Source organism: Lithobates pipiens, unplaced genomic scaffold (genome assembly GCF_037356315.1).
Source record: "Lithobates pipiens isolate NorthernLeopardFrog02 unplaced genomic scaffold, aLitPip1_a1.2 Scaffold_314, whole genome shotgun sequence".
Taxonomy (NCBI): domain Eukaryota; kingdom Metazoa; phylum Chordata; class Amphibia; order Anura; family Ranidae; genus Lithobates; species Lithobates pipiens.
This window is the reverse complement of record NW_027507793.1, coordinates 1-115,695: the sequence shown is the minus strand read 5'-3', so window position 1 is coordinate 115,695 and position 115,695 is coordinate 1. Positions and strand designations below refer to the sequence as shown.

Sequence of the window (115,695 nt, the reverse complement as noted above, 5' to 3'; positions counted from 1 at the left end):
TTTTATTTAAAAAGTCAAATTTTGGCCGGACAACCACTTTAACTGAGTTGTACAGTTTATAGGTCACATAAGGCCTTCATGTGAACTGGATGTTAAAATAACGTTCTAAAGTAGCTTTGCAGTGAGTTTTGCAATGTTTTTGCAATAGCGTTTTTAGCATTTTTCCACGTTAGCTTTTTCTTTTTTCAATGGATGAAAAAAGTCAAATATGCTGGTGAGTCACGTTTTGAGCGTTTATCGCTATCTATCTGCTAGAGCTGGGCGATTTTCTCCCAAAAAAAAAATGATGGACGCCGGTCCGGTCCTGAGGAGCTGCGGGCAGGAGTTTTTAGGAGAGGCCAAGGCTTTGGAACGCTGCGAATCTGCTGTGGGTTCCCGCATCGCATAACTCCCGGCGGAAGTTCACACTGCCCTATGCGAACTGCTGGCAGTGTCAGTGAAACATTAATGACACCCTTAGATCAGTTCGCATATCGCAGTGCGATCTGCAAAATCAGACAGGAATCGGATCGCATGGTGTGAACACCCATGCGATCCAATTCTGCTGCGGACCAAAAAAAGGGTCCTGTGTGAGTTTGGGCCGGATGCGATGCGAATTCAGCCATACTATCTGTATGGCTGAACTCACATCGCACAGAGATCGGATGTGATTCGCACTGCAGTGCAGTGCGAATCACATCCGATCTCATACACTGCTGCAGTGTGAACCCAGCCTAAAGGTAGAAAAAGTTCTGAAATTATTTATCTTTGTCTCATTTGCTTACATCACAGAAACATGACGTTTTTAACAGGTGTGAGGGGTTAGCTCGGCAGCGGGTGTGTGTGACCCCCTGGATGGGTTCACAACACAAAGTCAGGCACAGCAGACAGCGGTGTAGGTTCAAAAAACAAAAGATCCGGTTTATTTAGGCTACATGCAGTGATACATATAACAGCCAAACAAAATAAAACAAGAAAATAAATCCTGGTCAGCTTGACCTCTAACTACACACGTAGACTCCCTGTCTAACAACTGGGTGCAGCCTTGTGCTGCCCCAGTCCCTGTCTCTATTGTAGGGGTTTGCCACACAGGCGTTAACTCACCGCACAGAACAGATCTCAGACTCCCCAGTCTATACACACAAAACTGGTTCCAGGATGGAGCATCTCCCTAAGCATGCTGGGGTTTTTTGTAGAGGTCTTAATGAGCCCACTTACTTCAGCTGGGCTCATTAACTCTTCCCCTCTAATTGTAAAAGTCTGCATAAAGCCTGAATCTAGGACACACATATTTACCATCCTGGATACAACCAGGTGACTTTACCTGCCTGCTGCCACATACCCCCCCTCTTGTTTCAACCTTGGGGTTGTAACACCAGCAGTCAGACACGCATGTATCCGAGACAAAGCATCCACATTCCCCATTTTAACACCAGGGCGATGCTTAACTGTAAAGTTAAATTCCTGTAGGGCCAGGAACCACCTATTTACCCTTCTATTGGTCTCCTTGTTCTGAGCCATCCACTTTAAAGGAGCGTGATCAGTCACCAGGTCAAAGTGCCTACCTAGCAGATAGTACCGAAGGGAATCTAGAGCCCACTTCACTGCTAAACATTCCTTCTCAATCGTGGAGTAATTTACCTCATGGGACTTTAACTTCCTGCTGAGGTAAATGACTGGGTGCTCTTCCCCGTTCCAGACCTGGGATAACACTGCTCCTAACCCAACGTCTGATGCATCAGTTTGTACCACGAAGTCCTTAGAGAAGACTGGTGAGTACAACACTGGCTGGCTACATAAGGCTGTTTTTAAGGACTGAAATGCTTCCTCAGCCTCTGGGGACCATTTAACCATAACCGACTCTTTCCCTTTTGTCAGGTTGGTGAGGGGCACAGCCTGAGAAGCAAAATGGGGAATGAATCGTCGATAATAGCCAGCGATTCCCAGAAAGGCTCGTACCTGTTTCTTGCTGTTGGGACGTGGCCAACTCTGTATGGCCTCGACTTTATTGACTTGGGGTTTTATCACCCCCCTCCCAATAGTGTACCCAAGATATTTGGCCTCCTCCTGTCCAATGGTACACTTCTTTGGATTGGCCGTAAACCCAGCTTCCCGGATAGAGTCTAGGACTGCTTGTACTTTTTGGCAAATGTGAGACCCAGTCTGTGCTATGGATAATCACATCATCCAGGTAAGCTGCAGCATATTTCTGATGGGGCCTCAGAATCTTATCCATTTTCCGCTGGAATGTTGCCGGTGCATTCTGTAACCCAAACGGCATTCTCTTATATTGGAATGCCCCATCTGGGGTTACAAACGCAGTTTTCTCCTTGCCGACTCGGCCAGGGAATTTGCCAATACCCTTTGGTGAGATCAAGAGTTTTCATATATCGGGCTGTTCCCAGCCGGTCAATCAACTCATCTATACGCGGCATGGGGTAGGTGTCAAATTTTGTAACTTTATTTAATTGTCGAAAATCGTTACAAAACCGCCAGCTCCCATCAGGTTTGGGCACTAGTACGATAGGACTGGACCAGTCACTCTGGGACTCCTCTATCACACCCAAATCCAACATCCTTTGAACCTCCCCACGTATTGCCTCCCGTCGAGCCTCTGGTATTCTATAAGGTTTTAGTTTTACCCTTTCTCCTGGCGGGGTGATAATGTCATGCTCTACGCCAGATGTTTGTCCCGGAAGCTCAGAGAAAATCTCTTTGTTACGAAGTACAAACTCTTTAACCTCCTGTTGTTGGGCTTTCGATAAGGTGTCTGCTATTCCAACCTCAGGAACTAAGCAATCAGGCTGTACTTGTGACAAAGTCTCTGCGACTAGGGATTCCCTATCCCTACAGGCTTTCAGCAGATTGACGTGATAGATCTGCTCCGGCTTTCGCCTTCCTGGCTGTCTAACCCTGTAGTTCACCTCACTAATTTTTTCAATTACTTCATATGGACCTTGCCATTTGGCCAGAAATTTGCTTTCAACCGTAGGGACTAGCACCAAGACCCTATCCCCCGGGGAAAAAGTACGTGTCTTGGCCCCACGGTTGTACACTCTCTGCTGTGCTAACTGCGCTTGGGTTAAATGTTCCTTTACAATTGGCATTACCTGTGAAATTCTATCTTGCATCAGGGCAACATGCTCAATCACACTCCTGTGAGGAGAACTCTCATTTTCCCAAGTTTCCTTGGCGATATCCAGCAGCCCTCTTGGGTGTCTCCCATAGAGCAACTCGAAGGGTGAGAAACCCGTAGAGGATTGGGGTACCTCCCTAATGGCAAACATCAGATAGGGTATTAGACAATCCCAATTCTTTCCATCTCTATCCACCACCTTCTTTAACATTTGTTTTAGGGTTTTGTTGAATCTTTCAACCAACCCATCTGTTTGGGGGTGATACACAGATGTACGCAATTGCTTCACTTTGTACAACTTGCATAATTCTTTCATAACCCGGGACATAAAGGGTGTACCTTGGTCCGTAAGCAGTTCCTTACAAATACCCACGCGGCTAAAAACAAGAGATAGCTCTTTGGCTATGGTTTTGGCCGAGGTATTTCGAAGAGGAATTGCTTCCGGATAACGGGTGGCATAGTCCAATATAACCAAAATGTACTGATGCCCCCTAGCGGACTTCATTATCGGACCTACCAAATCCATTGCGATCCTTTCAAAGGGGACCTCAATGATAGGAAGAGGTACCAGCGGGTTACGGAAATGTGGCATAGGTGCCGACTTCTGACACACAGGGCAGGAGGAACAATAATTTTCTGTTTCCTTCATGACCCCAGGCCAATAGAATCTCTGCAGTACCCTCTCTCTGGTTTTTTCGGTCCCCAGATGACCTCCCAGAATGTGCCCATGGGCCAATTCTAACACCAACTTCCTGTAAGGTTTGGGCACCACAAGTTGCTCAATGGTTTCTTCTGCCCTTTGAGCCACTCGATACAGCAGGTCCCTTTCCACAGTGAAGTACGGGTAAGTGCAAGTCTTATCTGGGTTCAGTAACTCGCCATCTATTTTCACCACATTTTCCCGTGCCTTTATTAGGGTGGGGTCTTTTAACTGTTCTGTGGCAAAATTTTCCCTGTGAACCTCAAGGTCCGAAAACTCCACAGACGGCATGTTTTCAACTGAGGATGTTGGCTCCTCCCCAGTTTCTCGAGTTTCCCCCGCCAATACCGACAAGGGAAATTCAGGAGAGTCCTCACCACTCCCAGAGGAATTCTGGTCATCTTCCTGGTCTATAGGGGCACCAGTGGGGGGCTCAGGACAATCCCAGAGTTCCCAGAATTTTGGAAAATCCCTTCCCACAATAGCATCATGTGGTAAGTGAGACACTAACCCCACCTGATGAGAGAGGTTACCTTTGGGGGTCTCAAAAAACACTGAAGTTACAGGATACTCTCGGGTGTCCCCATGCACACAAATAACAGCCACCCTGTTCTTCCCAGAGACCTCTGTAGTAACTAATTCAGCTTTTATCAATGTTACCAGGCTACCTGAATCTAGCAACACATCAACATGCCTACCATTAATACACATTTTACATAAATGTCTCTCAGGTCCCCGAATGGCAGTGCATGCAACTGTCGCAAACAGCGACTGACGTCTCTCCCTTATAAAGTCACATTGCATAGGCTCATCCACAACTGGGCAATTGGCTGCAATATGTCCCTCTTGCCGGCAGCGGTAGCAAATAATCTTTTTCGCTGCCTCTTGCAGCATGGGCTTCCTGGGCTGCTCCCGCCAGACCTTAGGTAGAACTCCCACCCTCTCACTCTCTCCACCCTCACCCCTTGGAGTCATCTTACCCGTCACTGGGGATGATCTGGTCTTAGGGGGGAAAGTCCGCGAGTCCCTGGAAGAGGTGGTCAGGTTCTCTGTAGCCAAGTACCTCTCAACCAGATCCACAAGTTTATCTGCATTTTCTGGGTCTCCATGGCTTACCCATTTTTGGATGGCAGTAGGAAGAGCTCTCAGGAAACGATCCATAACCACACGTTCCACAATGTTTGGTGCAGTCAAAGTCTCTGGCTGCAGCCACTTCCTGCTCAGGTGAATGAGATCATACATTTGAGACCTGGGAGGTTTTCCAACCTGAAAAGTCCAGTTATGCACACGCTGAGCCCGGACGGCCAGGGTGACACCCAGCCGTGCCAATATTTCTGCTTTTAGCACCACATAGTCTTTTGCTTGGTCAGGCTCTAGGTCATAATAAGCTTTCTGCGATTCCCCAGTTAACAGAGGGGCCACCAGTCCAGCCCATTGCTCCTTAGGCCACTTTTCCCTTTCAGCAGTCCTTTCAAATGTGGTCAAAAACACCTCCGGATCATCCTCTCCAGTCATTTTTGTCAGTAAACGGCTCACACCAAAGGATGCGGTATTATTGTAACCACTTGCTTCATTGGTCTGCGGACGTTGCTGTATTAATGTCTCTATTTTCTGTTGAAAATTCTGCTCTTGCTTCTGCAACAGGTCTATGAAGCGGGCTTCAGATCGCTGCTGGGCTTGTTGCTGAGCTTCCAAACTCTGCTGGTGAGCCTTCTGCTGATTTTCCAAACTCTGCTGCAAAGTTGCATTTATCTGCTGCTGGGCTGCAAGGCTCTTTTGTAAACCTGCATTTGTTTGCTGCTGATTTGCATTTGCTTGTTGCTGGTTTGCATTTGCTAGAGCCAGCTGTCTCAGTATCTCCTCCATGCTGGCCTTAACAAAAAAAAAAAAAGTGCCAAAATTCTCCACCAACTGTGAGGGGTTAGCTCGGCAGCGGGTGTGTGTGACCCCCTGGATGGGTTCACAACACAAAGTCAGGCACAGCAGACAGCGGTGTAGGTTCAAAAAACAAAAGATCCGGTTTATTTAGGCTACATGCAGTGATACATATAACAGCCAAACAAAATAAAACAAGAAAATAAATCCTGGTCAGCTTGACCTCTAACTACACACGTAGACTCCCTGTCTAACAACTGGGTGCAGCCTTGTGCTGCCCCAGTCCCTGTCTCTATTGTAGGGGTTTGCCACACAGGCGTTAACTCACCGCACAGAACAGATCTCAGACTCCCCAGTCTATACACACAAAACTGGTTCCAGGATGGAGCATCTCCCTAAGCATGCTGGGGTTTTTTGTAGAGGTCTTAATGAGCCCACTTACTTCAGCTGGGCTCATTAACTCTTCCCCTCTAATTGTAAAAGTCTGCATAAAGCCTGAATCTAGGACACACATATTTACCATCCTGGATACAACCAGGTGACTTTACCTGCCTGCTGCCACACAGGGGTCTGTAGACTTTTTATATCTGCTGTATATTTTATCAGCATCTAAAGTCCAGGGATCTCCAAACTACGGCTCTCCAGCTGTTGCAGAACTACTCATCCCATGAGGCATTGTAAAACTCTGACATTCAAAGACTTGACTAGGCATGATGGGAATTGTAGTTCCTGAACTGTATGGCCAAAGTTTGGAGACCTCTGAAACCACAAAATTCCCACAAACACTGAACAATAATGCTGTACAGTACGGGCTGGTTCAAACTGCTGTGATGTCAGACATTGCATGTGATTCACATCGCACTGCTGTGCAGATCACATGCAATGTCTGTGTGATGTGAATTCAGCCATACAGATTGTATGGCTAAATTTGCATCGCATTGAGACCAAACACGTTGAGAACCTTTTTTGGGCCGCACCAGAATTGGATTGCATGGGTGAATTGACAGATTGCACTGCGATATGCAAACGGATTTAGGCGTGTCATTAACTTTATATTGACACTACCAGCGGTTCACATAGGGCAGTATGAACTATCTGCGAGTCAGGTGCGATGCGGGAAGCCACAGTGGATTTGCAGGGTTCCCACGTCGCACCAATGAGAACCCAGCCTATAGGTGGAAATTATTCTGCAACAACATGCCTACTTCCCAGATACATCACTGGTATACAAGTCTAGCTTCAAAACATACAACAGCATGCATAGCTCTCAAAACACACAGATCAGTGCCCATCAATGCAGCTTCACAGTCACCAATATAGACAGTGCACATCAATGCAGCTTCACGGTCACCAATATAGACAGTGCCCATCAGTGCAGACAGTACCACCCATGAGTGCAGCTCGATCAATGGTCATCAATGCAGCCTAATCAGTGCCAATCAGTGCAGACTCACCAGTGCAGCCTGATTAGTGCCCATAAACACAGCCTCACCAGTGCAAAAAGTGCCCATTAGTGCAGCCTGATCAGTGCCCATGGGATGTGGGGGTCAGCTGGGGCCCAGGGTGTCAAGGCCTGGGTCTGTCTCACAGCCCTCTATACAGAACTGGGAGCTCAAAATCTCTCCAGGCAATTGCAGGAATATATTCTTGTGGGATAGCGAACTCACAGGTCTATGTAGCATAGCAAATCTCTGCATGCCTGTCCAAGCCCTCAGTGCCCACTGCCCAGAGTCTGAATTTCCAAATACACTTCAATGTGTGACTGGGTTAAATTCACAGAAAGCACGGAGGGCTCCGTTTAAAACAGAAGAACCAAAATGCAGTTGCGCCCCTTCTCTTCTCTCCACCCCCTATATGCATCTTGCTGCAATTCACCCGCTGCCTGACCCCCCACTAAGATGGGGTAAGTGGCAGGCATGCAGCAGGCGGGTGTCCTCCTGGATCAGTCCGCTCCACTGACCGGGGGGGTCTAGGGGGTGGCTGTGTGCGCCTGTGCTTCCTGCCGTGTGCGAGGGAGGAGGGGATTGGTTGGACAAGTCCACTGGTGGGGGGCGGGTGTTAGATAAGTCCGCTGGTGGGGAGGAGGGTGTTATCTAAGTCCGCTGGTGGGGAGGAGGGTGTTATCTAAGTCCGCTGGTGGGGAGGAGGGTGTTATCTAAGTCCACTGGTGGGGAGGAGGGTGTTATCTAAGTCCGCTGGTGGGGAGGAGGGTGTTATCTAAGTCCGCTGTGGGGGAGGAGGGTGTTATCTAAGTCCGCTGTGGGGGAGGAGGGTGTTAGATAAGTCCGCTGTGGGGGAGGAGGGTGTTAGATAAGTCCGCTGTGGGGGAGGAGGGTGTTAGATAAGTCCGCTGTGGGGGAGGAGGGCGTTATCTAAGTCCGCTGTGGGGGAGGAGGGCGTTATCTAAGTCCGCTGTGGGGGAGGAGGGCGTTATCTAAGTCCGCTGTGGGGGAGGAGGGCGTTATCTAAGTCCGCTGTGGGGGAGGAGGGCGTTATCTAAGTCCGCTGTGGGGGAGGAGGGCGTTATCTAAGTCCGCTGTGGGGGAGGAGGGCGTTATCTAAGTCCGCTGTGGGGGAGGAGGGCGTTATCTAAGTCCGCTGTGGGGGAGGAGGGCGTTATCTAAGTCCGCTGTGGGGGAGGAGGGCGTTATCTAAGTCCGCTGTGGGGGAGGAGGGCGTTATCTAAGTCCGCTGGTGGGGAGGAGGGCGTTATCTAAGTCCGCTGGTGGGGAGGAGGGTGTTATCTAAGTCCGCTGTGGGGGAGGGTGTTAAGTCCACTGGTAGGGGGTGTTAAGTCTGCTGGTGGGGGGAGGGGGAGGGTGTTAAGTCCGCTGGTGGGGGGAAGGGGGAGGATGTTAAGTCCGCTGGTGGGGGGAGGGGGAGGGTGTTAAGTCCGCTGGTGGGGGGAGGGTGTTAAGTCTGCTGGTGGGGGGAGGGTGTTAATTCCGCTGGTGGGGGGGAGGGGGAGGATGTTAAGTCCGCTGGTGCGGGCGCGGGGCATTATCTAAGTCCGCTGTGGGGGAGGAGGGCGTTATCTAAGTCCGCTGTGGGGGAGGAGGGCGTTATCTAAGTCCGCTGTGGGGGAGGAGGGCGTTATCTAAGTCTGCTGTGGGGGAGGAGGGCGTTATCTAAGTCCGCTGATGGGGAGGAGGGCGTTATCTAAGTCCACTGGTGGGGAGGAGGGTGTTATCTAAGTCCGCTGGTGGGGGAGGGTGTTAAGTCCGCTGGTGGGGGGAGGGTGTTATCTAAGTCCGCTGTGGGGGAGGGTGTTAAGTCCACTGATGGGGGGTGTTAAGTCTGCTGGTGGGGGAAGGGGGAGGGTGTTAAGTCCGCTGGTGGGGGGGGGAGGATGTTAAGTCTGCTGGTGGGGGGGAGGGGGAGGGTGTTAAGTTCGCTGGTGCGGGCGCCGGGCGTTATCTAAGTCCGCTGTGGGGGAGAAGGGCGTTATCTAAGTCTGCTGTGGGGGAGGAGGGCGTTATTTAAGTCCGCTGTGGGGGAGGAGGGCGTTATCTAAGTCCGCTGTGGGGGAGGAGGGCGTTATCTAAGTCCGCTGTGGGGGAGGAGGGCGTTATCTAAGTCTGCTGTGGGGGAGGAGGGCGTTATCTAAGTCCGCTGTGGGGGAGGAGGGTGTTATCTAAGTTCGCTGTGGGGGAGGAGGGTGTTAAGTCCGCTGGTGGGGGGAGGGTGTTAAGTCCGCTGGTGGGGGGGAGGGTGTTAAGTCCGCTGGTGGGGGGAGGGTGTTAAGTCCGTTTGGTGGGGGGTGTTAAGTCTGCTGGTGGGGGGGGTGTTAAGTCCACTGGTGGGGGGGAGGGTGTTAAGTCCGCTGGTGGGGGGGAGGGGGAGGGTGTTAAGTCCGCTGGTGGGGGGAGGGGGAGGGTGTTAAGTCCGCTGGTGGGGGGAGGGTGTTAAGTCTGCTGGTGGGGGAGGGTTTTAAGTCCACTGGTGGGGGGTAGGTGTTAAGTCTGCTGGTGGGGGGGAGGGGGAGGATGTTAAGTCTGCTGGTGGGGGGAGGGTGTTAAGTCCGCTGGTGCGGGCGCCGGGCGTTATCTAAGTCCGCTGTGGGGGAGGAGGGCGTTATCTAAGTCCTCTGTGGGGGAGGAGGGCGTTATCTAAGTCCGCTGTGGGGGAGGAGGGCGTTATCTAAGTCCGCTGTGGGGGAGGAGGGCGTTATCTAAGTCCGCTGGTGGGGAGGAGGGTGTAATCTAAGTTCGCTGTGGGGGAGAAGGGTGTTAAGTCCGCTGGTGGAGGGGAGGGTGTTATCTAAGTCCGCTGTGGGGGAGGAGGGTGTTAAGTCTGCTGGTGGGGGGAAGGGTGTTAAGTCCGCTGGTGGGGGGAGGGTGTTAAGTCCGCTGGTGGGGGGGAGGGTGTGAAGTCCGCTGGTGGGGGAGGAGGGCGTTATCTAAGTCCGCTGTGGGGGAGGAGGGCGTTATCTAAGTCCGCTGTGGGGGAGGAGGGCGTTATCTAAGTCCGCTGGTGGGGAGGAGGGCGTTATCTAAGTCCGCTGGTGGGGAGGAGGGCGTTATCTAAGTCCGCTGGTGGGGAGGAGGGTGTTATCTAAGTCCGCTGTGGGGGAGGGTGTTTAGTCCGCTGGTGGGGGGAGGGTGTTAAGTCCACTGGTGGGGGGTGTTAAGTCTGCTGGTGGGGGGGAGGGGGAGGGTGTTAAGTCCGCTGGTGGGGGGGAGGGGGAGGATGTTAAGTCCGCTGGTGGGGGGGGAGGGTGTTAAGTCCGCTGGTGGGGGAGGGGGAGGGTGTTAAGTCCGCTGGTGGGGGGAGGGTGTTAATTCCGCTGGTGGGGGGAGGGGGTTAATTCCGCTGGTGGGGGGAGGGGGAGGATGTAAAGTCTGCTGGTGCGGGCGCCGGGCGTTATCTAAGTCCGCTGTGGGGGAGGAGGGCGTTATCTAAGTCTGCTGTGGGGGAGGAGGGCGTTATCTAAGTCCGCTGGTGGGGAGGAGGGCGTTATCTAAGTCCGCTGGTGGGGAGGAGGGTGTTATCTAAGTCCGCTGTGGGGGAGGGTGTTAAGTCCGCTGGTGGGGAGGAGGGCGTTATCTAAGTCCGCTGGTGGGGAGGAGGGCGTTATCTAAGTCCGCTGGTGGGGATGAGGGTGTTATCTAAGTCCGCTGTGGGGGAGGGTGTTAAGTCCGCTGGTGGGGAGGAGGGTGTTATCTAAGTCCGCTGTGGGGGAGTAGGGTGTTAAGTCCGCTGGTGGGGGGGGTGTTAAGTCCGCTGGTGGGGGGAGGGGGAGGGTGTTAAGTCCACTGGTGGGGGGTGTTAATCTGCTGGTGGGGGGGTGTTAAGTCCACTGGTGGGGGAGGAGGGCGTTATCTAAGTCCGCTGTGGGGGAGGAGGGCGTTATCTAAGTCCGCTGGTGGGGAGGAGGGTGTTATCTAAGTCCGCTGTGGGGGAGGAGGGCGTTATCTAAGTCCGCTGGTGGGGGGGAGGGTGTTATCTAAGTCCGCTGTGGGGGAGGAGGGTGTTAAGTCCGCTGGTGGGGGGGAGGGTGTTAAGTCCGCTGGTGGGGGGGAGGGTGTTAAGTCCGCTGGTGGGGGGTGTTAAGTCTGCTGGTGGGGGGGTGTTAAGTCCACTGGTGGGGGGGGGGTGTTAAGTCCGCTGGTGGGGGGGAGGGGGAGGGTGTTAAGTCCGCTGGTGGGGAGAGGGGGAGGGTGTTAAGTCCGCTGGTGGGGGGAGGGGGAGGGTGTTAAGTCCACTGGTGGGGGGTGTTAAGTCTGCTGGTGGGGGGGTGTTAAGTCCACTGGTGGGGGGTAGGTGTTAAGTCCGCTGGTGGGGGGGAGGGGGAGGATGTTAAGTCTGCTGGTGGGGGGGAGGGTGTTAAGTCCGCTGGTGCAGGCGCCGGGCGTTATCTAAGTCCGCTGTGGGGGAGGAGGGCGTTATCTAAGTCCACTGTGGGGGAGGAGGGCGTTATCTAAGTCCGCTGTGGGGGAGGAGGGCGTTATCTAAGTCCGCTGTGGGGGAGGAGGGCGTTATCTAAGTCCGCTGTGGGGGAGGAGGGCGTTATCTAAGTCCGCTGGTGGGGAGGAGGGTGTTATCTAAGTTCGCTGTGGGGGAGGAGGATGTTAAGTCCGCTGGTGGAGGGGAGGGTGTTATCTAAGTCCGCTGTGGGGGAGGAGGGTGTTAAGTCCGCTGGTGGGGGGAGGGGGGTGTTAAGTCCGCTGGTGGGGGGGAGGGGGGTGTTATGTCCGCTGGTGGGGGGGAGGGGGAGGATGTTAAGTCTGCTGGTGGGGGGGGGGAGGATGTTAAGTCTGCTGGTGGGGGGGGAGGAGGAGGGTGTTAAGTCCGCTGGTGGGGGGAGGGGGAGGATGTTAAGTCCGCTGGTGGGGGGGAGGGTGTTAAGTCCGCTCATGGGGGGGAGGGTGTTAAGTCCACTGGTGGGGGGAGGGTGTTAAGTCCGCTGGTGGGGGGAGGGGGAGGATGTTAAGTCTGCTGGTGGGGGGGAGGGGGTTAATTCCGCTGGTGGGGGGAGGGGGAGGATGTTAAGTCTGCTGGTGCGGGCGCCGGGCGTTATCTAAGTCCGCTGTGGGGGAGGAGGGCGTTATCTAAGTCCGCTGTGGGGGAGGAGGGCGTTATCTAAGTCTGCTGTGGGGGAGGAGGGCGTTATCTAAGTCCGCTGGTGGGGAGGAGGGCGTTATCTAAGTCCGCTGGTGGGGAGGAGGGTGTTATCTAAGTCCGCTGTGGGGGAGGGTGTTAAGTCCGCTGGTGGGGAGGAGGGCGTTATCTAAGTCCGCTGGTGGGGAGGAGGGCGTTATCTAAGTCCGCTGGTGGGGAGGAGGGTGTTATCTAAGTCCGCTGTGGGGGAGGGTGTTAAGTCCGCTGGTGGGGAGGAGGGTGTTATCTAAGTCCGCTGTGGGGGAGTAGGGTGTTAAGTCCGCTGGTGGGGGGGTGTTAAGTCCGCTGGTGGGGGGAGGGGGAGGGTGTTAAGTCCACTGGTGGGGGGTGTTAAGTCTGCTGGTGGGGGGGTGTTAAGTCCACTGGTGGGGGAGGAGGGCGTTATCTAAGTCCGCTGTGGGGGAGGAGGGCGTTATCTAAGTCCGCTGGTGGGGAGGAGGGTGTTATCTAAGTCCGCTGTGGGGGAGGAGGGCGTTATCTAAGTCCGCTGGTGGGGGGGAGGGTGTTATCTAAGTCCGCTGTGGGGGAGGAGAGTGTTAAGTCCGCTGGTGGGGGGGAGGGTGTTAAGTCCGCTGGTGGGGGGTGTTAAGTCTGCTGGTGGGGGGATGTTAAGTCCACTGGTGGGGGGGAGGGAGTTAAGTCCGCTGGTGGGGGGGAGGGGGAGGGTGTTAAATCCGCTGGTGGGGGGAGGGGGAGGGTGTTAAGTCCGCTGGTGGGGGGAGGGGGAGGGTGTTAAGTCCACTGGTGGGGGGTGTTAAGTCTGCTGGTGGGGGGGTGTTAAGTCCACTGGTGGGGGGTAGGTGTTAAGTCCGCTGGTGGGGGGGAGGGGGAGGATGTTAAGTCTGCTGGTGGGGGGGAGGGTGTTAAGTCCGCTGGTGCAGGCGCCGGGCGTTATCTAAGTCCGCTGTGGGGGAGGAGGGCGTTATCTAAGTCCACTGTGGGGGAGGAGGGCGTTATCTAAGTCCGCTGTGGGGGAGGAGGGCGTTATCTAAGTCCGCTGTGGGGGAGGAGGGCGTTATCTAAGACCGCTGTGGGGGAGGAGGGCGTTATCTAAGTCCGCTGGTGGGGAGGAGGGTGTTATCTAAGTTCGCTGTGGGGGAGGAGGATGTTAAGTCCGCTGGTGGAGGGGAGGGTGTTATCTAAGTCCGCTGTGGGGGAGGAGGGTGTTAAGTCCGCTGGTGGGGGGAGGGGGGTGTTAAGTCCGCTGGTGGGGGGGAGGGGGGTGTTATGTCCGCTGGTGGGGGGGAGGGGGAGGATGTTAAGTCTGCTGGTGGGGGGGGGAGGATGTTAAGTCTGCTGGTGGGGGGGGAGGAGGAGGGTGTTAAGTCCGCTGGTGGGGGGAGGGAGAGGGTGTTAAGTCCGCTGGTGGGGGGGAGGGTGTTAAGTCCGCTCATGGGGGGGAGGGGGAGGGTGTTAAGTCCACTGGTGGGGGGAGGGTGTTAAGTCCGCTGGTGGGAGGGAGGGGAGGATGTTAAGTCTGCTGGTGGGGGGAGGGGGAGGGTGTTAAGTCTGCTGGTGGGGGTGTTAAGTCCGCTGGTGGGGGGGAGGGGGGTGTTAAGTCTGCTGGTAGGGGGTGTTAAGTCTGCTGGTAGGGGGTGTTAAGTCTGCTGGTGGGGGGGAGGGGGAGGGTGTTAAGTCCGCTGGTGGGGGGAGGGGGAGGATGTTAAGTCCGCTGGTGGGGGGGAGGGTGTTAAGTCCGCTGGTGGGGGGAGGGGAAGGGTGTTAAGTCCGCTGGTGGGGGGGAGGGGGAGGGTGTTAAGTTCGCTGGTGGGGGGAAGGGGAGGGTGTTAAGTCCGCTGGTGGGGGGGAGGGTGTTAAGTCCGCTGGTGGGGGGGAGGGTGTTAAGTCTGCTGGTGGGGGGAGGGGGACGGTGTTAAGTTTGCTGGTGGGGGAGGGGGGGTGTTAAGTCCGCTGGTGGGGGGAGGATGTTAAGTCCGCTCGTGGGGGGGAGGGGGAGGGTGTTAAGTCCGCTGGTGGGAGGATGTTAAGTCCGCTCGTGGGGGGGAGGGGGAGGGTGTTAAGTCTGCTGGTGGGGGGAGGGGAAGGGTGTTAAGTCCGCTGGTCTGGGGGTGTTAAGTCTGCTGGTGGGGGGTGTTATGTCTGCTGGTGGGGGGAGGGGGAGGGTGTTAAGTCTGCTGGTGGGGGGAGGGGGAGGGTGTTAAGTCTGCTGGTCGGGGGTGTTAAGTCTGCTGGTGGGGGGTGTTAAGTCCGCTGGTGGGGGGGAGGGGGGTGTTAAGTCCACTGGTGGGGGGAGGGGGAGGGTGTTAAGTCCGCTGGTGGGGGGGAGGGGGAGGATGTTAAGTCTGCTAGTGGGGGGAGGGGGAGGGTGTTAAGTCTGCTGGTGGGGGTGTTAAGTCCGCTGGTGGGGGGGGGGGAGGGTGTTAAGTCTGCTGGTAGGGGGTGTTAAGTCTGCTGGTGGGGGGGAGGGGGAGGGTGTTAATTCCGCTAGTGGGGGGGAGGGGGAGGATGTTAAGTCCGCTGGTGGGGGGAGGGTGTTAATTCCGCTGGTGGGGGGGAGGGGGAGGATGTTAAGTCCGCTGGTGGGGGAAGGGTGTTAAGTCCGCTGGTGGGGGGAGGGTGTTAAGTCCACTGGTGGGGGGAGGGGGAGGGTGTTAAGTCCGCTGGTCGGGGGTGTTAAGTCTGCTGGTGGGGGGTGTTAAGTCCGCTGGTGGGGGGGAGGGTGTTAAGTCCGCTGGTGGGGGGGAGGGGGAGGATGTTAAGTCCGCTGGTGGGGGGAGGGGGAGGGTGTTAAGTCCGCTGGTGGGGGGAGGGGAAGGGTCTTAAATCCGCTGGTGGGGGGAGGGGGAGGGTGTTAAGTCCACTGGTGGGGGGTGTTAAGTCTGCTGGTGGGGGGGTGTTAAGTCCACTGGTGGGGGAGGAGGGCGTTATCTAAGTCCGCGGTGGGGGAGGAGGGCGTTATCTAAGTCCGCTGGTGGGGAGGAGGGTGTTATCTAAGTCCGCTGTGGGGGAGGAGGGTGTTAAGTCCGCTGGTGGGGGGAGGGTGTTATCTAAGTCCGCTGTGGGGGAGGAGGGTGTTAAGTCCGCTGGTGGGGGGGAGGGTGTTAAGTCCGCTGGTGGGGGGAGGGGGAGGGTGTTAAGTCCGCTGGTGGGGGTTGCTAAGTCCACTGGTGGGGGGAGGGTGTTAAGTCCGCTGGTGGGGGGGAGGGGGAGGGTGTTAAGTCCGCTGGTGGGGGGAGGGGGAGGGTGTTAAGTCCGCTGGTGGGGGGAGGGGGAGGGTGTTAAGTCCACTGGTGGGGGGTGTTAAGTCTGCTGGTGGGGGGGTGTTAAGTCCACTGGTGGGGGGAGGGTGTTAAGTCCGCTGGTGGGGGGGAGGGGGAGGGTGTTAAGTCCGCTGGTGGGGGGAGGGGGAGGGTGTTAAGTCCGCTGGTGGGGGGAGGGTGTTAAGTCTGCTGGTGGGGGAGGGTGTTAAGTCCACTGGTGGGGGGTAGGTGTTAAGTCTGCTGGTGGGGGGGGAGGGGGAGGATGTTAAGTCCGCTGGTGCGGGCGCCGGGCGTTATCCAAGTCCGCTGTGGGGGAGGAGGGCGTTATCTAAGTCCGCTGTGGGGGAGGAGGGCGTTATCTAAGTCCGCTGTGGGGGAGGAGGGCGTTATCTAAGTCTGCTGTGGGGGAGGAGGGCGTTATCTAAGTCCGCTGGTGGGGAGGAGGGTGTTATCTAAGTTCGCTTTGGGGGAGGAGGGTGTTAAGTCCGCTGGTGGAGTGGAGGGTGTTATCTAAGTCCGCTGTGGGGGAGGAGGGTGTTAAGTCCGCTGGTGGGGGGAGGGTGTTAAGTCCGCTGGGGGGAGGGGGAGGGTGTTAAGTCCGCTGGTGAGGGGGAGGGTGTTAAGTCCACTGGTGGGGGGTGTTAAGTCTGCTGGTGGGGGGGAGGGGGAGGGTGTTAAGTCTGCTGGTGGGGGGAGGGGGAGGGTGTTAAGTCCGCTGGTGGGAGGAGGGTGTTAAGTCCGCTGGTGGGAGGAGGGTGTTAAGTCCGCTGGTGGGGGGAGGGTGTTAAGTCCGCTGGTGGGGGGAGGGTGTTAAGTCTGCTGGTGGGGGGGTGTTAAGTCCGCTGGTGGGGGGAGGGGGGGTGTTAAGTCCGCTGGTGGGGGGAGGGGGAGGGTGTTAAGTCTGCTGGTGGGGGGTGTTAAGTCAGCTGGTGGGGGGGAGGGGGAGGATGTTAAGTCCGCTTCTGGGGGGGAGGGGGAGGGTGTTAAGTCCGCTGGTGGGAGGAGGGTGTTAAGTCCGCTGGTGGGTGAGGGGGAGGGTGTTAAGTCTGCTGGTGGGGGAGGGGGAGGGTGTTAAGTCCGCTGGTGGGGGGGAGGGGGGGTGTTAAGTCCACTGGTGGGGGGGAGGGGGAGGGTGTTAAGTCCGCTGGTGGGGGGGAGGGGGAGGATGTTAAGACTGTTGGTGGGGGGGAGGGGGAGGGTGTTAAGTCTGCTGGTGGGGGGTGTTAAGTCCGCTGGTGGGGGGAGGGGAAGGGTGTTAAGTCCGCTGGTGAGGGGGAGGGTGTTAAGTTCGCTGGTGGGGGGAGGGGGAGGGTGTTAAGTCCGCTGGTGGGGGGAGGGGGGTGTTATGTCCGCTGGTGGGGGGGAGGGCGAGGATGTTAAGTCTGCTGGTGGGGGGAGGGGGGGATGTTAAGTCTGCTGGTGGGGGGGGAGGAGGGTGTTAAGTCCACTGGTGGGGGGAGGGGGAGGGTGTTAAGTCCGCTGGTGGGGGGAGGGTGTTAAGTCCGCTCATGGGGAGAAGGGGGAGGGTGTTAAGTCCACTGGTGGGGGGAGGGTGTTAAGTCCGCTGGTGGGGGGGTGTTAAGTCCGCTGGTGGGGGGAGGGGGTGTTAAGTCCGCTGGTGGGGGGAGGGGGAGGGTGTTAAGTCTGCTGGTGGGGGGAGGGGGAGGGTGTTAAGTCTGCTGGTGGGGGGAGGGGGAGGGTGTTAAGTCTGCTGGTGGGGGAGGGGGAGGGTGTTAAGTCCGCTGGTCGGGGGTGTTAAGTCTGCTGGTGGGGGGTGTTAAGTCCGCTGGTGGGGGGGAGGGTGAGGGTGTTAAGTCCGCTGGTGGGGGGGAGGGGGAGGATGTTAAGTCTGCTGGTGGGGGGGAGGGGGAGGATGTTAAGTCTGCTGGTGGGGGGAGGGGGAGGTTGTTAAGTCTGCTGGTGGGGGTGTTAAGTCCGCTGGTGGGGGGGAGGGGGGGTGTTAAGTCTGCTGGTAGGGGGTGTTAAGTCTGCTGGTGGGGGGGTGTTAAGTCTGCTGGTGGGGGGGAGGGGGAGGGCGTTAAGTCCGCTGGTGGGGGGAGGGGGAGGATGTTAAGTCCGCTGGGGAGGGGAAGGGTGTTAAGTCCGCTGGTGGGGGGGAGGGGGAGGGTGTTAAGTTCGCTGGTGGGGGGAGGGGGAGAGTGTTAAGTCCGCTGGTGGGGGGGAGGGTGTTAAGTCCGTTGGTGGGGGGGAGGGTGTTAAGTCTGCTGGTGGGGGGAGGGGGAGGGTGTTAAGTTTGCTGGTGGGGGGAGGGGGGGTGTTAAGTCCGCTGGTGGGGGGAGGATGTTAAGTCTGCTGGTGGGGGGGGGGAGGGGGAGGGTGTTAAGTACGCTGGTGGGGGGGTGTTAAGTCCGCTCGTGGGGGGAGGGGGAGGGTGTTAAGTCCGCTGGTGGGGGAGGGTGTTAAGTCCGCTGGTGGGGGGAGGGGGAGGGGGTTAAGTCTGCTGGTAGGGGGTGTTAAGTCTGCTGGTGGGGGGTGTTAAGTCTGCTGGTGGGGGGGAGGGTGTTAAGTCCGCTGGTGGGGGGGAGAGGGAGGATGTTAAGTCCGCTGGTGGGGGGGAGGGTGTTAAGTCTGCTGGTGGGGGGGAGGTGGAGGATGTTAAGTTCGCTGGTGGGGGGGGGAGGGTGTTAAGTCCGCTGGTGGGGGGAGGGGAAGGGTGTTAAGTCCGCTGGTGGGGGGAGGGGGAGTGTGTTAAGTCTGCTGGTGGGGGGAGGGGGAGTGTGTTAAGTCCGCTGGTGGGGGGGAGGGTGTTAAGTCCGCTGGTGGGGGGGAGGGGGAGGGTGTTAAGTTCGCTGGTGGGGGGAGGGGGAGGGTGTTAAGTCCGCTGGTGGGGGGAGGGGGAGGGTGTTAAGTCCGCTGGTGGGGGGAGGGTGTTAAGTCCGCTGGTGGGGGGGAAGGTGTTCAGTCTGCTGGTGGGGGGAGGGGGAGGGTGTTAAGTCTGCTGATGGGGGGAGGGGGAGGGTGTTAAGTCCGCTGGTGGGGGGGAGGGGGGGGTGTTAAGTCTGCTGGTGGGGGGGGTGTTAAGTCCGCTGGTGGGGGGAGGGGGAGGATGTTAAGTCTGCTGGTGGGGGGAGGGGGAGGGTGTTAAGTCTGCTGGTGGGGGTGTTAAGTCCGCTGGTGGGGGGGAGGGGGGTGTTAAGTCTGCTGGTAGGGGGTGTTAAGTCTGCTGGTGAGGGGTGTTAAGTCTGCTGGTGGGGAGGAGGGGGAGGGTGTTAAGTCCGCTGGTGGGGGGGAGGATGTTAAGTCCGCTGGTGGGGGGGAGGGTGTTAAGTCCGCTGGTGGGGGGGAGGGGGAGGATGTTAAGTCCGCTGGTGGGGGGAGGTTGTTAAGTCCGCTGGTGGGGGGGAGGGTGTTAAGTCCACTGGTGGGGGGTGTTAAGTTCGCTGGTGGGGGGAGGGGGAGGGTGTTAAGTCTGCTCGTGGGGGGGTGGGGGGGTGTTAAGTCTGCTGGTGGGGGGGTGTTAAGTCCGCTGGTGGGGGGGTGTTAAGTCCGCTGGTGGGGGGTGTTAGAAAAAAAAAACACGCTGCCACTGCCGAAATGTTTAATTGTCATGATGACTAACTTCTCCCCTTAGAAATACCTTACTTCAGGCTGGGGAGCGTTGATTGGGAGCACTGCGCCAGGTCCTTGCCACTCTTCGGGGGTGGGGGTGATGAAACAGGTCTTGTCTTCTAAGCCGACTGCAGCTAGCCACGCCTCCCAGTAGGTCACGTGCGACGTGACGTTCTTGACGCCGGGCGTCCCCTCCCCTGACGTGCCACACACACCTGGCCTGCCTTTGGGTCTCCTGGGAGGTAGGAGTTGTAGTCTGCTGTGCTCACACCTCCAGGAGCTTTAGCGCAGCTGAACTACAACTCCCACAATGCAGTGCAGGCTGGGCAGCAGCATCGAGCCAGCCAATCGGCGGCGGCTGCGGGGGAGGCTGTTAAAAGAACTGTGTGACCCGGGCCACTCCAGTCACAGCATTAAAAAAAAAAAAGAACAAACAGCCAGCAGCCGTTTAAACATAATATAGACGCCGGCCTGGGGGGAAATTTCCACCCTGCCCCCCGGCCCAGCCCGCCCCTGGATAGCGGGCACAGAATTATGCGTGCAGCCCCTCTAGATGTTGCTGCCGGGGACAGAGATCTAGCGGCCATAGGTCCGTGGAATGTGTGCCTGGGTTTCCAGCAGGCGGAAACTCGGGCACATGTGTCAAAACCGGACAGGTGGCAACCCTAGGGGCTCTCTGTGGGATGTTCGCCCACCAAGCACCCTACATTGCACAGTGCATAGTAGGGCCCTGATTGGCTGAAGCAATGCATCTGACCGCTGGTCAGGTGCAAAGCTTCACCTAATCGGTGCACAGAACACTGTCAGAGCCATGATTGGACAAAGTCATGAAGACTTTGCTCAATGATTTCTCAGTGATCATAGTCCCACCCACACTATAAAAGGTTCCTTCCCACGGGAAGCTTTTGCAGTGTGTTGTTGGCAGGGCCGCTGATAAGCCAGTACAACTGACCCTGTTGTACCGGGCCCTGCCAGCAGGGGGCCTGAGCAATCTTAACAGCATTTAGAATAATAAAAAAACTGCACAGGGCTGACCGAGGGAGGAGGAGAGCATCACCCCAGGAGCCTGGATATCACCAACGCTCAGATAACACGGGTCTATGGATAAGAGAGCGGACTTGTATTCCTATCAGCACCCGAGCCTCCCTCCCCCCTCCTAGGGAAGGACAGAACACTTGAGCTCTCCTCAAGGCAAGATAACAGGTGACAGATTGCATTCTTCTCCTGTGATCACCATTGTTCTGCCTCTGTACAAATCTGTGCTGTAAACTTGCCCTGTACCTCAGCAGGACAGATCTGGTGGAAGTGAAAGCTAAATTCATGAATATTTTAGGAAAATAATGGGACATTTCAGGGACAGATGCATTTCACAAAATCATTCTTTTAATATATGTGTATGTTGAATATATTTATATAGCACCTGAAAAGTCCCATTATATTCCTAACATATTCATAAAGTTGAGTATTAACAGTAAATAAAGTGTATACATATATATAATACAGCCCATCTCCAGGAAATGAAATAAAGTCCAATCTTGCTGTGTGTGTGTGTGTGTGGGGGGGGGGGGGGGGGATAGACTCTTTCACTTACCTGTTTCCATGCTCCGGCCAGCTGCAGAGCCCTCTTCCTCCACCAAACCTCATCACATCACAAGGGGGCTGAAGTGTGAGCAACTGAGCATAGTCAGTAAAACATACACAAGCGCTGTAGGGAACCATTCAACGCTGGAAGGAGCCAGCTAAAGCAAGAAATTGGGTAAAGCTGGGTACACACACATCAAAATTCAGTTTAGCAGTAATCGGCCAAATTTTGATCTATGTGTAGCCCACCCTGTTAGAACCTTAGTATATTCATATGCCATCCCACATACTGACTCCTACCACCTTTGATCACTTCAAATCACTGAAGTGGTCATTGTGGTTAGAGTGTTCCTTTAATTTCTCTCAGAAAAAGTTAACCTCTGTATACTGATTCCATTTCATTTGATCATCCTCTAGTTGTGTTAAATTGGTGGGGGGTGCTGTCTATATACCCTAGCCTCTTGGTATAGGGGCGGTGCCAGGGATGGGGCTAAAGGGGGCCCCGTCAGGTAGGCTGTACGGGGCCCCATGATTACTATCAGCCGCCCTGGTTGTTGGAGTGGCGATTGATAGTTATTGTGGCTCACTGGAAAGTGTTAGTATAGTGTGAGTATAGTTTGAGTATAGTGTGTCAATATTGTGTAGTTTCAGTGTAGGGTTTCAGTATGGTGTGAGTATAGTGTACTGTGTCAGTATAGTGGGATTATAGTGTAGTGTGTCCTTCCTAAGTCCACAAATAGGGATGAGCTTCGTGTTCAAGTCAAACATACGTTCGACTCGAACATCGGCTGTTCGCCCGTTCGGCGAATTCCGATCGTTATGGGCCGTTCGCGCCAAATTCGTGTAGCGCTCACGGCCCACAATACACTGCAATGGCACAGTGCATTGCTGGCTCATGATTGGCCAAGCATGCACTGTGACCCCACATGCTTGGCCAATCACAGCGCCGGCAGCGAGGAGAGCCATGATTGGCCACAGGCAGGATGCCTGTGGCCAATCATAGCTCAGGCTGTGTAGTACACGCCCCACACTATATAAGGCCGCCAGCGCGGTGGCCTTGTGTAGTGTGTTGGCGTCTGTAGCAGTTAGTGGGTGTTCTGTGTACCTTCAACACAGTATACACCGATCGTTATCGGACGATTTTTCATTCTTGCTCTTCTGTAGTGGTTGGTGTCTGCTTGCCCTGACCGCAGTATACACCACTATATTCACCTATATAGCTAGCGATATATCTATCTTTTATAATAGAGCTTGCAGTCAGTGTTAGGAGATTGTGTGTGCTGTCTGCGTGCTCTGAACGCAGTATACACCGCTATATCCACCTTTTATAGCTAACTATCTTGCTTGTTTTAAATAGAGCTTTCAGTCAGTGTTAGGAGATTATGTTTGCTGTCTGCATGCTCTGAACGCAGTATACACTGCTATATCCACCTATATAGCTAACTATCTTGCTCGTTTTAAATAGAGCTTTCAGTCAGTGTTAAGAGATTGTGCGTGCTGTCTGCGTGCTCTGAACGCAGTGTACACCGCTATATCCACCTATATAGTTAACTATCTTGCTCGTTTTAAATAGAGCTTTCAGTCAGTGTTAGGAGATTATGCGTGCTGTCTGCATGCTCTGAACGCAGTATACACTGCTATATCCACTTATAAAGCTAACTATCTTGCTCGTTTTAAATAGAGCTTTCAGTCAGTGTTAGGAGATTATGCGTGCTGTCTGCGTGCTCTTAACGCAGTATACACCGCTATATCCACCTATATAGCCAACTATCTTGCTCGTTTTAAATAGAGCTTTCAGTCAGTGTTAGGAGATTATGCGTGCTGTCTGCGTGCTCTGAACGCAGTATACACCGCTATATCCACTTATATAGCTAACTATGTTGCTCGTTTTAAATAGAGCTTTCAGTCAGTGTTAGGAGATTATGCGTGCTGTCTGCATGCTCTGAACGCAGTATACATCGCTATATCCACCTATATAGCTAACTATCTTGCTCGTTTCAAATAGAGATTTCAGTCAGTGTTAGGAGATTATGCGTGCTGTCTGTGTGCTCTGAACGCAGTATACACCGCTATATCCACCTATATAGCTAACTATGTTGCTCGTTTTAAATAGAGCTTTCAGTCAGTGTTAGGAGATTATGCGCGCTGTCTGCGTGCTCTGAACGCAGTATACACTGCTATATCCACCTATATAGCCAACTATCTTGCTCGTTTTAAATAGAGCTTTCAGTCAATGTTAGGAGATTGTGCGTGCTGTCTGCGTGCTTTGAACGCAGTATACACCGCTATATCCACCTATATAGCTAACTATCTTGCTCGTTTTAAATAGAGCTTTCAGTCAGTGTTAGGAGATTATGTGTGCTGTCTGCGTGCTCTGAACGCAGTATACACTGCTATATCCACCTATATAGCTAACTATCTTGCTCGTTTTAAATAGAGCTTGCAGTCAGTTGTAGGAGATTGAGCTACACTTTAAAAATGTACCAGTTGAAAATTACAAACAGATTCAACTTAACACAACAAATCTACACAGTCCCTGTCTTGTTTGCACCGCCTGTATACTGCTGTTCTGAGTATATAGGGCCTGGGGGCCACACGCATTTCCTTTTTTTAATATGGGTACGGGGTTCCCCTTAATATGTGTACAAGACCCAAAGGGGCTGGTAATGGGCAGGGAGGGCTACCCATGCCATTTTTCTCAATAATTTTCAACCATATTGCAGGAACCAGATATAACATTAAAACCGCAAGCAGTTTTAAATGACGTTACTTCCGTTAAATGTCATTTTGTGCAGGGACTGTTCTAAACACGGGAAACACGTGGCACGTCACAGGCATACCACAGACACCTCCCAGGCACGATATTTAAAGGAATATTTCACTTTTGTTTTTTTTACTTTAATCGTCATTAAAATCAGTGCTCCCGCCAAAACGGCCATTTTTAAAACTTTTTTTTTGCATTGACCCATGTCCCCTGGGGCAGGAGCCAGGTCCCCAAACCCTTTTTAGGACAGTATCTTGCATATTAGCCATTAAAACGAGCACTTTTAATTTCGAGCGTTCGAGTCCCATAGACTTCAATGGGGTTCTAACGTTTGTATGAATTTGGGGTCCATTCGAAAGTTCTGGTGCGAACCGAATCGGGGGGTGTTCAGCTCATCCCTATCCACAAACACAAGACCAATATTTTGGCTATAGCGTGGTCAGCATGTGGTTAACCACTTCCCACCCGCCATATAACAAAATTACATCTGAGAAGTAGTTTCATTATCCTGACTGGGCGACATATGACGTCCAACAGGATAAGACGCGATTGTGTGCCCGTGAGGGCATGCATCGCAGCGATCGGTGGTGTGTCAGTTTGACATACTGCATCTTCGATCGAGCTAAGGAGCCTCTGACATAGGTTCTTTACCATGTGATCAGCTGTGTCCAATCACAACAAATGTTAGATGACATGCTAGTAAATTTTTGGCAGACAACGGTCTGTTGTCAGATTTTTGCATCGTATGTACACAAGCTTGTCGCACAAAATTTCAAAGTACAAACACGCATGAGCGGAATCAATGCTCACCAAACACGACATTAGCAGAAGGTGCCCAAAGGGTGGCACTCAAGAGTAGGGATGGCCGAACTGTTCGCCCGGTGGTCAGTTTGCGGCAAATTTCGGCTGTTCGCGATTCGCCCGATCGGCGGACTATTACCGCTGTTCGCCCGGCAGACCCACGTGTTTACTGTGTAAAAGAACTTTGACCTATGATGACACATCCATCATGGGGTACAGGACAGCCAATTGAGACATTACAGCACATGGACAATTGGACATTCCCCCTAACTTATAAATAGACCCGATCCGGTGGCCATTTTACATTCTTTCTACTGTCACTATAGGCAGAGGTTGCTGTGTGGAGCAGGGAGAGACGGCAGTGACCCAAATCGCTAGCTATTAGGACCACAAAAGTCCTTTTAAGGACTGGTATGGTGTAGATGTAGTTCAGGATATAGGTTTGAGGCACTGCTATTCAAGTCATTGTTGCAGCAGATTGTCTTTTGTCAGTGCAGATAGGGACAGACAGGACGCTGTGTGTAGCAGAGAGGGACAGTCAGTTTAATCATTAGCTGTTACTATTAGATCCACAAAAGTCCTTTTCAGGACTGGTATGGTGTAGTACAGGATATAGCTTTGAGTGCACTGCTATTCAAGTTATTGTTGCAGCAGCCTGTGTTTTGTCAGTGTACAGAGGGACAGACAGGGCGCTGTGTGTAGCAGTGAGGGACAGTCAGTTTAATCATTACCTGTTACTATTAGGTCCACAAAGGTCCTTTTCAGGACTGGTATGGTAATAGGGTTGTACAAGTATAATATTCTTTCTTCCAAATATAGAAAGAATATTATACTTGACTGCTGCCCTTATACTCATTCATATAGGGTGGGGGGCCAGTATCCGGGGGCCCCCTTATTAAAGGGGGCTGCCGGATTCCGATAAGCCGCCCGCAGACCCCGACAACCAACGGCCAGGGTTGTCGGAAAGAGGCCCTTGTCCTCATCAACATGGGCACAAGGTGCTTTGTGGTGGGGGGGCCGCGCGGCCCCCCTTCCCCAAGGCACCCCCAATGTTAAGGGCACGCGGCCTGGTACGGCTCAGGAGGGGGGGCGCACGCTCGTCCCCACCCCCCTTCCTGGCCGGCCGGGTAGCGTGCTCGGATAAGGGTCTGGTATGGATCTGGGGGGGACCCCACGCCGTTTTTTCGGCGTAGGGGGTTCCCCTTAGAATCCATACCAGACCTAAGGGCCTGGTATGCTCTTGGAGGGGGAACCCACGCCAATTTTTTTTCATAAATTTGGCGTGGAGTTCCCTCTTGAGAGCTGATAATTCTGTCAGAGTCACCTCCGTATAGACGGAGATCCGACTTGGAGGCGACCTCCATTGAAATCAATGGGTACCAGTCGCCTACAAGACGGATTGAAGTAGAACAGGAACCTTTTCTGAAGTCGGAGTGACTTCAGTGGCGTGCATTAAGACGGCTTTCATTCACTTACATTGATTTTTAAATGTTGTCCGACCTGAGGCGATTAGGGGCGACCTGAAGTCGGATCTGAGTCGCCCCTGTGTGAACCGGCTCTTAGAGTTGCCCTCTCATCCCTTTAAAACCAAACACATGTGAATTTCACGGGTTCTGTGGCTGATTCAGGTGGTAATTAACTTGTTGCTGACCGCCGGCTGTCAAATGACGGCCAGGCGGCGCAGCTCTTGTGGCGGGAGGCCGTCATATGACGGCCTCCCGTTTAAACAGGGAATGCGCGTGCATCCCCGTTCCCTCGGTGGCGGCGTCTCACGGAGACACAGCTCACCACCGAGGATGGTAAACAGCCATTGGTCATGGCTGTTTACCACGTGATCGGCCGTGATGAAGTCACGGCCGATCACAGCTAGTGCTCATATTGTGTAAACGGCGCATGCGCGGGATCGGGAGCGTGCTGCTCGTTCACATCGGTGGCGGCGTATTCCCCGGGAACACTGCTCGTCACGTAAACAGCCATTGGCTGGCTGTGTACCTATGTGATCGGCTGTGAACCTTTCACAGCCGATCACTAAATGTAAACACAGAGCGGTAACAGACTGTTAGCAGCTCTTCTCTCCTCACACACCGTTTCCAGTGTGAGGAGAGAAGAGCCTGGAGCAGTGAGTTATCGATCTGTGTTCTGTAGTGTCTGCACAAACACCACACTGATCAGATCGCCCCCCCCCCACTGTCACCTGTCACCCAACAGTCACCACAGTCACCCAATGAAATGAACCTGTCACATAGGAGACTGCCATCAGTGACCGTCAGCGGTGCACCTGTCACCCATCACCTGTCACCCATCAGTGACCGCCAGCTGTCACCCGTCACCCACCAGTGACCGCCAGCTGTCACCCATCACCCATCAGTGACTGTCAACTGTCACCCGTCACCCATCAGTGACCGTCAACTGTCGCCCGTCACCCATCAGTGACCGTCAACTGTCGCCCGTCACCCATCAGCCACCGTCAGCCTTCACCCATCAGTGACCGCCAGACATCACCCGTCCCCCATCAGTGACCACCAGACATCACCCGTCACCCGTCAGTGACCGCCAGACTTCACCCGCCATCCATCAGCCACCGCCAGCCGTCACACATCAGCCATCGCCTGTCACCCATCAGTGACCGCCATCCATCGCCTGTCACCCATCAGTGACCGCTAGCCATCGCCTTTCACCCATCAGTGACCGCCAGCCATTGCCCGTCACCCATCAGTGACCGCCAACCATCACCCGTCACCCATCAGTCACCGCCAGCCATCAGTGACCGCTAGCTGTCACCCATCACCTGTCACCCATCAGTGACCGCCAGCCATCACTCGTCACCTGTCACCCATCAGTGACCGCCAGCCATCAACCGCCACCCATCGTGACTGCCAGCCATCAGTGACCATCACCCATCAGTGACCGCCAGCCATCAGTGACCATCACCCATCAGTGACTGCCAGCCATCAGTGACCATCACCCGTCACAGTCCGTGGCCTGTCACACCGTCATCACCTGCCACCCATCGCACAGCCCATCAGTGAACGTCACCTGTCACACAGCCATCAGCGTCATGGTCAAAAGAGTATACACCAGTGAGGAGGCGTTCCAGATCCTCTCCATGACCGATAAGAGCAACGGGGAATTCTCATCAGATTCCAATTCTGATTCTGATTCTGATTCCGAATCAAATTCAGCATTTAACCCGAATAGTGAATCGGAAAATGATTCAGAGGAAGAATGGGTCCCTCCTAAAAGGGCAAGGCCCTCTGAAAACCAGGATTATATTCCCAGGCCCAGTATCAGAGCTCCTGCCAGCAATAGGCCCCAAGAACAAATTCCCAGGCCCAGTACCAGCGCTGCTGTCAGCGTTAGGCCCCGGGATCAAATGCCTAGTACCAGCTTTGCCGCCGGCGATGGGCCCCACCAACAATTTCCCAGACCCAGTACCAGTGCTGGCACATCACGCCTGAGTACCAGCACAGGAAATTCCAATCCAACTACTAGAGTGTCACATCCCCCAAGAGCCAGGGCCTCTACATTTATGCCAGATGGTCTTGCCAACCCAACATGGCTGCCTTCCGACTCGGCATCACCAATTATTCCCCCTTTCACAGCACAGCCAGGTGTGCAGACCAACACCCAAAATTTTTCAGAGATTGATTTTGTTCATCTGTTTTTGCCCGACACATTTCTGCAATTAGTTGTGGACCAGACAAATTTATATGCCCAGCAGTATATTGCCAATAACCCCCACTCATCATATGCCCGTCCCTTTGAGTGGCGAGATCTCAATTTGGAGGAGTTCAAAAAATTTTAGGGCCTCACCCTGAACATGGGGATTACAAAAAAAAATGAAGGACATGCCTATTGGTCCACCCAACCCATCCACCACATGGCTATTTATTCTGCCAAAATGTCCAGGTCCCGATACAAGAACATAATGCGCTTTCTTCACTTTAGAGACAACACCGAGTGCCTTCCCCACAATCATCCGAATTATGACAAGTTATGTAAACTTTGCCCACTGATAAATTTATTTTCCCAACAATTTGCAGAACTCTTTGTCCCCGATCAAAATATATGTGTCGATGAGTCCCTGGTACCCTTTGCAGGCCGGCTAGGAATAAAGCAATATATACCTAGCAAAAGGGCCAGATATGGAATAAAATTATACAAGCTGTGTGAGAGAGCCACGGGATATCTGTATGTGTTCCGCATATATGAAGGAAGAGATTCCCAGCTCCAGCCCCCTGAGTGCCCGGCCTACATGGGCACAACTGGAAAGATTGTATGGGACCTGGCATACCCACTTTCGAACAAAAGGATATCACATATACCTTGATAACTTTTACACCAGCCTGCCCCTTTTCAGACACTTATACCTTGCAAAAACCCTGGCCTGCGGAACCTGCAGAAAAAATAGAAAGGGCTTCCCACAATCACTGGCAAACAAAAAGCTGCGAAGGGGGGAAAGAGCATCACTGAGATGCAACGAAGTGCTGGCCTTGAGGTGGAAGGATAAAAGGGACGTATACATGATGTCCACCATCCATGAGGACACTACAATTGATGTTCAAAGAAGACAAGGTCCCACTGAAAAGCCAACGTGTGTCCAGGATTATAATCTCTACATGGGGGGAGTGGATTTCAACGATCAAATGATTCAGCCCTATTTGTCAAAAAGGAGGTCCTGATTCTGGTACAAGAAAGTAGCAATCTATCTAATCCATTTGGCCATTTATAATTCCTACATAATCTTCACCAAATCCATGGAAAGCCCCGCCCCCTTCCTAAAATTTATCGAAAAAGTTGTCATGTCCCTCATCTATCACCAAAGACCCCCCCCAGAAGACCTTCACTCTGAGGCTGTTTGCTGACTTCGTGAGCGCCACTTCCCCTTCAGAATTCCACCATCTGAAACAGGCCGAATACGGCAAAAATTTTTTTGCGTGTGCACCAAAAAAGGGTTTCGAAAAGATACCAGCTACCATTGTCCCAATTGTCCCTCCCAACCTGGCCTTTGCATTGGTGAATGCTTCAAACTTTATCATACATCCCTAAAATATTAGCCCATATTTTTAACCATTTCCCCATTTTCATTATCTGTGCTGACCATTTTTCATGCTTCCCCAAATAACCATGCCACTGCCTTCCATGTGAACTGACCCTGGCCTGTTTTTTGGCTATGCCTCTGCCTACTGTTTGGACTGCTTCTACGTGAACTGACCCTGGCCTGTTTTGTGACTATGCCTTTGCCTACCGTTTAGATTGCTTCCACGTGAACTGACCCTGGCCTGTTTTACCAACTACGCTTATGCCTACCGCTTGGACTGCTTTCACGTCACCTGACCCTGGCCTGTTTTATGGACTATGCTTTTGCCTAGCGCTTGGACTAATCTGTTGCCCTGCTACTCTAGGACACAGGGGTCTCACATGTGAGGGGCTCCAGAAATGTTTTTCCAGATGGAGGAAACCATTTTTATTGTTTTTTCCGGTTTTCGGAATAGGGTCTGGAGGCTGGAGGCTTCTTAGAGATTTGGGTGGGTCGAAGCCTCTACCCCTGTGCCCCTGTGCACAGGTCTTACATGATTGCGGCCCTCAGCCTGCCGCTGACTTACTGCCACCATGCCTCTGCCTGCCGCATGAACGGACCACACCGCTACCTGGACTATGCAAATAATTAGCTGTAGCAAGAGGCAGTATGTTTATGAAGGGCTGGAGAGTGGTGCGATAATGAGTGTCTGCAGGTAACAGTGTACCAGGACCAATATTATGGCTGTGCTGGCTGTCTCTGCCTGGACAATTTCCATGGACTGCCGTGCTGACAATATCCTTGTGCTGACTATAGACAATATTCCTGCCGGCTGCCTTGATAATTGCCATTGCTGTCGCTAAGCACATCCCTATCTGCTGCCTGGACCAGCGCTCTGGTGGATACTACACAGGTAATGCTTTTGTTTTTACCCTTTCCACAATAGAATTTATTTTGGATTGTAATTCTTGGTATGTACATGCTATGTGTTAGAAATATGAAGGGCCTTCAAAAATGATAGGTTGCCAGGAAACTATATGTCATTTATGCTCCTAGAACGTCTGATGGTGCTACTTGGATGTTGGGCCTTTGTATGTGGCCAGGCTGTGTAAAAGTCTCACACATGTGGTATCGCCATACTCAGGAGGAGTAGCAGAATGTATTTTGGGGTGTCATCTTTGCTATGTACATGCTATGTGTTGGAAATATCTAATAAATTGACAACTTTGTGTAAAAAAAAAATGCGTTTTCATTTTTTTCCACATTTTCCGAAAACTTCTGGAAAAAAATGAACTGTTCTAAAGACTCATTATGCCTCATAGATTATACGTTGGGGTGTCTGCTTTTCAAAATTGGGTCATTTTGGGGGCAATTCCATTGTCCTGGTGCTCCAGGGCCTTCAAAAGTGTAATAGGTGGTTGAGAAATGAGATGTGTCATTTATGCTCGTAGAATGCCTGAAGATGCTATTTCGGTGTTGGGCCTTTGTATGTGGCCAGGCTGTGTAAAAGTCTCACACATGTGGTATCGCCATACTTAGGAGGAGTAGCAGAATGTATTTTGGGGTGTCATCTTTGCTATGTACATGCTATGTGTTGGAAATATCTGATAAATGGACAACTTTGTGTAAAAAAAAATGAGTTTTCATTTTTTTCCACATTTTCCAAAAACTTCTGTAAAAAAATGAACCATTCAAAAGACTCATTATGCCTCATAGATTATACGTTGGGGTGTCTGCTTTCCAAAATGGGGTCATTTTGGGGGCAATTCCATTGTCCTGGTTCTCCAGGGCCTTCAAAAGTGTAATATGTGGTTGAGAAATGAGATGTGTCATTTATGCTCGTAAAACGCCTGAAGATGCTTCTTCAATGTTGGACCTTTGTATGTTGCCAGGCTGTGTAAAAGTCCCACACATGTGGTATCGCCATACTCGGGAAGAGTAGCAGAATGTATTTTGGGGTGTAATTTGTTGTATGCATATGCTGTGTGTGAGAAATAACCTGATAATATGACAATTTTGTAAAAAAAATAAAATAAAAAAAAAACGTCATTTTGCAAAGAATTGTGGGAAAAAATTACAACAAAAAAATAATCATGCTACTTACTTAATACCTTGGAATGTCTACCTTCTAAAAAGGGGTAATTTGGGGGGTATTTGTACTTTTCTGACTTGTTAGTGTCTCAAGAAATGAGATACACCTGATATACTGAAGGCCTGATCAGATGTGATCAATTTTCAGTGATTGGTACCATAGTTTGTAGACTCTATAACTTTTGGCCAAAATTTATGAAGAAAAATTACTAATTTGCAAAAAATTTTGATGGAAAAAAAGAAAAGGGCATTTTTTTCACAAAATTTACGGCATTTTTTATTTATAGCACAAAAAAAACCCCACTAGTGATTAAATACCACCAAAAGAAGGCTCTATTTGTGTGTAAAAATTTTTACCTGAATTCTGCCCTGAAATGGCACAGCCACCGGAGATACGTGAACAGGCTCCATAGTAGAGTTGCCACCTCATCCCTTTAAACCTGAACACATATGAATTACACAGGTTCTGGTCACAATCTCCTGATATGCAAATTGGCAGTGGGGAAACGCATTTCCAGTTCACACTAGTGTGAATCCAGTTTTATAGCTGTAAAGGGTGGGCCAACTCAATATTGAACCCTACAGACTAAGACTGGGATGCCATTAAAGTTCATGTGCATGTAAAGGCAGGTGTTCCAATACTTTTGATAATATAGTATTTATATTATAAGACCTAGAAACAAATCTGGCAGAACATTGTGCTGGGTTATAGGGTTAACCTTAGCAACATCAACACCAGTAATGAATCAGATACTCACTCACTGGTTCAGGGATTTGTTGGAGAAGGTGGATCCTCACATTCAGTTTGTCTAAGGGTACAATGGCTACCTGACATCAAGAAGGTAAGACAATGTTAGATTTGGATCACAAACTGTATTTCCATGTACTATGGCTCACGCCTTTCAATAAAGTCTGCTTACCCTCCATCCAGCCACCACCATGGAACCAAACCAAGCTTTGTATATTATATCAAGTTATACCATTGCAGCATATAGTAAAAGTTCAAAGCTTTGGCTTGCAACCTTGTCCCTGTATCACCCTCTCCACTAGGGATGAGCTCAGGCATGTTCGCATGGTCCACGTGCAGAGCCCACCAGGAAGTCGGTGCAGCGCTGTGCTAATCACAGCCAGTGAGACATTGCCCGATCTCTGCAGCCGCGCATTGGGGCAATGTCTCACTGCCTGTGATTAGTGCAGCGCTGCTCTGACTTCCTGGCAGGCTCTGCACGTGGACCATGCGAACACGCCTGAGCTCATTCTTACTCTCCACATTGCGTATCCATTTGCAATTTATGGCCACAAAGTGGCATTCAGAGCTTCTGATCTTGAAGATTTTCCCCCCTTCTGCGATTTTTTTATTGTGACTGTGACATTACGGCGGACACAATTTTGACACAATTTTGGGACCACTGGCATTTATACAGTGATCAGTGCTATAAAAATGCACTGATTACTGTGTAAATGAGACTGGCAGGGAAGGGGTTAACCACTAGGGGTCAATGAATGGGTTAAGTGTGTCCTTGGGAGTGATTCTAAATGTGGGGGGGCTACTACTCACATGACAGAGATCACTGCTCCCAATGACAGAGAAATGCCTTGTTTACTTCCCCATTCTGCCACTCCGTGACACGATCGCCAAGAGACTGGCGGACATCAAGTTTGCCAGCTCCGCGGGCACGGTCATGCTGTGCGCACTAGCCCAGCCCGTACAGTTAAAGTAGATGTACAGGTACATCCATTTGTCTACTGCTGCCATTGTGCCGACGTATATCGGCTAGTAGTTAATGATGAAACTTCTACATTGCTACAGTCTAATGTACAATACTACGGTGCTGCTTGTAAATTTACTTTGGAGGAGAGTTTTGCCAAATGCTGTGTGTAACTAAATTATCTTCAGGCCTCCTTGACCCCTGTGTATTAGGACGTTATATATACACGTTAATGTATGTGATGTTTATCCCCCCTTCATGACCAGGCCTTTTTTTTTGCGATATGGCACTGCATTACTTTACCCCTTTCATCCCGAAGCCTATTTCTGACACTTGTTGCTTACATGTTAAAATCAGTTTTTTTTTATGCTAGAAAATTACGTGGTACCCCCAAACATTAATATAATAAATATATATATATATATATATATATATATATATATATATATATATATATATATATATATATATATATATATATATATATATATATATATAAATTTTTTTTTTTTTTTTTTTTTTTACTAGAGACCCTAATAAATTGGTGATCGTTGAAATTGTTTTTTATTTTTTGGTCTCATGATATTTGCGCAGTGCTCTTTCAAACACATTTTTTTTGGGGAAAAAAATTAGTTAGCCCAATTTTTTTCTATAATGTGGAAGATGATGTTACACCAAGTAAATAGATACCTAACATATCAAGCTTGTGAACATTACTGGAATGGCAACAAACTAAGGTACCTAATAAATCTCCATAGGCAGCGCTTTTAAAAATAATGTAACGGTTACTAGGTTAGCGTTACAGAGGAGATCTAGTGCTAGTATTATTGCTCTTACTCTGACGATTGTGGCAATACCTCACATGTGATTTGAACACCATTTATATATGTGGCGTGACTTATGTATGCGTTTTCTTTGCTGCGCAAGCATGCGAAGACCTGGGGGTACTTTAAAATAAATCTTATTTTTTTTCTTATTTTGCATTGTCCCTTTAAAAAAAAAAAAAAAAAAAATTCTGATCACTTTTATTGCTGTCACAAGGAATGTAAAAATCCCTTGTGACAGTAATGGGCATGTGACCGGTACTCTTTATGGAGGGATCAGGGGTCTAAAAGACCCTCCTTTTGCACTTACAAGTATTCAGAACACAAAAATCAGCGATTCTGAATACTGTTATTTTTTTTTTTTATATAAATCTGTGCCGTTGGGATTTTACATCGGAGACCCGATCCAAACCAAATCCTGGCTTTGTTCAGGTCTCAGCCTAGGCGGCGGATGTGCCGACTAGTGGCTCAGGTCTACCAGTGGGACAGGAAGAGCGGCGGGAGGGGGGGTGGGACGCCCCCTCTCGAACGGCTTTTAGCCGCCTTTGGTTGTTATCACTAAAAAGCCAAACGCCCGTTCTAAAAAAAAAAAAGTAACCCCTTCAAGCCACGAATGCAAATTTGCCTTTTCCTTTTTTTTTTCCACAAATAAAACTTTCTCGTGGTGGTATTTGATCACTTCTGCGTTTTTGTTTTTTTAATTCATTTTTTTTTTGCAATATAAATAAAAAAAAGACTGACAATTTTGTGGGAAAAAAATCGAATTTTCTGCTATAAAACATATTCAATAAAAAAAATGGAAAAAATTTTTTTTTCTTCAGTAATTTAGGCCAATGTGTATTCTGCTACATATTTTTGGTAAAAAAATAAATAAGTAAATGGTGGATAAATCGGACACTAAGTGCCACTTTTCACACTTTTTTTGGGGACCAGTGGAAATAAACTGCTTCCAGACTGCTCCACGCATATATACTGTGGCAGGCCGGCCCGGCTGTGCGAAATCACGTTCCCGTACATGATTTAGTGCACAAGGTTTGGGGGGCGTACGTGACTCGCTCGCGCTGTGATTGGACACAGTCCACCGGGACCAGCTGGTTGTTCACAGGAATGGCAGAACGGCAGTCTACCTATGTAAACAAGGCAGATTGCCAATCTGTGAGGGAAAGATAGCATTCTTGTGTTTCTGATCTTTCTTTCCCCAGTCACAGCAACCCCCCCAGTTGGAAAGCACCCCTTAGGGAACAAGTTTAACTCTTTTGTCGCCCCTGATGTTAACCCCTTCCCCTCCACTGTCATTAGTACAGTGACAGTGCATATTTTTAGCACTGATCACTGGACTGGTGTCACTGGTCTCCAAAAAGTGTCTGATCTGTCTGCCACAATGTCGCAGTCCTGCTAAAAATCACAGATCTCCACCATTACTAGTTAAAAAAAATCAATAAAAATTCCATAAAAATATCCCTTAGTTTGTAGAAGCTATAAATTTTGCTCAAACCAATCAATATACGTTTATTGGGATTTTTTTTACCAAAAATATGTAGAAGACATATTGGCCTAAACTGATGAAGAAATGAGATTTATTACATTTTTTTTTTCAAAATTATCGGTCTTTCTTTGTTTATAGCGCAAAAAATAAAAACCGCAGAGGTGATCAAATACCATCAAAAGAAAGCGAAAGTGAACCTTGCGGGGCTGAAGTGGTCAATGGTGATCAGTGCTAAAAATATGCACTGTAACTGTACTAATGACACTGGCTGGGAAGGGGTTAACATCAAGGGCCGAATTAAAGGGTTAAATGTGTTCCTAGGGCAGTGATGGTGAACCTTGGCACTCCAGATGTTTTGGAAGTACATTTCCCCATGATGCTCAACTACACTGTAGAGTACATGAGCATCATGGGAAATGTAGTTCCAAAACATCTGAGGTGCCAAGGTTTGCCATCACTGGTCTAAGGAGTGCTTACTGTGTGGGGGAGGTACTTGTACTGTGGGAAGGCATAGATCCATGTTCCTGTTTTGAGAAACACAGGATCACTATCTCCCCTCCTCACAGAACGACGCTCTGCCTGGTTTACATAGGTAGATCACCTTTCTGTCTCTCTTGGGAACAATCGGATCTCATCTGCTGGACCCACTGATTGCCTCCCTCTGTGTCCAATTACAGCAGAAATTGGGTTGTTGAGGGCACCTACAGGTACGTGATTCTGTGCAGAGGAGCCGCTTTGCCGCTGTATATATCGTACACAGTCATGTTGGAACAGGAAGGCGCCATCCCCAAACTGTTCCTACAAAGTTGGGGGTATGAAATTGTCCAAAATGTCTTGGTATGCTGACACCTAAAGATTTCCCTTCACTGAAACTAAGGGGCCAAGCCCAACCCCTGAAAAATTACCCCAAACCATAATCCCCCCCTCCACCAAATGATTTGGACCAGTGCAACAAGCAGGGTCCATAACCACTTCAATACCGGGTACTTTCACCCCCTTCCTGCCCAGGCCATTTTTCAGCTTTGAATGACAATTGCACGGCCATGTGAAATTGTTATCATTTTCTTCACATAAATAGAGCTTCTTTTTTTGGTATTTAATCACTCCTGTTTTTTTTTCCTAAAAGAAATTAAAAAAGGGAAAAAATTTTGAAAAAAAAAAGTTTTTTTTAGTTTCTGTCAGTAAATTTTGTAAATAAGTAATTTTTCTCCTTCACTGATGGGTGCTGATGAGGCTGCACTGCTGAGGAGGCACAAATATGCCACACTTATGCACACTGATAGGTGTCATTGACATGTGGCACTGATGAGTACTGATGGGTAGCACTGGTGGGCACTGATTGGCGGCACTGATGGGCAGCAGTGATGGGCATTTATGGGCAGCACTGATAGCCAGCACTGACTTGCATCACTATTGGCGCTGGTGGGCATTAATGGGTGGCATTCATGGGCAGCACTGATAGCCAGCGCTGACTGGCATCACTATTGGCCACTGATTGCTGGCACTGGTGGGCACTCAATTCTAATTGGGCATTGATTATCAGTGCCCTGATTACATACCTAGCAAGATCACCTACAGCCATATCACCCTGAATGCGCTCAATCTCGTTTGATCTCGGTTGCTAAGCAGGGTTGGGCCTGGTTAGTACATAGCAGGTGCCATAGGCTTTTTTCTATTATGTTGTTGGCGTCAACGACCTGTTTTATTTTTCTGCTTGTTTGCTGAGGTGACCATCTTGGCGTTTGTCAAGAGGGTTGAGAGTGGCCAGCAAGATCACCTGTGGCTACATCACCCTGAATGCGCCCGATCTTGTTTGATCTCAGATGCTAAGCAGGGTCGGCCTGGTTAGTACCTGGATGGGAGACCCCCTGGGAATACCAGGTGCTGTAGGCTTTTTTTTATATGTTGTTGGCGTCGACGACCTGTTTTATTTTTCTGCTTGTTTGCCGAGGTGACCATCTTGGCATTTGTCAAGAGGGTTGAGAGTAGCCAGCAAGATCGCCTATGGCCAAATCATCCTGAATGAGCCTGATCTCGGATGCTAAGCAGGGTCAGACCTGGTTAGTAGCTGGATGGGAGACCGCCTGGGAATACCAGGTGCTGTAGTATTTTTTTAATATGTTTTTGGCGTTGATGACATTTTTTATTTTTAAGCTTGTTTGCTGAGGTGACCATCTTGGCTTTTGTCAAGAGGGTTGAGAGTGGCCAGCAAGATCACCTGTGGCTACATCACCCTGAATGCGCCCGATCTCGTTTGATCTCGGATGCTAAGCAGGGTTGGGCCTGGTTAGTACCTGGATGGGAGACCCCCTGGGAATACCAGGTGCTGTAGGCTTTGTTTTAATATGTTGTTGGCATCGACGACCTGTTTATTTTTCTGCTTGTTTGCCGAGGTAAAATTGTTGGCGTTTGTCAAGAGGGTTGAGAGTGGCCAGCAAGATCGCCTACTGTACATCACCCTGAATGCGCCCGATCTCGTCTGATCTCAGATGCTAAGCAGGGTCGGGCCTGTTTAGTACCTGGATGAAAGACCGCCTGGGAGATCGCCTGGGAATACCAGGTGCCGTAGGCTTTTTTTTAATATGTTGTTGGCGTCGACGACCTGTTATATTTTTTTGCTTGTTTGCCGAGCTAAACATCTTGGCGTTTGTCAAGAGGGTTGAGAGATCCTGTTTTATTTTTCTGAATGCACCCGATCTCGTCTGATTTTGAAAGCTAAGCAGGGTCAGGTCTGGTCAGTACCTGGATGGGAGACTGCCTGGGAATACCAAGTGCCGTAGGCTTTTTTTTAATATGTTGTTGGCGTCGATGACCTATTTTATTTTTCAGCTTTTTTGCAGAGGTGACAATCTTGGTGTTTGTCAAGAGGGTTGAGAGTGGCCAACAAGATTTCCTATGGCCACATTACCCTGAATGCAAACGATCTCAGCTGATCTCTGATGCTAAGCAGGGTTGGACCTGGTTAGAACCTGGATGGGAGACCGCATGGGAATACCAGGTGCCGAAGGCTTTTTTTTTAATATGTTGTTGGCGTCGACGACCTGTTTTATTTTAATGCTTGTTTGCCGAGGTGACCATCTTGGCCTTTGTCAAGAGGGTTGAGAGTGGCTAGTAAGATGGCCTACGGCGACATCACCCTGAATGCGCTCAATATCATCTGATCTCTGATGCTAAGCAGGGTCTGGTCTGGTTATTACCTGGATGGGAGACCGCCTTAGAATACCAGGTGCCGTACGCTTCTTTTTAATATGTTGTTGGCGTCGACGACCTGTTTTATTTTTCTGCTTGGCGTTTGTCAAGAGGGTTGAGAGTGACCAGCAAGATCGCCTATGGCCACATCACCCTGAATGCGCCTGATCTTGTCTGATCTCAGATGCTAAACAGGGTCAAGCCTGGTTAGTATCTGGATGGGAGACCGCCAGGGAATACCACGTGCCGTAGGCATTTTTTTAATATGTTGTTGACGTTGACAAACTGTTTTATTTTTCCTATTGTTTGCCGAGGTGACCATCCTGGCGTGTCTCAAGAGGGTTGAGAGTGGCCAGCAAGATTGCCTACAGCCAGATCACCCTGAATACGCCTGATACCAGGTGCCATAGTATTTTTTTAATATGTTTTTGGCGTTGACGACATTTTTTATTTTTAAGCTTGTTTGCTGAGGTGACCATCTTGGCATTTGTCAAGAGGGTTGAGAGTGGCCAGCAAGATCACCTGTGGCTACATCACCCTGAATGCGCCCGATCTCGTTTGATCTCGGATGCTAAGCAGGGTCTGGGCTGGTTAGTACCTGGATGTGAGACGGCCTGGGAATACCAGGTGCCGTAGGCTTTTTTTAATATGTTGTTGGCGTCGACGACCTGTTTTATTTTCTGCTTGTTTGCCGAGGTGACCATCTTGGCGTTTGTCAAGAGGGTTGAGAATGGCCAGAAGGATCGCCTACAGCCTCATCACCCTTAATGTGCCCAATCTCATCTGATCTCGGATGATAAGCAGGGTCGGACCTGGTTATTACCTAGATGGGAGTCCCCCTAGGAATACCAGGTGCCATAAGCTTCTTTTTAATATGTTGTTGGAGTCGACGGCCTGTTTTATTTTATCTGCTTGTTTGCCGAGGTGACCATCTTGGCATATGTCAAGAGTCTTGAGAGTGGCCAGCAAGATCGCCTATGGCCACATCACCCTTAATGCGCCCAATCTCATCTGATCTCGGATGCTAAGCAAGATCGGGCCTGGTTAGTACCTGGTTGGGGGACCGCCTGGGAATACCAGGTGCCGTAGACTTTTCTTTAATATGTTGTTGGCGTCGACGACCTGTTTTCTTTTTCTGCTTGTTTGCATAGGTGACCATCTTGGCATTTGTCAAGAGGGTTGAGAGTGACCAGCAAGATCACCTATGACCACATCACCATGAATTCGCCCGCTCTTGTTTGATCTTGGTTGCTAAGCAGGGTCGTGCCTGGTTAGTACCTGGATGGTAGACTGCATGGGAATACCAGGTGCCATAAGCTTTTATTTTTCTGCTTGCTTGCCGAGGTGACCATCTTGGCATTTGTCAAGAGGGTTGAGAGAGGCCAACAAGATCGCCTATGGCCACATCACTCTGAATGCGCCCAATCTCATCTGGTCTCAAATGCTAAGCAGGGTCGAGGCTGGTTAGTATCTGGATGGGAAACCGCTAAGGAATACCACGTGCCGAAGGCAATTTTTTAATATGTTGTTGGCGTCGACGAACTGTTTTATTTTTCCTGTTGTTTGCCGAGGTGACCATCCTGGCGTATCTCAAGAGGGTTGAGAGTGGCCAGCAAGATTGCCTACGGCCAAATAAGCCTGAATGTGCCCGATCTTATCTGATCTTGGATGCTAAGCAGTGTCGGTCCTGTTTAGTACCTGGACGGGAGACCGCCTGGGAATCGCAGGTGCCGTAGGCTTTTTTTTTAATATGTTGTTGGCGTTGACAACCTGTTTTATTTTTCTGCTTGTTTGCCGAGGTGACCATTTTAGCATTTGTCAAGAGGGTTGAGAGTGGTCATCAAGATTGTATACGGCCACATCTCCCTGAATGCGCCCGATCTCATCTGATCTCGGATGCCAAGCTGGGACGGGCCTGGTTAGTACCTGGATGGGAGACCGCCTCTGAATACCAGGTGCCGTAGGCTTTTTTTTAATGTGTTGTTGGCGTCGACGACCTGTTTTATTTTTCTGCGTGTTTTTCCGAGGTGACCATCTTGGCGTTTGTCAAGAGGGTTGAGAGTGACCAGCCAGATTGCCTATGGCCATATCACCCTGAATGCACCTGATCTTGTCTGATCTCGGATCCTAAGCAGGGTCGAGCCTGGTTAGTATCTGGATGGGAGACCACCAGGGAATACCACGTGCCATAGGCATTTTTTTAATATGTTGTTGGCGTCGACGAACTGTTATATTTTTCCTGTTGTTTGCTGAGGTGACCATCCTGGCGTGTCTCAAGATGGTTGAGAGTGGCCAGCAAGATTGCCTACGGCCACATTACCCTGAATACGCCTGATCCCGGATGCTAAGCAGGGTCTGGCCTGGTTAGTACCTGGATGTGAGATGGCCTCTGAATACCAGGTGCCGTAGGCTTTTTTTAATATGTTGTTGGCGTCGATGATCTGTTTTATTTTTCTGTTTTGGAGAAAGGGGCTCTCATTAATTCAGCATTTACAGTTTTCACTGTGCTTAAGGAGTCAAAGAGATTAACCTCTGTGGTGTTCAACCTTAATGCACACCTTTGAGGCAAAAGAATAAAAGTACAGCACTTGTCAGAAGTCACGTTGTGTGCACTCGTTTGAGACGAACGGCTGAGTTTTCTCTACACGCATATGCTTTTAATGTCAAATGTGAGTACATTTTAATATTAATAAACGAACGATCTGATTAAGACTGTATTACGCTATGGATATGTCTTTCCTCGTATATAATTAACGTTGGATACCATACGGACGGAACAACGAAGCTTCACCCAGTGCACCAGCAACAGCCAGAGAGCGGCACAGTGGCTTACATTGTGAAGGTCCATCCAGCCCCACTGTGGGGCATTAACTCTGGTGAGAGCATTCACATATTATAGCACTGAGTGGCGCACCGGGGATGAAGTTCTCTTTTTGAAAACCTACACCATTTGCACGAGTGAACCAATTATTCCCTATTGATTCTATGCACCAATAACAAACAACAATCTGCAGAGGCAGTATTATTAAGCCAAATATTTTATTTTTGGACTTATACTGGACATAAATGCGTCTTCATGCGATTATTGGCTGAAAATACTTCTGATCCCTAGTTGCTTCTGTATATATGTTGCGTCATTATACGATTACTGGTTGAATTATTTATGACCCTTAGCTGTCTTGATCGGTAGTTGTTTTTTGCACATTAATTTTTTGCACATTTCTTTGCACATGTTTGCACAGTCCACTTCAAATTAGCACATCGCTGAACATAAGCAACAACTTCAACATTTTTGTACACTTAACTGAAAGTTTACATGTTTTTAGCATTTACCTATAATAGGCTGACACGTATAAGATAATTTAATACCCACTTTGGTTTCAACTTTAATTTTAATTTTAATTTTAATTATGATGGAACACGACAATTAACTCCACATTTGATCACAGAAAATCTTTTAAATAACAAACACCAGGTTTGGATGATAGGTTAATTCATCACTTCACTTAAAGGGTTTAGCGCCACAGCCTTATAATTTACACTTCTTATTTTTCTGTGTGTTTGCTGAGGTGACCATCTTGGCTTTTGTCAAGAGGGTTAAGAGTGGCCAGCAATCGCCTACGGCCACATGGAGACTGCCTGGGAGTACCAGGTGCCGTAGTCTTTTTTTTTTATATGTTGTTGGCGTCAACGACCTGTTTTATTTTATTTGTTTTACCTGTTTTAGGCCATCTTGCTGGTCACTCTCAACCCTCTTGACAAAAACCAAGATGGTCACCTCGGCAAACAAGCAGAAAATAAAAACTGGTCGTCGACGCCAACAACATATTAAAAAAAAGCCTACGGTACCTGGTATTCCCAGGTGGTCTCCCATCCATGTACTAACCAGTTCCGACCCTGCTTAGCATCCGAGATCAAATGAGATCACCTGGTATTCCCAGGGGGTTTCCCATCCAGGCTCTAACCAGGCTCGACTCTGCTAAGCCTCCGAGATCAGATGAGATTGGTTGCTTTCAGGGAGATGTGGTCATATTCAATCGCTTTGGGCACTCACAACCCTCTTGAAAAACGCCAAGATGTTAACCTTGGTAAACAAGGGAAAATAACCCCAAAAAAAAGACTTGCACTTTGAGTGAGTAGTGGGCGGTGCTTCCGACATCACTCAAGGAAGTGACGTTGGCACAGCACTTCTCTGTTCTGCCCGCCTGAGAGGATCAGGTAAGGGGATGCCGCATGGCAGCTTACAAATTCTTTATTATTTATTCAGCACCGCCGCCGGTACCCCCTCCACATCCACAGGGTTATTATGGTGGTCGCACTCGGCAGCATACCCCAACCCCCTTCACCCCTGCTAAACAAGATTTAAAGAAAAAGTGTTATTATCGGTGGCCGGCAGCATACACCCCCCCAAGAAGCTTTAAAAAAAAGGGTTATCACGGTGCAGGTGTCAGTGCTGTATATGACGGTGCTGGTGTCAGTGCTTTATGTCACGCTGCTGATGTCAGTGCTCTCTATCACGGTGCTGGTGTCAGATCACTCTATCACGGTGCAGGTGTCAGTGCTGTATATCACGGTGCTGGTGTCAGTGCTTTATGTCACGCTGCTGATGTCAGTGCTCTCTATTACGGTGCTGGTGTCAGATCACTGTATCACGGTGCAGGTGTCAGTGCTCTATATCACGGTGCTGATGTCAGTGTTTTATGTCACGGTGCTGATGTCAGTGCTCTATATCACGGTGCTGGTGATCATCTTCTGCACCCTCTTCTTTGCCTACCCTGACCTTCCCTCTCCTCCATTGCCTTCATGCGCTCCAGAGTCCTGAATTGTCAGAATTTCATATATAAAAAAAGAATGCTTGTAGTTGTCGATCCCAGATTCACCTCATACATGTGTTATGTCATTGGCCATGTGGTGGGACTATGTGTGCACAGCTAGTAATTATTTTGTGGCTGCAAATATGACCTGGTAGGTTTGTAAAGTTTGCCTCCCATTGAAGTCAATGGGGCCCGCCGCGAACGTTACGGTTCGCGAACTTTCGGCCGTGTTCGCGAAACGTCCCGTCGGAAGTTCGTTCATCACTAATCGACACCGCTCAGGGCAAGGTGTTTCTTTCAAGGCCAAAAGCCTTGGCCATTGGGGATCTGGTGCGCCTAATTCTGGGCAGGAGATCTTCCCCCATTCGGTTGTGCATGAGACTGTTAGGGAAAATGGTCGTCTCCTTCGAGGCCGTTCCATTCACCCAGTTCCACTCAAGGCCTCTGCAAAGATGCATCCTTGCGGCTTGGAACAGGAAGCCCCAATCCTTGGATCTTCCTATGCGTCTATCCCCAGGGACACGCAAGAGTCTTGTCTGGTGGTTACAAACCAAGAATTTGCTGAAAAGCAAAACTTTTCTTCCTCTTCCATGGAAGATTATCACGACAGATGCCAGCCTGACAGGCTGGGGAGCAGTGTTGGAGGAGACGTGCTCGCAGGGGAAATGGTCTGCGATCGAGAAGCTATTGCCCATAAATGTCTTGGAGATCCGGGCAGTTTATATGGCTCTCATAAAGTGGTCTTACAGACTACGGGGTCTCCCTGTTCGGGTTCAGTCCGACTATATCAATCACCAGGGCGGTACCAGGAGTCTGGTTGTGCAAAAAGAGGTGAATCGCATACTTGTCTGGGCAGAAAAGCATGTTCCATGCCTTTCTGCAGTCTTCATACCATGAGTGGAAAATTGGCAGGCGGATTTTCTGAGCCGCCAGCAGTTGTGCCCAGGAGAATGGGCTCTGCACCCCGATGTGTTTTGGAACATTTGTCGCAGGTGGGGTACTCCAGACGTAGATCTGTTTGCGTCCAGGTTCAACAGAAAATAAGACAAATTCATGTCAAGGACAAGAGATGCACTTGCTCAGGGGTCAGATGCTCTGACAGTTCCCTAGGATCAGTAAAATCTGATTTATGCCTTCCCCCGTGCCCGCTACTGTCACGGTTCCTGGGAAGAGTCAAGAGGGAGACAAAATCGGTTCTTTTGGTAGCCCTGGCTTGGCCCAGGCGACCGTGGTATGCAGAGATCATGAAGTTGGCAGTAGGCAGGCCGTGGATCCTCCCTCTCCGGCCATATCTGCTCTCACAGGATCCAATTTACCATCATGCTTTACACAGTCTGAATTTGACGGTTTGGCTGCTGAGACCCACATTCTGAGAGACCGTGGCCTTTCGGGGCCAGTCCTTTCTACTCTGGTCAATGCCAGAAAGCTGGCCTCCAGGCTTATTTATTACAAAATCTGGAGGGCATATGTTTCCTGGTGTGAACTCAGGGAATGGCATCCTAGAAAGTATGTCATTAGCAGGATCTTGGCCTTCCTCCAGTCAGGCCTAGAAATCAATTTGGCCATAAGCACTATCAAGGTGCAGATTTCGGCCTTGTCAGTGTTTTTTCAGAAGCCACTTGCATCGCATTCCCGGGCTTTCATCCAGGGGGCTATGCGGATAAGGCCGCCAGTCAAACCTCCGGTATGCCCATGGGATCTGAATTTGGTTCTCTCGGCTTTGCAGGGGCAACCATTTGAACCTTTGCATCTGGCTTCATTAGTTCTTCTGACTAAAAAATTGGTTTTCTTTGTAGCCATATCCACGGCTAGAAGAGTGTCAGAACTAGCAGCTCTCTCCAGCAAAGAGCCGTATCTAATTATTCATAAGGACCGGGTGGTAATGCATCCCAACAGGTCCTTTCTACCTAAGGTGGTTTCGGGATTCCATTTGAATCAAGATGTAATCCTACCTTCCTTTTTTCTGGACCCACAGTCCGCAGAAGAAGAATCTTTGCACACTTTGGATGTGGTAAGGGCAATCAGTATCTATCTTCAGGCAACTGCTCAGATAAGGAAAACTGATTGCTTATTTATTTTGCCGGAAGGCCCTAGGAAGGGCCAGGGGGCATCAAAATCCACTCTCTCAAGGTGGATTAGACAGGCCTATAGTGTTAAAGGGAAAATCCCTCCTTTTCAAGTGAAAGCACACTCTACTAGGGCTGTAAGTGCTTCTTGGGTAATGCATCACCAGGCCTCCCTGGCTCAGATCTGTAAGGCTGCAACTTGGTCATCAGTCCACACATTCATCAGATTCTATCAGGTGGATGTCAGAGGGAAAGAGGATATCGCCTTTGGGCGCAGTGTACTGCAGGCTGCAGTTTAGGTCCTCTGGTCCATGGCGGTCTATAATTATGATCTGTGTCTCCCTCCCCTCAATCTGAGCATTGCTTTGGGACATCGCACTATGTAATGAGCTCCTGTGTCCCGTGATGTATGATCAAGAAAATAGGATTTTTATATACAGCTTACCTGTAAAATCCTTTTCTTGAGAGTACATCACGTTACACAGAGCACTCACCCCTCTTGAGTTTTATGTGGTTTCCTATTGCTTTGCTACAAAACTGAGGTGCCTCCCATATGGGAGGGGTTATGTAAGGGAGAAATTCTCCTTAATTGGGGTTAACCAGTGTCTAATCACCAGAGTTGCCTATATAACCCACTATGTAATGAGGTCCTGTGTCCCATGATGTACTCTCAAGGAAAGGATTTTACAGGTAAGCTGTATATAAAAATCCTATTTTTTAAATCTTGTTTGGGGGGGGGAGGGGGCTGGGGGGGTAAATACTGCCGACCACCGATATTAAACCTTTTTTTAATCTTGTTTGGGGGGACAGGTATGGGGGTTAATGCTGCCGACCACCGATAATAACCCTTTTTTTTTTAACTTGTTGGGGGGTATGCTGCCGACCACCGATAAAAACGTATTATCGGTGTTTGGCAGCATACCCCCCCCCAAACAAGATTTTTAAAAAAAGGGTTATTATCGGTGGTCGGCAGCATACTCCCCCCCCAAACAAGATTTACAGGTTGTAGATATGTGCGATTTACAGGTTGTAGATATGTGCAATTTACAGAATGCGATTTACAGAATGCAGATATGTGCTATTCACAGGTTGTAGAGATATGCGATTTGCAGGTTGTAGATATGTGCGATTTGCAGGTTGTAGATTTGTGCGATTTATAGGTTGTAGATATGTGCAAATTTACAGGTTGTCGGTATGTGCGATTTGCATGTTGTAGATATGTGCAATTTGCAGGTTGTAGATATGTGCGATTTACAGAATGCAGATATGTGCGATTTACAGAATGCAGATATGTGCTATTTACAGGTTGTAGATATGTGCAATTTACAGGTTGTAGATATGTGCGATTTGCATGTTGTAGATATGTGTGATTTGCATGTTGTAGATATGTGCTATTTACAGGCTGCAGATATGTGCGATTTACAGAATGCAGATATGTGCGATTTACAGAATTTGATTTACAGAATGTGGATATGTGCAATTTGCATGTTGTAGATATGTGCAATTTACAGGTTGTAGATATGTGCAATTTACAGAATGCAGATGTGTGATTTCCAGAATGCAGATATGGGCGATTTACAGAATGCGATTTACAGAATGCAGATATGTGCGATTTACAGAATGCAGATGTGTGGTTTACAGAATGCAGATATGTGCGATTTACAGAATGCGATTTACAGAATGTAGATATGTGCGATTTACACATTGCAGAATGCAGATATGGGCAATTTATAGGTTGCAGAATGTAGATATGTGCAATTTACAGGTTGCAGAACGCAGTTATGTGCGATTTATAAAATGCAGATATTTGCAATTTACAGGTTGCAGAATGCAGTTATGTGCGATTTACAGAATGCAGATATGTGTGATTTACAGGTTGCAGAAGGCAGATATGTGTGATTTACAGGTTGCAGAATGCAGATATGTGTGACTTACCGGTTGTAGATATGTGCTATTTACAGGCTGCAGATATGTGCGATTTACAGAATGCAGATATGTGCGATTTACAGAATTTGACAGGTTGCAGAAGGCAGATATGTGTGATTTACAGGTTGCAGAATGCAGATATGTGTGACTTACCGGTTGTAGATATGTGCTATTTACAGGCTGCAGATATGTGCGATTTATAGAATGCAGATATGGGCAATTTACAGGTTGCAGAATGCAGATATGTGCAATTTACAGGTTGTAGATATGTGCGATTTACAAAATGCAGATATGTGCGATTTACAGAATGCGATTTAGAGAATGCAAATATGTACGATTTACATAATGCAGATATGTGCGATTTACAGAATGCGATTTACAGAATGCAGATATGTGTGATTTACATGTTGCAGAATGCAGATATGGGCAATTTACAGGTTGCAGAATGCAGATATGTGCAATTTACAGAATGCTGATATGTGCAATTTACAGGTTGCAGAATGCAGTTATGTGCAATTTTACAGAATGCAGATATGTGTGATTTACAGGTTGCAGAAGGCAGATATGTGTGATTTACAGGTTGCAGGATGCAAATATGTGCGATTTACAGGTTGCAGAAAAGGTGCCTGATGTGGTTATAAACAAGATAGGCATGATTCATCTGCTTTAGTAGAGCCCAGTGTATAATGTGCAGCCTGGTATATGATGTTGATTCAATAAGGGGTGTGGCTTGTGATAAGTGGGGGGGAAATCTGAGGGGGTGTGGTCTTGAGCCCCCCATCTCCCATTTGTTACTAACCAGGTCAGACGCTGCTCAGCCTCCGAGATCAGACAAGATCGAGCACTTTCAGGGTGATGTGGCCGTAGGAAATCTCTTTCGGCACCCTCAACCCTCTTGACAAACACCAAGATGGTCACCTTGGGAAACAAACGCCAAAAAAAAAAAAAAGAAACCTACGGCACTAGGTATTCCCAGGGGGTCTCCCACCCAGGTTCTAACCAGGCCTGACCCTGCAAAGCCTCCGAGATCAGACGAGATCGGTTGCTTTCAGAGTTTACACTCTTGAAAAACGCGAAGATGGTCACCTTGGTAAACAAGGGAAAATAAGTCAACGCCAAAAAAAAGAAAAAAAGAAGCCTATGCCAACTGGTATTCCCAGGCAGTCTCCCATCCAGGTACTATCCAGGCCTGACCCTGCTTAGCCTCCGAGATTAGACGAGATTGGTCGCTTTCAGGGTGATGTGGCCATAGGCAATTTCTTTGGACGCCCTGAACCATCTTGACAAATGCCAAGATAGTCACCTTGGGAAACAAGGGAAAAAAACAAGTAAATGCAAGAAAGAAAAGAAGCCCAGGGGCCTGGTATTCCCAGGCGGTCTGCCATCCAGGTATTAACCAGGCTCAGCCCCTGCTTAGCCCCCGAGATGAGACAAGATGGGGCTCTTTCAAGGTGATGTGGCTGTAGCCAATCTTTTTGGACATCCTCAACCCCCTTGACAAACACCAAGATTCACCTTGGGAAACAAGGGAAAAAATAAGTCAACGCTCCAAAAAAATTAATAAAAAAAAGGAAACCTACAGCACCTTGTATTCCCAGGCGGTCTCCCATCCAGGTACTTACCAGGCCCGACCCTACAATCTCTTTGGGCACCCTCATCCCTCTTGACAAAAGCAAAGATGGTCACTAGGCCCGACCCTGCTTAGCCTCCGAGATCAGATGAGATTGGGCGCTTTCATGGTGATATGGCCCATAAGCAATCTCTTGGGCATCCTCAACCCTCTTTGACAAACGCCAAGATGGTCACCTTGAGAAACAAGGGAAAAAAACAAGCCAACGCCAAAAAAAAAGAAGCCTATGGCACCTGGTATTCCCAGGCGGTCTGCCATCCAGGTACTAACAAGGCCTGAACCTGCTTAGCCTCTGAGATCAGACGCTTTCAGGGTGATGAGTCCATAGACAATCTCTTTGGGCACCCTCAACCCTCTTCACAAACGCCAAGATTGTCACCATGGAAAACAAAAAAACAAGTCAATGGCAAAAAAAAAAAAAAAAGACGCCTAGAGCACCTGGTATTCCCCGGCGGTCTCCCATCCAAGTACTAACCAGACCCGCCACTGCTTAGTCTCTGAGATCAGATGACATGGTGCGCTTTCAGGGTGATGTGGCCGTAGGCAATCTCTTTGGGCACCTTCAACCCTCTTGAAAAATGCCAAAATGGTCTCCATGGGTAAAAAGAGAAAAAAACAAGTCAACGCCAAAAAGAAAAAAAAAGAAACCTACAGCACCTGGTATTCCCAGGCGGTCTCCCTTCTACGTACTAATCAGTCCCGCCCCTGCTTAGTCTCAGAGATGCAACGAGTTGGGGCGCTTTCAGGATGATGTGGCCACCCTCAACTCTCTTGACAAACACCAATATCATCACTTTGGGAAACAAGGGGGAAAAAAGTCAACGCCAAAAAAAAAAAAATTTACGGCACCTGGTAATCCCAGGCGGTCTCCCATCTAGGTATGAATCAGGCCCGACGCTGCTTAGCCTCCGAGATAAGACGAGATTTGTCGCTTTCAGGGTGATGTGGCTGTAGGCAATCTCTTTGCGCTCAACCCTCTTGACAAATGCCAAGATGGTCACCTTGGGAAATAAGGGAAAAAACAAGTCAACGCCAAAAAAAAGGGAAAAAAAAGAAGCCTGTAGCACTGGGTATTCCCAGGCAGTCTCCCATCCAGGTACTAAGCAGGTCCGACCCTGCTTAGTCTCCAAGATCAGATGACATCGGGCGCTTTCAAGGGAATGTGGCTGTAGGCAATCTCTTTGGGCACCCTCAACCCTCTTGACAAATGCCAAGATGGTCACCTTGGGATACAAGGGAAAAAAACAAGTCAACGCCAAAAAAAAAAATAGAAGCCTATGGCACTTGGTATTCCTAGGCGTTCTCCCATCCAGGTGCTAACGAGGCCCGACCCTACTTAGCCTCTGAGATCGGGCGCTTTCAGGGTGATGTGGCCATAGGCAATCTTTTTGGCCATCCTCAACCCTCTTGATAAACTCCAAGATGGTCACCTTGGGAAACCTATGGCACCTGGTATTCCCAGGCAGTCTCCCATTCAGGTAGTAAACAGACCGACCCTGCTTAGCCTCCGAGATTAGACGCTTTCAGGGTGATGTGGAAATAGGCAATCACTTTGGCAACCCTCTTGACAAACGCCAAGATGGTCACCTTTGGAAAAAAGGAAAAAAAACAGGTCAATGCCCAAAAAATAAAATAAAAAAGCCTACGGCGTCCCATCCAGGTACTAACCAGACCCGACTTTGCTTAGGCTCGGAGATCAGACGAGATTGGTTGCTTTCAGGGTTATGTGGCCATAGGCAATCTCTTTGGGCACCCTCAACCCTCTTGACAAAAGCCAAGATAGTCACCTTGAGAAACAAGAGAAAAAAACAAGTCAACGCCAAAAAAAAGAAAGAAGAAGCCTGTGGCACTGGGTATTCCCAGGCGGTCTCCCACTCAGGTAATAACCAGGTCCGACCCTGCCTAGCCTTTGAGATGAGGCGCTTTCAGGGGCATGTGCCCATAGGCAATCTTTTTGGGCAGCCTCAGCCCTCTTGACAAACGCCAAGATGGTCACCTTGGGAAACAAGGGAAACCTTGGCACCCCAGATTTTTGGAACTACATTTCCCATGATGCTCAACTACACTGCAGAGTGCATGAGCATCATGGGAAATGTAGTTCCAAAACATCTGGGGTGCCAATGTTCACCATGGTCCCTGCACCACGCTGATCTACTCACTGTCTCTCCTTGCTCCTTCCCTTTGTCTCTCCGGCATGGATTCTTTCACTGCCTTCTGAGTCAGGATCCTTCAAAGCCAGCTTTCCTGAGACCCTGGCCTGATCCACCACCCCTTCCCGGCAGGGGTTTCCTCAAGGGCCACCAACAGCCTCTCCTCAGCACTGCTTCTCCATCTTCCACCCAACTCCCCTGCTGGTATGGTCCATGTCTATTTATGGGGCTGTCTCAGTCCTTTGCCAACCCACTTCTGGGGACCCCATAAACATTCATGTCAGCCCTTCCTAACCCCTACCTTCTAGTTCTAGAAGATTCTTCAACCTTCTAGACACCATGGGGAGGCACCAGCCTTGGCCTCTAGTAACCCAGACCCAATTTAGTGATTCAGGTTATTCCTGGCCAGAAATATGCTTTTTTTTCTACTCTCACACTAGAGGGTGCTATACTTACCTCCCTCTTAAAAGCAGCCGTGTCCCCATCGTCTAGAAAAACAAAAATTGGTCCTGCATCCAGGAGCAAGGGCATCCCATAAGCAAAAATGTGAAGGGGAAAAAAGGGAATACACTGGAAAAGGGCTTTGTACAAAAAAATATGTGGTATCAAAAAAAGATGATTGATATATTTTCTTTCACAAACAGAACCCATATACATAATGTGTACATCCTGACTACAGGTCCCTGTAGCTAGAAAGATCTGTCAATGTCAACATATGTACATTAGGTATGAGCTTGGTGTTTGAGACGAACACGTGTTCGACTCGAACACCGGCTGTTCGCCCGTTCGGCGAAGCCAGAACTCTGTGGGCCGTTCGCGCAAAATTCGTGTGGTGCTCACGGCCCACAATGCACTGCGCCATCACAGTGAATTGCTGGCTTATGATTGGCCAAGCATGCACTGTGACCCCAAGGAATAAAGGTGTAAAAAAATACTGCGCTGTGAAAAAATGTGTTGTACCCAGCTGCCAACACTACTGAAGACTACACAGTAACATACAAAAATTAAAACAAAAAAGTGTAGCGCTTAGGTGGCAACAAACCACATGAACCAGTAAGGCACTAATTCAAGCAAAGAAAATGACATACACTTGAAAAAAGGAAAATATGTATAAATTCTGTTGTATATCAAGAAATCTTACTCCCAGGTGGAAGAGTGCATGAACCTCATGCACAGAAAAGGGTAAAGTAAATAAAATGTATTTAACATATACAGTCCATCAAGTGAACATCTAACAGTCCTTGAAATGTGTAATATCAATCACAATTCCAAACTTGAGGTGACGTGAAAAAAGGTGAAATTCAACTTCTGATGTGTAGAATAATACCACCACCACCGTGATAAAGAAGGGGAGAGGAGGCTTACCAAATGACGTGGACTCAGAGGAAGGCTTACGCCTCTCGAGTCATATGGGCCTGTAGGTTAGCAAACCAGATAATCATACATCTAGTATGTAATCTCCCGCAAGTCTTCAGGTCATGAAATCATCCGTAGCGATCCTTCTATAGTGCTCATCCCACGAAAATAGGGGGCTCAGGTATCAAAGACCATGGAAGTAGAAAACTAGCATAGCGTGATACCATTTTACCATCCAATTTATAAAAAAAAAAAAAAAAATTACACTCACATTTGGTTCAATCGTAATAACATAGTCAAAAAGTAGCGATGTCTGTAAGGGGGTCCACCCGACGCGTTTAAACTAAACAATCGTCCTCTGGGGTCTTTTTTTTACACGTTTCAACTAAACAGTCGTCCTCTGGGGTGTGGACCCCCCAAACAGCATCGCTTATAGGGTGACTGTTTAGTTGAAACGCGTTGGGTGGACCCCCTTACAGACATCGCTACTTTCTGACTATGTTATTACGATTGAACCAAATGTGAGTGTAATTTTATTATTATTTTGTAATAAATTGGATGTTAAAACGGTATCACGCTATGCTAGTTTTCTACTTCCATGGTCTTTGATACATGAGCCCCCTATTTTCGTTGGATGAGCACTATAGAAGGATCGCTACGGATGATTTCATGACCTGAAAACTTGCGGGAGATTACATACTAGATGTATGATTATCTGGTTTGCTAACCTACAGGCCCATATGACTCGAGAGGTGTAAGCCTTCCTCTGAGTCCACGTCATTTGGTAAGCCTCCTCTCCCCTTCTTTATCACGGTGGTGGTGGTATTATTCTACACACCAGAAGTTGAATTTCACCTTTTTTCACGTCACCTCAAGTTTGGAATTGTGATTGATATTACACATTTCAAGGACTGTTAGATGTTCACTTGATGGACTGTATATGTTAAATTAATTTTATTTACTTTAACCTTTTGTGTGCATGAGGTTCATGCACTCTTCCACCTGGGAGTAAGATCTCTTGATATACAACAGAATTTACACATATTTTCTTTTTTTGAAGTGTATGTAATTTTCTTTGCTTGAATTAGTGCCTTACTGGTTCATGTGGTTTGTTGCCACCTAAGCGCTACACTTTTTTGTTTTAATTTATGCACTGTGACCCCGCATGCTTGGCCAATCACAGTGCCGGCAACGAGGACAGCCATTATTGCCTGTGGCCAATCATAGCTCAGGCTGTGTAGTACATGCCCCACACTATATAAGGCTGCCAGCGTGGCGGCTTTGTGTAGTGTGTTGGCGTCTGCAGGAGTTAGTGGGTGTTCTCTGTGTACCTTCAACGCAGTATACAACGTCCATTATCTAGTGATGGATGAACTTCCGACGGGACGTTTCGCGAACGCGGCCGATAGTTCGCGAACCGTAACGTTAGCGGCGGGCCCCATTGACTTCAATGGGAGGCAAACTTTACAAACCTACAGGTCTAATTTGCAGCCACAAAATAATTACTAGCTGTGCACACATAGTCCCACCACATGGCCAATGACATAATACATGTATGAGGTGAATCTGGGATCGACAGCTACAAGCATTCTTTTTTTATATGTGAAATTCTGACAATGCAGGACTCAGGAGCGCATGAAGGCAATGGAGGAGAGGGAAGGTCAGGGTAGGCAAAGAAGAGGGTGCAGGAGATGATCACCAGCGCCGTGATATAGAGCACTGACACCTGCACCGTGATAGAGTGATCTGACACCAGCACCGTGATAGAGAGCACTGACATCAGCACCGTGACATAAAACACTGACATCAGCACCGTGATATAGAGCACTGACACCTGCACCGTGATAGAGTGATCTGACACCAGCACCGTGATAGAGAGCACTGACATCAGCAGGGTGACATAAAGCACTGACACCAGCACCATGATATACAGCACTGACACCTGCACCGTGATAGAGTGATCTGACACCAGCACCGTGATAGAGAGCACTGACATCAGCAGCATGACATAAAGCACTAACACCAGCACCGTGATATACAGCACTGACACCTGCACCGTAAGCAGCCCCAGGAGGAAGTCAGCATAGCACAGGGATGGTGGGAGCCCCTCATAATGAGCATAGCACAGGGATGGTGTGAGCCCCTCATAATATGCACAGCAGAGGTACAGCCCCAGGAGGAAGTCAGCACAGCACAGGGATGGTGGAAGCCCCTCATAATAAGCAGCCCAAGGAGGATGTCAGCATAGCACAGGGATGGTGGGAGCCCCTCATAATAAGCAGCCCCAGGAGGAAGTCAGCATAGCACAGGGATGGTGGGAGCCCCTCATAATAAGCAGCCCCAGGAGGAAGTCAGCACAGCACAGGGATGGTGGGAGCCCCTCATAATAAGCAGCCCCAGGAGGAAGTCAGAATAGCACAGGGATGGTGGGAGCCCCTCATAATGAGCATAGCACAGGGATAGTGGGAGCCCCTCATACTATGGACAGCAGAGGTACAGCCCCAGGAGGAAGTCAGCACAGCACAGGGATGGTGGGAGCCCCTCATAATAAGCAGCCCCAGGAGGAAGTCAGCATAGCACAGGGATGGTGGGAGCCCCTCATAATGAGCATAGCACAGGGATGGTGGGAGCCCCTCATAATGAGCATAGCACAGGGATGGTGGGAGCCCCTCATAATATGCACAGCAGAGGTAAAGCCCCAGGAGTAAGTCAGCATAGCACAGGGATGGTGGGAGCCCCTCATAATAAGCAGCCCCAGGAGGAAGTCACCATAGCACAGGTATGGTGGGAGACCCTCATAATGAGCATAGCACAGGGATGGTGGGAGCCCCTCATAATATGCACAGCAAAGGGTGCAGAAGAGTAAGGCTGAGTGAGCCACTCAACCAATTCTGGTGCTTCCTTTGACGTAATCGCACGCACCTTCTGCAATTTCCCACTTTGGCTCAAGCATGTTTCTCCTGCCCTACCCCTACCACCCCTGCGGAAGGGCCTGCCTCTTCCTCTGCCTGTCATTTTTTAAATGACCCTGTGACAAAACTCTCTACAGAAGTGCAGTATGTATGTGGAAGAAGGTATATAACACCCCGCTTCAATCGATTGATTTTGGGGGCCACTGGTCTATCACACCAGTTACAATACTTTTTTTTGGATTGCGTTTGTCACTCTTTGTAGTATCGCTGCAGAACCGCTCAGCAGTCACAATGCTGGACAGTGGAAACGCACTATACTATGCTTTCTATATGTGCAAGTATTTTATACGTGTATTACACAACTATATACTGCACACCAAATAGTACACCTATACCAGTCCTTAAGGACCTTTGTGGAACTAGTAGGTTGTGATTAGCAGACTGTACCTCACTCCACCCTATATACTCTAGTGCGCTATACCTTACCAGTCCTTAGAAGGACCTTTGTGCAACTAGTAGGTTGTGATTAGCAGACTGTACCTCAGTCCCTATACTGATAAAGGACTGCTGCAGAATAGGGCAGCAGTCAGCAGTAGTGCACCTCAACCCTACATATTGTGGACCTATACCAGTCCTTAAGGATTAGCAGACTCTACCTCACTCAACCCTATATACTCTAGTACGCTATACCTTACCAGTCCTTAGAAGGACCTTTGTGCAACTACTAGGTTGTGATTAGCAGACTGTACCTCACTCAACCCTATATACTGTAGTACACTATACCTTACCAGTCCTTAGAAGGACCTTTGTGGAACTAGTAGGTTGTGATTTAGCAGACTGTACATCAGTCCCTATACTGATAAAGGACTGCTGCAGAATAGGGCAGCAGTCAGCAGTAGTGCACCTCAACCCTATATATTGTGGCCCTATACCAGTCCTTAACCACTTTAGCCCCGGACCAATTTTCAGCCTAAGGACCAGAGGTCTTTTTACAATTTTGCACTGCACTGCTTTAACTGGTAATTGCGCAGTCATGCAATGTTGTACCCAAACGCAATTTGCGTCCTTTTCTTCCCACAAATAGAGCTTTCTTTTGATGGTATTTGATTGCCTCTGCGATTTTTATTTTTTGCGATATAAATGGAAAAAGACCGAAAATTTTGAGAAAAAAATATATTTTCTACTTTTTGTTATAAGAAAAATCAAATAAACTAAATTTTAGTCATACATTTAGGGCAAAATTTATTCAGCCACATGTCTTTAGTAAAAAAAATTTCAATAAGCGTATATTTATTGGTTTGCGCAAAAGTTATAGGGTCTACAAACTAGAGTGCATTTTCTGGAATTTACACAGCTTTTAATTTATGACTGTCTATTTCATTTCTTGAGGTGCTAAAATGGCAGGGCAGTACAAACCCCCCCAAATGACCCCATTTTGGAAAGTAGACACCCCAAGGAAATTGCTGAGGGGCATGTTGAGCCCACTGAATATTATTTTTTTTTGTCCCAAATGATTGAATAATGACACAAAAAAATAAAAAAGTTTACAAAAAGTTGTCACTAAATGATATATTGCTCACACATGCCATAGTTATATGTGGAATTGCACCCCAAAATATATTCTGCTGCTTCTCCTGAGTACGGGGATACCACATATGTGGGACTTTTTGGGAGTCTAGCTGCGTACGGCACCCGAAAACCAATCACTGCCTTCAGGGTTTTTCAACTTTTGATTTCACTCCTCACTACCTATCACAGTTTCGAAGGCCATAAAATGCCAAAATAACACAAAACCCCCCCAAATGACCCCATTTTGGAAGGTAGACACCCCAAGCTATTTACTGAGAGGCATGTTGAGTCCATGAAATATTTTATATTTTGCCACAAGTTGCAGGAATATTACAATTTTTTTTTTTTTTTTGCCCAAAGTTGTCACTAAATGATATATTGCTCACACATGCTATGGGCATAAGTCAAATTACACCCCAAAATAAATTCTGCAGCTTCTCCCAAGTACGGGGATACCACATGTGGGGGACTTTTTGGGAGCCTAGCCATGTACGGGGCCCCGAAAACCAAGCACCGCCTTCTGGATTTAAATATAAAACGCTACCAAAAAAACTGTTAGCGATCGCAGGGATCAGGCCTGACTCTGCGAACGCTGCAGTTATGTGTTTAGTGTTTTGTAAGTGACAGTGATCGATCGATACTGCACTTGGGTGGGCTGGGTGGAGGGGCAAAACGCAGGTGCTAGCAGGTATCTGGGCTGGTCCCGCTAACAATGCGTTTTTTTGGAACCCTAAACTGCCTGGGATGCTAGTATAGATCTGATCAGATCAGATATTGATCTGTTCAGATTCTATACCACTACGGGAGGTGTATGCTTTGCGCGTGGGTGTTAGCAGTACTGGCACTAGCCTAGCGCTGTCTGGGGCGACTCAGACCCTGACCCTAAAACCTAATTGATATCACCGCCGGGTGATCAGGGGGTTAAACCTTTATTGGGTAATAAATGGTGGGTGCCCTGATGCTATAAAAAGCAAACTAACTAACCAGAGTCACCCGTAACACTTATACGGTGATCACTGGTGAAAGGGTTAACTAGGGGCAATCAGGGGGTTCAAATTTTTATTAGGTAGTATATGGGGGTCCCTGGCGCTATATAAAAACCTGACGGGGAACCTAAATAACTAACTGGCTAACCAGCGTCACCAGTGACACTTATGCGGTGATCGCTGGTGAAAGGGTTAACTAGGGGCAATGAGGGGGTTAAAACCATTATTGGGTAGTATATGGGGGTACCTAGCACTATAAAAACCTGGCAGTGAACCTAAAAAAATAACTAGCTACCTAGCGACACTAGTGACACGAATGCAGCGATCAGAAAAATGATCACTTAGTGACACTGGCAAAAGGGAGTGAAAGGGTTAACTAGGGGCAATCAGGGGGTTAAAACCATTATTGGGTAGTATGTCGGGGTACCTAGCGCTATAAAAACCTGGCGGTGAACCTAAAAAAATAACTAGCTACCTAGCGACACTAATGCAGCGATCAGAAAAATGATCGCTTAGTGACACTGGCAAAAGGGGGTGAAAGGGTTAACTAGGGGCAATCAGGGGGTTAAAACCATTATTGGGTAGTATATCGGGGTACCTAGCGCTATAAAAACCTGGCGGTGAACCTAAAAAAATAACTAGCTACTTAGCGGCACCAGTGACACTAATGCAGCGATCAGAAAAACGATTGCTTAGTGACACTGGCAAAAGGGGATGAAAGGGTTAACTCTAAGGGCAATCGGGGGGTTAAATCTTTATTGGGGGTGGTAGGGGGCTACCCTGGACCTAACACTAACTGCCCTGACACTTTTTACTTTTACAACTGACACTGAATGCAGTGATCAGTAAATAAATGATCACTACAATCAGTGACACTGTGACTGGGGGGGGGAGGCGGGGGGATCGGGGGGCGATCAAGGGGGTGATGGGGGGGGGGTTTGTGTGCCTGTGTGTTAGTTAGTGTCAGTGTAGTGTTTGGTGCACTTACTTTTAGTCTTCTCCTCATAGTCCGGTCAAAAAGACCGCCCCGAGGAGAATGACATCACTTCCTCCCTGCCTGTGTATACAATACACAGTGGGAGGAAGCTTCTCATTCGCCAGGAGCGATCGAGAGGGGATGGCCAGAAACCAACGGCCATCCCCTCATCCCGGATCGCTCCTGAAGCGAAACGGACCGCCGCATCCAGCGGGAGGGGGTCCGATCGGACCCCCCACCCGCTGGAAGGCAAGCACGTACATGTACGTGCTTGTGCCTGTACATGCCATTGTGATGACGTACAATGGCATGCGGCGGTCGTTAAGTGGTTAAGGATTAGCAGACTGTACCTCACTCAACCCTATATACTCTAGTACGCTATACCTTACCAGTCCTTAGAAGGACCTTTGTGCAACTAGTAGGTTGTGATTAGCAGACTGTACCTCAGTCCCTATACTGATAAAGGACTGCTGCAGAATTGGGCAGAAGTGAGCAGTAGTGCACCTCAACCCTACATATTGTGGACCTATACCAGTCCTTAAGGATTAGCAGACTCTACCTCACTCAACCCTATATACTCTAGTACGTGTACAGAACGCCAAGGCTGGGTCCTGGACGGGTACTATGTGGCGCCTATATTTGGGATGTGGTCCCTTTAAGGGAATCATGGTAGGCCTCAGGGGGTCACCCAAAAATGGGTGACAAGTTCCGGGGATAGTTTTCGGGAGAAGACTGATTCACGGTCCTCTCTATATTTTAAGAGAGATAGTTGGGACCCCGAAATTTGGGATGCTCCAAAGTGACATTTGGGTGGGAAAGAGCCTCCCTCCCTGACCACAGAGGGTTAACGGCCTCCAGGAAGACAGACAGCCTATAAGACAGGAAGTAGTAGAGAGGTGGTGGTGAGGAGGAGAAGGAGATGAACACCTGTCTGAGGAGCTGTCTGGATGTGCTGTTGTATTTGCTGTTTGCTGGTTTGGAGGCTGCAAAAAGATCTCTGCAAGGACTCTAAAGAAACTTTTTGGTCTACAGAACTGTAGGTGCTTTTCTTTTTGTATTATTTTGTGCTGAAGATAAGCGTACTTTAATTTATGGTTTTTTATATGCTGAAGAAAAGCTTTATTTTTGATTTAATTATAAATAAATATCTTTTGGTTTCACCTGATAACGGTTTATGCACGTAATCCCGCAGAGCTAGTATCCCCAAACTTCACATACGCTATACCTTACCAGTCCTTAGAAGGACCTTTGTGCAACTAGTAGGTTGTGATTAGCAGACTGTATCTCAGTCCCTATACTGATAAAAGACTGCTGCAGAATTGGGCAGCAGTCAGTAGTAGTGCACCTCAACCCTATATATTGTGGACCTATACCAGTCCTTAAGGATTAGCAGACTGTACCTCACTCAACCCTATATACTCTAGTACGCTATACCTTACCAGTCCTTAGAAGGACCTTTGTGCAACTAGTAGGTTGTGATTAGCAGACTGTACCTCACTCCCTATACTGATAAAGGACTGCTACAGGATTGGGCAGCAGTTAGCAGTAGTGCACCTCAACCCTATATATTGTGGACCTATACCAGTCCTTAAGGATTAGAAGACTGTACCTCACTCAACCCTATATACTCTAGTACGCTATACCTTACCAGTCCTTAGAAGGACCTTTGTGCAACTACTAGGTTGTGATTAGCAGACTGTACCTCAGTCCCTATACTGATAAAGGACTACTGCAGCAGAAGGGCAGCAATCAAGTATAATATTCTTTCTATATTTGGAAGAAAGGATATTATACGTGTACAACCCTATTACCATACCAGTCCTGAAAAGAACCTTTGAGGACCTAATAGTAACAGCTACTGATTAAACTGACTGTCCCTCACTGCCACACACAGCTTCCTGTCTGTCCCTATTTAAACTGACAAAACACAGGCTGCTGCAACAATAACTTGAATAGCACTCAAAACTATATCCTGTACTACTTTATCATACCAGTCCTGAAAAGGACTTTTGTGGACCTAATAGTAACAGCTAGTGATTAAACTGACTGTCCCTGCTGCACACAGCGTCCTGTCCCTCTCTGCACTGACAAAAGACAGGCTGCTGCAACAATGACTTGAATAACAGTGCCTCAAACCTATATCCTGAACTACACCTATACCATACCAGTCCTTAAAAGAACTTTTGTGGACCTAATAGCTAGCGATTTGGGTCACTGCAGTCTCTCCCTGCTCCACACAGCAACCTCTCCCTACAGTGACATACGAAAGAATGTAAAATGGCCACCGGATCGGGTCTATTTACAAGTGTCCATGTGCTGTAATGTCTCAATTGGCTGTCCTGTACCACATGATGGATGTGTCATCATAGGTCAAAGTTCTTTTACACAGTAAACATGTAAGTCCGCCGGGCGAACAGTGGCAATAGTCCGCCGATTGGGCGGACCGCGAACAGCCGAAATTCGCCGCGAACCGACCACCGGGCGAACCGTTCGGCCATCCCTACTAACCAGGCCTGATCCTGCTTAGCATTCAAGATCAGACAAGATCGGGTGCATTCAGGGTGATCTGGCCATAGGCATTCTTGCTGGCCACTCTCAACCCTCTTGACCAACGCCAAGATGGCCACCTCGGCAAACAAGCAGAAAAATAAAACAGGTTGTCAACGTCAACAATATATAAAAAAAAAGCCTACGGCACCTGGTATTCCCAGGCGGTCACCCATTCAGGTACTAACAAGGCCTGACCCTGGTTAGCATCCCAGATCAGACGAGATCGGGCGCATTCAGGGTGATGTGGCCATAGGCGAACTTGCTGGCCAAACCCTCTTGACAAATGCCAAGATGGTCACCTAGGCAAACAAGCAGAAAAATAAAACAGGTCGTCGACGCCAAAATCATATTAAAAAAAAGCCTACGGCACCTGGTATTCCCAGGCGGTCTCCCATACGGGTACTAACCAGTCCCGACCCTGCTTAACAATCGAGATCAGATGAGATCAGCGCATTCAGGGTGATGTGGCCAAAGGCGATCTTGATGGCCACTCTCAACCCTCTTGACAAACGCCAAGATGGTCACCTCGGCAAACAAGCAGAAAAATAAAACAGGTCGTCGATGCCAACAACATATTAAAAAAAGCCTACGGCACCTGGTATTCCCAGGCGGTCTCCCATAAAGGTACTGACCAGGCCTGACCCTGCTTAACATCCGAGATCAGGCGCATTCAGGGTGATGTGGCCATAGGCAAACTTGCTGGCCACCCTCAATCCTCTTGACAAATGCCAAGATGGTCACCTCGGCAAACAAGCAGAAAAACAAAACATGTCATCGACGCCAACAACATATTAAAAAAGAACCTACGGCACCTGGTATTCCCTGGCGGTCTCCCATCCAGGTACTAACCAAGCCGACCATGCTTAGCATCTGAGATCAAATGGTATCGGGCTCATTCAGGGTGGCCACTCTCAACCCTCTTGACAAACGCCAAGATGGTCACCTCGGCAAACAAGCAGAAAAATTAAACAGGTCATCGATGCCAACAACATATTAAATAAAAGCCACGGCACCTGGTATTCCCAGGCGGTCTCCCATCCAGGTACTAACCAGGCCTGACCATGCTTAGCATTCAAGATCAGACAAGATCGGGTGCATTCAGGGTGATGTGGCCGTAGGCAATGTTGCTGGCCACTCTCAACCCTCTTGACAAATGCCAAGATGGTCCTCTTGGCAAACAAGCAGAAAAATAAAAACAGGTCATTGACGCCAACAACATATTAAAAAAAAAGCCTACAGGACCTGGTATTCCCAAGCGGTATCCCATCAAGGTACTAACCAGGCCCGACCTTGCTTAGCATCCGAGATCAGATGAGATCAGGCATATTCCAGGTGATGGGGCTGTAGGTGATCTTGTTGGCCACTCTCAACCCTCTTGACAAAAGCCAAGATGGTCACCTCGGCAAACAAGCAGTAAAATAAAACAGGACATCGATGCCAACAACATATAAAAAAAAGCCCACGGCACCTGGTATTCTCCGGCAGTCTCCCATCCAGGTACTAACCAGGCCCATCCCTGCTTAGTATATGCGATCAGACGAGATCAGGCGCATTCAGGGTGATGTAGCTGTAGGCCATCTTGCTGGTCACTCTCAACCCTCTTGACAAACACCAAGATGGTCACCTTGGCAAACAAGCAGCAAAATAAAACAGGTCGTCGACGTCAAAGACATATTAAAAAAAAGCCTACGGCACCTGGTATTCCCAGGCGGTCTCCCATCCAGGTACTAACCAGGTCCAAACCCTGCTTATCATCCGAGATCAGACGAGATCGGGAGCATTCAGGGTGATGTCGCCGTAAGCCATCTTACTGGCCACTCTCAACCCTCTTGACAAACGCCAAGATGGTCACCTCGGCAAACAAGCAGAAAAATAAAACAGGTCATCGACGCCAACAACATATAAAAAAAAAGCCTACCACACCTGGTATTCCCAGGCAGTCTTCCATCCAGGTAATAACCAGGTCCGACCATGCTTAGCATCCGAGATCAGACGAGATGTGGCTGTAGGGGATCTTTCTCAACCCCTTTTGACAAACGCCAAGATGGTCACCTCGGCAAACAAGCAGAAAAATAAAATAGGCCGTTGATGCCAACAACATATTTTAAAAAAGCCTACCGTGGGGCGCATGCGCCCAGCTCGACATGTCGGATGCCTTTCACTAGCGCTCCGCATTCCCCGCAGCGGTTCCAGGACTGTATAAGCTATCTACAGCGAGTTCAGAATCCTCAACGCCGGTACAGCTTACAGACACAGTCGAGCACTCCCCGGGAAGGTTTTAACGGGCCACCGCGGAAAATCAAAACTGAAGCCTATCAAAGAGGCGCTCGCGTGGGCCTCCTCCAAGATGGCGGCGAAAGCACAGGCGGCTTCACAACGTCTCAGCTCCCCCTCAGGCATAGCAGACCCGCACAGCGATGATGAGGAAGAGTGTGGACCTAGTTTAGAGGACTTCTCAGCGCTACCATACTCAGGTATGCCGCAAACAGACTTCCTCTCCCACATGGAGAAAATGCTTAATAAGGCCCTGAAAGCAACTTCAGACTAAATCACCAACAAACTGACCCACGAAATTCGTGAACTGGGGCAGCGCACGGCTGACCTCGAAACTAGCGCTGACGACATGGAGCTCACACTCAGGGAACATGCCCAAGAGAAATCCGCCCTCCATGAGGAGAACTCTATGCTACTCTCGCGGCTCGAGGACGCCGAAAATCGCTCCAGGAGTTCTAATTTGCGCCTCCGCGGAATCCCGGAATCGGGGATAGACCTGCAGTCTTTTACCACGGCCCTATTCCAAGAGCTCTCCCCATCGATCCCGATCGAATGCCTGGAGTTCGATAGGATCCACAGGGCCCTGACACGCCGACAGCCTGATGGCCCACTGCGAGACATCATTGGAAAGCTCCACTTCTTTAGAACGAAAGGGCAACTTCTCTCAGCTGCCCGTAACAAAGAGGATACTCTCACTTTTCACGGCCACACATACCAACTATTTATTGATCTGGCTCCCCTTACAATTGCGAAGCGCCGAACCATGAAGCTGCAACTACAAATCCTTATGCACCACCAAGTTAAATATATGTGGCGGTTTCCGTTTGCTCTACAGTTTACCTATAATGGTCAGCAATACACATGTTCTTCTCCGGAAGCTTTGCAACGTCTCCTTGAGTCTCTCCACCTGGCCCCCCCGGTACAACAAGCGGAGACCACATTGCCACGCACCCCAGCCCGCCTAACTCCATATCCTCATATGGCCACCCCCAAGCGAGATCCTCGAGACCTGCAATCACTGCGATCCATCCGGAAAGGTACTCCAGCGAGGGCTCCTACCGTAAGCCTTGCTAGCCCTAGAGTATTTATACCCCGCTGAACTGTTCAAGTCTCCTCACCATTGGTTTTACCACCTTGAGAATGTTCCTGGGAATCTTGTTCCACCGGCCTGAATAGCTTGCCATGTTCAACAGACTACTGTGTGCATAGAGAAAACAGTTTTTTCTTTTTTTTTCTTTTTTCCTCTTCTCCGTTTCACAGCCATATGTGGCTATTACAAGACATTACCATCTACTCTCCATCCAGGGCCTATGGCCCTAAGTTATGCTGCACAAGAGAAGGTCTATGTACTGTATCCATTGAGTCTCTCCTGTGCTGCCTCTGACGGTGACTTTGCTCCCCCTCCTCCCCCCCCCCTTTTTTTTTTTTTTTTACCTCTCCTCCACACATAGTTAGTAAGGTTGAATAAAGACACCAGTCCATCCAGTTCAACCTGAGTGAGTATCTACCCCTATCCCTGTACATTGCACACTCACATTGATCCCTACACTCAAGGAGCTCACAATCTAAGGTCCCCATTCATATACTAGGGCCAATTTTTGAACAGAAGCCAATTAACCTACCTGCATGTCTTTGGAGTCTGATCACACAGAGTCTGATAATAATGTTATTGGGTTTAATGTTTCTATTTTCTATAGAGTTGATTTATATCATGATGCTATCTCAAATGATCTAATTGAAATTGTAACATTTTTTCCCGGTGTGCTGCGGGGAATAGTCACTGCTCCCCCGCATGCTAGTGCGCCTTCTCTATGGCGGGTTTTCCAGTTGTAGAGACCGCGCACCCTAAGGTCGGGCGATTCGGATTTCCCTGTTTCACAACAGCCTTTCTCTGCTTCGCCTTACGCAGTTGTTTTTTTTTGTTTTTCTGTTCTTTCCCCACTTTTCTTGCTCTTTCTATTGTCCTCCCCCTTTGCCTCCACCCCCCCTTCTGGTCAGATCCCGGGTTCGGTTGTAATTCCTGCCCACGAACTGACATATGGCCCCCCTGAACATACTAACATTAAATGTTAAAGGTCTTAACTCCCCTAACAAGCGTGTTAAAGCATTTCGAACCTTTATATCTTTAAAAGCTGGTGTAGTGGCACTGCAGGAGACGCAGTTCTCCGTTCACAATACCCCCAAATTTTTTAATAGCAGTTATCCTTTAGTATATAAGGCCTCTGCAGCCACGAAACAGCGAGGTGTCCTCCTGGCTTTCCACCGCTCTCTACCATTTACTCTTGCCTCTAAAATTAAGGACCCGGAGGGCCAATATATAATTTTAGTAGGCTCCCTCCAAGAGTCGGACGTCACTTTCGTCTCTTACTATGCCCCTAATTCGAATCCAATTCCTTTCTTCTCTCACCTCTTTCAAGTAATTAAAACCCACTTGAAAGGCACTTTGATCATGTGCGGTGACTCGAATTTAGTCACTCGCCCATCCCTTGCTAAATCTCCCTACACCCCAGAACGCCGATCACTATCAGTTCAATTTCGATCCCAGCTCCAACAAGCTTCATTATTAGTTACTTGGAGAGAATGTAATCCCGTAAAGAAAAACTACTCCTTTTACTCCAACCCTCATAAGTCATTCTCGAGGATAGACCACATTTTCATCCCCGTAGCATCTTCCCCAATACTGATTCAATCTTGTATACACCCAATTACCTGGTCTGACCATTATGCAGTGATTACTACCATTTCCTCGCTCATACCTCATTCCAAAGACAGATCTTGGTATATGAACGATAAGCATTTGACTAATCAATCCTTTTGTCTTGACATTGAAGTAGCACTGCAGGATTACCTCTTACATAATACCACTCCGGACCACTCCCATTCTTTTATGGGAAGCCCATAAGCCTGTCATCCGGGGCAAATGTATTTCCACCGCTACCTTCCTTAAGAAGGATAGGTTGGAACGTCTTCAACGACTAGAAACAGATTACCAGTATCATTTCCTACAGTTCCAGACTATCCCGTCGGAAACGAATAAGTCAAATATGGACAAGACACGATTGGAGTTAGACTTACTCCTGTCAGAAGCGGCAGACAAAACCCTGCGCAGAGCCAGTCATACCATATATACGAAAGCTAATAAGCCTGACACCTTTCTGGCACTCTGCCTTAGACACCCTGAGCGAGCCCACAAACCAATTAGACTTAAAGTGGACAAAGGGGTTCATACCAGCAACCCAGTTAGAATAGTGACCGAATTTAGCAGACACCTTGCCAAATTATATGAACCTGCCGCTCCTTTTCCCCAGGAAATGGCCGAGACACTATTCCGCGACTTGCCGATCCCCTCGTTACCCACTACAATTCGCGCCACCATCGACACACAGATTTCGCCTCTTGAGGTACTGTAGGCTATCAAGTCGCTTAAACCTCACAAGAAACCTGGCCCAGATGGGTTTACAGCTCTATATTACAAAAGTTTTGCCGGCATCCTGGCCCCTCGTCTGGCGAACTCGTTCAACGCACTGTTAAAAGGGGGTACTTTTGGTGGTGATACACTCACGGCCTCCGTTTCCATGATACTGAAACCCAATACCGACCATACCATCTGGTCTAACTATAGGCCCATATCGCTCTTAAATGTCGATATAAAACTTTTAGCGAAGATCCTATCCATAAGCTTTGAGAGTATAGCCTCAGATAGGAAAAATTAGAAGAATGTACCATCATCCATAGATTCATTCAAGAATGGTTTTTTTTTTTAGGTTATGGGGATAATAGGATAGCTGTACATGCTAACCTTTCATACCAAACCAGAACCCAAAAATTGGTGTTGGACTATACCGGTATTTTATATATAAAGATAAGAGAGAGATTAGAAATAAAAATGTAATACAAGTTTAATGAATAACAAAAATAACAGAATACAAAGTATGACACTTAAAATGTTAATACACCCCAGATTCATGTGTACAATTACTCATAATAGAGTTCAATTCTGGTGGCGTAGATCAAAAGTTCCTCTACTAGTTTTGCGGATTGTCCGCTTCTTCAGGAGGAGGTCTATATCGTAAATAAATAATAAAGAATTCATAACATTTAACAATTAATATTAATTATACAGATAAAGTATTGTAATGTCAATAAAGATGACAAATGAAGTAAGGGGGATATAGGGAAATTTCACTCACCCAGAAATTCAAGGAAAAAAGAGGGGGGAGGTAAAAACAAAATGTGGAGAAATGGGTTCCCTCTATGTTCCCCCACCGGCGGACATGGGGGATAAGGTGCGTATGGTACTGGAGAGAGAGAGAGAAAAAAAAAATTGGTTTGAGAGACATTATACACAATGGGGGCATATATGCATGTAGAAGTAAGTAAATGCACATATACCCTTGCTAGGGCAATAATACTCCAGATAATATACCGATTTTTACCTGGTAAAGGTATACGAATTAGGTAAAGGTAGATGTCCAATAGCGTTATGGATTCAATATCTTGAGCCTATAAAGGTATACTGTTACTATTGAGGATGGATAATTGCTGCAAAAAGTAGAAAGAAAACCAAAGGTAGTATATTGTGGATATAGAAATTAGATCTAAAGATTATTTAGGGGTATGCTACCTGGCTGATGTAAACCCCCGGGTGACGGGATGTAATAAGTGTGTATGGCAAAAAAGCACACCCCCGTCCTAGTTGCTGTACATTCAATAGTCCGAAGCTGTGGCACTATTCCATATCTCAATAAGAGATGTGATACCGCTGCATCTGTATACAAGGGGAAACCAGAGATCGATCTATGTAGTAACAACAGAAGTATCTCATGCAGCCCTACTAGAATACTCAAGTAATATTAAGAAGAAGCATTACCTGATAGGCGTAGATATTGAGACAAAAGCACTGGTCCTGTACCACCACAAACCCAAACACAGCGGTCTGAACAGACCGCTGTTTTATGGGATCCCCAACAGGTGTTCCGTCAGGCGTGTCCGCCAGTGGGAACGTCGGCAGCGTCTGACGTCACATCGTCAGTGCCTCCACAACTGCGCAGGTGCGGCGCAGATGAGCGTCGCACCGGAAGTGCGCTGGGAAGGGCGAATAGACAGCGGAAATACCGGTGTCACCGTCCTAAGAACCTGCAAGCCCAAGGGGGGGAGAAGGCAACAACTCACCAACCAGGCCAGGAGGAGCACATGTCCGCCGGGGGGAAAACAAAAAAGCCGGGACTCCAAAAAACAAAACAAAGCAAAACTAAACAAAACAAAACAAAACAAAACAAAGCAACACAAAACAAAACAAAACAAAACAAAGCAACACAAAACAAAACAAAACAAAACAAAAAAAAAATATATATATATATATATTTCCCGTGAATCTGGGTGAAGGAAATCTCACACATATAACAAAAATATTATCATAGCAATTAATTTAAACATAAGTACTCAAAAAACACAGATAATACAATAAAACATTTAATGATCTAGGGCAATATAAATGCCACAATTTAGAGGAAAAAGGGGAGCAATTTCCCAAAAGGAGTATTAAGAGGGGGGGGGGGGGAGAAGAAGAAAGAAAAAGGGGGGAGGGAGAGAAGGGGTATATTTGATAGGATATTATTCAAGCTTTATTATCTAAAGAAAATATTTATATGAAATTGTCTTGTTTAGTCCCGGGGGGTGGGTAGCATTGAGACGTTCGATCCAGAGGGTTTCCCTCTGTAGGATCGTCCGGTCCCAGTCCCCACCCCTGGGGTTAGGGGGAATCACCTCTAATACAAAAAATTGGACGACAGAGGTGTCGAACCGGTGATGAAGGCCAATGTGTCTTCCAATGGTTGTAAGTTTGCCATTTCCTGAATCATAAAGGTGGTCCCCAATGCGTTGTCTAAACTCTCGAATTGTTTTACCAATGTAAAAGGCTTTACACTGGCAAACCATCATATATATTATACCCCTAGTGCTGCAATTGGAAAAAGTACGTGGGCGCAGTAGTTCACCATTAGGTAGCATAAAGTTATTTCCTTCCATAATCCATGGGCAGCGGGGGCACTCATTACATTTGTATGTACCTCGAGTGATATGACATATCGGGGATTGTGTAGTGTAATGGCTTTTAGTTAGATGGTCCCGCAGAGACCAGGCTCTGCGGAATACTAGTTCCGGGGTGGATCGAACAAGTTGGGATAGTATATGATGGTCAGTGAGAAGGTGCCAATTCTTACTTAAAATATCCCGAAGGGTTGAATGATGGGCAGAATAGGTTGTAATAAATCTGACAGACTCTTTTTCTGTAGTTTTAGGTCGTTTATGCAGTAACGTATTGCGGGAGCATGAGATTACTCTATTAAATGCTTTCCTCAAACAGGTCGAGGAGTATCCCCTCGATAAGCGGCGATTACGTAATGCATCGGCTTGTAGTTTGAAGTCTGTATCCAACGTACAGTTTCTGCGTATGCGCAGATACTGCGCAAAGGGAATGCTGAGTATCAGCGGTTCCGGGTGGGCACTGGTATCATAAAGGAGGGTGTTCCTTGCCGTAGGTTTCTGAAACAAGTCTGTGTAAAGGGCACCATCAGGATGTTTAATAATTAGTAGATCCAAAAAGCAGATTCTATCAGGATCCAAATTAAATGTAAACTTTAGGTTGAAATGGTTGTTGCCTAAAATCTGTATGAATTGTAATAACTTATCCCTTGTTCCCATCCAAACCAAAAATAGGTCATCCAAATATCAGTACCAAAGTAAGGTGTCTTCTAAGAAGGGGGCCAGTTGGTCACAAGAGTGAACATATCTCTCCCAACCACCCAGATATAAATTCGCATATGCAGGTGCACAGGAGGTGCCCATTGCGACACCTTGGGCCTGTAAATAGTATTGGTTATTAAACAAAAATACATTTTTAGTAAGGATAAATTCCAATAAGGACAAAATAAATTTATTGAATGGCCATGTGTTTAAATCTTGTTCCTCCAGGAAGGATCCAGCCGTTCGGACTCCCAACTCGTGGGGGATACTCTAGTACAAGGCCTCGATATCTATCGCCACGAGGAGGGCGTCCGGAGGGACCTGGATCCCATCCAGGTGTTGCAACAGGTCTGTGGTATCCTTGATATAGGACGGTAACCTTCGTACATGAGGCATTAAATATGCATCCACCAGTTTACTGGCATTATCAGTTAGAGAACCCATTCCTGAGACAATTGGTCTACCTGGGGGAAATTTTAAGTTTTTATGTGTTTTAGGGAGGGCATAGAAGGTGGGAACAATTGGGAACTTGGGAATTAGGAACTCTAAAGTATCCTTGTCAATGAGGCCTAAATTGTGGGCCTCAGTGCAAAGGGTACAGAGCTCCTGGTGAAATAGCATAGTGACAGACTGATCAATTGGTTGATACCAGATATTGTTGTTTAAAATAGCCATAAACATATCTGTATATTGCTCATGGGTCATCAAGACAATATTTCCACCTTTGTAAGATGGTTTCACTACTAGATCTGTATGTCTCTGTAAAGACTTAAGTGCCCGAGATTGCTGGTAATCTAGATTAGGATTAATTTTATGCCAATGTTGCTTTTTTAGATCTTTAATAGTGGTTTGAAGAAATGTCCAGATAGCCGGACAGGTTGTAAGATCGGGGAATCTACGGGAGCGCAGACAACATTTTTTAGGAATAGGCTCTAAAGGGTTAGCAATAATAGATGATATAAATAAGGGTTTTGTGAAAGGGAAGGGAGGGGGGTGGGGAAGAACCCTCGGTATCACCTTCATCGTAGAGGAGCATCAAATCCCGAAGTGCCCTAAATTCAGCCATAGTGAAATGTTTGGTACTCTCTGTGAGCTGACGTTCAAGATTAGAATTAGTGTGGTCCTTATTGAACATAAATTTGAAAGTGAGGTTCCGTGCAAACAAATATAAATCTTTAATGGTTTCAGTAATTTTTAGTCCATCTAATGGGCAAAAGCCCAATCCTAAGTGGAGTACAGATAATTCATCATCTGAAAAGGAATAAGGGGTGAGGTTTACAATGTTGTGGTCGGTGTGGGGTTGGGAATGTGTGGAGGAATTAATGTGGGTTTGAGGATGTATGAATCCAGATTCGCTTGTTGTTTCTTGAGATCTAAAAAAAATTTGATCTCCGTTTATCTTAGTGTATTTATTAGTTATGAGTGAAGAGTTTAGGACTTTAGGGATAGTGCCATGTAATGTAGACTGACTAGTGGTTCCCTCTACAGTTAGTGGAGTTTCACTGGGTGTTTGTGTAACTGGTACACCTGTATTTTTTAGTGTCTTGGATGGTTTTTTATCCTTCTTAGTATTAGCTGGTGGGGTCCCCCCAGCATAACGTAGTCTTTTTGGGGACAGATTAGTCTCAGGCCTTAAATTACTCTGCACTGAATATGCTGATGACAGTGAGGAGTCTGATTCCGTTTCCATAGCCGGGTTTGTGGATATATTATCCTGTATGGGCAGGAATTTCCTACCTCTACTTTTTCTTCCTAACCATTGGTAGGCATAGCCCTCACCAAATGCAGCTTCATCTTTACCGAACTTAATCTGCTTCTTAACGATAATGGTTTTATTTAGTACTTCCAAACAGGTTCTCAATCCTATCCATTTGGGTTCAAATAATAGGTTGTCTCTTAAATGTAAATAATCCTGATTGAGACATTCAATTTCTTGGTCCAATACAATCATATCGGAGTTATATTGTTCGATTAGGGTCCTCATCAAGTCTAAGCTGCAGTTGGTGAGGATGGTCTCCCAAGTTTTCTTAAATTCGCATGAAGGATTTTTAATAGTAGGGAAAATCTGGTTACGTAAACCCATAGGGCAGATACAATTCGTAACATACATTTTGAAATATTCAATGTGCCAGTGTAAATGGGACTTACGTTTCAGTAGACCATATTGCTTATAAAAGTATGTTTTTAAGTCATTGTCGATTTTATATTCATTCAAGCAGGTAATTTTTATATTTGACATGAAGCTCACCCATTCCATATTCAAGGATTCCATAATGAAGGGAGACAACTACCACAGCAATGGGGAGGAGGGAGGGAAAGGGAAAAAGGGAGAGAAAAGGAAGGGGGGGGGAGGGAGGGGGGAGAAAAGGGGAGAAAAAAACAACAGAAGGCCTAATACTATTACTCCTATTAACCTTTTTTGTTTTGCTTTGTTTTGTTTTGTTTTGTTTTGCTTTGTTTTGTTTTTTGGAGTCCCGGCTTTTTTGTTTTCCCCCCGGCGGACATGTGCTCCTCCTGGCCTGGTTGGTGAGTTGTTGCCTTCTCCCCCCTTGGGCTTGCAGGTTCTTAGGACGGTGACACCGGTATTTCCGCTGTCTATTTGCCCTTCCCAGCGCACTTCCAGTGCGACGCTCATCTGCGCCGCACCTGCGCAGTGCGGAGGCGCTGACGATGTGACGTCAGACGCTGCCGACGTTCCCGCCGGCGGACACGCCTGACGGAACACCTGTTGGGGATCCCATAAAACAGCGGTCTGTTCAGACCGCTGTGTTTGGGTTTGTGGTGGTACAGGACTAGTGCTTTTGTCTCAATATCTACGCCTATCAGGTAATGCTTCTTCTTAATATTACTCGAGTATTCTAGTATGGCTGCACGAGATACTTCTGTTGTTACTACATAGATCGATCTCTGGTTTCCCCTTGTATACAGATGCAGCGGTATCACATCTCTTATTGAGATATGGAATAGTGCCACAGCTTCAGACTATTGAATGTACAGCAACGTAGGACGGGGGTGTGCTTTTTTGCCATACACACCTATTACATCCACTATCCCAGATTTGGCTCTGGCGTTGGCGTACTAGCGGCCCCGTCACCCTGGGGGTTTACATCAGCCAGGTAGCATACCCCTAAATAATCTTTAGATCTAATTTCTATATCCACAATATACTACCTTTTGGTTTTCTTTCTATTTTTTGCAGCAATTATCCATCCTCAATAGTAACAGTATACCTTTATAGGCTCAAGATATTAAATCCATAACGCTATTGGACATCTACCTTTACCTTATTCGTATACTTTTACCAGGTAAAAATCGGTATATTATCTGGAGTATTATTGCCCTAGCAAGGGTATATGTGCATTTACTTACTTCTACATGCATATATGCCCCCATTGTGTATAATGTCTCTCAAACCAATTTTTTTTTCCTCTCTCTCTCCAGTACCATACGCACCTTATCCCCCATGTCTGCCGGTGGGGGAACATAGAGGGGACCCATTTCTCCACATTTTGTTTTTACCTCCCCCCTCTTTTTTCCTTGAATTTCTGGGTGAGTGAAATTTCCCTATATCCCCCTTACTTCAATTGTCATCTTTACTGACTTTACAATACTTTTTCTGTATAATTAATATTAATTGTTAATTGTTATGAATTCTTTATTATTTATTTACTATATAGACCTACTCCTGAAGAAGCGGACAATCCGTGAAACTAGTAGAGGAACTTTTCATCTACGCCACCAGAATTGAACTCTATTATGAGTAATTGTACACGTGAATCTGGGGTGTATTAACATTTTAAGCATCATACTTTGTATTCTGTTATTTTTGTTATTCATTAAACTTGTATTACATTTTTATTTCTAATCTCTCTCTTATCTTTATATATAAAGTACCGGTATAGTCCAACACCAATTTTTGGGTTCTGGTTTGGTATGAAAGGTTAGCATGCACAGCTATCCTATTATCCCCATAACCTAAAAAAAAAACAATTTTTGAAGATCCTATCTACACGTTTGAACCCATACATCGGAGGGTTGATCCATAGGGACCAAGTGGGTTTCATCCCTAAGCGCCAAGCGAGTGATAATGTATGTCGGGTCATCCTTTTACAGCACCTAGCCAGATCACGAGGCATACCCATGCACCTTCTATCCCTCGACATATGCAAAGCTTTTGATACTGTGTCCTGGCCCTACCTTACTTATATACTGCAAAGATGGGGATTTGGCCCGCACTTTCTCCGCTGGATAGACGCTCTATATACTCACCCTCAAGCTTTTGTTCGTTATTCCGGTTTTAACTCGAACAGGTTTCCAATCCAACGTGGTACTAGGCAGGGGTGTCCTCTGTCCCCTCTAATTTTTGCACTCGCCATTGAGCCATTAGCAGCCCTGATTAGATCAAAGCCGGATATCCAAGGACTAGAAATAGCTTCCACGACACATAAATTATGTCTCTTTGCGGATGACGCCCTCCTTTTTATCACTTCACCCCATACTACCTTGCCAAATCTTTTTAATGTTCTTGACGCGTTTGCTCAGGTCTCAGGACTTGAGGTAAATCAAGCTAAATCTAGAGCCCTCGATGTGTCCCTCCCTGTGGAGATTCTCCAACGTCTGCGCGAAAACTACCCCTTTCAATGGTCCACATCCCATATAACCTATTTAGGAATAAAACTGACTAGAAATCCAGCCCAATTATACCAAGCAAACTACTTACCCATGCTGCGTAATCTCTCATAACTTCTTAATGCCTGGCAGCCCCCGTGTGTCTCCTGGTTGGGACGTATTGCGGCTGCAAAAATGTCCCTATTACCCAAATTGCTGTATTTGTATAGAGTACTCCCAGTCACGGTCCCGCTATATTTCCATAGGGCTATCCAGAGCCAAACTCTTAAATATATTTGGGGTAACACGAGGCCTAGGATCTCTAAAACTGTTCTTTTCCGCCACAAACTTAGAGGGGGCTTGGGGATACCAAATTTAAAAAAATTATTATTACGCTGCCCAATTGTCGCAAATGGCCCTATATCACGCTACATCTGAAATCCCACTGTGGGTTAGTCTGGAAGCTGTAGAGGCCCATCCCATATCAGTTTCAAATTTACTTTGGCTCCCTCCTCAGACACGTAAACTACTCACCAATCCTGTTACCTGTCATTCCCTCAAAATTTGGCACACGGTAGGCATTCCTTTTAAATTGCAATCACCCCACCTGCCCTTGCTCTCGTTTTTGGGTCATCCGAACTTTTATCCAGCCTGCGTGGAGCCAAATGCCTTTTTGGCGTGGTCCTGCGCAGGCCTAACCCGTGTGTGTGACCGGTCTTCGGGTAACTCCTCCACTGCGTTCCCGGATCTGCAGGCCCGGGGCGCAATTACCCCCTAAAGAGTGTTTTCGCTATCTCCAGATAGTCCACTTTCTCCAGACAATGGTCGAACCCTGTCCCAACCTCAGCTCTTTGTCTCCATTTAAATCCATATGCTCCTCAGACCCGCACGCCCCAGGCCTCCACGATACTCTGTACAGTGGGCCACAGACCTGTCGTCAATCCCGATGCGGAGTCATGGACTGACATATGGGCCAATACAAAAAATTCCTCGCAGAACGTTGTTGCCTCTGAAGCCAACTATAAGGCCCTAATGCGATGGTACCTGGTTCCTTCTAGAATTACTAAATTTGTACCTAACTACTCACCAAATTGTTTTAGGGGCTGCAAGGATCGGGGCAACCATGTCCATATATGGTGGACATGCCCAGTAGTGAAGAGTTTTTGGACTACAATTTTCCAAATATTATCCTTATTGATGCAAAGCCCCATAGATCCTGACCCTGCAATGGCTTTACTGAACTGGTTACCCCATTAATTTACTAAAGCCCAAAATCGTCTCTTTCTCCAGGTGACGACCGCAGCCAAACAAACTATTGCGAAAGCCTGGAGGACACCCACCCTGAATATCTCCGAAGCAAAGCATAGAGTCACGCAGGCTATGATCCATAGTAAGATAGAGGCAGTAATCCTGGACAAAATCCCCCAATTTAATAAAATATGGCAACCTTGGGTAGACAACTTCCTACCAAAAGATTTCGACACTCGCCTCAGGCCTCCCTAGCCCAGAACGGCGGCCGTCTGGGCACGATAGATACTGCCGGGGTTCGCGTGGGCTATCCGGTCATTCCCTTTCTCTTACCCTACCCCTTTCTCATGTACCTCCTCTCTCCTCTATAAGGCTGGGTTCACACTGGAGCGGCTACGAGAACCGGATGTGATTCGCACCGCACTGCAGTGCAAATCACATCCGATCTCTGTGCGATGCGAGTTCAGCCATACAGATAGTATGGCTAAATTCGCATCGCACCCGCTCCAAACTCGCACAGGACCCTTTTTATGGTCCGCAGCAGAATCGGATCGCATGGGTGTTCACACCATGCGATCCGATTCCTGTCCGAGTTTGCAGATCGCACTGCGATATGCGAACTGATCTGGGGGTGTCATTAAGGTTTCACTGACACTCCCAGCAGTCCGCATAGGGCAGTGTGAACTGCCGGCGGGAGGCATGCGATGCGGGAACCCGCCGCGCATTCGCGGCGTTCCCGCATCGCTTCAATGTGAACCCAGCCTAAGTCTCTACATCTCTTCTCTAACTATTCCTTCTTCTCTTTCTCTTTTTCTGTATGTAAAATTTGACACGCGGAACTTGACCATCTTCAGTTACCTCTTGTGATAGCTTACATTTCGAAGATGTTGTTTACATGTCTCTCCACTTTTTGAGATCATAAGTTTGTTGGGTACTTCATAATGGATATGCACCATGTATATATGGTTTTCGGATCTGTTTTGGATCTTTCTGACGTAACTATTTCCGCAAACTTAAAGTGCAGTATATCTGGTTACTCTTTAATATTGCTACTATTGTAAAATGTTCTGCTCTTTCTGCTGTGTATTATTTGATCTCTTAATAAAACTATTTGAAAGTAAAAAAAAAGCCTACCGCACCTGGTATTCCCAGGCGGTCTCCCATCCAGGTACTAACCAGGCCTGACCCTGCTTAGCATCTGAGATCAGGTGCATTCAGGGTGATGTAGCCATGGGCCATCTGGCTGGCCACTCTAAACCCTCTTGACAAACGCCAAGATGGTCACCTCGGCAAACAAGCAGAAAAATAAAATAGGTCGTTAACGCCAACAACATATTAAAAAAAAAAAGCCGGGAGGGCGTGGCTTGCCTAGAGAGAGGATGGCTGTTTAAGCTTTTTGCTCCGTCTTACCTCAGCCTAAAAAAGATTGATCACCGAGGATTTTACCTGAAAAACACTGTCACATCATGGGGACCTCCTCACGCGGACCCTCTGCATCTAGATCCCGCTCACCAAGGGACCTGGGATCCCGTAATACCCAGACAATACCAGATCTTTTCAGGAACCAGGGGGCCGATATGGCGGCCCGTTCTCCCACCACTAACCACATCGGGATTACCCTCACGCCGACTGATCCACAGCACACCATGGCAGACAGTCCATCTCCCCATCACCAACAACTAAATATCCACAACCTGAGGACTGTCGTGGCCGATATATAAAGAGTACTCTAACCACGGCCATCTCGGACCTCCGCCACGGGATACAAGCAATCACAGGGAGAGTAAACTCCATGGAGCTAATGGCGGCGCAACAACAGCATGAATTGCAGATGGCTCAAGGCAAAGTCGACACACACACCTGGCAGCTCAGAGACCTCCAGTGCCATGTCGAAGAGGTCTAAGGGCAAAGATTCTGATCCCCCACGGGATGTCATCTGTTATGTTAATGACTATACCCTCAAAGAAGAGGTTCTTAAAAAAACTAGGAGCGATTCGAACCTGACATTTGAAGGCCATTCGATCCAGATATATCAGGATCTTTCGGCGATCACGCGGCCATTACTTGACGTGCTGAGGCAGAGAGACATCCGCTATAGCTGGAAGTTTCTGTTCGCTCTGCAAACCTCTTACCAGGGCCGCACTGCCATCTTAAAAGTGCCAGAAGATCTAGAAACCTTTTGCAAAATGCTGGACCTGCCACTGGTTGAAGTACCTAATTGGTATACTAATTTTCGTGTCCACATTTCACCCAACACTCGCAGCACTGAAGATCTCATGGAAACTCAACTGTCCAGATCTCGCAGACATAGGTCGCCATCCACCTTCAGACCACTTGGGGGACACCGACCCCGCCACCCACCGACGAGCCCGACTTCAGTCCCGCTACCTCACCGCAGGGACCGCTAGACCTGTCGCCTCACGAGAGCTCCGGGACACCCATGCGACGGTGGATTAGCCTACATGCTCCATACCCTGCCTAGTGCCGCTCTCCTTTCCTCTGCCGTGCATATGGACCATTCCCTTACTCACCTGCCTTGAAAGACTACAGACACTTACACTAGCTTCACTATCCCTGACTCCGGTTACCACCATGATTTCTACCTGGAGCAGTCCTGGGCCTCTAACCCACCAGACGAGAGAGCATTCAACGCATGCACTCAACTAGACACCAGACCTGCTCGGATCCAATATAGTTGTCGCCTTTTACTTTCTAACTGAACACTACCACGGCCGAATGAGCGCCCAGAAGGACCCGAGACACCTATCGGTAAAGTATACATCGAACGGAGCACTTGGTATATTTTAGTGACTGATCCGATCTTGTGCCCTGCTGCAACATTTATATTGACGCTTACCTCTATGCCTTATATGAACTATTCTTCATATTGCAGACCTCATATCATCATAGAGGAGCTAGTAATTCTATATACTTTACTAAACATCATACTACCCTGAAAGCAGGGGCCCGTTCACTACCTTACAATATTGCAGGCATTGGGTGGTCAATTTATCAAGTGATACCCCCCTTACTAGCCTTATCCCTGATCCAGGATATACAGGAGCCATGATTTATATGATTTTTAGGCCCACCCAAACCTACCCCTAGTACCCACCTATTACAAACCTATAACATCTATCAGGTGTAGGGCAGGGGTAGACAAGCCGTCCCTAGTTGTTAAGATTATGTAGCTCTCACTTCCCCTAGTCAAAAAGCCGACCACTATATATATTGGGTCACCCATCTAAGCCCCGTTTAGGGTTAATTCATTTCATTACTTGTTTGCCCATCGATATATGGATGCTGCACATTATAGAATACAGACGCCCAACTTACCTCGGGGAACGACAATATGATATAATAACGATATTGTAATATAGTGGTTAATCTCAAACACTAACCAGACATGATCAGAGTACTATGTTTCTCCATCATGCTAAAGTTAATCCCCGCTAGACCATACTAGAAGTAGGACACCACTCGAATGGGCTCCATAGGCACTGCAGAGGATCCCCTTGTCCCTAAGGTTCACAAGTTACATTTACTGAAACTAGATATTACTGTTATCTTGGGACTGCTTACCTATGGCTTTCTTGCGGAACCAGGCTCGTCCACCTGACAGGCTTCTATATACATGTGCCCAGAGATCAAGCTCGTCTACGAGATAATAACTCCCAGCTGAATTCTGGACAGCTGTTTTTTCTTTTCTTTTCTTTTTTCTTTTTTGGTTATAGTTATGGTTCTAAAAGTTACTATGATGCATCTGTTATTTGTTTTTTGATTCACATGTTTCAACCGACTGACTTAGACCCCTTTCACACCAGGGCGTTTTGCAGGCGCTATAGCATTAGAAATAGCGCCTGCAATCCGCCCTAAAGAAGCTGCACCATTGTATGTAGTGTGAAAGCCCAAGGGCTTTCACACTACAGCGGTGCACTGGCAGGACGTCAGAAAAAGATCCTGCCAGCAGCTTCTTTGGAGCGGTGAAGGAGCGGTGTGTTTACTGCTCCTCCACTGCTGCTCCCCTTTGAAATCAATGGGGCAGCGCTGTAATACCGCCGGCAAAACGCCGCTATTGCAGCGTAATGCCGGCGATTTTAACCCTTTTGCGCCCGCTAGTGGGGGGTAAAAGCACCCCGCTAGCGGCTGAAATGCGCTGCAAATCCGCCTCAAATCCAGCGGTAAAACGCCGCTAAAAATAGCGGCGTTTTACCGCCGACGCAATGGGCGGTGTGGTGTGAAAGGGGTCTTAAGGTGACATTGGCCCTTTCTCGGTACGCACAAACGAACATCCCTCCACATCATTCACTCTAACATGCAGACACACAAATTATTTAAGGAAAAGGTCATCAGTTTCCACACGCTCTGGGATAAACATCCCACTCCCTCACAAGCCTAAGAACATGATTACATAGTATACCACTGACTTTCATCGGTATAACCCACGCGGTATCTCCCTCCCTCCTATCAAGGGGTGAGAGACACCACCGATACACGAGACACTCCCCTTAACCCACCTCATTCCCCCATCCCCATACCTGCGACTTTTTACTAGAACCCCCTCCAATAGGCTCTTGAGAGCCTTTTAGGGTTACCTCCAAAACCACAATTCTACTCCTGAGTCAGACTCCCCTATTCGACACCTATCCTACCTAAGTAAATCTAGCTACTTGTATCAGCCATGCCACTCAAGCGTAATAGTGCCACCAAGCTGGCCACCAGTCTAACTGCAAAAATTATATCACTGAATGTCAAAGGCTTGAATACCCCGGAAAAATGCTCCAAAACCCTCCATGAGATGCAGAAACACAAAGCCGATATCGTATTCCTTCAAGAAACTCACTTCCGCTCTAATGCCATTCCTAAACTGTTTAGTCGCCATTTCCCTATAGTATACCATGCTACGAACCCATTAGCCAAAACAAAGGGTGTGGCCATTCTGATACACAAAAATTGTCCATTCCAGTACACCGACATGCAATCCGATAAAGAAGGCAGGTTCCTCTTTCTAAAAGGCTCCTACTTGGGCCGAACCATTACCCTTGCAAACATATACGCCCCAAACACTAGACAGGTGCCTTTTTTTATTCACACGCTCAACCAACTGTCCACCTTCCAGAAAGGTACGATAATTTTCGGGGGAGATTTTAATGTCCCCTTAAATCCCTCCCAAGATCCATCAAACGGCTCTTCATCCCTTCCGTACAAAGCCTTGTGAAAAATCAAGACTAGTTTGCAATCACTACTACTACACGACACCTGGAGACTCCTTAACCCAGACGGCCGCGATTATACTTTCCACTCAGCCCCACATAAGCGATATTCCCCAATCGATTACCTCCTCCTCTCTCAGAAAGACTTACCCATGCTTGAGGCTACGACTATAGACCCAATGGTCATATCTGACCACCACCCTATTTCCATCACCCTTTCCTTCCCAGACACGAAACCGACTCCCCCAATATGGAGACTGGACCCATCCCTCCTAACGGACTTCGTTATAGCAGAAGAGGTTGAAACTACTCTCAAATACTTCTTCTTAGAAAACACCAATGCAGATACGTCCCCCCTCAACAACTGGGAAGCCCATAAGTGCGTCATTCGGGGAGTGTTTATTGCCGCTGCTGCTAAAAGAAACAAAGAACGGAAGAAAAATTATAACACACTCTTAGAACGTATTAGACATTTAGAAAATGCCCACAAGCGCACACAAGCTAAAAACACCCTGCTGATAGCCAGAAAAGAGCTTTTAGCTCTCTTGAATAAACAGATTCAGAGAAAATACATTCTAAGCAAAAAAACTTTCTACGAGTATGGGAATAAGTCTGGTAAAATTCTAGCACGGGCACTACAGCTGAGGAAAGCAAATACCACCATTCACAATGTCTCAACAGCCGGCGGCCGTAAACTACATCGCACCCCAGATTTTGCCGCCCAATTCGTTCAATATTACACTAAATTGTATAACCTATCCTCTACAAACCCCATTGACGATGACACCTCCAGACGTGACCTTATTAAACAATTTCTGCAACAATATAGCCCACATCCGATATCAGACAGACAGGCGCAGGAACTTGACTCACCCCTAGATAAGGGAGAAATAGATATAGCCTTGAGCCAACTAAAACCAGGCAAAAGCCCAGGACCCGACGGACTCTCCGTAGGTTATTATAGAAGGTTTGCCGACATATTAACCCCACACTTTATATATGCATTTAACACCCTAGACAAACCCGCGACTCCACCAAGAGACCTGTTAAACGCTCATATCACTGTAATACCGAAACCTGGAAAAGATGCCTCCAATGTGATTAATTACCGACCCATTTTTCTACTGAACGTAGACCTTAAATGGTATGCCAATACACTTGCTAATCGAATATTCCCCCTGCTCCCTCAACTCATTGACCTAGATCAAGTGACAATACCCTCAAAGCATTAAACATACAACATTGGCTAGTCTCCACTTAAACTCTGGGATTCCTTCTCTAACTTGACGCGGAGAAGGCGTTCGATAGAGTGGCCTGGGACTATTTAGCAGAAACCCTTTGAGCGATTGGACTACCACTGCGCATGCTAAATTTTATATTGGCTTTGTATTCTAGTCCCACTGCAAACATACGAGTAAACGGCCACCTATCGAACGCCTTCCCCATCTCGAACGGAACCCGTCAAGGCTTCCCCCTCTCACCCTTGATCTTCATCCTAACGCTAGAATCTCTCCTCCGTCGCCTACGAGAGAACCCTGACATAAAAGGCATCACTATTAAACACCAAACATTTAAATTAGCTGCATTTGCAGATGATATTCTCCTTTTTCTTAAAGAACCCTTCACAACGATACCCAACTTACTGAAAGATTTTGAGACATTTAAAAATATATCAAACCTGCAAATCAATTTTGCTAAATCTCACGCACTGAATGTCACCATGCCCCCAAATATACAATGCCATTGTCAAACAAACTTCCCATTTCATTGGAATACCCGTTCATTAACCTACCTGGGAATCCAATTGCCAGCTGCACTATCCGACTTATATGCACTAAACTACACCGCATTATTAAAAGGCATCGCTAATGACTTAACCAAATGGTCCCCAGAAAAATTCTCCTGGTTTGGGAGGTTGGCAATACTGAAAATGAACGTCCTACCCAGAGTTCTATACACCCTTCAGACTATCCTGATTAAACTTCCCCGGACATTGTTCGCACTATATCGAAAGATGTGTACACAATTCCTGTGGGCCAATCGACACCTTGGACTAGGCTTTCATAGACTGACTGCCCCTAAATTGAAAGGGGGTATTGGCCTCCCGGACATACAGAAATATTACCACGCTTGCCACTTATCACGAATAATCGACTGGAATATTCATTCCAAACAAAAAGCATGGGTTCTTCTTGAACACTCCTTCTCCCCAATTCCCCTAGCGGCTAGACCCTGGATAAATAGGAAACACATACCAAGAGAATACCGCACTCATCCTTTGATCTCCCCGACTTTGCAATCCTTTCAACAAGCTTATGATAAACATAAAATATCATCTATTAACAGTCCCATGACCTCACTACGCATGAATCCAGAATTTGAACCTGGCAACCATTCAAACTTTCTTGTAGATAGATGGCCACACCCAACAGTTAGAGCGGAACATTTCTATATCAATAATCACCTCCTTTCCCAAGATGAAATTGCTACAAAAATGGCAAAAGACTCCTGTCTCTTCTGGACGTACCTACAACTCAGACACTTTTTCCACGTGCCTAATCTCAAGGCACAATGGTCTAGACCCTTAACCAATTTTGAATCTTTATGTAATAGCTCGGATCCCCAGCGTAATTTGATATCGATGACATATTCCTCGCTTTTTTCAGACCTTGCAAATGAAAAACACCAGACAAGCATACAATTGGAAAAAAACCTTCATTTGACCCTCACTGGAAGTGAATGGGAAAATATATTCAGGTTCGTCCACAAGGGATCGGTAAACGTACAAACACAAGAAAATGCATTTAAGTTGGCAACTAGATGCTGTAAAACACCCCTAAAGCTGCATCAAATCAGTCTGACAAAACCTACAAACTGTTGGCGCTGTACAGTCACCCAAGGAACTTTTCTACACCTCTGGTGGTCTTGTCCGAAAATTCAGCCATCCTGGACCAAAATATATGATATCATTCAAACAGTAACTACGCTTGACTTAGACCTTTCACCCGCCCAATTCCTATTGCACCAGTCTAATTCACCAATAGATTATACTTTCAATCCCTTGCCATGCACATGGTCAATGCAGCCAGATTATGCATCCCTCTTAAATGGAAATTCCCGGTTATCCCCACTGTGCAAGAATGTCTTCAACGCATTGTTCATATAATGACCATGGAAAATTCACTAACACTTGGTCATGCTGGATCCAATTTATGTCTACTGACACGTTTAAATATTTTATGGGCACCTGATTCCCACGAAGTTGTCCCCCATCATTCTGTTACCCCAAGGGGTCGGTCTACTCAGTTATAAGCATCCCTACCTCCATATACCCCTCCCTTCTTCCCTGCCTCCGCCTTCCTTCTCAAGACCACAAGCCCCCTCCCCATACTCATATCTGATGCCTCCCTAATGCTGGGACTCTCCTGAGTTCCTCGTGTAAATACCCAATATCACTTTTTGGGGGGCCCCCCATCACACCTGACAGCTGGAAAAAGTTGCACATGTTTATACACTTCTCTGGTATATCACCATGCTAAACTGTACTGATCTTTGTACCTTTTTTCTATATCTAGTTGTGCACATTGTATAATTACCATTGAATGCCTCCATACAATTGTACATGTTTTCAAATATTCTCTCTTGCTGTTAACTTTGATTTTGTACCCTGTTTATGTACATTTTCAATAAAGAATTTCATTAAAAAAATAAAATAAAATTATGGCCGTAGGCAAATTTTCTGGCCACTCTAAATCCTCTTGACAAACGCCAAGATGGTCACCTCGGTAAACAAGCAGAAAAATAAAACGGGTTGTTGACGCCAACAACATATTACAAAGAAGCCTACGGCACCTGGTATTCCCAAGTGGTGTCCCATCAAGGTACTAACCAGACCCGACTCTGCTTAGCATCCGAGATCAGACGAGATCAGGCACATTTAGGGTGATGTGGCCGTAGGCAATCTTGTTAGCCACTCTCAACCCTCTTGACAAATGCCAAGATGTTCACCTCGGCAAACAAGCAAATAAAAAACTGGTCATCAACGCCACCAACATATAAAAAAAAAAAGCCTCTGGCACCTGGTATTCCCAGGCGGTCTCCCATCCAGGTACTAACCAGGCTTGACACTGCTTAGCATTCAAGATCAGACAAGGGTGCATTCAGGGTGATGTCATCAATGCAGCCTGGCCAAGGCAAGTGACCGAAGGCACAGAACCCAGAAGGAAGACCGGGTGAAGATGGAAGTACCCGGGCCCCGCCGGATTGATCACAGCACAGCACTGGAGGGCTCAGTCTGACAATTTAAGTGTACCCTAATGTGCTAATATGCTGGACATACTTGCACATTATGGCATAACCTACCCCAGGGCCTCTAAAAAGTAGTAATGTTAGAAAAGTTTACTACTGCTTTAATATTACAAGCCTCTCATGTGGCCCTTGGGCAGTGCCTAAGTGAATAGTTGTCAACATTTCAAAAATATTTTCAGGAATGCTTTTTTTTACAAGTGCTATGTTTAGAGTAGCTGACATCCCCTATGTTCCTCTATACATCACAATAGTAATTACAAAATTAAATAAGTACTAATAATGGAGTAGAACAAATATGAGGACTGTGAGATTTCCTTTAGATGAACTGACAAAAGTGGCCCCATTCTAGAGCTGGTAACATTGAGGATATTCAGTATAATTTTAAAGAACAGTTTTTGTGGGTAAGAGGCATAGGGGAGGAGTATGGATGGTATATGTTAGGTGCTTCGTCTTCTTAATAATACCCCTGGTAGCCTAGGCTAGGATGGAGGAGCGGAGGTCCCGATCACCGGTGGACAGACATCACACATACACGATTGTACGTGAATAATGACTGTGCATATTGGAGCACACACAGTAGTTTTATTTAGTTTGAGCTAAAGCACAGCCCTGTGGTTTAGCCAATCAGGGACTGCCACATAAAATATGCAAGATAGTATATTTTACTACGTCATCATGGTTTTTTGTACAAGCAATATTTCTGCCTAGTAACAAAAAGCTAAATATATACATTTTTATACAGTTTAAAATGTTTCTTAGGTGTGGTGCAAGACAGGCCTGTGGTCTAACGCCATGAAGTTACTTCTGCTCTTAAAAAGGGAAGTAGCTTAACCGCATCCATCTGTTCTGAACAGATATCTAACTTTGTGATAATTCTAAATGCCTTGTACAAGAAAAAAACACATATGACCTTAAGCAATAGGTTTCTATGTCAAGCTAACAGTAATTTTTCCATTACCCAAAATGGATGTCTTCTAACAAGATGGTTCCCTCATTACCTTATAATCCTCCCTTTGATCATTCTGTGATTTACATAATGATCATTCCTTTTCTAATTTAATAGCACAGGCTTCATACTCCGAACCCTTGTGCTCTTGGTTTTTATACCATACCGTTGGATCCTTAACAATGGAAGTGAGTTTCAGATCCTTCGGAGCGGCCGTGTTTCCCTTTTTACATAAACATTTGATTATCTTATAACAGGCATATAAAAATAGAATGAAGAGAATCACAGTGACAATTGTCATGGCAGCATTTCGGAGCCAAGATATTAATCCCCCAAAACTAAAACTGCTCGAGAAGGGATCCCAGTTTTTTCCTATGTTCCTTGCCTCTTTCTGTAGTTTATTTACCTCTTCCCTGTGTTGGGCAATAACGTCATAGTAGTCTGGGACTTCGATGCTGGTATTATGAATCCAGGTACAGCACTCATAATCCTCAGTAGTCTCACAGAGGCCAGTAAGGGCTGCACTCATACTTTCTATAGCCAACTCATGTAGTTCTAGTTGCTTCCTAATTGCCCTAGTTTCTAGATTTAGTTTGGTTATGTCATCAGAATTTTCCTCCAGAATCTCATCAATTATGCCAGTGTAATTATTTAATCTTTTCATTAGGTCAATTCCCCACCCTGTCCAGGAAGGGAACCATGCCCAGGCCATATCTTTTTCTAAAAACAATTCTCGTTTATTACGGTGTCTAAGGGGATATCTAGGATGCATGCTAGCTTCAAGGAGGTGACTTCCCTTGTTATCCCCTAATACCCCCATGATAGGAACCAGGGCTGCAAGGTAACACCACCCCTGGGGTTTGGTTGGGATCCAGGGGTGACAGAGTTTGCCGCAGCATATATATATGGTATTTCCTAGAGCTAGGGGTCGTTTATGGAACACGTTCCTAAGAGTATCAGAAAGGCCAGAGAGCACCAGAATTGACATTAATTGGTGTATTGTAGTCTTGGTACTGGAGCTAAGAAAGTCTAAAAAGGTGGCATTTAGGGTGGGATCTGAAGTATGGAAGAAAGAAGGACTGTTAAATGATGTCATTGAAATGTTAAGTTTTGCTTGTTTGCAAACCTCGGCTCCATCTGTGGTGTTTCCCAGTCAGAAACACCAGTCTGGGAAGTGGCTTCTACCTATAATTTGGAAAGTGAGGGTTTTATTTGGAAGGGTCCTAGTAACATTCGTTAGGACGATAGGGGGTGTTCCATTAAGGAGGGGGGTAAAATTCAAGGGGACTGCCATGAGAGGGATTCTAGCTGTACTGGGATGTAGCTTGCTGCAAATCCAGCATTTCTCAAAACCGGATTTTTGAGCATAGCTATATTTGAATTTTAGTAGTAACATCTTGCCAGTCAGTCCCTTAGGTGACTCATTAACGGGTACAATACTTCTACTATGTCTTTGGCCGGGGGTATTATTCATCTTAGGTGGTCCACATATCCCTTTTAATAGACCTAAGTCTTCTGGATAATATATACAGTTGGCTATAAACCATGTGGGCAGGAATACAAGTAGTACCAGACTACCCCAAAGGCATACAGCCTTCCCTGACACTGAAGGTAAAAACATTTCTACAAGTTCTTATGCTTGTCCTTCTTCTTCGCTATCATGTAGGGTTTCAAGGGTTAATTGTCTAATGCCTTCCTGAATCTCTTGCAGTTCCGGTAGCTGTTCGGGTGGGTCGGGTTCTCCTTCAATAGGTGGGGGGTCGGGGGTTGTGGGAAGCGGTGGGCACTTTTTCAGCCTGCTGGCGTGGATCCAGGTGTTTCCTTGGTCAGTCAGGACCGCAGTTCTGGACACCTTTTCAACCTTCCAAGGTCCAGAGTAGATTGGTCCGATCCTCTTTTTGTGGGCCAGTTGCTTGACTAGCACTTGATCTCCTGGGATGAAGGGGTGTGTTGGCTCTGTGGAGAGAGGAGAGAAGGTGACAGAAACTTGTTCGTTCATTTCATGAAGCATACTTACCAGGTTTTTCACGTACATTTCCTGTTGGGAATAAATGTCAATATCAGTGTCTTGGTCTAATGGGGGTAATTCTATGTTTGCGGGGACTCCCATCAAAATTTCAAAAGGTGAAAGTTTCGTTCTGGCATGGGGTGCCGTTCTAATCTGGAATAGCACAGAAGGGAGGTGATCAAGCCATCCCTTCATTGTGCCCCCTGTGGCCTTTTTCAATTTATCCTTTATATTTCTATTCATTCTTTCCACTACCCCTGCGCTTTGAGGGTGATAGGGGATGTGTAGTTTCCATTGCAGCCCTAACAATTTAGCCACAGCCTGGGTAACTGAGGAGCTGAATGCAGGTCCCCTATCTGACCAAATAGATGTTGGTATGCCAAACCTACAAATCCAGTTATTCAGCAAGCATTTTGCTGCTATATTGGCTGTCTCACCTGCACAGGGAGTGGCTTCAACCCAGCCTGAAAATTTATCTATGACAACGCACAGGTATCTTAGGTTCCCCTTTTGTTTTGGCATGTGTGTGAAGTCTACTTGTAAATCTGTAAGGGGACCTATTGGTGGGGGTAGATGACCATGTAGGCCATGCCGTTTGCCCTGCACATTGTTTTGAGCACAGGTAAGGCAACTTGTGGTCAGGAGTTTGACTTGTTTGTTCAAGGCGTTTGTGCAGAAAGATTTGGTGTACATAGTGGCTAAAGGGACAGCACCTATGTGTCCTGGACCATGAAGGTAGGAGAGAATTAGAATACTGCTTGCCTCAGGTATTCCCAATATCTTCCCCTCTTTTGACCACAGACCCTCTGGGTCTTTGGTCAAGCCAGCCTTCACCCAATACAAGACATCTTCCTCAGTGGCTAATGATTGCATTTGTGCCACTACAGATTTAAAGTTAGGACAGGTGAAATGATCCTTAAAGTACATAGACGTGGGGGTGGGCTCCTGGGTGGAGGACTGGGCTGCCTTTTTCGCTTCTCGGTCAGCTAAAGCATTTCCCTTGGAAAGTTTGCTATTATCTGAAGAATGTGCTTTTACTTTAATTATTGCCACCTCTTTTGGGAGCAAAATAGCCCGAAGAAGTGCCTCAATCTGGGTAGCATTGGAAATAGGTTTATTATCCGCTGTTTTAAAACCTCTTTTAGCCCATATTACTCCGAAGTCATGCACCACCCCAAATGCATATCTACTGTCTGTGTAAATGTTCACCTTCTTATCTGTAAATAAAATGCAGGCCCTGGTGAGGGCTTCTAGTTCAGCCACCTGAGCCGAAGAGGGGGGCAGTGGTTTGGCTTCTAATACCTTGTTTGGCAACTGGACTATTGCATATCCTGTTTGGAAGGTGGAATCAGAGGGACGGGAGCAACTACCGTCCACAAAAACATCGTCTGCATTGGTAATCAGTACGTCGGTGAGGTCTGGTCTTGGTGATGTGATAGACTCCACTCGTGTTATACAGTCATGAAACTGGTCTGGGTCTTGTGGTAGGCGTAACATGGAGTGCAAGAGACGGACGGCAGGGTTGTTGGCGGGAACATATTTGAGAGACAGATTGTCTGTGTTCATGAGGGAAATCTCATATCCACTGAGTCTTTGTGAGGTCATGTGTTGGGTGTTCATGTTCTGTATGAGGTGGGTGACAGAATGTGTGGTGTAAAGCGTCATCGGGTGTCCCAAGACCATTTTGTTGGCATCTTGTACGGCCATAGCACAGGCGGCTAAATTCTGAAGGCATGATGGCATGCCTTGAACCTGAAGGGGGAGTTTTTTAGATAGGTAGGAGACAGGGCGGTAGCCTGTTCCATGCTGTTGTGTCAAGACCGCGGCAAAAGAGGTCCCCGAGACTACACAGTATAGTTGAAAAGCTTTACCATAGTCTACCAACCCCAGGGCGGGTGCACATGACAAACTGTTCAATAGGGCCTGGAAGGCCTTAAGCCGTTCCTCTGTCCAATCAACCTGCCTAGGGGCTGTTGAGGCGGTGGCCTCTCTTAGTATGCCATCATAATGAGAACAGTCGGGATCCACTGGCGGCAATACACCACAGCGCCCAAGAATGAGAGCAGGGCTGCCTTGTCTTTTGGGGGGCTCAGAGCTTGTAGGGCTGCGGCGCGTTTGGGGGAGACCATCCTTGTTCCCCCTTTCAGTATGCACCCCAAGTATTCCACTTGTGGCATACACCACTGTATCTTCTTTCTGGATGCTAAATGCCCGATGTGGGCTAGATGGTTCAACAGAGATGTGGAATCGACCGCACAATCTTCAGCAGTGCGACTGCACAAGAGCAAGTCGTCCACATACTGTATTAGCACCGACCCTCGCTCAGGCGTCCAAGATTTGACAGTCTCATTGAGTACCATAGAGAAGGCAGCAGGACTATCAACATACCCCTGAGGTAGGCGTGCCCAGGTTAACTGACCCGTCAACTGACCCTCCGTCCAGGGGAAGGCAAACATAGGCTGGGCCTCTTCCGCAATGGGAATGCTAAAGAAGGCATTTGCTAAATCAATCACTGTGTAGCATAGAGAATGTGCCGGTATACATGAGAAGATAAAAGTGATGTCTGAGACTAGGGGTGGGAGGGGAATCACTTGTTTGTTTACTGCTCTGAGGTCTTGGACGAGTCTCCACTCGCCACTGGCCTTCTTTACAGGGTAAATGGGTGTGTTCCAGGGACTGATGATTGGTTTCAGGATACCTTTTGATATGTAATCATTAATTTGAGGGGAGATGCCTTTGACTTTCTCTGGGGGTAGGGGATACTGTTTTTGATATTGTATCCCTGCATCTGATCGCATTTGGGGTGCATATGGTGTGCAATTAATAAAGCCCACACTACCTTTGTTTTCTGCCCAAATTGTGTGATGGTCAAGGGAGGAAGGTATCATCAGAAAGAAACTCCTGTGTGCATGTCTTTTTGGGCTGTGTAAGTCACAAAGAGGGGAACTTGCAGTGAGGGAGCCGTCTTTGTCAAACTTAATGGTAATGTTCAACTGGGATAGTAAATCTCTGCCCATTAGGGACACTGGACAGGAAGTCAGGACAGCGAAACTCTGCATACATAGCTCTAGTCCATCCGGGGTAGAGACTGGTAAAGGCGGGGTGACGGAATGAGTGACCGATGTCCCATTTATTCCAATAGAGTGTCCCTCAGTACACAGTGGTGTGTCATACCTCTCATCATTTAATGAGCTAAAAGTGGCACCTCAATCAAGCAGGAAACACACTATGTGGTTGTCTACGCGTAATATAACTTGTGGTAGACTCTTCCATGATAGGTTGTGGCACACCAGACTGAGGGAAGGAACATACTCTAGGCATCCCTATTGGGGGTGTGTTTGTCGGGTAGACGGCCACTGCATAGGGATTCGAGGGGGAGGTCTGTTAGAGGTTGGGGTGTAGGGTGGCTGTGCAAGCGCATGGTTTTGAGATGGTGTTTGGGGAGGTGGCGGATATTGGGGGTACCTTGTAGTGTGAGGGGGGGGGCGATTAGCAGCATTGTACCCCCTTCCCCTGCCCCTTGGATAGCTCGCCCTCTGTCTATATGGGCACTGCGATTTCCAATGTCCCTGTTCCCCACAATTAAAACATCCTTGGTCAGGTGGGTAGGGCTGCATGGTCATGAGGTGCGGTGGTGAGGATGAGGTTTCAGGTGTGACTAGGGTTTGTGTTTGTGTCAAGGAGGGGAAAATTCCCCCTTTTTGTTCAAAGACTCCTGAAGTCTCTCTGGACCTAGCGTCCTTCATGAATTCATCAGGTGCTTGCTCTGCCCATTTGGGGTTTGTGAATTTGAGCAAGTGCGTCACTTTGGGATCGCCTCCCGACATGATGGTAGTAGTAAATAATTGTGGTGTGGCCCCATCTACAGCTTTCCATAGGGAGTATACTCTGGTACAGTAATCATAGAATTTCTCTTTAGGTCCCTGCTTGGCTAGGATCAGTTCTTGGAGTGCAGATGATCCTTTGTATAATTTAGACCAATGACCTCCCATGCCTTTCCAAAAGGATATCCAATCCTTATCGGTCTGGATATGGGCTGTCCATAGGTCGTCTACAGGGGCTACTTCTGGGCTGTCTGGGTCTACAATGCTAAGAATACTTTTTATGTCATCTTTGTCAAGCCCTGTGCCTGCACTATATTTTGCCAGAAAGGTACCTGCATCTCGTGGATACTTCTTGGGATTGGGACATAGTTCTTTTATTTTGGAGAGTGTACCCAAAGGTAATGGTATATGCACCTCGGTGTTCCCCATGGTCATCAAAGGTGCTTTGAGTGAAGCCCCTACTGCTTCTCTCTCAGTTTCCTCTTCTATGGATAATGTCCCTGTTTTACTAATTGGACCTGACTCCTCAGTTTTGGGAATAGGTGTCTCTTTTGTATGGCTTCTTGTAGTGGTGGGGGGCAGTGCTATAATCCTATCCTGCGCTTCTTTCAACATTTCCTCCTTCTTCCCTAATTGCTTTCTTAACTTTTCTAGTTCCTTTTGTAAGTCCTCCATCCTATGTACCTCTCTCTCTTTTCCCTCCTGAAATTCCTTCTCCCTTACTTCCAAGTTTTTCTGATACATTTCTAACTCTATTTTCCTATCCACTTGTACCTTTTCTGCCTCATTGAGGACTATTTCTTTTTGTTTTAGGTCTCCCATAAGTGTTTCTAACTCAGTTCTCCTTTTCCCTATTCTCTCTTCTTCCTCCTTTTTCTTCTCTTCAAACTCTTTTATTTTTGCCTCTAATTCCTGCATTTCGGGACTACCCACTTCTTCTTGTCCTGTAACTTCTTCCTGTCTCCCCTCTTCCTCTCTGCCCCTACTTATTTGTTTCCATTGGGCCACTTGTTGTGATGTTGCTGTGGTGTGTGTTATGGCGGCTAGGACTACAGGATCCAGTGAAGGATATAATTGAAGGTATGAACCTGGCGTCCCATCCTCATTTTTTACCATAACATAAGGTGGGGGTGGACATTGAGGCGGGGGAGGGGGAGGTGAAGGGGGTGCAGGGGCTTCAGCCATAGCACTGGGTCCTATATTTGGAGTAAGCTTTGTAGTTTTATTAATATGCTTCTTTTTATATTTGTGTAGACATTTATCCCATGCATGGTAACAATCTTTTATATATTGAATATTTTCCCACTTCCCTGGAGGGTACGAATTTTTGTGGATTTGGCATATTTTACTTACTTCCTGCCAGTCTTCCTCAGTACAAGGACCATATGGCCCTGGGTCATGTATCCCCAATTGCTGACACCTTTCTCGGACTTGTGTCCAAAATGGTTCTACCTGGGGGCCAGGGATCATATTACTGACAAATTCATAGGGTGATGGGGTGGCCATGGCTTGGGTTGCTGCAGAATTCCCCATCTAGTAGTCTGGGCAGTGTGTGTCTAGTGGCAGGACACAGGTGATAACACCCGGTTTGTCCAACAATCCGGTCTCTGGTCTGGGAGTAGGATCCCTGATCTTTTTTGGGGCAGATGGACTTATATAAAACTATGAAGATTTACCCTTAATATACGATGAAGGGTAAATCTTTCCTGGTGGCGGGATATACCCCTCTTACACCAAGTCTGCAAGAGAACCCCCCTGGTCTGGTGGTCAGTAAAATCCACTTGTCATCTATTCATAGGAAGAGTAGACCTAACGTGCAATGGGGGCAGGCGGATGCTATGTCACTACAAGAGGGCTCCTCATACTCTGCACTCATTTAAACAACAACAATTATTTTCCTTATACTCTATATTAAAACTTATACTCTATATACTTACACACGTACCTAGAGAGAAACAGACATATTCTTAATATACTTTAAGACATGAAATAACCGTATTGCAATACATTTATCAATTTATAGTGCACTTTTTAAAAAAAAAATTCAAATGGGCGTCCACTCCACCAATCCCTTTGTCACGGGCGTAATCTACTACTTCCCGTGTTAAAAATACTATTACCAATAGTTTTAAGTCAGACCAACCTAGTCGGACTCCCCTAAACCTATAAATTCCTTGCGAGCCCTTTTAACCTCCCGAGGGACCAACCTAGTCCGTCGCGAAGGCACAGTTATTTCTTTTAAATTAAACTAAGTTCATGGCGACCATCTGGACAGAGTAAGTATTCACACCATTCACCTTTTAGGCAAAAAGGAGTAAAGTGACTTACCTGTCGCAAGATGACCCCACTTTTCTGGTACCAAAACTGTTAGGTGCTTCGTCTTCTTAATAATACCCCTGGTAGCCTAGGCTAGGATGGAGGAGCGGAGGTCCCGATCACCGGTGGACAGACATCACACATACAGGATTGTACGTGAATAATGACTGTGCATATTGGAGCACACACAGTAGTTTTATTTAGTTTGAGCTAAAGCACAGCCCTGTGGTTTAGCCAATCAGGGACTGCCACATAAAATATGCAAGATAGTATATTTTACTACGTCATCATGGTTTTTTGTACAAGCAATATTTCTGCCTAGTAACAAAAAGCTAAATATATACATTTTTATACAGTTTAAAATGTTTCTTAGGTGTGGTGCAAGACAGGCCTGTGGTCTAACGCCATGAAGTTACTTCTGCTCTTAAAAAGGGAAGTAGCTTAACCACATCCATCTGTTCTGAACAGATATCTAACTTTGTGATAATTCTAAATGCCTTGTACAAGAAAAAAACACATATGACCTTAAGCAATAGGTTTCTATGTCAAGCTAACAGTAATTTTTCCATTACCCAAAATGGATGTCTTCTAACAAGATGGTTCCCTCATTACCTTATAGTATAAAAGTGGGAAGTATGTGCAGGTGAGGGAGAGGAATGTGGATGGTCTAACAGTGGGCACTATGTACATGAGAGGAGTGCAGAGGGTATGGCAGAAGGCACTATGTACAGGAGAGGAGTGTGAAGGGTATGACAGTGGGCAGTATGCACAGCAGAGGAGTGTAGAGGGTATGACATTGGGCACTATGTATAAGAGAAGAGTGTGGAGGGTATGACAGTGAGCAATATGTACAGGAGTGTGGAGGGTATGACAGTGGGCACTATGTACAGGAAAGAAGTGTGGAGAGTAGGACAGTAAGCAGTAATTACAGGAGAGGAGTGTGGAGGGAGGGTATGACGCTGGGCACTATGTATAGGAGAGGAGTATGGAGGGAATGACAGTGAGTAGTATGTACAGGAGAGGAGTGTGGAGGGCATGACAGTGGGCACTATGTATAGGAGAGAAGTGTGGAGGGTATGACAGTGGGCACTATGTATAGGAGAGAAGTGTGGAGGGTATGACAGTGAGTAGTATGTACAGGAAAGGAGTGTGGAGGGTATGACAGTGGGCACTATGTATAGGAGAGAAGTGTGGAGGGTATGACAGTGAGTAGTATGTACAGGAAAGGAGTGTGGAGGGTATGACAGTGGGCACTATGTATAGGAGACAAGTGTTGGAGGTATAACAGTGGTCACCATGTATAGGAGAGGAGTGTGGAGGGTATGGCAGTGAGTAGTATGTACAGGAGAGGAGTGTGGAGGGTATGACAGTGGGCACTATGTATAGGAGAGAAGTGTGGAGGGTAAGACAGTGAGCAGTATGTACAGGAGAGAAGTGTGGAGAGTATGACAGTGGGCACTATGTATAGGAGAGAAGTGTGGAGAGTATGACAGTGGGCACTATGTATGGGAGAGGAGGATGAAGTAATCTGGGAAGGAAAAATGTAAAGGTTTGTGGAAGGATGTTTAGGGACTGCGTAGTGGTTAAGCAGGCCAGACTTGTATTGAAATTACACCAATTAAGCAGAGACCAGTCATAGTCGATCTATGTATAGGCTAGCTGGTTTTACACAAGTCAACTATTAACCGACTTGAGTACAACCAGCCTGTCAGGTTTTCCCCAAAACAATCAGTGCTGCCAGCTATAGTTAGCAACACTGATCATTGTATTCACTGGCAGAACACAATAACACTGCCGAAGTGATTGCCCCATTCACAGGTTAGCAGGCGAGAGGGTGTGTGAGGACAGGCTGGGGGAGATACTAGTCAGTCCCTGGGTAGGCGCTGGTTAGTATCAGAGCCAGATACACACAGGTTACATACGCCACTATCGTTAGAGCGAGAGCAATAATTCTAGCACTAGACCTCCTCTGTAACTCTAAACATGTAACCTGTAAAAAAATGTAAAGCATCGCTTAGTACACAACAAAAAATTGTGCTAACTTTAGTGTTTTTTTTAATGAATGAAATAGTTTCTTTCCAAAAAAAGTTTGGAAAATTGCTGCACAAATATCATGTAACATAAAAAGTTGCAAAGACCACCATTTTATTCCATAGGGTGTCTGCTAAAACAATATATAATGCTTGAGGGTTCTGAGTAATTTTCTAGCATAAAAAAAATGATGACTTTTACATGTAGGAGAGAAGTCTCAGAATGGGCCTGGGTGGCAAGGGGTTAATTATCATAAGTAATATACAAATAATTATTATAAGCACTGAGAGTTTATCCTCTCGGTCTGCTGCAGAGCGTTCCAGCTTGTATTTATACTGCCGCTCTCTATGTAGCTTCTGACAGGCTGCGCAAGCAGCCCTGTATCTCCGGAACCATAGATGATAGCAGCCCCATATTTTAACCAGTGCTGGAGTGGGTCTTTAGCTACCTACCCCCCAAATGTGGTCTCTGTGACTCCTGATCGCCGAGCTACAATCCTGGAAGTCGATCTTTTATTTTTATTTTTTTTGGCCAAATGGGCCTATTTTGAGAAAGGGGCCTGGAGCTGCAGCTCCAATAGCCCCTATGTTAATCCGGCCCTGCTCAACCCTCTTGACAAACGCCAAGATGGTCACCTCAGCAAACAAGCAGAAAAAATAAACAGGTCGTCGATGCCAACAAAATATTAAAAAAAGCCTATGGCACCTGGTATTCCCAGTCGGTCTCTCATCCAGGTACTAACCAGGCCTGACCCTGCTTAGCATTCAAGATCAGACAAGATCAGGTGCATTCAGGGTGATGTGGCCGTAGACAAACTTGCTGGCCACTCTCAACCCTCTTGACAAATGCCAAGATGGTCACCTCGGCAAACATGCAGAAAAATAAAACAGGTCGTCGATGTCAACAACATATTAAAAAAAAGCCTACGGCACCTGGTATTCCCAGGCGGAATCCCATCCTGGTACTAACCAGGCCCGAGCCTGCTTAGCATCCGAGATCAGACGAGATCAGGCATATCCCGGGTGATGAGGCCATAGGCGATCTTGCAGGCCACTTTCAACCCTCTTGACAAATGCCAAGATGGTCACCTCGGCAAACAAGTAGAAAAATAAAACAGGTCTTCGATGCCAACAACATATAAAAAAAAGCCCACGGCACCTGGTTTTCTCCGGCAGTCTCCCATCCAGGTACTAACCAGGCACGTCCCTGCTTAGCATCAGAGATCAGACGAGATTGGGCGCATTCAGGGTGATGTAGCTGTAGGCCATCTAGCTGGTCACTCTAAACCCTCTTGACAAATGCCAAGATGGTCACCTTGGCAAACAAGCAGAAAAATAAAACAGGTCGTCGACGCTAACAACATATTAAAAAAAAGCCAACGGCACCTTGTATTCCTAGGCGGTCTCCCATCCAGGTACTAACCAGGCCCGACCCTGCTTAGCATCCGAGATCAGATGGTATCGGGCGCATTCAGGGTGATGTGGCCGTAGGGGATCTTGCTAGCCACTCTCAACCCTCTTGACAAATGCCAAGATGGTCACCTCGGCAAACAGGCAAAAAAGAAACAGGTCGTCGACGCCAACAACATATTAAAAAAAAAAGCCTATGGCACCTGGTATTCCCAGGTGGTGTCCTATCCAGGTACTATCCAGGCCAGACCCTGCTTAGCATTCAAGATCAGACAAGATCAGGTGCATTCAAGGTGATGTCGCCGTAAGCAACCTTGCTGGCCACTCTCAACCCTCTTTACAAACGCCAAGATGGTCACCTCGGCAAACAAGCAAAAAAATAAAACAGGTCATCGACGCCAACAACATATGACAAAAATCCTACGGCATCTGGTATTCCCAGGAGGTCTCCCATCCATGTACTAACCAGGCCCGACCATGCTTAGCATCCGAGATCAGATGAGATTGGAAACATTCAGGCTGATGTGGCCGTAGGGATACTAATATATAGAAGACAGGCTGGGGTATGCCGAGAGGCTAGTGTGTAAAGAGAGGCTGGGGTACACAGAGAGGCTAGTGTTTAAAGACAGGCTAGTGTATACAGAGAGGCTGGGGTATACAGAGAGCTTGTGTATACAGAGAGGGTTGGGTATACAGTGAGGCTAGTGTATACAAAAGACCGACTAGTGTATACAGACAGGCTAGAGTATACAGAAGAAGTCCTGGGTATACAGAGATGGTGGAGTATAAAGAGAGGCTAGGGCATACAGCGAGATAGGCTGGGTTACACAGAGAGGCTAGTGTAGATACTGTAGTGTATACAGACGGACTAGTGTATACAGAGAGGCTGGGGTATACAGAGAGCCTATGGTATAAAGAAAATAGGCTGGGGTATACAGAGAGGCAAGTGTGTACAGAAGACAGGCTAGTGTTACAGAGAGACAAGTTTTTACCGAAGACAGGCTAGTGTATTCAGAGAGGCTAGTGTTATAGAAGACATTTTGGGGTATGGAGAGACAAAGGTATACAGAGAAACTAATGTAAACAGAAGAATGGCTAGGGCATGAGGGCTAGTGTATTCAGATCATAGGTTAGTGTATATCGAAGACCGGCTAGTGTATTCAGAGATGGTGTGGTATACAGAGACGATAGTATATAACAGAGAGGGTCGTGTATATAGAAGACAGGCTAGGGTATAAAGAAGACAGTGTCATGTATACAGAAAACAGAAGAAAATCTGGCATATACAGAGAGGATAGTCCCATCCACATCAAGTATACACCCTAATGTTAAACGTCTCACATTCTTAACATTTACTGATATTACATTATGCTGTCCATTAGAAACCGATTGCGTAACGGAACAGTCATTGATATCAGCTGATATCAGCAATCTCAGGGTTACATGATTGAGTTGTAGTTGCAACAGCAAAAGAAAGCATTAAAGTCCTGATTTCATTGATAAAACATAATGGAACTATTTTGCATTCACACCCTCTCTCACTATTAACTCTCTCACTATTAACGTTCATGGTTACTGATAACCCACAATACTACGTTCAGGGGCGGATCCAGAGTCTAGTCTTGGGGGGGGGGGGGCACTGCCAGAAAATACGTTTTTTTGCGGGCAATTTATCGGGGACATGGCTGGTGTTAGTGTTTCAATCATCCCGGCACCATGGTTAATATGGTGTCAGGATGTTGGAAGCGCATTATTTCTATTATTACATTGTTATATAGAATGTTATATAAAATGAAATGGTTCAACTCACCATAATGCAGAATCAGTGAGAGCCCCGAGTGTGTCACCTGCCACCAGTTGCAGATTGTCACTTGCCATGCCACACGTTGCGGACTCTCACTTGCCACGCCACCTGCCACCAGATGCGAATTGTCACTTGCCACACCACCTGCCACATCACCTGCCACACGTTGCAGATTGTCACTTGCCACCAGATACGGATTTCCACATCACCTGCCACACATTGCGGACTGTCACTTGCCACGTTACCTGCCACACGTTGCAGATTGTCACTTGCCACGTCACCTGCCACACGTTGCAGATTGTCACTTGCCACACCATCTGCCACCAGATACAGATTTCCACGTCACCTGCCACATGTTGCGGACTGTAACTTGCCACGTCACCTGCCACATGTTGCAGATTGTCAATTGCCACATCATCTGCCACCAGATACGGATTTCCACGTCACCTGCCACATGTTGCAGACTGTCACTTGCCACGTCACCTGTCACATGTTGCAGATTGTCACTTGCCATGTCACCTGCCACACTTTGCAGATTGTCATTTGCCACGTCATCTGCCACCAGATACGGATTGCCACTTGCCATGTCACCTGCCACACGTTGCGGACTGTCACTTGCCACATCATGTTGCAGATTGTAATTTTCCACGTCATCTGCCACCAGATACGGATTTCCACATCACCTGCCACACGTTGCGGACTGTCACTTGCCACGTTACCTGCCACATGTTGCAGATTGCCACTTGCCACGTCACCTGCTACACATTGCGGATTGTTACTTGCCACGTCACCTGCCACCAGATACAGATGGCCACTTGCCATGTCACCTGTCATTTGTTGCCAATTGTCACTTGCCATGTCACTTTCCTGCTGTCAGGGGCGGAGGCCTGCATTCAGTGTGAGTGATTGTGATGAGTATGGACAAGATGGAGGGAGGAGGTGATGCAGGTAGGAGGGGCCAGCACACTCAACACACTCAGGGGCGGACGCATAGAAGGAAGATTGCTGGCGCTCTGCCTCTGCCACACAGTGCCACTCCTCCAGGCAGCTCCTGTCACGTCGGCTCTGAGTCTGAGACTCCGATTCCGATGTGAGTCACATGACTGTCTCAATGACATCACTCGTTGCTAGACGCCAGGCGGGCAGGCGCTAGCAACGAGTGCAGGGTTGCCAAGCCAACGGCTCAGCTCCACCCACCTCCTAGCTCCTCCTGGTCCAGCGGCGCCATGTAACACACCAGAGTCTCTCTCTCTCTGAGGCCGCTGATTGCTGATGAGACAGAGAGAGAGACTTGGGCATAGCAGCGCTGCAGCCTGCAAGTCAATCGGTGTGATATTTTCGGGGGGGGGGGGGGGGGCAATTGCCCTGTTGCCCCCCGGATCCGCCCCTGACTACGTTCAGGGTTACTGATAACCCACACCTACACTGGCTATTGTTATTAAAACAGCCAGTACTAGCCGTCTTCGTGCTTAACATACATTTCAGAAAATTCATGGAACGATTTACACTTTGGAATTTTCAAGCTAATTCAATTTACTCTTATATAATGTATACCCTTTAGCTGTATGTAGCCGTGTTAACTGTATAAATGGTTACCTGTAAAAGTAACCAATGGGAATTGACATTTCATCTATCTCACATCTCTACTGATTACACTCGCTACATGATTAAAGATACGTAAGGATCCTGAAAAATGATAGAAAACTTGTCACGTCATTGCTGATATTTCGTGTTATACAGCAATCATCTCATCTAATTGCCATTCTGACACTCTGTCTTGTTATTACTTTGCAACGCTCTCTTGAACAATATAAAGGTAAGCTAGATATTTTATGTATTTCCAGTTCAACTCGACCTGTATATACAGTTTCAATATTATCCTTTCTTATTTTGCTAAATGTATTATTAGAGTATAGAGATTGCTGTCTAAATCCTGGTAAACCTACTCACCTTAATAGGGACTACTGCTAATTCTAGGATAATACAAAACCATCTTATTGCTACTTTACACGCTGCACATATTCAAATCATCTCTAGCTACTGATGTGAACAGTTTTGCTATTCTCACAATTAGCTGGTATCACTTTGCATTAGGAAACGGAATGTGTAGTACTCATCTATTATTTCTCAGTCATTTTGAAGCTACTGCAACTAATCCTTCCGATTTCTTTACTGTTAACCGCAATACCTACTCTCTGCAATATTAAGCAAAATCTAAACTGTCCTACTGGTCTGGTATGTATAAAAATAAAATCCTATGTATAATCATACAACTCGTACTAATAAAAAAACGTAACTAATAATACAACTCTCTCAAAAGCAATATCGTTTTACTGCAATACTTACACTCCGACATATTTAGAATAATGAGAATAATGATTCTAAATAATCTATTATTCAACAAAAAGTAATCTAAAACTCCGCTATATGTAGAGAATAATATCTCTTAAATCTAACATCTTACTTCTAAAGTAAACCGTTTACTGTTCAACCAATATCGGTCATCAATGGTAAAAATAAACTTTTGCACTGTTTGGATCTATTTTGTGTAATTGTCAAAACACTGACCTTTAACCGCAACAAAATATGAAAAAAACAGTGGGACGCTTTACATGATTTAGAAGTAGTTGCAATAGCAAAACATATCAATAAAGTCTTGTCTTCTGTACACGCAAGCCTCTCTGTATAAACTAGCCAGTATTCTGCATACACTTGTTTGTCTTTTGTGTACACTAGCCTCACGGTATACATTAGCCTTTGTGTATATACTAGCCTCTCTTTATACACTGGCCTCTCTGTATTCCCCAGCCTGTTTATTGTAAACCATAGGCATCTCTGTAAACACTAGACTGTCTGTAAAAACTAGCCTCGCTGTATACCCTAGCTTGCGTATTGTATACACTAGCCTTACTGTAAACCCTAGCCTCTCTGTATACATTTGCCTCTCTGTATACACCAGCCTGTTTTCTTTATACCATAGGCTCTCTGTATACCCCAGCCTCTCTGTGTACACTAGTCCATCTGTATACACTACAACATCTACACTAGCCACTCTGTGTAACCAAGCCAATCTCTCTGTATACCCTAGCCTCTCTGTATACTCCACCATCTCTGTATACCCAGGACGTTCTTCTGTATACTCTAGCTTATCTGTATACACTAGTCGGTCTTTTGTATACACTAGCCTCACTGTATACCCCAGCCTCTCTGTATACACTAGCCTGCCTTTATACATTAGCCTCTCTGTGTACCCCAGCCTCTCTTTACACACTAGCCTCTCTGCATACCCCAGCCTGTCTTCTATATATTAGTATATACTAGCCTATCCGTATATACTAGCCTCAAGGTATACCCTAGCCTCTCTGTATACCCCAGGCTCTCTGTTAGCACTAGCATGTCTTCTTTTTACACTAGTCTCTCTGTATATCCCAGGCTTTTTGTATAGCCCAGCCTGTTTTCTGTAAACCCTAGCCTCTCTGTATACCCCAATCTCTCTGTATACACTAGCTTTTCTTTATACACTAGCCACTCTGTATACCCTAGCTTGCCTTTTGTATACACTAGCCTCACTGTTTCCCCTAGCCTCTCTGTATACCCCAGCCTGTTTTCTGTATACACATGCCTGACATCTATTTACACTAGCCTTTTTCTGTATACCCTAGTTGCTCTGTATACCCCACTCTCTCTGAATACTCTTGCCTGTTTTCTGTATACACTAGCTTAGCTGTATACCCCAGCCTCTCTGCATACACTAGCTTTTCTGTATACACTAGCCTCTCTGTATACACTAGGCTCTCTGTATACCTTAGACTTTCTGTATACCCTAGCTTGTCTTTTATATACACTAGCCTGTTTTTTGTATACCATATCTTCTCTGTATACCCCAGCTTCTCTGTACACACCAGCCTCTTTGTATACCCCAGACTGTCTTTTGAATACACTAGCCTATCTGTATACACTAGTCTACCTTTTGTACACGCTAGCCTCTGTATATACACTAGCCAGTCTTCTGTATACACTAGCCTCTTTGTATTCACTATCCTCTGTGTATACCATTGGCTGTCTTCAGTATACACTAGCCTCTCTGTATAACCTAGCCTCTATGTATAAACTATCCTCTCTGTATACACTAGCCCATATTTACACACTTGCCTCTCCGTGAACCCCAGCATCTCTATATACACTAACCTCTCGGTATACCCCAGCCTCTGTGTAAACACTAGCCTCTCTGTATGCTCCAGCCTGTCTTCTGTATACACTAGCCTCACTGTATCCCCTAGCCTCTCTGTATACACTGGCCTCTCTGTATACCCCAGCCTGTCTGCTGTATACACGTGCCTGACATCTATTTACACTAGCCTTTTTTCTGTATACCCTAGTCTCTCTGTATACCCCACCCTTTTTTAATAACACTAGCCTCGCTGTATACGCCAGCCTCTCTGCATACTCAAGCTTTTCTGTATACACTAGCCTCTATCTATACACTAGGCTATCTGTATACCTTAGGCTCTCTCTATACCTTAGCTTGCCTTTTATATACACTAGCCTGTCTTCTGTATACCATAGCTTCTCTGTATACACTAGCCTCTCTGTATTACCCAGACTGTCTTCTGAATATACTAGCCTATCTGTATACACTAGCCTACCTTCTGTACACACTAGCCTCTCTGTATACACTAGCCAGTCTTCTGTATACACTAGCCTCTCTGTATACCATAGCCTCTCTGTATACACTAGCCCCTCTTTACACACTAGCCTCTCTCTGTACGCCAGTATCTCTGTATACACTAGCCTCTCGGTTTACTCCAGCCTCTCTGTATACAAAAGCCTCTCTGTGTATTCCAGCCTGTCTTCTGTATACCCTAGCTTGTCTTTTATATACACTAGCCGGCCGTCTGCATACCCTAGCTTCTCTGTATACCCCAGGCTCACTTTATACCCCACTCTATCTTCTGTATACACTATCCTATCTGTATACACTATCCTGTCTTCTGTACATACTAGCCTTTCTGTATACACTAGCCAGAATTCTGTATACACTAGCCTCTCTCTATTCCCTTGTTTGTCTTTTTTGTACACTAGCCTCACGGAATACCCTAGCTTCTTTGTATACACTAGCCTCTCTGTATACCCCAGCCTGTTTATTGTATACCACAGGCTCTCTGTATAACCCTGCCTCTCTGTATACACTAGGCTGTGTGAATACAGAAACCAGTCTGCATACAATAGCCTCTCTGTGTACCCCAGGCTCTCTGTATACCATTGGCTGTCTTCTGTATAGACTAGCCTCTCTGTATACCCTAGCCTCTCTGTATAAACTAGCCTCTCTGTAGCTCTCTGTGTACCCCAGCCTCTCTGTATATAGTAGCCTCTCTGTATACCCCAGCCTAACTTCTGTATACACATGCCTATCTTCTATATACACTAGCCTGTCTTCTTTTTACCTTAGTCTCCCCGTATACCCTAGCCTCTCTGTATACACTCTCTTGGGAATTTCACTAAGGGTTACTGTGAATCTTATAGTGAGGCCTTTGCAGATCTAGTGCAAAATCAAGTCCAGTCTTTGGAAGATGTGTACTGGATCTGCGGAGACATGAAAATCAGAAGCAGGTTGACGGAACAGTGTACAGGAGAATGTGCACTGGCCAAGGCCATAATGCCTCTGCATATTTTCTCAGAGGCCACTATACAGATAAAGCCAGACGTGAATAATGTGCCCAGGCCTAACAGAAGACGTAAGAATGCCCCAGCAGGAAGCTTTGACCCTCATGTGTACATAGATGCCATAGGGGACCCTAGAGGAGTCCCAGATGAGTTCAAAGCAAGAGACCAAGTCGCAGCAGGATTTGAGTCTCTAATCCCTATCATCACCATAAACAAGAATGTAGACTGGATAAATTACATCTACTACAGCCAACAAAGGTTTGTCAATTACACTAGAGATGCACTCCAAGGTTTAGCTGAGAAACTAGAAGCTGCTTCACATATGACCTTCCAAAACCGCATGGCCTTAGATCTGGTCCTAGCTGAAAAGGGGCGTATGTGTAAAATGTTACCTGAAACAAGTACATGTACAAGTACTGTATCCCACATGACACTGGACCAACTGGTAAAGTGACCTTGGCCATCAGGAAACTTGAGGATCTGTCCAGGGAATTAAAAAATAATACAGAGCTCACCAACCCCTGGGATCAATACTTCACCTGGATCAAAGGAGAGTGGCAAGGGTTATTGACGCAGATAGGAATAACCATCCTGATAATTCTTGTGACTTTGGCTGTCATGGTCTGCTGTATTCTCCTCTGTCTTAAAAAGTGTGTAGGAAAAGCTGTTGACCAAGCCACTCTCACATTTGTGAACCAGGAAATACTAGATGAAGATTATGAAATGCACTCCATTACAGACACTCCCTCCCCCAAGTTGTAACACCAAAAGGGTTATAGGGACAGACAGCACCTGACTGCCTTTCTCCAGGCTGCATCGAGGGGGGTAGTGAGTTAGTCGCTGCAGTCCAAAAAAGTTGCTGACGGAATGGGCCAGGTGGAATAGGACTTAGTGCAAGGGATATGTTTAGAATAGACATTTTAAGGGGGGGGGGGGGGGGGGCGACTTTAATGGATGTGACTAAGGTATCACATTAAATTGTCATATGATGTACTAGGTAAAATGCTAAAATGCCTATTTCAATATGTAATAAGCTTATAAGCTTATAAGAATCTTAACTCTACTTCAGATAACTGCTAGCCGCCCCCCCCCCCCCTCTTTGTCTCGAAGCTGAACCACAAAGAATTATAGAAAGACTGTGCCACTTTTCCGAGAAGTGCACCCAAGACAGACATGACATCAACATCCAATGTCTCATCTCGAAGAAAGCGGAAGAAGTTACCAAAATATCTAGTATAGCTATGATCAATTACTAAACTTGCTAAATCAGCTGAAAGCATATATTCATACATTTGTTACAGTAATACAGCAATATGTCGCAATAATATGTTTTGCATATATCATGCCTTGCTTGTTTTTTTTTCCATGTTCAGCCAGTATAATATAAACGGCAAAAAGGGGAAATAAAGAAAGTAACTTTCACACTGGACAAACTGTGTCATAGCATGCATACTTTATACTTAATGATTTGATCAGCGGCAGATATAAAACATACCAGACCTTGGCTCTGATTGAAAACATACCTCTACTACTTTTAGGATAAGTGGAAGTAATATTTACTCTTCCATTGTGTCAAAGGAATAGTCACATTAACACTTGAAACACACTGTTGTATCTGTAGGTGGGTTTACGTCAGATAAAATATTCTTAATTTTTGCAGATAGTTAGATTTTTATTGAGACGGTTAATCGATCTTTCTGCTCAACGTTCCTCTCTCTTCTCTCTATTCATTAGTCTCTCTTTTTTATTCTAGAGATAAAGAAAAACAGAAGAAAGAAAACATGGAAAAGAGAGAAGAGAGAATATCAGGAGAGAGAAACCCAAAAAATGGTGGGAGAGAGAGGAAAATAACAAAAGAAATAAAGTAAGAAAGAAAGTATGAAAGAAAGAAAGAAAAAAAGGGAGGAAGAGAGAAGTAAAGAAAGCAAAAAATGGATGGAGAGAAAAGGAAAGAAGAAAGAAAGAGAGAGAGAAAGAAAGAAAGAAATAAAGAAAGAAGGATAAAAGGAAAGAAGGAAAGAAATAAAGAATGAAAAAATTTAAGAAATCAAGAAAGGAAGAAGGAAAGAAAGAAAGCAAAGGGGGAAGAGAGGAGGAAAGAAAGAGAAAGAAAGAAAGAAAAGAATGGGAGGGAAAGAAAGAATTAAAGAAAAAAGAAAGAGGGAGGGAGAGAGAATGAAAGAAAGAAAGAAAGAAAGAAAGAAAAAAGAAGAGGGAGGGAGAAAGAAAGAAAGAAAGAAAGAAAGAAATGGGAGGGAGAGAGGAGGAAAAGAAAGCAAGAAATAAAAAAAGGGAGGGAAAGAAAGAAAGAAATGAATGGGATGAACAGAGAAGCAGAGATAGCCAGAACTAAAAAAAAGGGAGGGAGAGAGAAAGAAAGAAAGAAGGAAAGAAAGAATAAAAGAATGAAAGAAGGAAATAAAAAAGTGGTGGGAATTAGAAGGAAAGAATGAAAAAAAGAGAGGAATAGAGAAAGAAAGGAAGCAAGAACCAAAAAAAGGGAGGGAGAGAGAAGGAAAGAGAAAGAAATAAGGAAAAAGAAAGAAAGAAAGAAAGAAAGAAGGAAAGAAGGAAAGAAAGAAGAAGGTAGAAATAAATAAAGAAATGGGAGGGAGAGAGATGAAAATAAAGCAAAAAGTAAAAAAAGGGATGGAGAGATAAAGAATGAAAGAGAAAGAAAGAAAGAAAGAAAGAAAGAAAGAAAAAGGGAGGTAGAGAATGAATCACAGAAAGAAAAGGGCAGGTACAGAAGGAAAGAAAGAAAGAAAGAAAGAGAAGGAACGAAAGAAAGAGAGAGAGAGAGAGAGAGAGAGAGAGAGAGAGAGAGAGAGAAAGAAAGAAAGAAAGAGAAAGAAAGAAAGAAAGGGGAAGTAGAGAATGAAAGAAAGATAAAAAGGGGAGGTATAAAAGGAAAGAAGGAAAGAAAGAAAGAGAGAGAGAAGGAAAGGAAGCAAGAAAGAAAGAGAGAGAGAAGGGAACAAAGTAAAAATGGTGGGGGGGAGAAGGAAAGAAAGAAAAGGGCAGGTACAGAAGGAAATAAAGAAAGAAAGAAAGAAAGAAGGAAAGAAGGAAAGAAGGAAAGAAAGAAAGAAAGAAAGAAAGAAATGGGAGGGAGAGAGATGGAAATAAAGCAAGAAGAAAAAAAAGGGAGGAAGAGATAAGGAAAGAATGAGAAAGAAAGAAGGAAAGAATGAAAGAAATAAAAGGGAGGTAGAGAAAGAAAGAAAGAGAGAAAGAAAGAAAGAAAGTAGAAAGATGGTAGAAAGATGGTAGAAAGAAAGACAGAAATGGGAGGGAGAGAGATGGAAATAAAGCAGGAAAGAAAGAAAGAAAGAAAGAAAGAAAGAAACAAGAAGGTAGAAAGAAGAAGGTAGAAAGAAGAGGGAGGTATAGTGAAGGGAAGAAAGAAAGAAAGAAAAAGGTAGGTAGAGAATGAAAGAAAGAAAAGGGAAGGTACAGAAGGAAAGAAAGAAAGGTAGAGAAAGAAAGAAAGAAAGAAAGAAAGAAAGAAAGAAAGAAAGAAAGAAAGAAAGAAAGAAAGAAAGTAGAAAGATGGTAGAAAGAAAGACAGAAATGGGAGGGAGAGAGATGGAAATGAAGCAGGAAAGAAAGAAGGAAAGAATGAAAGAAAAGGGAGAAAGGGAGAAGGAAAGAAGAAATGGAAGATAGAGAGAAAGAAAGAAAGACAGAAAGAAGGAAAGAAAGATAGAAAGAAAGAAAGAAAAGGGAAGATATAGGGAAAGAAAGAAATACAAATAAATAAGCAAAGAAATAAGGAAAAGGGGAGGAGGGGAGAAGGAAAGAAAGAAAGAAAGAAAGAAGACGGTAGAAAGAAATAAAGTAATGGGAGGGAGAGAGATGGAAATAAAGCAAGAAGTAAAAAAAGGAGGGAGAGATAAGGAAAGAACGAGAAAGAAAGAAAAGAAAGAAATGAACTAATAAAAGGGAGGTAGAGAAGGAAAGAAAGAAATACAAAAAAAGAATGAAAGAAAGATAGATAGAAATGGGAGGGAGAGAGAAGGAATTAAAGCCAGAAGTAAAAAAAAAAAAGGAAGGGAGAGAGAAGGAATGAAAGAGAAAGAAAGAATGAAGAAGAAAGAAATAGGGAGGTAGAGAATGAAAGAAGAAAAGGGGAAGTTGAGAAGGAATGAAATAAAGAAATACGAACGAATAAGCAAAGAAATAATGAATATAAGGAATATAAGAAATAATAAATAAAGAAAGAAAGAAAGAAAGCAAACGAAGGTAGTGAAGGAAAGAAAAACAAGAAAGAAAGAGGGAGGTAGAGAGAAGGAAGAAAGAAAGATAGAAAGAAAGCTAGAAAGAAGGAAATGGAGGGAGAGAGATGGAAATAAAGCAAGAAGTAAAAAAGGGAGGAAGATAAGGAAAGAATTAGAAAGAAAGAAGGAAAGAATGAAAGAAATACAAGGGAGGTAGAGAAAGTAAGAAAGAAAGAAAGAAAGTAGAAAGATGGTAGAAAGAAAGACAGAAATGGGAGGGAGAAGAGTGGAAATGAAGCAGGAAGAAAGAAGGAAAGAATGAAGAAAGAAAGAAAAAGAAAGAAAGAAAGAAAGAAAGAAAAGGGGAGTTATAAGGAAAGAAAGAAATGGGAGGGAGAGAGATGCAAATAAAGCAAGAAGTAAAAAAAAGGGAGGAAGAGATAAGGAAAGAATTAGAAAGAAAGAAGGAAAGAATGAAATAAATAAAAGGGAGGTAGAGAAAGAAAGAAAGAAAGAAAGAAAGATGGTAGAAATAAAGACAGAAATGGGAGGGAGAGAGATGGAAATGAAGCAGGAAAGAAAGAAGGAAAGAAAGGGGAGGAAGGGAGAAGGAAAGAAGAAATGAAAGATAGAAAGAAAGAAAGAAAGAAAGAAAGAAAGAAGAAAGAAAGAAAAGGGGAGATATAGGGAAGGAAAGAAAGAAAGAAAGAGAAAGAAAGAAAGAAAGAAAGTAGAAAGATGGTAGAAATAAAGACAGAAATGCGAGGGGGAGAGATGGAATGAAGCAGGAAAGAAAGAAGGAAAGAATGAAAGAAAAAGGGGAGGAAGGGAGAAGGAAAGAAGTAATGAAAGATAGAAAGAAAGAAAGAAGGAAAGAAAGAAAGAAAGAAAGAAAGAAAGAAAAGGGGAGATATAGGGAAGAAAGAAAGAAAGAAAGAAAGAAAGAAAGTAGAAAGATGGTAGAAATAAAGACAGAAATGGGAGGGAGAGAGATGGAAATGAAGCAGGAAAGAAAGAAGGAAAGAATGAAAGAAAAGGGGAGGAAGGGAGAAGGAAAGAAGAAATGAAAGATAGAAAGAAAGAAGGAAAGAAAGAAAGAAAGAAAAGAAAGAAAGAAAGAAAAGGGGAGATATAGGGAAAGAAAGAAAGAAAGAAAGAAAGAAAGAAAGTAGAAAGATGGTAGAAATAAAGACAGAAATGGGAGGGAGAGAGATGGAAATGAAGCAGGAAAGAAAGAAGGAAAGAATGAAAGAAAAGGGGAGGAAGGAGAAGGAAAGAAGTAATGAAAATAGAGAGAAGAAAGAAAAGAAAGAAAGAAAGAAAGAAAGAAAGAAAGAAAGAAAGGGGAGTTATAGGAAAGAAAGAAAGAAAGAAATACAAAGAAATAAGGAAAAGGGGAGGAGGGGAGAAGGAAAGAAAGAAAGAAAGAAAGAAATACGAAATAAGAATGAAAGAAAGATAGATAGAAATGGGAGGGAGAGAGAAGGAATTAAAGCCAGAAGTAAAAAAAAGGGAGGAGAGAGAAGGAATGAAGAAGAAGAAAGAAGGAATGAAAGCAAGAAATTGGGAGGTAGAGAATGAAAGAAAGAAAAGGGAGGTTGAGAAGGAAAGAAATAAAGAAATACGAACGAATAAGCAAAGAAATAATGAATATAAGGAAAATAAGAAATAAGAAAGAAAGAAAAAAAGAAAGAAAGCAAAATGAAGGTAGAGAAGGAAAGAAAAAACAAGAAAGAAAGAGGGAGGTAGAGAGAAGGGAAGAAAGAAAGCTAGAAAGAAAGAAAGAAAGAAAAGAAAGAAAGAAATTAAGAAAGAAAAAGGGAGTAGAGAAAGAAAGAAAGAAAGAAAGAAAAGGGGCAGGTGCAGAAAGAAGGAAAGAAAGAAAGAAAGAAAGAAGGAAGGAAGGAAGGAAAGAAAGAAAGGGGGAGTTAGAGAAGGAAGGAAAGAAAGAAAGAAAGAAGGTAGAATAAAAGAAAGAAATGGGATGGAGAGAGGTAGACATGAAGCTTTCTTTCTTTCCTTCTTTCTATCCTTCTCTACCTCCCTTTATTTAGTTCATTCTTTCCTTCTTTCTTTCTCGTTCTTTCCTTATATCTCTCTCCTTTTTTACTTCTTGCTTTATTTCCATCTCTCTCCCTCCCATTTCTTTATTTCTTTCTACCGTCTTCTTTCTTTCTTTCTTTCCTTCTCCCCTCCTCGCCTTTTCGTATTTCTTTGCTTTTTCTTTGTATTTCTTTCTTTCTTCCTTTCCCTATAACTCTTCTTTTATTTCTTTCTACCTTTCTTTCTTTCTACCTTTCTTTCTTTCTTTCTTTCTTTCTTTCTTTCTAACTTTCTTTCTTTCTTTCTTTCCTTCTTTCTTTCCTTCTTCCTTCCTTTCTTTCTTTCTTTCTTTCTTTCTTTCTTTCTTTCTTTCTTTCTCTCTATCTTTCCTTTCTTCTTTCCTTCTCCCTTACCTCCCCTTTTCTTTCATTCTTTCCTTCTTTCTTTCCTGCTTCATTTCCATCTCTCTCCCTCCCATTTCTGTCTTTCTTTCTACCATCTTTCTACTTTCTTTCTTTCTTTCTTTCTTTCTTTCTTTCTCTACCTCCCTGTTATTTCTTCATTCTTTCCCTTCTTTATTTCTAATTCTTTCCATATCTCTTCCTCCCCTTTTTTTACTTCTTGCTTTATTTCCATCTCTCTCCCTCCCATTTCTTTCTTTCTTCCTTCTTCTTTCTTTCTTTCTATCTTTCTTTCCTTCCTTCCTTCCTTCCTTCCTTCCTTCCTTCCTTCCTTCCTTCCTCTTTCTTTCTTTCTTTCCTTCTGTACCTGCCCTTTTCTTTCTTTCTTTCTTTCATTCTCTATCTCCCCTTTTCTTTCTTTCTTTCTTTCTTTCTTTCTTTCTTTCTTTCTTTCTTTCTTTCTTTCTTTTCTTTCTTTCTTTCTTTCTTTCCTTCTCCCCTCCTCCCCTTTTCCTTATTTCTTTTCTTATTTCTTTGTATTTCTTTATTTCTTTCTTTCCCTATAACTCCCCTTTTCATTCTTTCTTTCTTTCTGTACCTCTCCTTTTCTTTCTTTCTTTCATTCTCTACCTCCCTTTTTCTTTCTTTTTTCTTCCCTTCGCTCTACCTCCCTCTTTCTTTTCTTTCTTTCTTTCTTTTTCTTCCCTTCTCTACCTCTATTTTGCCTTCTTTCCTTCTTTCTTTTCTTATTTATTATTCGTTATATTCCTTATTCCTTTGCTTATTTCCTTGTATTTCTCTATTTCTTTCCTTGTCAGCCTCCCCTTTTCTTTCTTTCATTCTCTACCTCCCTATTTCTTTCTTTCTTTCTTTCATTCTTTTTTGCTTCTCCCTTCCTCCCCTTTTCTTTCATTCTTTCTTTTTTTCTTTCTTTCTTTCTCTCTATCTTTCATTTCTTCTATTTTTTCTCCCTTCCTCCCCTTTTCTTTCATTCTTTCCTTCTTTCTTTCCTGCTTCATTTCCATCATTATTGGGGAAATGGCTGGTGTTAGCGCTTCAATCAGAAGAAAAAAATAAGAAATAGGGAGGTAGAGAATGAAAGAAAGAAAAGGGGAGGTTAAGAAGGAGAAAAAAAAATACGAACGAATAAGCAAAGAAATAATGAATATAAGGAGTATAAGAAATAATAAATAAGAAAGAAAGAAAAAAGAAAGAAAGAAAGCAAAATGAAGGTAGAGAAGGAAAGAAAAAATAAGAAAGAAAGAAATGGGAGGGAAGGGGATGGAAATAAAGCACGAAGTAAAAAAAGGCAGGGAGAGATAAGGAAAGAACGAGAAAGAAAGAAGGAAAGAATGAACTAAATAAAAGGGAGGTAGAGAAGGAAAGAAAGAAGGAAAGAAAGAAATACGAAAAAGAATAAAAAAAATAGATAGAAATGGGAGGGAGAGAGAAGGAATTAAAGCCAGAAGTAAAAAAAAAGGGAGGGAGAGAGAAGGAATGAAAGAGAAAGAAAGAATGAATGAAAGAAAGAAATAGGGACGTAGAGAATGAAAGAAAGAAAAGGGGAGGTTGAGAAGGAATGAAATAAAGAAATACGAACGAATAAGCAAACAAATAATGAATATAAGGAATATAAGAAATAATAAATAACAAAGAAAGAAAAAAGAAAGAAAGAAAGCAAAATGAAGGTAGAGAAGGAAACAAAAAACAAGAAAGAAAGAGGGAGGTAGAGAGAAGGGAAGAAAGAAAGCTAGAAAGAAAGAAGAAGGAAGAAAGAAAGAAATGTGAGGGATAGAGATGGAAATGAAGCAAGAAGTAAAAAAAGGAGGAAGATAAGGAAAGAATTAGAAAGAAAGAAGGAAAGAATGAAATAAATAAAAGGGAGGTAGAGAAAGTAAGAAAGAAAGAAAGTAGAAACATGGTAGAAAGAAAGACAGAAATGGGAGGGAGAGAGATGGAAATGAAGCAGGAAAGAATGAAAGAAAAGGGGAGGAAGGGAGAAGGAAAGAAGAAATGAAAGAAAGAAAGAAAGAAAAAAAGAAAGAAAGAAAGAAAGAAAAAAAGAAAGAAAGAAAGAAAGGGAGGGAGAGAGATGCAAATAAAGAAGAAGTAAAAAAGTGAGGAAGAGATAAGGAAAGAATTAGAAAGACAAGAAGGAAAGAATGAAAGAAATAAAGGGAAGTAGAAAGAAAGAAAGAAAGAAAGAAAGTAGAAAGATGGTAGAAAGAAAGACAGAAATGGGAGGGAGAGAGATGGAAATGAAGCAGGAAAGAAAGAAGGAAAGAATGGAAAGAAAAGGGGAGGAAGGGAGAAGGAAAGAAGAAATGGAAGATAGAGATAAAGAAAGAAAGACAGAAAGAAGGAAAGAAAGAAAGAAAGAAAGAAAGAAAGAAAAGGGAAGATATAGGAAAGAAAGAAATACAAATAAATAAACAAAGAAATAAAGGAAAAGGGGAGAAGGAAAGAAAGAAAGAAAGAAAGAAAGAAAGAAAGAAAGAAGACGGTAGAAAGAAAAAAAGTAATGGGAGGGAGAGAGATGGAAATAAAGCAAGAAAGTAAAAAAAGGGAGGGAGAGATAAGGAAAGAACGAGAAAGAAAGAAGGAAAGAATGAACTAAATAAAAGGGAGGTAGAGAAGGAAAGAAAGAAATACAAAAAAAAATGAAAGAAAGATAGATAGAAATGGGAGGGAGAGAGAAGGAATTAAGCCAGAAGTAAAAAAAAAAAAAAGGAAGGGAGAGAGAAGGAATGAAAGAGAAAAGAAAGAATGAATGAAAGAAAGAAATAGGGAGGTAGAGAATGAAAGCAAGAAAAGGGGAGGTTGAGAAGGAATGAAATAAAGAAATACGAAGAATAAGCAAAGAAATAATGAATATAAGGAATATAAAGAAATAATAAATAAGAAAGAAAGAAAAAGAAAGAAAGAAAGCAAAATGAAGGTAGTGAAGGAAAGAAAAACAAGAAAGAAAGAGGAGGTAGAGAGAAGGGAAGAAAGAAAGCTAGAAAGAAAAGCTAGAAAGAAGGAAATGGGAGGGAGAGAGATGGAAATAAAGCAAGAAGTAAAAAAAGGGAGGAAGATAAGGAAAGAATTAGAAAGAAAGAAGGAAAGAATGAAAGAAATAAAAGGGAGGTA

At 46.2% G+C, this 115,695-nt stretch overlaps 1 non-coding gene and 24 pseudogenes across 1 annotated transcript; 9 read left to right on the top strand and 16 right to left on the bottom strand.

Moving 5' to 3' along the window:
- The first annotated feature begins 37,153 nt into the window (after positions 1–37,153).
- Positions 37,154–37,271, top strand: LOC143955121 (5S ribosomal RNA; annotated as a pseudogene).
- A 323-nt stretch (positions 37,272–37,594) lies between these two features.
- Positions 37,595–37,713, top strand: LOC143955111 (5S ribosomal RNA). The gene has a single exon (XR_013269782.1). It is a non-coding gene; the product is annotated as a 5S ribosomal RNA (ribosomal RNA).
- Positions 37,714–38,269: 556 nt separating this feature from the next.
- LOC143955135 (5S ribosomal RNA) lies at positions 38,270–38,388 on the top strand (annotated as a pseudogene).
- Positions 38,389–38,703: 315 nt separating this feature from the next.
- LOC143955115 (5S ribosomal RNA) lies at positions 38,704–38,822 on the top strand (annotated as a pseudogene).
- Positions 38,823–39,087: 265 nt separating this feature from the next.
- LOC143955130 (5S ribosomal RNA) lies at positions 39,088–39,206 on the top strand (annotated as a pseudogene).
- A 334-nt stretch (positions 39,207–39,540) lies between these two features.
- Positions 39,541–39,659, top strand: LOC143955113 (5S ribosomal RNA; annotated as a pseudogene).
- Positions 39,660–40,187: 528 nt separating this feature from the next.
- On the top strand, positions 40,188–40,306 carry LOC143955129 (5S ribosomal RNA; annotated as a pseudogene).
- Positions 40,307–40,415: 109 nt separating this feature from the next.
- LOC143955136 (5S ribosomal RNA) lies at positions 40,416–40,534 on the top strand (annotated as a pseudogene).
- A 109-nt stretch (positions 40,535–40,643) lies between these two features.
- LOC143955138 (5S ribosomal RNA) lies at positions 40,644–40,762 on the top strand (annotated as a pseudogene).
- A 7,746-nt stretch (positions 40,763–48,508) lies between these two features.
- LOC143955134 (5S ribosomal RNA) lies at positions 48,509–48,627 on the bottom strand (annotated as a pseudogene).
- Positions 48,628–61,638: 13,011 nt separating this feature from the next.
- Positions 61,639–61,757, bottom strand: LOC143955116 (5S ribosomal RNA; annotated as a pseudogene).
- Positions 61,758–61,860: 103 nt separating this feature from the next.
- Positions 61,861–61,978, bottom strand: LOC143955119 (5S ribosomal RNA; annotated as a pseudogene).
- Positions 61,979–62,085: 107 nt separating this feature from the next.
- LOC143955124 (5S ribosomal RNA) lies at positions 62,086–62,194 on the bottom strand (annotated as a pseudogene).
- Positions 62,195–62,503: 309 nt separating this feature from the next.
- On the bottom strand, positions 62,504–62,622 carry LOC143955118 (5S ribosomal RNA; annotated as a pseudogene).
- Positions 62,623–62,732: 110 nt separating this feature from the next.
- On the bottom strand, positions 62,733–62,851 carry LOC143955117 (5S ribosomal RNA; annotated as a pseudogene).
- Positions 62,852–62,958: 107 nt separating this feature from the next.
- LOC143955133 (5S ribosomal RNA) lies at positions 62,959–63,077 on the bottom strand (annotated as a pseudogene).
- A 108-nt stretch (positions 63,078–63,185) lies between these two features.
- Positions 63,186–63,305, bottom strand: LOC143955123 (5S ribosomal RNA; annotated as a pseudogene).
- A 14,198-nt stretch (positions 63,306–77,503) lies between these two features.
- On the bottom strand, positions 77,504–77,612 carry LOC143955127 (5S ribosomal RNA; annotated as a pseudogene).
- Positions 77,613–85,429: 7,817 nt separating this feature from the next.
- On the bottom strand, positions 85,430–85,548 carry LOC143955112 (5S ribosomal RNA; annotated as a pseudogene).
- A 12,167-nt stretch (positions 85,549–97,715) lies between these two features.
- On the bottom strand, positions 97,716–97,834 carry LOC143955122 (5S ribosomal RNA; annotated as a pseudogene).
- Positions 97,835–97,942: 108 nt separating this feature from the next.
- On the bottom strand, positions 97,943–98,061 carry LOC143955114 (5S ribosomal RNA; annotated as a pseudogene).
- Positions 98,062–98,168: 107 nt separating this feature from the next.
- Positions 98,169–98,287, bottom strand: LOC143955128 (5S ribosomal RNA; annotated as a pseudogene).
- Positions 98,288–98,395: 108 nt separating this feature from the next.
- Positions 98,396–98,514, bottom strand: LOC143955137 (5S ribosomal RNA; annotated as a pseudogene).
- A 108-nt stretch (positions 98,515–98,622) lies between these two features.
- LOC143955131 (5S ribosomal RNA) lies at positions 98,623–98,741 on the bottom strand (annotated as a pseudogene).
- A 107-nt stretch (positions 98,742–98,848) lies between these two features.
- LOC143955125 (5S ribosomal RNA) lies at positions 98,849–98,967 on the bottom strand (annotated as a pseudogene).
- Between the last annotated feature and the right edge of the window lie 16,728 nt (positions 98,968–115,695).